The 133226-nt window shown below is 46.9% G+C and overlaps 40 protein-coding genes across 40 annotated transcripts in view; 16 read left to right on the top strand and 24 right to left on the bottom strand.

Annotated features, from left to right (window-relative positions):
- The window catches only part of MYCFIDRAFT_137140 (uncharacterized protein), a gene marked incomplete at both ends in the record, with an annotated part of 890 nt that extends 682 nt beyond the window's left edge, over positions 1-208 (bottom strand). Inside the window, one exon of the mRNA XM_007928141.1 lies at positions 1-208. This exon is cut by the window's left edge and continues 97 nt beyond it. Within this exon, the coding sequence (XP_007926332.1) occupies positions 1-208 (208 nt within the window).
- A 563-nt stretch (positions 209-771) lies between these two features.
- On the bottom strand, positions 772-2530 carry MYCFIDRAFT_174464 (uncharacterized protein; the record flags this gene model as incomplete). Its single annotated transcript, XM_007928140.1, has 9 exons — positions 772-782; positions 814-954; positions 996-1289; positions 1333-1699; positions 1740-1775; positions 1820-1952; positions 1984-2325; positions 2360-2458; positions 2508-2530. 9 exons carry the CDS (start codon positions 2528-2530, stop codon positions 772-774), a joined length of 1446 nt encoding a protein of 481 aa, XP_007926331.1.
- Positions 2531-2940: 410 nt separating this feature from the next.
- Positions 2941-3926, top strand: MYCFIDRAFT_164250 (uncharacterized protein; the record flags this gene model as incomplete). Its single annotated transcript, XM_007928139.1, has 1 exon — positions 2941-3926. A coding segment is annotated over one exon (585 nt), but the record flags the coding sequence as incomplete, so codon positions are not given.
- Positions 3927-4444: 518 nt separating this feature from the next.
- On the bottom strand, positions 4445-5735 carry MYCFIDRAFT_80538 (uncharacterized protein; the record flags this gene model as incomplete). Its single annotated transcript, XM_007927806.1, has 3 exons — positions 4445-4707; positions 4940-5208; positions 5617-5735. The coding sequence occupies 3 exons, from the start codon at positions 5733-5735 to the stop codon at positions 4445-4447; spliced, it is 651 nt and encodes a 216-aa protein (XP_007925997.1).
- A 408-nt stretch (positions 5736-6143) lies between these two features.
- MYCFIDRAFT_80537 (uncharacterized protein) lies at positions 6144-7414 on the bottom strand (the record flags this gene model as incomplete). Its single annotated transcript, XM_007927805.1, has 2 exons — positions 6144-7018; positions 7078-7414. The coding sequence occupies 2 exons, from the start codon at positions 7412-7414 to the stop codon at positions 6144-6146; spliced, it is 1212 nt and encodes a 403-aa protein (XP_007925996.1).
- Positions 7415-7613: 199 nt separating this feature from the next.
- Positions 7614-9358, bottom strand: MYCFIDRAFT_51492 (uncharacterized protein). The gene is made up of 2 exons (XM_007927664.1): positions 9291-9358; positions 7614-9232 (listed from the first exon to the last, which is right to left on the bottom strand). Exons 1-2 carry the CDS (start codon positions 9329-9331, stop codon positions 7624-7626), a joined length of 1650 nt encoding a protein of 549 aa, XP_007925855.1. The 5' UTR covers positions 9332-9358; the 3' UTR covers positions 7614-7623.
- A 1552-nt stretch (positions 9359-10910) lies between these two features.
- MYCFIDRAFT_211209 (uncharacterized protein) lies at positions 10911-12069 on the top strand. The gene has a single exon (XM_007928138.1). The coding sequence runs from the start codon at positions 11011-11013 to the stop codon at positions 11965-11967; it is 957 nt and encodes a 318-aa protein (XP_007926329.1). The 5' UTR covers positions 10911-11010; the 3' UTR covers positions 11968-12069.
- Positions 12070-12229: 160 nt separating this feature from the next.
- Positions 12230-12576, bottom strand: MYCFIDRAFT_35795 (uncharacterized protein; the record flags this gene model as incomplete). Its single annotated transcript, XM_007927525.1, has 2 exons — positions 12230-12305; positions 12368-12576. 2 exons carry the CDS (start codon positions 12574-12576, stop codon positions 12230-12232), a joined length of 285 nt encoding a protein of 94 aa, XP_007925716.1.
- A 120-nt stretch (positions 12577-12696) lies between these two features.
- Positions 12697-13767, top strand: MYCFIDRAFT_80534 (uncharacterized protein; the record flags this gene model as incomplete). Its single annotated transcript, XM_007927804.1, has 3 exons — positions 12697-12759; positions 12885-13613; positions 13744-13767. The coding sequence occupies 3 exons, from the start codon at positions 12697-12699 to the stop codon at positions 13765-13767; spliced, it is 816 nt and encodes a 271-aa protein (XP_007925995.1).
- Positions 13768-13931: 164 nt separating this feature from the next.
- Positions 13932-15680, bottom strand: MYCFIDRAFT_80533 (uncharacterized protein; the record flags this gene model as incomplete). The annotated part of the gene is made up of 2 exons (XM_007927803.1): positions 13932-15222; positions 15277-15680. The coding sequence occupies 2 exons, from the start codon at positions 15678-15680 to the stop codon at positions 13932-13934; spliced, it is 1695 nt and encodes a 564-aa protein (XP_007925994.1).
- Positions 15681-16703: 1023 nt separating this feature from the next.
- Positions 16704-18620, bottom strand: MYCFIDRAFT_153663 (uncharacterized protein; the record flags this gene model as incomplete). Its single annotated transcript, XM_007928137.1, has 2 exons — positions 16704-18471; positions 18527-18620. The coding sequence occupies 2 exons, from the start codon at positions 18618-18620 to the stop codon at positions 17291-17293; spliced, it is 1275 nt and encodes a 424-aa protein (XP_007926328.1). The 3' UTR covers positions 16704-17290.
- A 529-nt stretch (positions 18621-19149) lies between these two features.
- Positions 19150-20376, bottom strand: MYCFIDRAFT_98942 (uncharacterized protein; the record flags this gene model as incomplete). Its single annotated transcript, XM_007928136.1, has 3 exons — positions 19150-19456; positions 19539-19575; positions 19683-20376. Coding segments are annotated over 3 exons (1038 nt in total), but the record flags the coding sequence as incomplete, so codon positions are not given.
- Positions 20377-20712: 336 nt separating this feature from the next.
- MYCFIDRAFT_87708 (uncharacterized protein) lies at positions 20713-22023 on the bottom strand. The gene is made up of 4 exons (XM_007928135.1): positions 21834-22023; positions 21653-21745; positions 21236-21595; positions 20713-21184 (listed from the first exon to the last, which is right to left on the bottom strand). The coding sequence occupies exons 1-4, from the start codon at positions 21894-21896 to the stop codon at positions 21053-21055; spliced, it is 648 nt and encodes a 215-aa protein (XP_007926326.1). The 5' UTR covers positions 21897-22023; the 3' UTR covers positions 20713-21052.
- Positions 22024-23594: 1571 nt separating this feature from the next.
- On the top strand, positions 23595-24799 carry MYCFIDRAFT_211207 (uncharacterized protein; the record flags this gene model as incomplete). Its single annotated transcript, XM_007928134.1, has 1 exon — positions 23595-24799. A coding segment is annotated over exon 1 (912 nt), but the record flags the coding sequence as incomplete, so codon positions are not given.
- A 136-nt stretch (positions 24800-24935) lies between these two features.
- On the top strand, positions 24936-28865 carry MYCFIDRAFT_58316 (uncharacterized protein; the record flags this gene model as incomplete). The annotated part of the gene is made up of 2 exons (XM_007927701.1): positions 24936-28171; positions 28226-28865. The coding sequence occupies 2 exons, from the start codon at positions 24936-24938 to the stop codon at positions 28509-28511; spliced, it is 3522 nt and encodes a 1173-aa protein (XP_007925892.1). The 3' UTR covers positions 28512-28865.
- A 1797-nt stretch (positions 28866-30662) lies between these two features.
- Positions 30663-31089, top strand: MYCFIDRAFT_174456 (uncharacterized protein; the record flags this gene model as incomplete). Its single annotated transcript, XM_007928133.1, has 7 exons — positions 30663-30689; positions 30722-30789; positions 30821-30839; positions 30873-30902; positions 30934-30972; positions 31022-31045; positions 31075-31089. 7 exons carry the CDS (start codon positions 30663-30665, stop codon positions 31087-31089), a joined length of 222 nt encoding a protein of 73 aa, XP_007926324.1.
- A 481-nt stretch (positions 31090-31570) lies between these two features.
- Positions 31571-33382, bottom strand: MYCFIDRAFT_215143 (uncharacterized protein). Its single transcript, XM_007928132.1, has 3 exons — positions 33297-33382; positions 33198-33246; positions 31571-33136 (listed from the first exon to the last, which is right to left on the bottom strand). Exons 1-3 carry the CDS (start codon positions 33350-33352, stop codon positions 31652-31654), a joined length of 1590 nt encoding a protein of 529 aa, XP_007926323.1. The 5' UTR covers positions 33353-33382; the 3' UTR covers positions 31571-31651.
- A 10666-nt stretch (positions 33383-44048) lies between these two features.
- MYCFIDRAFT_174453 (uncharacterized protein) lies at positions 44049-48843 on the bottom strand (the record flags this gene model as incomplete). Its single annotated transcript, XM_007928131.1, has 7 exons — positions 44049-44205; positions 44241-44428; positions 44459-45036; positions 45077-45534; positions 45626-45689; positions 45715-45765; positions 48828-48843. 7 exons carry the CDS (start codon positions 48841-48843, stop codon positions 44049-44051), a joined length of 1512 nt encoding a protein of 503 aa, XP_007926322.1.
- Positions 48844-52215: 3372 nt separating this feature from the next.
- Positions 52216-53899, bottom strand: MYCFIDRAFT_90185 (uncharacterized protein; the record flags this gene model as incomplete). Its single annotated transcript, XM_007928130.1, has 3 exons — positions 52216-52997; positions 53056-53307; positions 53479-53899. The coding sequence occupies 3 exons, from the start codon at positions 53897-53899 to the stop codon at positions 52216-52218; spliced, it is 1455 nt and encodes a 484-aa protein (XP_007926321.1).
- Positions 53900-56200: 2301 nt separating this feature from the next.
- On the top strand, positions 56201-57505 carry MYCFIDRAFT_2871 (uncharacterized protein; the record flags this gene model as incomplete). The annotated part of the gene is made up of 1 exon (XM_007927502.1): positions 56201-57505. A coding segment is annotated over one exon (1305 nt), but the record flags the coding sequence as incomplete, so codon positions are not given.
- A 184-nt stretch (positions 57506-57689) lies between these two features.
- MYCFIDRAFT_211204 (uncharacterized protein) lies at positions 57690-76294 on the bottom strand. Its single transcript, XM_007928129.1, has 2 exons — positions 76122-76294; positions 57690-58801 (listed from the first exon to the last, which is right to left on the bottom strand). The coding sequence occupies exons 1-2, from the start codon at positions 76152-76154 to the stop codon at positions 57998-58000; spliced, it is 837 nt and encodes a 278-aa protein (XP_007926320.1). The 5' UTR covers positions 76155-76294; the 3' UTR covers positions 57690-57997.
- A 1262-nt stretch (positions 76295-77556) lies between these two features.
- MYCFIDRAFT_188155 (uncharacterized protein) lies at positions 77557-78431 on the top strand (the record flags this gene model as incomplete). Its single annotated transcript, XM_007928128.1, has 4 exons — positions 77557-77715; positions 77766-77930; positions 77983-78117; positions 78171-78431. The coding sequence occupies 4 exons, from the start codon at positions 77557-77559 to the stop codon at positions 78429-78431; spliced, it is 720 nt and encodes a 239-aa protein (XP_007926319.1).
- A 40-nt stretch (positions 78432-78471) lies between these two features.
- On the bottom strand, positions 78472-79059 carry MYCFIDRAFT_203457 (uncharacterized protein). Its single transcript, XM_007928127.1, has one exon. It carries the CDS (start codon positions 78893-78895, stop codon positions 78659-78661), a length of 237 nt encoding a protein of 78 aa, XP_007926318.1. The 5' UTR covers positions 78896-79059; the 3' UTR covers positions 78472-78658.
- A 289-nt stretch (positions 79060-79348) lies between these two features.
- Positions 79349-80201, bottom strand: MYCFIDRAFT_58313 (uncharacterized protein; the record flags this gene model as incomplete). The annotated part of the gene is made up of 3 exons (XM_007927700.1): positions 80148-80201; positions 79992-80099; positions 79349-79942 (listed from the first exon to the last, which is right to left on the bottom strand). Coding segments are annotated over exons 1-3 (717 nt in total), but the record flags the coding sequence as incomplete, so codon positions are not given.
- Positions 80202-80368: 167 nt separating this feature from the next.
- Positions 80369-81305, top strand: MYCFIDRAFT_211202 (uncharacterized protein). The gene has a single exon (XM_007928126.1). It carries the CDS (start codon positions 80459-80461, stop codon positions 81077-81079), a length of 621 nt encoding a protein of 206 aa, XP_007926317.1. The 5' UTR covers positions 80369-80458; the 3' UTR covers positions 81080-81305.
- Positions 81306-82596: 1291 nt separating this feature from the next.
- Positions 82597-83232, top strand: MYCFIDRAFT_80518 (uncharacterized protein; the record flags this gene model as incomplete). Its single annotated transcript, XM_007927802.1, has 1 exon — positions 82597-83232. One exon carries the CDS (start codon positions 82597-82599, stop codon positions 83230-83232), a length of 636 nt encoding a protein of 211 aa, XP_007925993.1.
- Positions 83233-83935: 703 nt separating this feature from the next.
- On the bottom strand, positions 83936-85208 carry MYCFIDRAFT_188152 (uncharacterized protein; the record flags this gene model as incomplete). The annotated part of the gene is made up of 3 exons (XM_007928125.1): positions 83936-84086; positions 84209-84630; positions 84681-85208. 3 exons carry the CDS (start codon positions 85206-85208, stop codon positions 83936-83938), a joined length of 1101 nt encoding a protein of 366 aa, XP_007926316.1.
- Positions 85209-86621: 1413 nt separating this feature from the next.
- On the top strand, positions 86622-88048 carry MYCFIDRAFT_153654 (uncharacterized protein; the record flags this gene model as incomplete). Its single annotated transcript, XM_007928124.1, has 1 exon — positions 86622-88048. The coding sequence occupies exon 1, from the start codon at positions 86639-86641 to the stop codon at positions 88046-88048; it is 1410 nt and encodes a 469-aa protein (XP_007926315.1). The 5' UTR covers positions 86622-86638.
- A 1538-nt stretch (positions 88049-89586) lies between these two features.
- Positions 89587-90360, bottom strand: MYCFIDRAFT_174445 (uncharacterized protein; the record flags this gene model as incomplete). Its single annotated transcript, XM_007928123.1, has 7 exons — positions 89587-89610; positions 89657-89772; positions 89821-89940; positions 89981-89995; positions 90042-90255; positions 90281-90296; positions 90332-90360. The coding sequence occupies 7 exons, from the start codon at positions 90358-90360 to the stop codon at positions 89587-89589; spliced, it is 534 nt and encodes a 177-aa protein (XP_007926314.1).
- Positions 90361-90362: 2 nt separating this feature from the next.
- Positions 90363-92820, bottom strand: MYCFIDRAFT_35846 (uncharacterized protein; the record flags this gene model as incomplete). Its single annotated transcript, XM_007927530.1, has 8 exons — positions 90363-90402; positions 90457-90739; positions 90798-92086; positions 92146-92155; positions 92215-92260; positions 92320-92355; positions 92408-92427; positions 92490-92820. The coding sequence occupies 8 exons, from the start codon at positions 92818-92820 to the stop codon at positions 90363-90365; spliced, it is 2055 nt and encodes a 684-aa protein (XP_007925721.1).
- Positions 92821-93128: 308 nt separating this feature from the next.
- Positions 93129-94133, top strand: MYCFIDRAFT_174443 (uncharacterized protein; the record flags this gene model as incomplete). The annotated part of the gene is made up of 10 exons (XM_007928122.1): positions 93129-93327; positions 93360-93374; positions 93407-93444; positions 93471-93519; positions 93566-93651; positions 93689-93708; positions 93740-93755; positions 93780-93801; positions 93835-93959; positions 93987-94133. The coding sequence occupies 10 exons, from the start codon at positions 93129-93131 to the stop codon at positions 94131-94133; spliced, it is 717 nt and encodes a 238-aa protein (XP_007926313.1).
- Positions 94134-95061: 928 nt separating this feature from the next.
- Positions 95062-96568, bottom strand: MYCFIDRAFT_64230 (uncharacterized protein; the record flags this gene model as incomplete). The annotated part of the gene is made up of 2 exons (XM_007927729.1): positions 95062-95584; positions 95646-96568. 2 exons carry the CDS (start codon positions 96566-96568, stop codon positions 95062-95064), a joined length of 1446 nt encoding a protein of 481 aa, XP_007925920.1.
- A 674-nt stretch (positions 96569-97242) lies between these two features.
- Positions 97243-98178, bottom strand: MYCFIDRAFT_35897 (uncharacterized protein; the record flags this gene model as incomplete). Its single annotated transcript, XM_007927536.1, has 3 exons — positions 97243-97586; positions 97644-97821; positions 97903-98178. Coding segments are annotated over 3 exons (798 nt in total), but the record flags the coding sequence as incomplete, so codon positions are not given.
- Positions 98179-99055: 877 nt separating this feature from the next.
- On the top strand, positions 99056-100797 carry MYCFIDRAFT_188146 (uncharacterized protein; the record flags this gene model as incomplete). Its single annotated transcript, XM_007928121.1, has 3 exons — positions 99056-99302; positions 99371-100585; positions 100643-100797. 3 exons carry the CDS (start codon positions 99056-99058, stop codon positions 100795-100797), a joined length of 1617 nt encoding a protein of 538 aa, XP_007926312.1.
- A 703-nt stretch (positions 100798-101500) lies between these two features.
- MYCFIDRAFT_36038 (uncharacterized protein) lies at positions 101501-102210 on the top strand (the record flags this gene model as incomplete). The annotated part of the gene is made up of 2 exons (XM_007927540.1): positions 101501-102027; positions 102096-102210. Coding segments are annotated over 2 exons (642 nt in total), but the record flags the coding sequence as incomplete, so codon positions are not given.
- Positions 102197-103330, bottom strand: MYCFIDRAFT_188144 (uncharacterized protein; the record flags this gene model as incomplete). The annotated part of the gene is made up of 3 exons (XM_007928120.1): positions 102197-102714; positions 102774-103258; positions 103317-103330. The coding sequence occupies 3 exons, from the start codon at positions 103328-103330 to the stop codon at positions 102197-102199; spliced, it is 1017 nt and encodes a 338-aa protein (XP_007926311.1).
- A 997-nt stretch (positions 103331-104327) lies between these two features.
- Positions 104328-105947, top strand: MYCFIDRAFT_188143 (uncharacterized protein; the record flags this gene model as incomplete). The annotated part of the gene is made up of 3 exons (XM_007928119.1): positions 104328-104618; positions 104682-105543; positions 105913-105947. The coding sequence occupies 3 exons, from the start codon at positions 104328-104330 to the stop codon at positions 105945-105947; spliced, it is 1188 nt and encodes a 395-aa protein (XP_007926310.1).
- A 1024-nt stretch (positions 105948-106971) lies between these two features.
- Positions 106972-108638, bottom strand: MYCFIDRAFT_153651 (uncharacterized protein; the record flags this gene model as incomplete). Its single annotated transcript, XM_007928118.1, has 2 exons — positions 106972-108284; positions 108341-108638. 2 exons carry the CDS (start codon positions 108636-108638, stop codon positions 107626-107628), a joined length of 957 nt encoding a protein of 318 aa, XP_007926309.1. The 3' UTR covers positions 106972-107625.
- Positions 108639-111009: 2371 nt separating this feature from the next.
- On the top strand, positions 111010-112092 carry MYCFIDRAFT_136123 (uncharacterized protein; the record flags this gene model as incomplete). Its single annotated transcript, XM_007928117.1, has 1 exon — positions 111010-112092. The coding sequence occupies one exon, from the start codon at positions 111010-111012 to the stop codon at positions 112090-112092; it is 1083 nt and encodes a 360-aa protein (XP_007926308.1).
- Positions 112093-113991: 1899 nt separating this feature from the next.
- Positions 113992-115560, bottom strand: MYCFIDRAFT_97066 (uncharacterized protein; the record flags this gene model as incomplete). The annotated part of the gene is made up of 1 exon (XM_007928116.1): positions 113992-115560. A coding segment is annotated over one exon (1569 nt), but the record flags the coding sequence as incomplete, so codon positions are not given.
- Positions 115561-133226: the final 17666 nt, after the last annotated feature.

Here is a 133226-nt window from a genome sequence, read left to right as displayed (position 1 = left end):
CGATAACCACAATTTTCGACGAGCCCAAAGAGGAAAGTCCTGCCGTCAGCGCGAAAGGAACCGTAAGACCATCTGCGAATCCAATGATGCTGTCGCGGACGAAGATGCCATTCGCAGCATGTTTCTCGGAATGACTATTCTTCTCAGGATCTTTGATGGCAGGAGGTTTTTTCGCGAAGCGCGCTGTCGAGAGACGAGGAATTTTCATCGTGGAAGGAGAAGTAGGTGATTCCAACCAGGTATGACAGATACTTCGAAAGAAGAAGGTAGGTGTATAAGACGTACATTGATATATGCCACCTCCAATGAGGCACGAATGACATTTCTGCGACATCGTTCCTGTCTTCCGAGACTTACAGATCTATACAATCTATGGATCTGATACGCATTGGCAAATGGAATCGTTCGGAGCCTGGCGTACATGCGCTTGACTGTGTGGCAATGAAACGCGATTGCCTCCAGTGAGGTCTGCTGAAGTCGAGATTACCTTGTGCGTAAGTGGTCGGGCAGGCGCATCTGTCATGAGGGTGGAACCTAGGCCAAGCGGGAGCAACGTGTATGTGTAAAGGTACGACATGGAAATTCTTGGAAATTTGGGTTACTGAGTTGCGATGTCACGAGGAGGTGGACTTGGTGATCAATTTTAATCCACATCTTCAGTTTGGTAAATTCAATGTACGAGACGAGCTGAGACAGATAATCGCTTGCTCTCCTCTGCCGAGACAGTGAAATGCTGTCATTGCCATGAGAAATTAAGAAAATCTCTATTTTCTATGTGGTCGCTCAAACTCTGAAGCGTTATTCATCTTCCACGCTCTCCTCCCACGACCCGAGCACAAAAGTTCCCTCTGTGCATCACGAACCAAGGACTTGGCCTAGAGTCAGTACGAGCATGGACAGTTGAAGACGCCGGGAGCCCGGCAGACTCCAAACCGCCAGCCTTGGCAGAAAGGGCTGTTACATTTCATGAGCTGCAGCTTAACTGTGTTCCGAACCTGTTGAATGACTGTGGTCCAAATTGACCACATCCGAGGTAAGAATCACATGTTCCGCCAATTCTGCGGCCGAGATGGCCGGGAAAGCCCTCTGGTGGTGGTTGATTGACCACAATGGTATCTGGAAGCTTGATGTTGGGAAGGCCGAGACCTCCTGGCAGCTCAGGCAGGCCATCTTGAATTGTTCGAGTATTTTGAGCTCCTTGATGAGGAAACGGGATAACGAGCGACGGATGGCAAGACAATTGATTGGGTCGCCCTTAGCCTTTATATGGGCTTTCGCTGGATCGTGCTCTCACGAGTGCCGCCTGAGGAAAATTGGACAGAGCTATAGCACTGGGCCTTTCGAAGGCATCGTAGATGTTCGAGATGATAAGACTTCCAATGCTGGCAGGAGATCGCTTCTCATTGCTTGTTAAGGCCATGCGCGTGTCCGCTGGTCGAGCAGTGATCGCTCCCAGCAAATCGATGTCACGGTGTAGACGGCAAGATCGGCTGGGCGCCAACTCAGCCAGGGCTTCCCGAAGCCGAGCACACAACCAAAGGGGTTCGAAACGAGGACCATTGTGTCGAACCAAGGCACCAGATCGCAAGGGAATCGTTGCATAGCTTAAAGGCCTTCGCCAAGCCTTGCGCAGATGGTAACAAGGTGTACCAGCCATCCAGCCATTCCTGTCGATTCTTTCAGGCCGCCTCTTGCATGACTCAAAAACAACAAGAATAGGCCCGAGACATGCATGTGACCTCAGGCCCAAATAGAGCGGCATACAGTATGCCGGTCTGGGATGATCATACCATCGTTCCATCGTGAGCATCTATGCAACTGAGCTCAGGCCGTATTCCTGACTGGTCAGCTGGAGCCGGCTTGTGCGCTCAGGTCCCGGAGCTTGGTGCGGTCGTTGCTGCGCTCCGAACTCCAAATCAGTTGGACTCGTGAACCGATCATCCTGGACCAGGCTGTTGAGCGAGGATGGTAAAGCTACAACACAGCCAGGCGCCGTCTTGAGACTTGTCCTTCCTCCAGTGGAAGATGTTCAGAACAGAACGGCGAATGCCAGCCGGCATGCCAGTGATTTCGGTAAACATCTGAACTTCAGCATATCCATCCTTCTCGCGGACTTCAGTAACGGCGCTCACATAGTGCAGCTGCAATTCTGGGTTCTTCTGAACAACCTCTTGCCTAAAGCAGCATGTCGTGAGTCGGTTGGAATGACGAAGCGATGGTTGCGGAGTGTCATTACCTGTTCTGAAGCAATTCTTCCACAGAATCAGCATTACGCTGTCCAGAAGCATGTGCAGCGAAATTCGGAGCGAAGTGGTGCAGCAGATGCTCACATTTGAAGTCACGAGCATTTAATGCATACAGGAATTGCCAGCAAATAGCCTCAAGCTCGGATGCGTCCGATGCAGGCTGTGCCGTGCCCACATCGCTAGGCGTCGAAGTCGAAGCTTCGGGAGTCGGGCTGGTATAGCATGTGAGAAGCAGATTTAATGTATGTCGAAAGGTCTTACAGCATAGCTTTGAAAGAGATCATCGCCTAGTGCGAATCGCGCCCCGAATGTATTACTGGAGATCTGTATCCTGTCGTGCCATGGAGCGAGCTCGAACTCGTGAAGTCGCTCGTGGTTCAGAGGTGTACAATGAGATTCGCTGACTCAATATAGTCGAATGCAGAGAATGTTGGGATGGCCGTAAGACAGGTCATGAGGTATGCCGATATTGACACCTCAAATCTAAGGCCACAAATCTTGACCGCGGAGATGGAAGCCGGGTCGCGATTTCTCCTTTCGACAGTGGATCAACTTCAATGCTCAGTTGATCTTATTCACGCAGAGGCATCGGCATCGGCATCACACGGCCATTTCAACTGCCATGTCCTTCCTGTCGCCATCAACGAGACCTCTCTTTTCAGCAGACACAGCGAATTTTGTATGCAAGACATGCCGGCGCAATGCAGCTTCGTATCGAAGAACGAGAAAGCTTCTGCGCGTGAAGCAAGATCCTTCATTTGCGCCAGCGACGACAGAAACAAAAGACCACATCATTTTCAATCCACCGCCGAGCGTGCCTAACGTATACCACACACCGAGCAAATTCCTACCCCAGTCGGATCCGCGAAGAAAATTGTACGAAGAGGCATTATCGGCATCGAAATCTGGAGCACGAGCGCCTACAGAGAAAACATCAATCTTGGCTCGAATAGCGGCGCAGCGTCAGGCAACGCAAGTCAATGCGAAGAGTCTGAAGCCTGTACGGCCCGAGTACGAAAAACAATATCATCTCACCCAAGTAGAAATTGATGAAATTATAAGATTGAGGACGGAGGATCCATACTACTGGAGTCGAGTGCGCCTAGCGGAAAAGTTCAAATGCTCACAATTCTTCGTGAGCTTATGCGTGACAGCACCAGAGCGCGCGAAGCAAGCCGAAGCAAAGATTGATGCGATCAAGGATAAATGGGGTCGAACGAAGAGTGAGGCCAGACTGGCCAGGTCGGAGAGGAAGAAGCTCTGGGGCAGAGATGCGTGATTGTAGGAAAGATGATGGCAAGAAGACCATCACCATCAGAAATGGAATCGTCATTGGACGCCCACAAGACTTCTGGCACCGACGAGATCTCACGCCCTCGTGAGCAGAACGGCCATTATCCATGAGGGAGGGTCGCTGCCAGCTGTGCTGCATCTACCTGGAGAAGCATTGTCTCGGTAGCGTATGGCAGCGCAACCTTTGGACGTCCATCCGAACCTGCCTCGCCTCCTTTCGAGCCTGGCTTCCAGAGCACAAACTGGCAGCATCGCAGCGCCGCCATGTCCAAGAGCGAGGAGGGGTAAAGAAAGGGCAAAGCGCGGCACACTGCAGTGTAAATATAGCACATGCTGTAAGATACCAATTGATGAGAGGCTGTGGTAATCTCAGAGATCAGGCCGCCACACTACAGTACAGGCGTCCGTCACGATCTTGCGATCGCCTGGCAAGGTCCTATCACTCCGATCATAGTGCTTGATCTTGCGGCAGAATCACCCACTGAGGAAGCACCTCAATCAAACAGTATTTTGGAAGTCCTTTGATGCTCTACGGAGGCGTCGCCAACTTTAGACACTAATTTGCGTCGAGAGATACTGAACTAGGGCACAAACTTACAATTGGAGCCAACGCAATATCAAATTGGTCTTCTCTGCTTCTTGGCCATGCACAGCTATGCCACAAACTGTCTCCCCACCACAGGACGTGTTTTAGCATATTCTTTTCTCGGTACGTGGAAGTGCTCCACTACGAGTAGAATGAAAGCCAAGACTGACCTAGCCAGCCTTCTGCCTTCGCAACGGCACGCGATAATCTCACCCCTCGCCAATACCGCAAGGGAGTACCATTTACTGCCTCTGTTCTAGCGGGAGTCTTACCGATGAGACCCTCACACAAACCGTCTGTAACACATACCATCAGGCGACTACATTGTTTCGAATAGCTCGGATGGAAGTCCTTTTGCCGGCGAGAGCGCACTATCGCGCCCGCAGCCACTCTCTGAATCACTCGCCATTCGCAGTGCTTCAGCTCCGCTATCCAGATCTCGGACGTCGAGGACTGGAATCAGTCCTGTTACACAGTCTCTGGCCAGGCGCAGTACACCGGCTACTGCTTCAAAAGGACCGTGGAAACGGCAATCGAATGCAGCGATGGAAGTCATGGATGTCCAACTGGCCAAGAAATGTGCTGAAGCAAGTCATCATATCATGAAAGCGTTTCCGAAATCATCTCTGCACAAAGTTTCCCGGAAGTTCTCTCCGCTCAGTCTGCGTCCCTTCCAATTCCTGAGGCGGTGGCATCTGACTTGCAGCACTCAACTCCCCCGGCGGCTGCTGCTTCTTCTGATGCTCAACCGGAGCCTTAGATTCCTCCTGCGATGCATATGTCGGCAGTAAAGGCGTATGTTCTCGTGACGCACCTCCTTCTGTCGCCACGTTTTCCTCCTCAGCACTGTGACTGCTTTTCCTCCTCACAAGAAAGAATGCCAATCCTCCAATAATCGCCACCCCGACCAACCCACATGCTACACCAATACCTGCTTGTGCTCCTGTGCTCAATCCACCACCACCACCACCACCACCACCACCACCTCCTCCTCCTCCAGTACTGTTTCCCCTTCCATTGTCCCCGGTAGTCCTCGCAGTCCCAGTCCCAGTCGCCGTCCTAGTAGCAGTCCTCGCCGTACTCCTAGTAGCAGTACTAGGCAAAGCCCTCCACTCATTAGGACTCAAAGCCTGAAAAGTCTCCAAAGTCGGATGATCACATTTAAAGCCATCATCTCTACAACAATGCCATAATTGTTCCGTACGATTCCATCTGATAGATGTGTGCGAGTTGGAAGCTGGCCGAGAGTCAGCGATGACTTCCAATAAAAGCTCCAGTCTTTCCACTGGTGCGCACTACGTTCGCTTCCTGCACGCCCTGGGACAAACATCATCTTTATAACTCCCATCCGTACACCCACCCAAATAATATCCTGTCCCTCCTCGTCATCCATTAGGCCAGTGACATATGGAGTCCTCGCCACATTTTGAGCCTTTGAGACTGCAGAGAGATGCCCCGGTAGGTGTGGGTTGGGTGTTATTACCGACGTACCAGCCTGGTGAGGCTTTGGAGATGATTCGATTGGAAGTTTTCCAGAAACATTGGGAATCTGGAGTTTGGGCGGAGACAGAAGTACCAAAGTAGAAGAAGAGGAGTAGAATGATGGACATGTTGGACGGGGAACAGGTGAGTGAGAAGCGCGGATGCCACACGCGACGAGGTCGTGGCTTTTACGGTATAGGTGAAACTTTCGAAGGAATCATAGGGTATAAATTAAGCCAGCGGACTTGATGCGTTTGGGAAAGCGGCAGCGGCAGCGTTAAGCTTAATAAAAGCTATTCGTGAACATTTTCTTCGAGGATGGCTGTGATCGGCACTTCAGCCGCACAACAGGAGTAATTGTGAGTGGTCGACTTCCACTGTGCGTTCGCAGATTATTGGGAAGCTTGGGGTTGGCTTCGATGGTAAGCTTTTCACGTGCGAGCAAAGTGGTGAATGATTAGCAGGTTGCGAAGCTTTTGATCTCTTACGATCCAACCACACCATGCTGATGGGATCTCTTGACGTCGGCAAGCCGGCTATCCTGCAACATTTTCAGCAGTCTTCTCGCCATTGACGCCAATCTTCGCAGCCTCCCTTTCTCCATTTGTCGTTGGGGTGAACAATTTCGCAATCGCCTCGACAGTGGTGTTGCCACCACTGAGAATCACACCGATGTTCCATCCTTCGTTGCCAGCCATGCTCTCGACCAATAATCGAAACTCTTCATTGTAAAGCACAACCGCTAGTGTCGTAGCAGCAGAAGGCTCAATGAACAACTTTGCCCTTTCCATCGCCAGTCGTAAAGCAGCCTTGATCTGCTCTTCGCTCACGCTGAAAATACTCTCCAACTTGCTCTTGTCCGTAATGATACTCCAAGGTATCTCACCGACAGGCGTTCTCAAACCGTCAGCGATCGTCAAAGTCTTGACTTTTTCGATCCTCTTTCCCTGCTTTAACCCCAGCTCTGCATCATTCGCACCTTCGAAGTTTGGTTCGGCGCCGAAGACTTTGATCCCGGTCCCGTGAAGTGCAGTGCAAATCCCACTCAGCATTCCTCCACCACCGATTGGTGCTATAACTGCATCCAAACCTGACTTCTCTCGACTCACGCTCAAGTCAGGATGTTGTGATATCAAGTCTTTCGCCTGCTCTTCCAACTCCAAAGCCTGAGTTCCTTGTCCCAAGATGATATCAGGATGATCATAAGGTGGGATCAATGTCGCGCCCGTCTTTGCTATCACATCTCTTACGACAGCTTCACGCTCATCAGAAGTCGAGCCTGAGAAGATGACATTGGCCCCATGACTCTTGGTACCAGCGATTTTGGAAGGCGTGCTTATCGTGGGCATAACGATGTGAGCCGGGACGCCATGAGTTTTGGCAGCGAGGGCGAGAGCTTGAGCGTGATTGCCTACCTTTGCATATCAGAAAGATCGGAGAGTCTATATCATGGAGGTTTGTCTGGCATACCGCTGCTGTGTGTGACTACACCCGTCTTGCGAACATTCTCCAGGCCCTTTACTTCGATTAAGCGGCCAAGCGCATGGAATGCACCTCGTGCTTTGAAAGCTCCAATCCTCTGATGATTCTCGCATTTGAAGAATAACCTGATCTTTGGATTTGCTGTCCCATTACTTGTCTCGCCAACTGGTCGGCCCTCGTCTCTTTCTGATTGTGCGGTCGATGCTATTCTGTTGAGAGTTTCGCAAGTGACGACTGGCGTACGATGGATATAAGGCTCGATGCGTTTATGTGCATTTTTGACGGACTGCCGCGTGAGCGGTGGGCATGTGCTATGATCTGTCATTCTTCGAAGAGCTGCGGCGTGTCCAAGCTGGAATGTTTCTGAGGTGATGAGCCTCGGAAAATATTTCTGCCGAAACTTTGAAGCGTTGTCGGCGCTGGTTTCGCACACTCATTATGGCGAATGCTTGGTATATGAGTCCAACGTATACCGGTGGCTTGCATGATGGCAGAATCGAGGGGAAAAATCTAGAGGCTTCTGTTGCTGACACTCTAGCATCTTAACTCCACGCCTTTCCTACTCACTGTAAGATACTTGACTCCCTTGTACGGTTTTACATCTGGTCCAAGACCACGACTCTTCTTGGTGTCCAGGAGTAGACTGTCAACCTTTAAACCGCTCGCTAACCATCCTTTCACACTGAAGCTCAAGGTAGCAGAGCTGGGCATGAGTTCGGCGTTCCTATCACGCCTGCTTGGGTCGTATCCATTTAAGCCAGCATCGACTCCGCCATTTTTGGCTTGCTGAGCGCTCGATTCGTCGTTATCGTAATCGTAAGTCGTAGCACTCATACCATTGACAACACTAGAATTACCCTCTTCGCCATCGTCGAGCAATGGCCCTTGCACAGTACACCTGAGCACTGCTCCGCCAGGACCGAAGTCTTTGGGCGGTATTCTCCATTCCACGCTACCATCAGCTGGACTCCAGTGAGCTTCACCTTTGGTAGGGCGAATGTCGCTCAAGTTCCTCACAGTAGCGGGAAGTGGTATGTGCACAGTCAAGTCCTCCAGTGCAGGCGCCTTGGAGTCGCCAGTAGGTCCTCTGAAAGCTGAGCCACCGGCTCGACCTGATGAGCTGAGATGAGACTGTAGCGAAGCGGCTGCTGCTGATGTGCCTATGGACGATGGTCTCGCACGAACCTCGAAGTCTGCACCCGAGTGTCCCAGTCCAGTAGTGATCTCAATGGTCGCTGGAAGATCCAGCTTGTTCGAAGATGATCTCGAAGTGCTGAAGTTTATTTCTGGGCCTAGCAGGTCTGCTTCGTAGCCACAAAGTGCGAAACGTCCATCAGGAGGGACAAATGAGAGAACGCCCTCACTCTTCCATCTGCTCAATCGGACGCATGGGTGAAGTACCACACGCTCCATCACCATTCGTAACTGGTCGCCGCGCGTGCCCATCCCAGCGCCTTTGCCGCCTGTGCTTAGACTCAGCAGCAGATCTGGCACCCCACTAACTTTGGAGTTGAAAGCTATACTGCCATGCGAGAAGGCTGATAGAGTTCGACCTGACGGCGCCATGGTCACAGATAGCGACTCTACAATGTCCACGTATAATTCATTGCTCGTGTGCTTCACATTGCTCCGCCGCCATGGAACTGCTGATCCTTGTGCGCTCTGAGCAGGCTGTAGTGTTCTTGAGAGACCTCCTGCTGGACCAAATGCAGGACTCGCTCCAGGGATTCCAACACCTCCTAAAAGATTCTTGAGCACACCTGGGCCTGTCTCTACGACATCTCGCAGCGCATTTGCTTCGCCTTGACAGATGACACCAGAGTCGGCCATTTCGGCCACGACCTGTGCAACAATATCATAGTTTGCTGAAAGCTTTGTCGCAATCAATGGACTTCCCAGAAATTCTTCCAGAGCATCTGCAACCCTGTGCAGAAATTCGAGGACAACCAGTGGCTCAACATGGTTGGTGGCTGGCGACAGGAAGAGCAGATTGTCTTGAACGATTGAAAAGAGGACCGTTGGCGGATTGGTAGAAGTGATTTGGATCACGCTCGGTCGCGGCGATTCATGCTGGAGGTAGAGCGGGAGGACTATGGATGCTGCAGCTGGTCGGCCTGTGTAGACATGGTTGAACAGCACAGTGCTTGGTATAGTCTCAGTAAAAGTGTGCCAGGAGTTCGGCCAGTCTGCTACTTACGTACTTGTGCTCGTCGTAGATGTATAGCGCCTCAATCGCGCTCATTTTGTGCCGGTGCTATCTCATGGCTCGTTGTCGTGTGAGTTATGATGCTAATTGGATGACTTCACATGCGAATGGAAAGGTGGGCTGTGGTAGGGAGGCCTATACGTACCAGATTGTCAATACAGCACTTCTGACCGTAGCGACAACAACGCAATCTTTGCTCCTTCAAGTTCTTTTTAATATATCTTTTTATATAGAGGAGTTATAGCTTAACAATGTAGAACAAAAATACTCTAATTTGTATCTATTTTTAGAAAATAATAAAATTTCTAGTCGTTACCTATTGAATTTATAGGCTATATAGCCTAAAAGTCTAATTTAGAAGTTTAACAATTTTAGCATTTTTTAGGCCTTAGCATACTATTTTTAGTAATCTAAAATCTAGATCTTATAGTTTCATCTTATAAAAATCTAAATATCAATTTATATATTATTATATAAACTATTAGTAATATAATCTAGAAAGGAATATTATTTTCTTACTATATTCTCGTTAGTTTATCTTTTTATTTAGAAGAGCTATAGCTTAGTAATATAAGACAAATATACTTTAACTTTTATGTATTTTTAGAAAATAACTAAAACTATTATAGCTATATACTAAGATTAGCCTAAAACTCTTAGGTAAAGATTTTAAGATTTTAGTATTTATTAAGCCTTAGTATACTATTTTTAGTAATCTAAAACCTAGACCTAAAAGTTTTACCTAGTATAAATATATTTTGAGATTCTTATTTTAATACGCTTGCTATTAGTCTTAAAATCCTAAAGCGAATATTCTCAACAATTGTAGGCTTAGCAATTTAAAGTTTACAATTCTTAAGAATATTCTTTTCTAAGTTATAAGACTATTTATAGCTTATTTAAAGTAAAAGCTTTAATATAGATTCCTACTAGGTAAAACTATTAGGTTTAGGTTTTAGATTACTAAAAATAGTATACTAAGGCTTAAAAAAAGCAAAAGTCTTAAAATCTTTATTCTAGAATTTTAGGCTAATCCTAGTAGATAGCTATAACAATTTTAGTAATTTTCTAATACTAGATTAAAAACAGATTATTTTTGTCTTATATTACTAAGCTATAACTCGTCTAAAGAAAAAGATATACGAAAGGGAACCTAAGAAGAATTTAAGTTTTAAATTCTAGATTATAGAACTAATAGTAGCTATATTACGAGAAAAATCTTAAAATAGATTTTTATTAAGTAAAACTATAAGGCCTAGTTTTTAGATTACTAAAAATAGTATATTAAGACTCAAGAAAACGCTAAAATTCTAAAATCTCTAACTTAGAGTTTTAAGCTATATAGCTTATTAATTTAGGAGGCAACGACTAGAAATTTTAATATTTTCTAGAAATATACATAAATTAGAGTATCTTTGTCCTATATTATTAAGCTATAACTCCTCTAGATAAAAAGATATATTAAAAAGAACTTGTAGGGGCAAAGATTGCGTTGTGAATTCTTCATTGACAATCTGGTGTGTATAGAGCTCCGTCGTGTGGCCTGTGCGCTTCACTCCGCGCAAGCTTGAACTTCTGAGCCTCGGAGTTCGACTTCGCGCAACCACAGACATTAACACAACACATTCCGGAGCGTCTTCACACTCAGGATGAGCAGATACCACGAGCTGTAGTGCAACAACTCCGATCCCACCGGCCATTTGGGACATCTCTTAATGGCTTCCGATCCAGAACCAGCCGTCGCTGGCACGAAACGACCACACGATGCCTTGGACGACGCGCCTCAGAAGAGGCGACGAGTCCGACGTGGCGCGCTGCGACATGTACAACAACGTCCTACAGATATCGAACTAGCGCCGCAAGATCCAGTCTTCGTGCAAGGTCAGATCCTCAAAAGCATCAGCGCAGCCCTAGTGATGGCAGGCTACGACTCGGTCAAGCCTTCAGCGCTCGAGATGTTCCGCGCACAGGTGGAAGAATACATGCTGCAATTTCTGAAGCAGGCGCGAACATCTATGCATGCCAACAGAAGGACAAGGCCGACAGCGCTAGATTTCGCTTCAGCGCTTGCACAGACACCAATAACGCACACCGCTTCTCTGCTGGAGCCTCAACTCGATCTAGAGCTACCGGAAGATATCTCATATCCTTCCATTCCAGAGCCAGATCATGCGCCTCCACAAGCTCCAGACTTCTCTACACTTCTCCAACCGCTGATTGAGCAAAAGCCGCCAACGTGGATACCAAATCATTTTCCGGCACTCCCGCCACAACATGCGTGGAAGCAGACACCGGTGTTCCCCGCAAGAGAGAAAGATGCGCGGCAAATGCGCAAGAAGGCGACTGAGGAAGGCATGCTGGCAGAACAGGCATTAAGGAAATTGGCGGCTGCTGCAAAGACCAGCGCGATGCATGCTGAGAAGAGAAGAAGCAGCGTTTTGAGCGGCGAAGGCCGGGCTAGAGAACCAGCAAGATCGCATAAACAAGGGACGAAGGTGCATGAGGATACATTTGGAGACGTGCTGCGCGAGGTTGGTGGCGTCGAGGATGCCATGGAGTTAGATGGAGCGACGAACGTGAGGGATGGCATGGATCAGGGAATGCCAGAAGGTGTCATGGTCAATCACGATCTGGTGCATTGGCGAAGACAGCAGAGAGGACTCCGGGCATAAGGCTGAGTCATGCGTCATGGACCGATGAGCGCCATGTATCTCGAAGTGAGATTGTTTGAACTACTTAGCGTGGCGTTGGCAGGACCTTGCCTTGGGAATATTCATAGCGAGGCAGCACCGCGCTTCTGTATCATGAGCTGTGTGAACAGCAAGTTTCGAGCATACACATTGCTCTGCTACCCGCCTGCATCTCGTTCATTTCCTTTCTGCCTTCCTTCCCATGAAGCCCAGGTCACGTGCAACAAACAGACCTAGCCTCACCTCACTTTCCGGCCACATTAACTCCATCATATCGGTCCTCCCAAGCTGTCGTCTCAATCGTTGCGCCATTCGCACATCTACGTATTTCTGTCAGCTACCTGACCATAGGCCACTGGCGCTTCATCGCCAGCACACTCACTGTCTGAACAGCCGAAACACCGGCTCGCAAACGACTTTACTTTTTGGATCATTCCTCGGGCCACTGAGCTCGCAATTGTACTGTATCAATTCTTTGAGCTCACAATCCTGCAAGTTCTTGATCTGTGGTTTTCTCCGCTTTCCGCTGGGCAGTGCGTTGATCTTGTCCGTCAGCTCCGAGGCGTGGAAGGCTTCGACCAGTGGCGGCATTTCGTCGACAGCCAGCAGAAGAGTATTCAAGCCAGGCGATGTGATTCCCTTTAGGGTATCATTGGTGAAGGAAGGCGATACGGATTACTTTCTCGGGAACGATGAAAGCAGGAAGAAAAGATGAGCGCAGCAGATCTGGGGAAGAGGTTGCTGGCGGAGGTTGAAGAAGTTGGCTTTGATGAGGTAAGTACGGATGGTTGAGCTCAAAGACACAGGCTGACTTAGTACAGATCCTGAACACACTTCGACTCCAAGATGGCCATGAACGGAAGTATTTCGACATACCGCAACTGGATTCTTTCCTGCAGTGCATGCAGGAAACTCAGAATGCGACGTCTAACCTTCAAAGCTCTTCGCCCATGATCGAGATCACTTCGCAACGGCCATGCAGCGGCAAGACGAATCTAATGTACCATATGATTACCACAGCTGTGTTGCCCTTCAATCTCGGAGGCAGACAAGCGGCCGTCATTTTCCTGGACACGGACAATCACTTCTCCGCCACTCGCCTCGCTCAACAGATGCGCAAGACGATTGTAACGCACACCAGGGAAGAATTCACCGACGAAGAGTCACTATATCAAACTTTAGAAGACAGCCTAAAGCACGTTCACGTCCTCCGCCCACAATCGCTATCCGCTCTGATCACAACTCTTAATAGCCTTTCAGACTACCTCTTCGACCCCACAAGACACAAATCTTTCGACCGAGCAATCAGCTTCATAGCTCTGGACTCAGCCTCAGCATTCTACTGGCAATTTCGTGCCGACGCCGAAAACGCAGCTCTCCAAGCATCATTCAAAACGAAAGACTCTACAACCAAAGTCCAACAACCGACTGGATACATCCAGCTAGCGGCCTCACTGAAGAACGCATCCCGAATCCTCTCAGCTACCATAATCTACACAACCCGAGATTTCAACCCTCCTCAAAAATCCCCAGGCGGCCACTCGTCAGCATTCTTGCTACCAGAATCTCACTCAATCCGACCATCTTTACCACCGCCTTGGCCGAATCTCGCTACTCTTCGATTGATTGTTCGTAGAGCACCGATCAGGAGTCTTCCGGCTGAAGTCACTGTAGAGGACGCAGTTCGAGAAACGGAAATGAGGCAGAAAGTTGTTGCTCAAGGGAAATTCGAATGTTTCGTGAACGAATGGGGATTAGATGAACGAACATTACAAAACTTGAGAGAGAAAGGCAGTATGTTCGAGTTCTTCATTACAAGCCAAGGTATCAAGATTGGGGATGGTCCGGAATGAGGAGGATTGGTCGTCATTCCTAGCTCTAGTTCAATTCTGTCTACTTCTATACCCGAAACTTCTTTCTTTCTGTCGACACAGGTCTGCTCTGACTCAAACCGAAAATTTCTCCAAAAACATCTCAATACTAGGCGCTTTAGCAACCCGACTCACAGCAACTGCTTTCCTGACATCATTCAACAACCCTTCAGGCCCACAAGCAGCAATGAGCACCCTTTCATCCTCACTCAGACCTTCCACCGCACCACCCACGAGAGCCCTCACGTCCGGTCTGCCAGAAACTTCCCTCCTTACTTCTTCTCGCGAACCTCTCACAGCCACACGACTCAAATTGCCCATAGATCCCAATTTCTCTTCATCGCCAATGAATTCTTTCTCAACACTACTCCTCTCACTAACATCATTAATGCCTCCTTCCCTCTCTGCGGTACAAAAGACCTTAACATCAACTCTCCTCTCCTTCCCAAGTTCTTTGAATTCCTCCGCAAACCATTCCAAACAAGCCGAATCCCTCACACACCAGTAAAACTGCAAGACCCTCGTATCCCTCGGCGTCTTTCTTTTTCGAATCCATTCTAAAGCCAAAGCCATGGTAAACGTCACTCCAGAACCTCCAGCAATGAGCAAAACTTTTTGAAAGTGCTCGTGGACGTTGGGGACGTGGCCATAAGGACCTTCAATACTGGCTTGGAAATGCATGACACTGGGGTTCGAGCAAGCGGTGTCGTAGAGGGATTGAGTAAACCCGGCGCGGGATTTTATGAGGAGTGTTGCTTGAGGTGAGGCGGAAACGAGGGTGAATGGATGGCGTTGGAATTTTTTGATGGAGGGGATCCAGAGGAAGACGGATGAACCTGGGGCTGCGGAGATGGGTTTGTTGAGTTTTACGAGAGTTGCGTTGCCGGGGAGAGGGTGGAGTGTAGCAGTCGAGTTGTGGTAGATCCATCGGGAAAATCTGAAGGTTTGATCTGCGAGCCAGAGGCCTCCCGCCAAGCTTGTAATAATGAAAGCTTTGATCGTGTATTCTGGCCTATGCAGTCCTAGAGCGATGATAATGATCCCGACGAGGATGATATGAGCTGCGTAAAAGACTTCGTAGACACGTTTCCGGACAGGTCCGATTGAAGTTGCGAGGAGAGCCAGCATAGAGAAACCTGAGACTGCACCGGCATATTCTTTGGGGTCTGCCAAAACGGACTGAAATCCAGATTCGAAGAGGAAGGCGGTGTAGGTTGTGGAGTGGAGAATCATGTAGAGAATTGTTGTATAGCCGACACAGCGGTGCAAAATGTTGAGACTATCGAAGGAGTGGCCGGCTAGGGGAGATAATGGGGTGTTTTTGAGACCCAAAAAGACTGTGAGGAGGAGATTGAGGAGAGCTATCCTACATCAAGAACGTTAGTGTGGCTTGAAACTGGCAGTCAAGTGTCAAACTCACCATCCGAATCTCTTCGACAGCATGGTTTTCATGGGGGCGTTTTGAGGGCTGTCGTAGAATGTCAAAGCTGCATTGATAGCAAAGTAGAGCATTGCCAGAGTGAATTTTCCGGGTAGGATTGTCACTGGTCCTACTGATCGTGCTGTGCTCAGTCGTTGCATGGGACCTGCGATTGCTCTCACTGTCGACCGTAAAGCATTTGGTTTCCGTGACAAATGTGTGCTGTACAATTTTTGTGACCAGTGCGAGACGACGCACAACCCAACCAGTAGTCCTGTTGCTGCGGCCCAGTATCGTGCTGTGCTGTGATTCTTGGCAAGCCATTCTGCAAAAAGAATCTCTCTTCTTTGCTCCGCTGCAGCGGCGGCAGCGGCGGCAGCTGGACTCTGTGCGCCAGCCGACATGGTGATACAATATGCAATGGATGTGAACAATGTACGAGAGCTCTTGGGTATGTGTCCTAGAATAATGAAGCCGAGGATGCAAAAAGATCTTCGAGAGGCGAGCTCTGAGTAGCTCGAAGTCAATATGCACTTGCCTTTCCTGCTCGAATCCGACGGCTGGAGTGGAAGCGCTCATATACCTACTGTCCTAAACACACACCGTCGCCATGCATGAATGGTGCATATCGTCAACTCAGCACGCATACCGCTCTGAATCCTGGCTCCGGCAGATGAATGCCAAAGAATCCGCTAGGAGCATGGACTTCCGAAAGCCACGAGCCATCTTCACGATTTGCACAAAAGGCGGAGTCGCCTAGTCGCCCAGTATCTGTACCAGAGGCGATGCGAACCAGAGGATGTTCGGATCAAATCATCATGGAAAATCATGATGAATGACTGCGCCAGAAGCTGGGCACGCACCGGCTTTTCGCATGATTCGTGCCATAGTGCACCGCAAGGCAGAAGGATGTGGTTCAGATGCTGCAGCCCGTGCAGATGGGAAGATAGAGAGAAGCGTTCGAAAGCGTTGTGGATGCCACCGAATACCCGAGAGGCATGCACGCAGTCCAGCCCCGACAAATGGCCGTCATGATCATTTTAGGTCGTCGAATGAAAATCAGTCGGTGCCTGAAATGAATGCAAGCCTCATGTAGCTTATGTGCTGCCGCGTGGACTCGTGTTTCCAAAGCTTGCTGACTGTCAGAAAACGCCGTGTCTCAGCAAGACACCAGCCACATTGCTCAATCGCGACATGCTCTCGTCTGCCCATCAAGACCGATGGCTGTGAGTTGGCATGTGCGGTCAACGGAGCAAGGAACAGAGTCTCGTGTGCCGATGTCTGATGCACCCATCTTGATATCGTCTCTCAGTGATGGTGCTGTATTCAATGTACATCAAGCACAGCTACATCATCTGACAAAGATTGATACGTCGATAAGGGTTCCCGAATGTTTCTGTCCTGGTTTATGGGTCGTTGAAGAAAGGCGGAAGGACCGTCGGACTTCAAGGAGAGCCGACGGCAGGGTGCAGCAAGCTTAAATCTTGCCCAACTGCATGCAGTTCACGAGAAGATTCCCTGAGACAGATGCCCGAAGCATTGAGAAAATGCTCGAGTGGTTCCGCTGCTGATTGCAGATGCGAGGACATAAGACACGCAATGAGCGAAGATTGCCGGAATCCTTCCTGGCTTCCATCAATCCTGCGGCGAGTGAACCCCTCTCAGAGGCCGGAATCCCGAATGCTTGAATTCTTGGAGTCGCATGTGCTCTTGTGTTGTAAGCATATAATCCTCGCACCTCACTGCTTGCTGCAAAAGCCGAACAGTGCTGCTTATCTCCAAGCAATCAGACTCATGCTGGACCCTTACATCTGAGCTCTTGGGGCTTGCGTACACGCATTGGCACTGTGTGTCAGCGACGAAGACGTTGCGCTGTCTCTTGGTTGTGGGTCGTAGGGCTTTAGATGAACGTTTTCTCATTCGATGATGTCTCTGAGTCCAGATGGTTCGCAGCCGTCGTTGCGCTATCCCTGCCATGCTGCGGATTTGGCAGGATCACATTCCAGCGCTCGATTCACTTTTGAGTCTTGGCTTTCAGTTCCTCTTCTGCGACCAGATTGAGGACCTCCTGCTCTGCCATCCAGACTCTTACAGACTCCATTACCTTCTCCAAGGCTTGGCCACCTGCAAGTACATCGTCGAGGTTTCTCAGGTCAAGACCGCTACGGTGATCGCTTACTCGCTGCTGCCCAAAATTGTATGTTCGGACCTTGTTTTCTCTGCCAACCTTGCCTGCGCCAGCGCCACGGCGAAGTTTGGCTATCTCTTCTTCGCGTTCTTCCCGCCGATTCTGCGCTATCCTGCTCCGAAGAACTTGCCATGCCTTTTCGCGATTTGTGAGCTGACTCCTGCTGTCTTGCATGGCAACTACTATGCCCGATGGTGCATGCGTCAGTCGTACTGCGGATTCGGTCCTGTTAACGTGCTGTCCACCGGCTCCGCTAGCCCTCATCACCTCCGTCTTGACATCCTGAGGGTTCACGTAGTAATCACTATTCGGATCATCGAAGCTGTTCTCCCCCAATTCACCCTTGCCATCATCTGCCACGCTCGGCAGGACCAGCACACTTGCGGCTGAGGTGTGTGTCCGCCCTTTGCTCTCAGTGGCAGGAACGCGCTGCACACGATGAACGCCTGCCTCGCAACGTAAAATTCCGTATGCTCCTGGCGTCTCGACTTCCAGAACAGCTTCTTGAACGTGGGTATCGGATGCGGCGGCAACGCCAGTCGATTCGGAGGTTTCGAGCTTCAAAATTGTAGCGCGAAGATCGTTGTTTGAGCAATAAGCCTGATACATGCGCAGAAGATCGCCAGCAAAGAAGCCAGCTTCGTCTCCGCCTGCACCGGGACGAATCTCGAGTAGGCATGGAAGATGCGCGAAAGGGTGCACCGGTATGAGGCTCGTCTTCAGATCTGCAGTTGCTTGTCCAATGCGCTCGTGTGTAGGCGCAACATCGTCCTCTGCCAGTTCCCGCAGCTCCTTGTCGGATGATTTGAGGAGTTTTTGGAGCTCCTTCAGAGTTGAAAGTGCCTTGTCGTATTCTTTTATTGCGGTTGCTGTTTTTGATATCTCGCCGATTCGCTTTGCGCACTTCGCATCGTAATCGGCAGCGAGCTGTTCAGTGAGTTTGCCATGTTCTGCGGCGATGTTGCGAGCTCTCGAGAGCAATGCAGGAGAGATGCTACCGTCGGCGGCTGCTGTTTGGATATCAGTCTACGAACCAGATAGCAGCAGTTTACTTATATGCACCTGTACTCTGCGCACATCTTTGAACTTTCAGCTGACGATTGATGGGCCGCGTAAGCTTTCGCATGCATTGCGAACAAATCCGAGGCGTGAACATTGAGAAGAACAGTGATGCCTCGTACAAACTTTTGAGGATCGCGTTTTGGGGAAAGCCCGAACCCGAAAACCCGATGACAAGTTGACAACTGCTATGCGGCAATGCACAGTATCCATCACCACCAACACAAATGAGTAAAACTTATTGAAATCACATACAGACAGTGTATCTCTCGCTGTATGCCCCAGTGACGCTTTCTGGTCAGCCTCTCCATGCCATGCGACGTTCGTAGCTGCCACGGATGTATCATACTCAGCAGTTATCTGCATGCAGCCCATTTCCGTTCACATGTTTAAAACTCCTCCCCAGCACCACTCAACATAGATGTAGCCATAGACAGCAGTTTGCCCATCTGCTGCTCGTCGAGCGACTTGGTAACCTCCAGCAGCATCAAACGCTTCTCAATTTCGGACACAGGACGGAATCCCGATTCGCGGCCGGCGAGGTCGATGGGCACGACCCGATTATCCGTGTTCTTGTTGACTTCCTTGGCAGCTGCAGTCTTCTCTGCAGTCTGAGGGCCGCTCTTGTCGATGTCGTTAATCGACTTGACAACATCAAAGTCGCCTCCGATGCCGCTTGCTACCTCATCCCAAATCTTGAAGTAGGGGAGCCCATACGCTCGATACGACTTAGCTGTGATTGGTGTTGCTGGAGGATCGAGACCCGTGACCTCTTTGAATGTCTCAGAGTTGAGGATCTGCACGTTGAAGATGGTGCCATTTGCAGAATCCCAGCGGCGAGTATCATCAAGTGTGTCCTGAAGAATAGTCTGGCGAATGAAGCCTCCTGCACCCAGGCCCATCTGAGCGGATTTCGAGGCGTTCCGGTCAATGCTGCGTTGGTCACCACCGCCGCGAAGACGCAAGAGGAGACGCATGGTGCCACCCTACAATAATGGTCAATCTACAGCCAAACGTATGCATGGGAGCACTCACCTCCTCCACCCCAGATACTCGGTACCTGCCGTCCTCGTAGTTCTTGCGTTCAACACATGCGCCTAAGTAACATCCTGCGCGAATTAGCGAGGACGATCTAGCAGTCAGGCTAACAAACAAATACCGTCTTGCAACTGTTGCCCATCAGCAATGAGACGCTGTTGGTCTGGTGGAATACCCTCCCTATCCTGGATCATCATTTTGATGTCATCGATGGTGTTCAATTTCGTGGCTCGAAGAGTGATAGTCTTTCCAGTCAGCGTCCTGACGAAAATTTCCATGCGCTTCACGTCGAAGTGCGACGCCTTTGGGTCCATGGTGAAGATCGGCGTCTTGACCGGTGTAATCTCAATCTGCAGCCCACCAATGCTTTCTTCGCCTGTAATTTGGGATTCGACGGAGTACCCACTGCCCAGCGGCATGGCCACGAACTGCCGGACACGGCCATCAGTCTGAGCGACACCATTCAGCCATTTCTGCTGTGGAGTCACGACGTAACCTTGAAGACTCTGTCTGAGGTCGAGACGTTGCAGGCGGCGCCGAATCGTGTCCGCGGTCTCCCGCGCTGGCTCGCCAGAGACCGCGTTGACACCACCGATGTAAATTTTGATTGCAAACGGCTCCTTGCTCTCGAATTGAATCCAGCACGCCTCGTGCTGGTACATTGGCAGCAGAAGGCCGCCCTTTTGCTTCACCGATGCAGGGAGCTTGTTCATGTACAGCGTGTTGAATAGTGGGAAGCGGCCGAGGCTGGGCGGAAGCTCATTCGTGTCACCACTGTCACTAACGCGCACTGTACGGTGGAATGAGATCTTCAACTGCTGGTCATAGCCGAGGCCGACGCTCCTCGATACTGTGTCACGGTAAGCATTTCGCGCACGGAACGCGAAGACAAGTAGCACTGACCGATAATGCGATCCTGCTCGAGGCTAGAGCCAAGGGGGGCCTTGCTACCCTCATAGCGCGCCTTCGACATCGTTGATGATGATGTCGGATGGTCTTTGACTGTGAGCGACTGAAATCCGAAGTAAGTTCAAACCGAAGCTCAAACGGCACAGCGAGGCAAGAGCTCGCCGCGCCAAGCTTTCACATGTGGCCACCCGCCTTCGTCCGGCCGTCCTCTGAGTCTACATCGGCAGTGCGGTACAACCTGTGACACCAAGTCAAAGTGCTTTTGAATACAATATGATTCGTCTATCTAGATTCATGCAGCTTGTTGGTATGGGTGGGAAACGCCATCGCTTTGCAATGTTGCTCGCGCTTCCATGAGCTGCGAGTGTGAGCACATGCCGTAGCATGCTGTCGTCGTGAAATCGCTGAAGTTTTGGAGAAAAGCTCACAAACCGCTAGGCCATTGTCCTCCACCTGGTCCTTGTGACCTTCATGTTCCAGCTAAGAGGCCTGTGAGCGCGAGCGCTGGCCCGCTAAGTGCCGCTCCGTCCAAGCCTGATTGCTCATCGAGCCGTGACTTCGTGCGTCGTAAATATGAGCAGTTTACAAGTCTGGGTCCTCCTCGTCAGGAAGTGGCATGTTGGCCGCATCCTGCATTTCCTTCTGTGCAGCCTCCATGGCGGCCTGGTCGACCTGGACCTCTGGTGGTGCAAGAGCTGGAGCAGCGACGAATTCCTGGTGATCTATTAGTCTCTGATTTTTTGGAGGGATCGAAATTTGACATACCAAAGATTGATTGCCCACAAGCTTTCGTGCGAGCCACAAGAATGGCTTCTCGAAGTTGTAGTTGGACTTGGCCGAAATGTCGTAGTACTGCAGGTTCTTCTTGCGATGGAAGGTGATGGTCTTGGCCTTGACCTTGCGCTCCTTCACGTCGACCTTGTTGCCAGTAAGAACGATCGGGATGTTCTCGCAGACGCGGACGAGATCGCGGTGCCAGTTTGGAACGTTCTTGTAGGTGATACGAGATGTGACGTCGAACATGATGATGCCGCACTGGCCGTTGATGTAGTAGCCATCACGGAGACCACCAAACTTCTCTTGTCCTGCAGTGTCCCACACATCGAACTGGATCTGGCCGAGGTTCTGCAATCATGTCAGTATGCCACTCTTTCTCCTGCGATCCTTCTCGATTTTGCTTACGGTGGTGAAGCCAAGTGGGTGGACCTCGACACCGAGCGTGGCAATGTACTTCTTCTCGAACTCTCCGGTCAAATGGCGCTTGACGAAGGTGGTCTAGATAATGCTCGAGTCAGCTTTCTGCCCATTATTTCTGCTCCGCTGCCAGATGGTCTCTCCTGCGCGCAGCTCGACCATCACTGACCTTTCCGGTGCCGCCGTCACCGACAAGCACGAGCTTGAAAGTTGGAGTTTGGCTCTCGGCCATGTTGTGCGGTCGTGCGTGAGTGTGATTACTGTTGTCTGTGGATGCGCAGTCGCTGATGTGCAGTCGCTGATGTGCTTCGGTTGCCGCTTCTCGTGGTGATGGAGTGCGGTTCGAGGTGGTGTTGGTGGTGATAAGAGTCTGGTGATTCGTCTGAGGAACAAATTGTTGATGCGGGCTTCAGAAAATGTCCGTGCGTTCTTTCCTCGCCCTCATCCGTTGGGTGTCTAGGCGACGAGGTGCCTGCGCCTGCCTGCCGTCATCTTCACCGCCAAGCCCCTCTTCACTTTTTCCACGTTCACATGCCGAGCCAGCACTTCATGGCCATTGTTTTCACTATCGGCCACAGAACATAGACCGTCAGCCAGCATGCCATGCTCAGGGCTCTCAGACAGCGTCAGCCATCTTCGTCAGGCGCGGTGAGCCACCCATGCCAGCCTCGAGGCGCCAATGAGATTCTGCAAAATGCCCAACTCCACGAATCCGAGCCCAATGAATGTCGCTGCCAACACACGCTGGGTCTCGCAGACAGCACATGCAGTGCTCAATGTGTCTTTGCCATCACCTCGTACTTCATCACACATGCAGTCCGATACACTCGGTAGGCTGGTCAGGAACACGGTGATTTAGAACCTCCCGACGGCACAAGGAAAATCGAACAGGCCAATTTTCTTTTACTGCGGCTGTCTCACTTGACCGACAATTTCAAACCTCTTTCACATCGCTCTCCTACGACCCTGACCAGCTATGCGAGCACAATTTGGTTCCGCCTCTTGCGGCAAAGATGATTCAGTAGAGTCCAGTAGACGCACCACAGTTCGGGCAAAGGTAAGCATCGTCGAGATATCCGCAGACCTCCGAACCAGACATCGTTTAGGGTCCTCTCAAATTCTCATATTGCATATGCACTCGCAAGTGCCATGCAGCCTTCGGTCACAAGATAATTCGTTCTTCCCGTTCTTCTGCATGCTTGATCCAGAATGGAGGTCAAATCACCATTTCCGGACAATCAGTACGAGACCACACCTTTGCTACCATGCCGACACTCAAGCTGGAATCGCTACATGAAACTCGATGCGCGGCAATACCCAAGGCTGGAAGAGCAAAGAGGTATCATTGCATCAAATCGCACTCTTCCAGGACAAGTAGCCCCGCCCACAGCACTGGAGTTGTCCTTTCACTTGACCTGCCTGTGCAGCTTTTTGGCCATTCCAGTCGGCTGGATATCGATCAACTGGCTCGCTAGGAGTCATACTGGGCTCGTTTGCAGGAGGCTGCCCTTCATCGAGAGAGCTCTCAACACCATCAGACTGACATGGCTTGGTGTGTTGGGTCTACTCGTCTGGACGCTCCTGAATATGGCCATGAATTGCAGTCCCGCTGTGGAACGGTGGCTTTCCACTGTCCAACTCAGGTCTTCAGCGCAAATGCTGTTGATCACCATCCCGGTTAGCTGTCTCTTGCTGGAACAGTATCTACAGGATCCCGGAACGATCTTAGACTGCAAATTGTATATGTCATGAAGACACACGAGTTACTGGTGTTCGGGAGAAAGCATTAATCGGGATGCTGGATATTGAGATCTCACTTTGTCCGCCAAGCACGGTCGGTAGCGAGCCTGGATCGAGGAGCTCAAGATGGCAACAGCCTCTGGCTTTCTTACGATCAATCTGCGGCAATAATGGAGAAAGGGCCAGTTCTCAATTCTCCATACAAGGAGATTGTCTGTCGAGTAGCAGTATGCGCTATGAATAAAATCCGCGAGACATGACTATTATCTGTGACTTGCCGAGTGCCACTCAAGCTGCACTGCAGATTCGTAGCATTGCCGCGAATTCTCCGAATGCTCAGCGAGAATCTTCCAACAATTGTGTGAGTGTATATCGACATTCTACAGAGCCATCTTCGTTCATCGTAAACCGATCAACACAGAGTCACGAGGTTGTTGCGCCAAGTGCAGATGCTAAAGCTGCCCGAGATGGGTGGGATAAGGTATGCTAGAGCGCGCTTTTGATGTGCTCAACTCTGCCAGATGTTTCCTCGGTCGTAGCAAGCATAGATGGCGACAATGCGAGAATTGTGGTTTCGTAGATTCAAGACCACTCTCAGCAAAGATTTCTGGCAAAACGCCTCCCGGCGTGATAGTGGTATGGATCGAGGTTATGGGTATGCGGATGCGAGCATGGAGGTTCAGGAACATGATCAAGCTTGCGAGGAGTTTGGGTCGTCGGGTTGACCGGCGTAGCAAGCAAAGGAGGAAGCCCTCGTCCAGAGTCGTCCAATCTAGGCGATCAATTGGAATGGAGTTCGGGGCTGAATGGTTGGCCGACGGAGCAGGTGCCAGCTTGCGAGGCGAGGCTTGCCACGGCTTGCATTCCAGATGGCACAGACAGCACACGGTCCGGATGCACCTGCACCGCAGCCGCAATGTTCTTGGACACAGTGACATTCAAGTTTGGCCCGCGTCTGAGACACGACACTCACTGCCGTACTGCTCTCCATCTCCACCTACGCGATCAGCTGTGCGCTCTCTGTCGCTTCCATCGCATTTCCTGTGCGACTTCATCTGCCCTACCCTACACGCACACTCAGCCAGCAAACGCCTCTCCCGCCTCGCCTCTCCGAATCCTCTCGAGCCTCGCTCGGGAGTCGGGTGCTCCTTCAACGGCGAGCCCAACAGACAGCGTCTGCAGCCGCAGCCCGTGTTTCCGAGTGACCTTTCCCACGTGCGCGTGACGACAACGCGCCTTCTGCTCATACCCTCTCCAAGGCGCCCAGGTCATGGAGTTGGACTGCTAAGCGAGCGCGAACGCACTTTTGGAATGGGATACTCGGGCATTGCGCCCGGTCTCAGGCCCGCTGTTGAAGCGGACGCACTATTTGCTGGCCTGGACGGACACCGGAGAAAAGAGCAAGAGCATACGTGAGGGACAGACGGTCAAGACCACGAAGAGAAGAGGAGAAAGCGCGGCCACGCCTGCACCCTGGCTGGTGTGAGCATTTCGCCGTACAATTCCCGGTCCGCTCGGCCTAAGGCATACCATGCGCATCCCGATCTTCCTTCAGCTGGCCTCTCTCTTGCTGATATCTTCCCTCATTGGACTTGCCGTCATATCGATCGCAGTATGGATCACGACCCACAACTTCGTGCTCGATATTCGAGCTTCGCGCCTGACGCTCACTGCGAGCCTGAAAGCAGCCGAGTTGGCAAGCAATCTGGACGTCATGCAGACTTCTGCAGGCTTCGTCAGCACGCGAGTTTTAATACAGCAGGCGTTAATCCGATACGACACAGGCGCCAACCCAGACCAGGACTGGAGCGAATCAAAAGACGACCTGCAGGCTGCAATTGGTGGTATGGCGTCACTCGGACAAATTCTCCTTCTTCAGGCCAGGGTATATCCGAAGAACGACGCCGGAGTGAATGGACGATACCCATTACTCAACGTCACTTCTGGAACGAAAAAATACTATTTGCCATACAATTACGCAAATGGGTCATCAGTCCTGCTTGGAGACGAGGGTCCGGCCGCCAATGGGACAGGGTTCCCTACAGCACTGTATCCGGAACTGGTTTATGGTACTGCTGACGGTAACGAGAATTCTCAAGTCACCTTCGATGGTCAAGCGATTACTAGGGAGAGGACATTGGTTCTGGGACCTTGGCCAACTAGCGATACTGTTTCGTTGATGTCTCTCACGCTACCAATCGAGGACAACCTTAACCAAGCAAACATTTTGGGCTATTTGACAGTGGTCATGGACGCTCGGTTGATACTTGACACCGTGCACTCTCGCGAGGGTTTGATGGACACAGGACAAACCCTTCTGGTGTCAGCTGAAAGCGCGACAAACCGATTTCCCGGAGGTCTGAGCAATGCAAGTCTCGGCGACGGCACCAAGGTGCGCTATGTAACACCCGTGGAGAACGACATTGGTGGGAGACATCCAAATAATGTCGATAACTCAACCGAGCCATTCAATTCAAGCACGTTCGCAGCCATCAACAAGGCTCTCGACAATTATGGTAAGAACGAATCTGACCGCTCTGGATCAGCTCTGAGAGCGAAGAACGAAGCGAAGAAAGCCGTCAGCGTTGGCTACGCATTTCCGGACACGACCCTGGTTGACTGGCTGGTTCTCGTTGAACAGTCGCGGGCTGAAGTCTGGCGGCCCATTACCACGCTCCGCAAAGTCATACTTGGATGTCTATTTGCAACATTCGGTCTCATGGTCATCATATCTTTCCCGCTGGCGCTCTTCGCAAGTACTCCCATCTTGCGGCTGCGCGATGCAACGAGGCGGTCTATCGACCCTTCCCACTCGGCTAGTCGTTCGAGTCTGGATTCACTGGGCTACCTTCGCGATGGTCCTGCAGACCAGACAGAACGAGTGGACGAGACGGTGGCGAAAAAGGAAGGCTTCGTCAATCCAATTACACGATGGAAGCTGAATCGTGAGCAACGTTCTCAGGCTAGAGGCGAAGAGCATAGAAAGCGGGCATTCAAAATTCCTGGAAAGGTTAAAGAGCGGAAATGGTGGATTCGAGACGAGCTCACAGATCTTACTTCGACTTTCAACGAAATGTCGGATGAGCTTATGATGCAATATTCCAAGCTCGAGGAAAGGGTTCAGCAAAGAACGGCTGAGTTGGAAGTAAGTAAGAAAGCCGCTGAGGCCGCCAACGAGAGCAAGACACTCTTCATTGCCAACATCTCGCATGAGCTCAAGACGCCTCTGAACGGTATATTAGGCATGTGTGCGGTGTGCATGCAGGAAGAAGATCCACTGCGCCTCAAGCGGTCACTAGGCATCATCTACAAGAGCGGGGACCTGCTGCTGAACCTACTCACGGATCTTCTTACGTTTAGCAAGAATCAAGTTGGCCAGCATCTCAGCCTAGACGAGAAAGAGTTCCGGCTTCGCGACATTCAAAGTCAGGCTTTGGCCATCTTCGACAAACAAGCAAAAGACGGCAAAATCGACCTTCGCGTAGAGTTTGAAGGCATTTCAAACCTCACGGATGACAGTCCTCCGTCAGACCGGCAGTTCGCGCTCGGTCCACTTGATACGGGCCGCATGAGAGACATGATCTTGTGGGGAGATGTGCATCGCATCTTGCAAGTGGTGATCAATTTACTCTCAAACTCACTGAAGTTCACACCTCCGGGCGGATCCGTGGTTCTCACGATAAGAGCTTTGGCCGAGTCTCGGGAGATGGGCAATCGCTCGCCATCGATCAATTCGCGCCAGTCTAGACTGAATTCGTCAAGGCACAGGACATCAGAAGCGCAGACTATCCACTCGCTTGACAGACTTGGTACTGCCAACTCGATCAACCCGAAGGGCAAGCCGTCTCAGGTTTCAATATCAGAGAGGAATGTATCACCACCCCCAGGCCGATACATCTACTTTGAGTTCGAAGTGGCGGATACTGGTCCAGGAATCAAAGAAGATCTTCAGCAGAAGATCTTTGAGCCTTTCGTGCAGGGCGACCTTGGGCTTAGCAAAAAGTTTGGGGGCACCGGCCTAGGCCTCAGCATTTGTTCACAGCTTGCATCGCTCATGAAAGGCTCGATAAGCCTACGCAGCACTGTTGGCCTGGGCAGCACCTTCACGCTCAAAATACCGCTTCGCCACCTGCAGACTCGCGCTGACAGTTCAGCTAGCTCGGCAGTTGAGAGGCCAGGAATTGAAAACGACAAAAGAGCCAACTCGTTCGACGAAGTTAGAGCCTCGCCGAGTGCGTCGATACATGGACCAGTGGAATATGAACCTGCCGCGCCTTCAACTGCTGTGGCAACGGAACAGCCACCAGTCACTGGTGATTTGAACAACTCCAATCCTCGGTTGGTTGGGCTAAGTCAACCTTTTTTCGCCTCCAACCAGCCCCTAGAGTCCCCCGGATCGCAACCAGCGGCGATGGACCAGATAGAGGCTGCAGCCAAGCGAGGCGGCAAGATACGAGTGCTCGTTGCAGAAGACAACAAGGTCAACCAAGAAGTGGTTCTCCGCATGCTGAAACTTGAGGACATCTACGACGTCACGGTTGCTAAGGATGGCCAAGAGGCTCTTGATATTGTCAAGGATACTATGGCAAGCAAAGGACAACCCTTCAACCTCATCTTCATGGATGTGCATATGCCGAACCTTAACGGCATCGAGTCTACAAAAATGATCCGGGAAATGGGGTACAATGCTCCCATTGTGGCTCTCACAGCGTATTCGGAGGAGAAGAACGTAAAGGATTGCCTCGACTCAGGCATGAATTATTTTCTGTAAGTGTCTTGCCGCCTGGGCATAGTCACTCGTTTAATACTGATATCGTGCAGCTCCAAACCGATCCGCCGGCCGCAACTCAAAAAAGTGCTCAAGGAGTATTGCGCTCCAATTCCCGAAGAGCCCGAAGGAACTCCGCCATCCGATGAACGGCGAAGAAGCATCGTCATGGTAAACAACCACGCTGATCCTGCTGCTCCACCGACGTTCGTATCTCGAGAGTTGACTAACGGGCATTTTGAAAATACTACAGACCTCTTCTCCATAAGAGATTCTTCATGTACAACGAACACGACAGACGACAATGTGCGGTCGGTTTCACCGCGGCAAGTGGCATAAACGGGCAGATATACATGTGATGGCTGGCATATTTGATTTTGTGATCGGCGTTTGTGTGGGCATGGTGAAAACAAAGGCATAGTGCCTGGATGCGTGGGTCAGGGTTCTAGGTTTCGATGAATAAGTAATTGAGCGAAGGTGCATGGCGTTGGGAGTCAAATGCAACCGGTACCAGGCAGTGTCGAGAAAAAGACGTGTAGAAGAGGCATTGGTGGGAAAATGGAATGGGGTGGGATGGGAAAGGATGGGTGCTGTAGGTGTTGCTGATTCGTGACGATGAATTCTCTCTGAAATGCATAGGAAATGAGCAAAGATGGTTGCATGTTCAAGCCAAAGCGTGTCTTCACTCACCACACATCACTCACCGAATGTGTCTTCCTTATGTTCTCTCATCGCCGCTGCCTGAGGGTTGCCAAGGCGGCCTGTGCGCGCCGAACGCGTCTCCTACCTGACCTTCTGAAAGCTCTCCGAACATACAAACACGTGTCACAGCCTCCTGACCCCATCAACATCAACATGGACGCACACGGCACGAATCAGCCTGCTGAAGAAGTATGCCGATTCTTCGATTTGCCTCGAGAGTTGCGCGATGACATCTATCGCCTTGCCTTTGCACGCGAGAACGACCACTTCAAGATCATAATGAAGGCGAAATGGATGCAGAACGAGCGGAGCCGACGTGAGATGAATAATGTACGCTCCACTCGTCCTGTGCGCCCTTACCACGTGTATCCAGTACATGCTAACCTCTCCAGCGGCGGCAACTTGGCTACGTACCTCGAGTTGCAAGCCCCTGTCCGCTGCTCGGCATGAGAGTCAACAAGCTGTTCTTTAGAGAAGCTACTTCTCAATGGCTATCTTCCACCACCATAGAGTGTCACGACGGCTTCGACGTCAACAACATGCTTGAGCACTCAACCGCATTGAGAGAGAACATAGTCCACTTCCACGGCGACTGGAACTCATCGACCCTGCTCAGCAAGACCCGATGGCATATGTACAGCTGTTTTCGGGGCCTCGGACTTTGCCAGAATATGAGAAGTCTTCGCCTGGTCGTGTGCGAAGGTGCATTTGAGGCCTTCGAGAATCGCATGTCCTGCGTCGACAATTTCGCCGATGCGGACTTCAAGACGATTATGGAAGTTCGGTCAATGCTGAACATGAAATCGCTGGCGAGCGTCACTCTAGAGCCAGAGAAGAGTAAGCTGGCCGTCTCCGAAGATGAGAGGAAGCTGTGGACGGCAAATGTTGCTGCTCTCGAGACTTACATTAACCGTAAGCTCAAAGAACGCGATGCCAAGAAGAAATTGCAAGCTACCGGAAAGCACGCCCGCGAGGAGGAGCCTTTCGTGGTGAAGCCAACGAAGAAGCTCAAAGCACCCAAGTCCGTTGCTGAGGATGAGATTGCCAAGGACAGCGACTTTCGTGCTGGCCACGATACCACTCATGGGAGCATGGGAGACTGTCGCAGCGTTCTCGGTTTCACACGACACCACCCAGCAGCTGCCGCCATGATCACGACTGCCTTTACCCTTTCCATTGTCAATTCAATTGTTCTGGCAAAACAGCTGCTCTAAGAGCTTGATTTGGGGGCAGACATCCGCCAGTTTCGAGCAACACCTAGACGATGCAGATCAAAACAGAGACACGTGAAATTACAGCTCGGTCTTGTTGAAGATCATTCAGGGCTCAATTGCCAGATTGCGCTCCCGGGATTCTCCCTGCTCTAGTCTTGCTTGATATCTCGAACCGCGTAACGAGCCGTGGTTCTGAACGAGCATCGGACAGCACGGTTTCGCTGCTGAATTGGAACACAATCCTATCACCTACATATGCCACAGCAGAGAGCACAGCTCTCCAGACATTAGCCGAGCACAGAGCATAGACTGCTACCAAGCCTTGGAAGGCAGAAGAGTCTCGGCCTTGATGTACTAGATAATTGATTCCCGCATTATGGCGTGCTCAATAGCCAGATCGCTTTGTCCCATTGCTTACAGCTTATCGCAATCTGTCACTCTTATAATTTGCTATTGATGGTCACGAACGACCCACGCTCAAGAAGCGAGGCACTTCGATACCAAGACCAGGATCGCATAATACTCGCACTCTTTACGGACGGACAAGCGGATCTATTCGAGCAGAAGGCATAGTATGACACCTCTCAAAGCAGGGCTGGTTGTGTGTCTGTTGCCAGGATCAAAATCTCCCAGTCATCATCAAATGACGCACCGAGAATAAGTACGAAATGCCGGTCAGGAATTTCTTGTCGCTTTGATCAGTAGATAGGTATATCAATGACTTGCAAGCAGCGGCGATAGCGCAGATTTGGTTACGCGCTACACTGGCAGAGATTGAAATGAGTGGAGAAGAATGTGCTTGAGGGAGTTGATGGTGTTAAAAAGTAGGCATATTAGATCGATAGATTCTTGGACTTGGGACCGAAATGCAAGGCCTCGGGATCGTAGCAGAGACTTGCGAATCTACCTCCTTTCAGGCGCCCCGATTTGTAGGCTGCTTGGACCTGCCAACAACTCGTGTGTTACTTCCTTCTGCAATGAGTGAGTCACTGCTGTTCTAATCCGTTCTTACATTATCTCGGCACTATACTATATATGTGTTAGTAGTAGTCTAAGCGAAGCCTATAGCGGAGCGCCTAAAACTAAACCGTTCGTCCTCTATACAAATAATCTATACTCTTTTTTACTACTAAACTTCTATATCCTCTAATACTAACTATAAAATCTATACTAACCTCCTTCCTTTTATTAATCTTAAAACTTGAACCTCTTTATCCTACTCTAAGATTCCTCTAAGAATTAATCCTCTTCTTAATCCCTTTCTCTCTTAAATTTTCTTTCCCTACCTCTTCTTCTAACTTCCTATTCCTCGAAATCGTTAGCAAAAAAACCTTATTTACCGATACTATCTACTACTTTCGCTAATTCTTTAAAGAAAACATACTTACTTACCTATAATCTATATATACTATAGGACAGATGTAAGAAGTCGAGCTATTGTGATTATAAACATGTAGCTAGGCGGGGTCGAAAAAATAGTTTACTAACTGATCGTAATTTCATTCGCAATAGACTATAGATCCATGCCTTCGTAATCATCAATGTGTCGAGGAGTCTACCGCATCAGGCTTGTTGTTCCTCCTTCATATCAGTATCAACTGGCTTGCCATCAACATCAGCGACGATCACATCTCCATCACTGTCCTTGGCTTCGGCCTTGACTTCCGCATCCATAGCCTCCTTTAGCTTCTCGACCGCTTTCTCGACATCTTTTGGATCCTTGCCAGGTTTACCAGGCTCAGCCAATTCCACGTCCTCCATCTCGTCTTTTATCTCGACCTTGACGGGCGGCGGCTGCGGAGACTTGCTACGTCCCCTGCCCACCGCGGCCTCCATGTCAAGAACATGGCCCTGTCCAGGTGGTGAAATCGGTTGTGGCCCTGTATCCTCCATTCCGATGACATCAGGTCCGCGCGCATGAACTTCCTCTTCCATACCCTCATCCATTGGCACACCGCCCACGATCGGCTCTCTGCCAACTGCAGCTGCACCTCCTGCAGTCATGGATCTTCTTGGTGTCATTGGTTGTCCTACTGTAGATACTGGTACAACGCCAGCTTCCTGCTCTTGCCGGAGAAGTTCACCTTGAGTGACACCACCTTGTTCCCGCAGCTGCGTGTCAGTCGAAGCGGAGGACGAGCTGCTAGCATCGCTCTGCTCACTAAGCGTAGGCGACGCGATCGGGGACGATGAAGGTTGTGAGGCTGTTGCGCTGGAGATGCCATTTACTGTGACCGTTACAGTCTCAATACTGCCAGCGCCATGAGGGCCTTCAATGGTCTCGGTGCTTTCGCTATGCAGCTCGCCTTGTGACTCAGGTGCAGCAGGCGTAGGGCCAAGAGCGTTCTGCTGATTCCGCAGCCAAGGAATAGGTGTGAGTAGTGCTCCACCAAGACTCTCGTCACTGCCCAGTCCTTCCCTCTCGCTGATTCCATTTACTTGCGCATCGCCATTCGTGAGGAAGCCGCCGTTGATCGGTGTGTGCAGTGCAGGGAGAGGAAAGTCCGAGACGGGCGAGTTGACGGAGACAATGCGATCTAAAGCGCGTAAGTAGGCAGGCAGGAAGCGATAGTGCTTCTTCGGCCGCAGCGCCATCTCCGCAAGTCGCTGGATCGTGTATGGTGGGCTTTCGGCGAAGTCATATTGCAATAGTCTGGTAGATTGTTGGTACATGCTCAGCAATTCGGGCGGCAATGCGCCTTGTTGTGTCTCTGGAGGTGCGAACTGCGGCGGCGGCGGCGGCGGCCTCTCTTCTGTTCTCTGTGAGTCGGAAATGTCATAAGCATGAGGATATGGCGGTCGTCCTGCCGCGATGTCTGTGGGCGCGTCATTTTCTTTCGTACTGCTCTGACTGTTCGAGGGTCGCTCGCTGTCGCTGTCGATATCGGCATCGGCGTCGGTGTTGGTCGCGCTCGTTTCGCTCGTGGGAAGTTGAGGAGGTGGTGTGCTGGCGACTACTGCTGGGTCAAGATCCACTGAACGCCGTACCTCGGAAATGGCAGGCTGAGGCGGCGGTATCGATGGTATGGGAAATTCATTGTGTACGATCTGATTCGCATTAGCAGGCACGTCTCTCGGTGCTGGATTCTGATTCTGGTCCTGAACATACATCATGAAGCCGCTGCAGCAAGCTCTCTAGAACGCGAGGCCATTCAGAGCTGTCGCAAGTCAACTCAACGCCCATGAAGGCGCCCAAAACTTTACCTACATGTCGATTGATCCGTCTTCTGCCGCTCTTTCCAATATCTCCTCGCTAGAAAGCATTATACGAGTGGGATGTGCTGTGGCGCAAGGCTGTCCGGAAAGTTGAGTGGTAAGCTTTCAACGTGCAAGATGAAGGACGCGCATCCGAGGCTTGGCGGCCATTTCGTTGGTTGGACGTCATTGAAGACTAGTGTTTATGTGGCTCGAAGAGCCACAAGTAAAGGCCGAAGAGCTATAAGTAAAGGCTAAGGCGACGAGCAGGGTGGGGTGAGCTAGATTACTATTAGAAACGCTTATAGTAAGATAGTCTAAAATATCTAAAGTAACTACTTCCGGAATACGCCTATAGTAATTACTATCCGGAATACCTATAGCGAGTACTATTCGAAATATCTATAGTATATAGTTCTTTCTAAGTAGGAACGCTTATAGTAAGTACTATCTATAAGGCGTATAGTAAGTCTAATCTAAAACGCCTAAAGTAATTTTAATCTAAAATACTTATAGGAATTCTAATTTAGAATACTTATAATACTAAGTACTATTTAGAACGCGTATAGTAACTCTAATCGGGAGCGCTAATAGTTAGTACTACTATCTATAACGCTTATACTAAGTTTTATTTAGAACACGCTATATAGTAATTCTAATCCGAAACGTATATACTAAGTCCTATCCGGAACGCGTATAGTAAGTACTATCCGGAACGCGTATAGTAAGTACTATCCGGAACGCGTATAGAAAGTCTAATTCGGAACGCTAATAGTAAGTACTATTAAGAACGCTTATAGTAAGTAGTACTATCTAAAATACCTACAGTAAGTACTATTTAGAATACTTATAGCAAGTTATATCCGAAACGGTTATAGTAAATACTACTAAAAACGTTTATAGCGAGTACCCTATATAACGCCTACTACGAGTACCCTATAAAATGCCTATAGCGAGTACTCTATAGAATATATATAGCGAGTAGTACTATCCGGAACGCGTAGGATAAGCCTTATTTTAAACGCTTAGTATAGTTAGTTCTATATAGACCGGAACGTTTCGAACTGTTTATAGTAAGTACCTTATATAACGCCTACTACGAGTACCTTATAAAACGCCTATAGTAAGCACTCTATAGAATATCTATAGCGAGTAGTACTATCCGGAACGCGTAGGATAAGCCTTATTTTAAACGCTTAGTATAGTTAGTCCTATATAAACCGGAACGCGTATACTAAGTCTAATCCAAAACGCTTATAGAAAATCTTATCCGGAATATATAAAGTAAGTCTAAGTCTAATCTAAAACTAAATACTTATATTAACTACTACGAACTATTTATAGCGAGTACCCTGTATAGCGCCTACTACGAGTACCCTATAAAACGCCTATAGCGAGTACTCTATAGAATATCTATAGCGTACTACTATCTAAAATACCTATAGTAAGTACTATTTAGAGTACTTATAGCAAGTTATATCCGAAACGCTTATAGTAAATACTACTAAAAACGGTTATAGCGAGTAGTAGTATTCGAAACGCTTATAGCGGTTACTATCCGAGATATCTATAGCGAGTAGTACTGTCCGGAACGCTTTAGAACGCGCTATATAGCAATTCTAATCCGAAATGCTTATACTAAGTCCTATCTAAAACGCGTATAGTAAGTACTATCCGGAACGCGTATAGTAAGTCTAATTTAGAACGCTAATAGTAAGTACTATTAAGAACGCTTAGGCTTATAGCAAGTAGTACTATCTAAAATACCTATAGTAAGTACTATTTAGAATACTTATAGCAAGTTGTATCCGAAACGCTTATAGTAGATACTACTAAAAATGCTTATAGCGAGTAGCAATATTTGAAACGCTTATAGCGGTAACTATCCGAGATATCTATAGCAAATAGTACTATCCAGAACGCTTATAGTAAGTCTAATCTAAAACGCTTATAGAAAGTCTTATCTTAAATATATAAAGCAAGTCTAAGTGTAATCCGGAACTGGATACTTATATTAAGTACTATCCGGATTCCGGAAGGCTTATAGCGAGTAGTACTGTCCGGAACGCTTATAGTAAATACTATCTAAAGTGCCTATAGTAAATAGTATTCGAACTGTTTATAGCGATTACCCTATAAAACGCCTATAGCGAGTACTCTATAGAATATCTATAGCGTACTGCTGTCTACAACGCCTATACTAAGTTTTATTTAGAACGCGCTATATAGTAATTCTAATCTAAAACGCTTATAGAAACTCTTATCCGGAATATATAAAGTAAGTCTAAGTCTAATCCGAAACTAAATGCTTTTATTAAGCACTATCCGGAAGGCTTATAGCGAGTAGTACTATCCGGAACGCTTATAGTAAATACTATCTAAAACGCCTATAGTTAAATAGTATTCGCACTATTTATAGCAAGTACCTTATATAACGCCTCCTACGAGTACCCTATTAAACGCCTATAGCGAGTACCCTATAGAATATCTATAGCGAGTAGTACTATCCGGAACGCTTATAGTAAATACTATCGAAAACGCCTATATTCGAACTACCTATAGCGAGTAACCTATATAACCTCTACTACGAGTATCTTATAAAACGCCTATAGTAAGCACTCTATAGAATATCTATAGCGAGTAGTACTATCCGGAACGTATAGGACCCTATAAAACGCCTATAGCGTACTACTATTTATAGCCTATACTAATTTTTATTTAGAACGCGCTATATAGTAATTCTAATCCGAAACGCTTATACTAAGTCTTATCCGAAACGCGTATGCCCCACAGCAGCAGCAGGAAAATAAACTGCGAGAGCGGAACGCTTATAGCAAGTATGTACTAAGTCTTATCCGGAACGCGTATAGTAAGTCTAACTCGGAACGCTAATAGTAAGTACTATTAAGAACGCTTATAGCAAGTAGTACTATCTAAAATACTAATAGTAAGCACTATTTAGAATACTTACAGCAAGTTATATCCGAAACGCTTATAGTAAATACTACTAAAAACGCTTATAGCGAGTAGCAATATTTGAAACGCTTATAGCGGTAACTATCCGAGGTATCTATAGCAAATAGTACTATCCGGAACGCTTATAGTAAACACTATCTAAAACGCCTATATTCGAACTACTTATAGCGAGTACCCTATATAACGCCTACTACGAGTACCTTATAAAACGCCTATAGCGAGTACTCTATAGAATACCTATAGCGAGCAGTACTACCCGGAACGCGTAGGATAAGCCTTATTTTAAACGCTTAGTATAGTTAGTCCTATATAAACCGGAACGTATATAGCAAGTCTTATCCGAAACTAAATACCTATATTAAGTACTATCCGGAAGGCTTATAGCGAGTAGTACTATCCGGAACGCTTATAGTAAATACTATCTAAAACGCCTATAGTAAATAGTATTCGAACTACCTATAGCGAGTACCCTATATAACGCCTACTACGAGTATCCTATAGGACGCCTATAGCGAGTACTCTATAGAATATCTATAATACTAAGAATAAGTCTAATTTAGAACGCTTATAATACTAAGTACTATTCGGAACGTATATAGTAAGTCTAATCCGGAGCGCTAATAGTTAGTACTACTATCTATAACGCTTATACTAAGTTTTATTTAAAACGCGCTATATAGTAATTCTAATCTAAACGCTTATACTAAGTCTTATCCGGAACGCGTATAGTAAGTCTAACTCGGAACGCTAATAGTAAGTACTATTAAGAACGCTTATAGTAAGTAGTACTGTCCAAAATACCTATAATAAGTACTATTTAGAACACTTATAGTAAGCTATATCCGATACGCTTAGCCTTTCGAGTATACCGCCTCGAGTAAATATCCCCGGATTAGGCGTAAACGACTATATAGCCTCGAGTAAATACTACCGGATCGGGCGTAAAAGATATATACAGTATCGGAAATACTACTATTATAGCGGCGAAGCCTTACAATACATACTACGACTACTATGTCCTCCGAACCGGTCGCGAACTAAGGAGTTTTAACGTTCCTCGGATATAGCTAATTAGAGGCGGCTTTTAGATCGTTTTAAGCCGTACTAAGCCTAAAGTAGACCTACGGTTTGTTAAGTTATTATTATATTAGAGATAGCGTAACCGCGTAATACCGCCGCGAGCAAATACCGCCGGATTAGGCCTAAAAGTTAGATATACCCTTCCGGAATACTACTATCGCGGCGGCAACGCGTTATAATATAGACTCCGCGCAATACCGCCGCGAGCAAACACCGCCGGATAAGGTATATACGACGAAGACGCCCTTTTCGAGACTACTATCGAAGTTATAGCTCGTCGCGGTATATACTGCGACGTCTACGCCCTTCCGGATCGTAGAGGTATTAACGTTCCTCGCGTCTACTAATTAGAGGCCGCGGTTGGCCTATTTTAAGCCGCACTAAGCCTAAAGGGGCCCCAACTTTTGTTAAGTTATTATATTTTAGATAATACTAAAAAGTAATATTAATCCGGAACGCGTTATAGATATTAGAAAGCACTATTTAGAAACGCTTATAGCGAGCACTATTAGGAACGCTTATAGCAAGATAGTCTTAAATATCTATAGTAACTACTTCCGGAATATGCCTATAGTAATTACTATCCGGAATACCTATAGCGAGTACTATTCGAAATATCTATAGTAAGTAGTTCTTTCCGAGTTAGAACGCTTATAGTAAGTACTACCTATAAGGCGTATAGTAAGTACTACCTATAAGGCGGATACTAAGTCTAATCTAAAACGCCTATAGTAATTTTAATCTAAAACACTTATAGGGATTCTTATTTAGAACGCTTATAATACTAAGTACTATTCGGAACGCGTATAGTAAGTCTAATCCGGAGCGCTAATAGTTAGTACTACTATCTATAACGCCTATACTAAGTTTTATTTAGAAGGCGCTATATAGTAATTCTAATCCGAAACGCTTATACTAAGTCTTATCCGGAACGCGTATAGTAAGTACTATCCGGAACGCGTATAGTAAGTACTATCCGGAACGCGTATAGTAGGTCTAATTCGGAACGGTAATAGTAAGTACTATTACGAACGCTTATAGTAAGTAGTACTTTCTAAAATACCTATAGTAAGTACTATTTAGAATACTTATAGCAAGTTATATCCGAAACGCTTATAGTAAATACTACTAAAAACGCCTATAGCGAGTAGTAATATTCGAAACGCCTATAGCGGTAACTATCTAAGATATCTATAGCGAGTAGTACTATCCGGAACGCGTAGAACAAGCCTTATTTTAAACGCTTAGTATAGTTAGTTCTATATAAACCGGAACGCGTATAGCAAGTCTGATCCGAAACGCTTATCGGTATTCGAACTGCTTATAGCGAGCGCTAAGTACCCTATATAACGCCTACTACGAGTACCTTATAAAACGCCTATAGCGAGTACTCTATAGAATACCTATAGCGAGTAGTACTATCCGGAACGCGTAGGATAAGCCTTATTTTAAACGCTTAGTATAGTTAGTCCTATATAGGCCGGAACGCGTATAGCAAGTCTAATTTAAAACGCTTATAGAAAGTCTTATCCGGAATATATATAGTAAGTCTAAGTGTAATCCGAAACTAAATACTTATATTAGGTACTACCCGGAAGGCCTAAAGCGAGTAGTACTATCCGGAACGCTTATAGCAAATACTATCTAAAACGCCTATAGCTAAATAGTATTCGAACTATTTATAGCAAGTACCCTATATAACGCCTACTACGAGTGCCCTAAAAAACGCCTATAGCGAGCCGGAATGCGCCAATAGTAATTGCTATCCGGAATACCTATAGCGAGTACTATTCGAAATATCTATAGTAAGTAGTTCTTTCCGAGTCGGAACACTTATAGCAAGTACTGCCTACAAGGCGTATAGTAAGTCTAATTCAAAACGCTTATAGCAACTTTAATCGAAAACAACTATAGGAATTCTAATTTGGAACGCTTATAATACTAAGTACTATTCGGAACGCGTATAGTAAGTCTAATCCGGAGCGCTAACAGTTAGTACTACTATCTATAACGCCTATACTAAGTTTTATTTAGAACGCGCTATATAGTAACTCTAATACGGATCGCCTATACTAAGTCTTATCCGAAACGCGTATAGTAAGTACTATCCGAAACGTGTATAGTAAGTCTAATATAGAACGCTAATAGTAAGTACTACTAAGAACGCCTATAGCAAGTAGTACTTTCTAAAATACCTATAGTAAGTACTATTTAGAATACTTATAGCAAGTTATATCTGAAACGCCTATAGTAAATGCTACTAAAAACGCTTATAGCGAGTAGTATTATTCGAAACGCTTATAGCGGTAACTATCCGAGATATCTATAGCGAGTAGCACTATCCGGAACGCCTATAGCAAATACTATCTAAAACGCCTATAGGCTATAGTAAATAGCATTAGAACTACTTTTAGCGGACACCCTATATAACGCCTACTACGAGTACCTTATAAAACGCCTATAGCGAGCACTCTATAGAACACCTATAGCGAGTAGTACTATACGGAACGCGTAGGAGTCGGTAGGACAAGCCTTATTTTAAACGCTTAGTATAGTTAGTCCTATATAAACCGGAACGCGTATACTAAGTCTAATCTAAAACGCTTATAGAAAGTCTTATCCGGAATGTATAAATTAAGTCTAAGTCTAATCCGAAACTAAATACTTATATTAAGCACTATCCGGAAGGCCTATAGGCTAAGACTATAGCGAGCAGCACTATCCGGAACGCTTATAGTAAGTACTATCTAAAACGCCTATAGTTAAACAGCATTCGAACTATCTATAGCGAGTACCCTATATAACGCCTACTCTAAGTACCCTATAGAACGCCTATAGCGAGTACTCTATAGAACATCTATAGCGAGCAGTACTATCCGGAACGCGTAGAATAAGCTAACTGTTACTAACAACGCCTATAGTAAGGCTAACTTAGAGCACTTATAATAGTAAGTACTATTCGGAACGCGTATAGTAAGTCTAATCCAGAGCGCTAACAGTTAGCACTACTATCTAAAACGCCTATACTAAGTTCTTCTTAGAACGCGCTATATAGCAATTCTAATCCGAAACGCTTATACTAAGTCTTATCCGGAACGCGTAGAGTAAGTACTATCCGGAACGTATATAGCAAGTCTAATTCGGAACGCTAATAGTAAGTACTACTAAGAACGCTTAAAGCAAGTAGTACTATCTAAAATACCTATAGCAAGTGCTATTTAGAATACCTATAGTAAGTCTAATCCAAAACGCCCGAAACGCCTATAGCAAATACTGCTAAAAACGCTTATAGCGAGTAGTAATATTCGAAACGCTTATAGCGATAATTATCCGAGATATCTTTAGCGAGTAGTACTTTCCGGAACGCTTATAGTAGATACTATCTAAAACGCCTATAGTTACTAAATAGTATTCGAACTACTTATAGCGAGTACCTTATATAACGCCTACTGCGAGTACCTTATAAAACGCCTATAGCGAGTACTCTATAGAATATCTATAGCGAGTAGTACTATCCGAAACGCGTAGGCTAAGCCTTTCGAGCATACCGCCTCGAGCAAATACCGCCGGATTAGGTATAAACGACCGATATAGCATCGGAAATAATACTATCGTAGCCTTACGATATATACTACGACTCCTACAATCTCCGAACCGCTTACGAACTATATACTACGACTCCTATAATCTCCGAACCGCTCGTAAACTAAGAAATTTTAAAGTTCCTCGGCTATAGCTAAGTAGAGTCGGCTTTTAGCTTATTTTAAGCCGTAGTAAGCCTAAAGGGGCCGTAAGTACCCTATAAAACGCCTATAGCGAGTACTCTATAGAATACCTATAGCGAGTAGTGCTATCCGGAACGCGTAGGACAAGCTAACTACTATCTATAACGCCTATAGAAAGTCTAATTTAGAACGTTTATAATAGTAACTTAGTAAGTACTATTCGGAACGCGTATAGCAAGTCTAATCCGGAGCGCTAATAGTTAGTACTACTATCTATAACGCTTATACCAAGTTCTATTTAGAACGCGCTATATAGCAATTCTAATCCGAAACGCCTATACTAAGTCTTATCCGAAACGCGTAGAGTAAGTACTATCCGGAACGCGTATAGTAGGTCTAATTTAGAACGGTAATAGTAAGTACTATTACGAACGCTTATAGTAAGTAGTACTTTCTAAAATACCTATAGTAAGTACTATTTAGAATACTTATAGCAAGTTATATCCAAAACGCTTATAGTGAATACTACTAAAAACGCCTATAGCGAGTAGTAATATTCGAAACGCCTATAGCGGTAACTATCTAAGATATCTATAGCGAGTAGTACTATCCGGAACGCGTAGGACAAGCCTTATTTTAAACGCTTAGTATAGTTCGTCCTATATAAACCGGAACGCGTATAGCAAGTCTAATAATCTAATCCGAAACGCCTACAGAAAGTCTTGTCCGGAATGTATAAAGTAAGTCTAAGTCTAATCCGAAACTAAATACTTATACGAAGCACTATCCGGAAGGCCTATAGCGAGTAGTACTATCCGGAACGCTTATAGCAAATACTATCTAAAACGCCTATAGTTAAATAGCATTCGAACTATCTATAGCGAGTACCCTATATAACGCCTATAGCGAGTACTCTATAGAATATCTATAGCGAGTAGTACTATCCGGAACGCGTAGGATAAGCTAACTATCATTTATAACGCCTATAATAGGTCTAATTCAGAACGCTTATAATACTAAGTACTATTTAGAACGCGTATAGTAAGTCTAATAACTCTAATCCGGAGCGCTAACAGTTAGTACTACTGTCTATAACGCCTATACTAAGTTTCATTTAGAACGCACTATATAGCAATTCTAATCCGAAACGCTTATACTAAGTCTTATCCGGAACGCGTATAGTAAGTCTAATTCAGAACGCAAATAGCAAGTACTATTAAGAACGCTTATAGCAAGTAGTACTATCTAAAATACCTATAGTAAGTGCTATTTAGAATACTTATAGCAAGTCTAATCCGAAACGCTTATAGTAAATACTACTAAAAACGCTTATAGCGAGTAGTAATATTCGAAACGCTTATAGCGGTAACTGTCCGAGATAGCTATAGCGAGTAGTCCTATCCGAAACGCTTATAGCAAATACTATCTAAAACGCCTATAGTTAAATAGGATTCGAACTATTTATAGCGAGTACCTTATCTAACGCCTACTATAAGTACCCTATAAAACGCCTATAGCGAGTAGTACTATCCGGAACGCGTAGGATAAGCCTTTCGAGCCTACCGCTCCGAGTAAATACCGCCGGATTAGGCGCGAACGATACCGCCTCGAGCAAAAAACGCCGCCGGATTAGGCGTAAACGACGGAGACGGCCTCGGAAACACTGCTATCGCGGCGCCGGAGCGTTATAGTCGATCCTACGACTCCTACGCCTTCCGGACCGCGCGAGAATCGAGAAATTTTAAAGTTCCTCGCCGCCGACTAATTAGAGTCGGCTTTTCGGTCGTTTTGAGCCGTACTAAGCCTAAAGGGGCCCCAACTTTTGTTAAGTTGTTATATTATTGAAGCCAAGTCGCCTATTCTTTCGTAGTACAGCAGCTAGGTACAAAATACCTGCGACAATGATAGAGAAGGTCAAAGGTGTCGTCTGCACGGCTCTGAATGTGCAGTCTACTTGCATGAGTGGGTATCATGGTCTGGCAACGGACTGGAATGTATGCTGGGTTTTGCAGACACGTGAGAATGCCAAGGAAAGCATAACCGGAGTGCGTGTCTGCACAGTTTACTAGGCAGATTGCTCCTCTTTTACTCCTATAGGATCTAAATAGTATCCCTATACCGCTATAAGCTAGTATGTCTCTTATTGTCTAGTTGCCGCCTAAATTAGTAAGTACTATCGCCTTCGGACCTTAGCTCTTTTATCCTTATTTATCTTCTTCTTTCTCTCGTAGTCTTATATTAAATTCTTCTTCGTAGAGTACTCCTCTTTAGTCTTACGCTTTTTAGTTAGATGCTTAGGTAAAACAAACTCGCGGTCTTTAGTTCTATCTTCTATTTAGCGCGTAGCGCGCTTCTCTCTTACTATTATAAGGAAAAGGGGCAGGGGCGTAGCGTATAGTAGTTATTATAGGCATAGGTATAGAGGAAGAAGTTAAAAGATATAAGAATATCGCAAAGCCCTAATTGTTACCGCCTACGTAATATTATATAAGTAAGCTTTCGTAACTATAGTAACTACGCCCTAGTAATAGTAACTACGCCCTAGTAATAGCAACTACGCCCTAGTAATAGCAATAGAGCGTACTAGTAGTAAATATAACCTAGTTACTATTATAGCCGGCAATCGTAGCTACTAGTAGTAGTCGAATAAGAGTATCCTTATAGTAAAACTACGCTATAGTAATAGTAACTACGCCCTAGTAATAGTAATAGAGCATAGTAAATATAATATAGTTACTATTATAGCCGGTAATCGTAGCCGGTAGTCGAATAAGAGTATCCTTATAGTAAAACTAATATAGTCTCTAGTTTAAACTAGGAATCTATACAGTTCGAAAAAACCAAACTAGAACTAGGGAGCTAGTTCGCCGCTAAGAAACCAAACTATATACGTTTAGTAGTTCGGAAACCGAACTACTGCGGGGTCTAGTTGTAAGAGGTAAGTACCGAAGCGTAGCATCTTCTACAAACTTTCTTTAGCACTGTCAAGTCTCTAGAGAAGACGGAAAGATCATTACATTAGTGAACCGTTGATTTCCAAATTCTGCCTCCCACCTCCAACTCCGTCCGCAATGCAGAAATATGGCCCAGTCCAGACCTTTCCAGTCAAGCATAAGATTGTAGTCATCACTGGAGGCGGATCTGGAATGGGCTTCGCCCTTGCTCGTCTCTGTCACGAAGGCGGAGCAAAAGTCCTGATCGGCGACCTAAAACTGGTGCAGGAAGGATAGTCCAAGCTGCTGGGCAAATATGATCCCTCTCCCAGACCAGAAGCGGACTTGACCCGCGTTCGGACTCTGCTCCGGCATGACCGAGGGAAGGAGTGGTCGTAAGTTGGAACCGCTTGCCAAAAAAGAGCATGTGTCTCGATAGGTTCGTGTCAATCAGATCCGACGCTGCCTTGCTCACGTTCCTGTTGTTGCAACCATTGCTGATGGTTTGGGTGGTCGGGGTTCTCTTCCGGGGGAGGGGTGCCCGGTCCAGGGAGTGGCGTGGGAAGGGGGGTAATTTGCAAGGCTTTCAGGATTTGCAGCATTTCCCACTGCTTTCCATATTCCTTCATTCGCTTGCAGCGCCTTCTCAAGTCGGCGCACACTTTATTACTGGGGATTGCTCCGGTGTAGTGCCATTTGGGCTGAGGGCGATGCACGTCGGCGCGCATATGCAACCATTTCCGCAAGCTTTCCATACTCCGCTGCGGCTGATTCGACGTGTTAAATCGGATGACCAGATGATGATTCTTCTTCAGATTGCGCTCTTCGTGTGGCGGGACACGAGACATCCACAGTAATAGGCCGTCAAAATTGAAGTCCGTGACTGCGCACCTGATGGGACATAGCGAGTGGATTAAGGGTAGCACCTCGTTGCGGACCTGGCGCGAGGTGCGAGTGAGGGCATGTGGTATTTTCCGCTCCTCGACGGTATTCGGGGGCAAAATGTGGATGACGACTCCGTCCAGAGCCAATTTGTAGACTTCGATGCGCAGTTCAGCGGGCAAGTCGAAGAAGGTGACTCTTGGGGTGTGGAATGGCGGGGGCTTTGGCGGAGCTGGGGCCAGAGCGGGCAGCAGTCGTGGTAGGGCCATGGTGGTGGGATGGAAAGAAGTTGGAGCAGAGGGGTGGGGAGTGCAGGTGATTTTGTATGGGCGCTAGTGTCATGTTCCAGGATGCGGGCGTGCGAGGAGTGGAGCGAGTGGTACAGGCGCGCCACGCAGAGGGCACCACTGACACGGATGGGCTGGCCAGACTGGCGCACGTCTCGCGGCGCCGCGCGCTGACGAGGCTCGGTGCAAGACTGGCGCTGGCACGGAGGATGAAAGGACAGGAGACAATGCGGGAAAGGCTCGCTCCCAGAAGGCAGGCCGACCGATCTTCTTCCGTGGCGTAGACGTGAGGGCCGAGGAGTGCAAGGCAAGAGAGCAAGAACAGCTCAGCAAATGCAAAGTGAGGTCTGGTCCAGCGGGTCATGGCGCTGGGCTCCGGCAAGAGCAAGCGCGCATGCGGGCGCTCCCGCGGCGAACCTTCCTATAATCAGGTACGCGTCTGGGAATACGAATCAACACAGTTTGATGACCCGGCGGACTTGGCATGGAACACACATTATGATTAGAATATCAGAGGTTGAGGCTATCGATCGCATGAAACATGTGACGCATAGCTGAGGTCACATGACTCTTGGCAGCGCACGTGACTCTCGGCAAAACTAGGGAAATATCAACACCTATTCTTACCGCCTTTTTAGATAGAACTAGTCAATTAGAACTACTATAATAGACACCCTTAAACAGTATTACAATATAACTAATAAGAAGGGCGCGTTACAGTTATAAGCCCGGGTTTTACCCGCGGTATTAGAGACTAAGAAAGGAGGAAGAATTTTCTATTCTACGAGCAATAATATTAGTAAAAGGAAATTAGTTTCTACGATACTAAACAACTAACTAAAGCACCTACTATCTCTTTAAGATTATTAACATGTCTTCAATAATGGCCCTCTTATTAGCTAGCCGTCTTAGTAGTACTAAATACATTACCCTTCGAGGCCCGAACGACTAGGATCGATAGTACGAGCAAACTAAGACTTATCTAATAGGTTACGAGACCTAGCTATATACTAATCCGTATACTACGCTGCCTATAGAGCCAATTCAGCCTGCTCTACTAGTTGTAGATAAAGAACGCCTATAGGACGACTAAGTCTACTAATAGGCAATCCGTTTAGAAAAGGATTTCTATAATGTCTATATAGCTAAGTTTAATAGGTTTAGAACAGCCCGTAGCAAGACCCTCGAGTACCTAGCAACCACAATAGATATCCGCTATTACTTAGAGATCACTAATAACAATAAGCTGTCCCTACTAACCCTTCGATTGATTATAATACGACTAAAGGATAAGCTAGCGCTAAATACTTAGTAGCAAAGAACTAACTTAGTTAAAGAGCTAAATCGTTTGATCAACTTAAGGCAGGTAAAGGATCCTAAGCAGTAGTATAAGGAATAGCTTAATCTATACAAAATTATAAAGAGGATATAGTATATAGAACTTAATAATATAGTTGTTTACCTCTATACTATAGTAGCTAATATAGATGAAACCTATAGCAAAGGACTCTATATAATGCACTAGGCCTTACTAAACACTACCCACTTCTATTAGCTAATTAGTATAGTACGAGATTATGCCCGAAACATATCAGGTCTATTAACAAAGCGGGGAGCCTTATTTAGCATTACCTACGACGCGGAGACTAGTAAATCTAATGCCGCCCTTTAAGGAGCCTCCGAAAACAAGGACAATAAGGACAAGAAGGACAAGAAGGGCGCCCGTACTCCGAAATCCTGTATAGAACTCACTAGCATTGGTAAGAAGAAGGCATATAAGAACCGTAGCAAGTGCTTAGTAGTTAACTATCGCCTATAAGATAAGGTTGAAGAGAAGGATAAGGATACTAAATAGCAAGGCAAGCTGAATTACTTTGAAGGCTACTTACGACGAAACAAGGACTTCTGCTTAAGACAAGCCAGCTTCTACAAGGACCTACTAGCTATCAAGATTGCTTAGCAGCATTATAGATATAGCAAGGCTAATAATGATATACCTAACAAGTTATTACTAGCCTGCTTCTTTAGCCCTAACACTCTATTATTATCCTTTATAGGAACAATTAGATATAGGCAAGTTAGCATAGGGATATCTATTAGAAAATGGAACCCTTTTAATGGACTAATATATAATAGTAGCTCAAACTGCTACATTATCAACTATCTAGGTCGATTCAACTTTGCTCCTCTCTTCCTGCTATTAAGGTCTATAGTAGCAACCGGAATAGGCTATAATAGGGTCGTAGCTATTAGAAAGGCATTATTCACAGTCAAGGCTGTTAGTGGCAGGCCCCTACAGATTGAACTAGGAGAATGCCTATACATTCTAAACTTCTATACTAATATAGTCGGTAGAGCCCTATTCTTCTAGCGAGGATACAAACATTAGGAAATTAATAACACCCTATACGACCCTTAATAGAAGCCTCTAGTTAAGTTTATTAGACTAGATAATTAGATGCCATACTTTAACATAGTTAGTATAGTGGATAATATACCTTTACTAACTAAGTAGCTAGCTAATATAGAAGGCCGACCACTCAAATACCTATTTTAACTTAGCAAACTATTAGTATACGTAACGGCTCGCCGCTCCGCATGCCTACTGCTACCGAGGCAGCTCACTCTCTAGCAAATACATAAGATCTTTAGGCACCTAGGTACAGAACGAGCAGAAGAGCTAGTTGATAGGGTTAATAGTATAATGCGGGACCTCTCATATAGAAATAAGGTACTAAGAACACCACTTTGTCTAGTATATGCATAAGCTAAAGGCAAGAAGCTTATATCTAGAAGGCTACGAAAGCATAATGTGTCCATTCTTACACTATATAGCTACATTGCTGCTAATCTAATGCAACTAGATCCAGCCTATAATAGCGACTAGTACATCTTCTACGCATACGACCTAAATACTAGACTATACTTTACATAGATAATAAGTAATCGTTAGGAGTTAATACTCCTTTAGTGCTAGAACTAGTTAGCTACCTTCGTACGTAGCATTAGCAGAGATATTATCTGTTTGTTATCTAATAATAAAGGAGGTATATTAGGCTTTCGGTTTCGATCCTATCTACGCAATAACTATACTACTTAGAGGCTAACAGCACTATACACGTTAGAGCAGGACCTAGCTAAGCGAGCAGGCCGTACTATTATTAAGGTAGCTCGAGCCTTAATAATACATACTAGGTTCCTACACAGCCTATAGCTAGAAGCAGTTTATATAGCAACCTTCCTAGCTAATAGGTTACCAAGATTACGCAATACTAACCTACTAATACGTACACTATACGAGATTGGGACTAGACATAAGCCAAATGTAGCACACATCTATCAGTTTGGAGCAAGAGTATACCTAGTAATCTACGGCACCGAGATAGCTAACGGTAAGAGGAAGGCTATACTGCTAAATACTATGAAAGTAGCCTTACGAATATATATTAGATACCTCTGTAGATACGAAGGACACTCTATCTATCGGATTTGGGTGCCTTTACGAATAACGGTGCTACGTACAAGAGATGTTATATTTAATAAGACCAGGTTCTATAATAGATATAACGCTAACCTAGGCGTTACTATAACTAACTAAGAACTAGCTCAATTCAGTAATCTCGAAGAGCTATAAGCACTAGCCTCGGAGCATCAATTTGACGATCTTCGAGAAGCATACGACACACTACTAGACCTAGTACGGTTTAGAGCTAAGGGGGTAGAAACACTAATAGGACCTAGCCGGCTTATAATAGTCGACCCTGCGAGGCTAGCAGATAAACCTATTAGACAAGAACTACCTTAACAATCATCGCCGATACTACTAACTAAGCTATAGCTCGTATAGGTGCCGAAGAGGCTACGTTTGGATCTCACTAATTAGAGATTATATAAGCCTGAATTAGGGGAAGTACCTATCTATTAGGACTTTCCAATTGACCTACGCGAAGCACCGCAACCGCGTAATAATGTACTAAATAGATTGGTAGACCTAACTATTAATTAGCAACCTAAGACTAAGAACGATACTAGCAATTATAACCCTGCTAACAATGTAGACGCACTAGGTTACGCAGATGATATAGATATAAACTTGCTACGAGCAGAGCTAGCTGAATTGCTAATGCTAATTGAAGCAGCTAATGTTTCTTATCGTTACTTACTAAACATAGGAGGGCCGCATTATCGAGCTAACAATCCGAATAAGCGATAGCGAACAGCCGCTATCTATCGAGCCGGCCGCTACTATATCAGCGATCGAGAACAAGCGAGAAACCTCCTACTATTTAGCAGCCTTTATATAGTAGCAGAATACGAAGCTCGATTAATATACGTATTAAGCGTATTAAATAGTCAAGCAGACGACAATCCGGATCCGCTACCGCCGCTTCTACGAGACGAGAATAACCCAAACCTCACTCCGAAGGTCGCTAACCTACTAGCCGAGCTACGCAATTAGCGCCAAGTGTTAAAGAGCCGGTTTAAAGAGTATTAGATATATGCTATAAGAGTGGAATTCAATAAGGCCTTAAAGATAGGTACATTTAAATAGGTAGACATAGAGCAAGCAGTAGACAACTTACTGCTACTTACCTAGGTATTCAAATACAAGAGCGATACCGAAGGAAGGCTTATTAAGTTTAAGGCTAGAGTATATGCAAGAGGGGACCTATAGAAGAATACCTATTTAGATACCTATGCCTTAACACTAGCTATACGAGTATTCCGTGCACTAATAGCTATTACTGCTAGCTTTAACCTAGAGGCAGAGCAAATGGACGCGGTTAACGCCTTCTTAAATGCTAGCCTGCTATATATACTGTATTTGAAGCTACTAGAAGGTTTTGAACAGAAAGGAAAGGTACTGTAGCTGCTCTAGGCACTGTATAGTCTACAAGAATCACTAAGGCTATAGTACAATCACTTTACTACTATACTAGAGAAGCTCGGCATGTAGCTAGTCGATAATGTCGACTGCCTATATATAGACCCCGACAAGCACGTATTTATCTTCTTCTACGTAGACGACATAGTGCTTTTATATTATCGCCAATACAAGCAGAAAGCTATAGATCTGAAGCAACGGCTGATAAAGGAGTACGAGCTAAATAACCTTAGTCTACTATTATAGTTTCTAGGGATTGAAGTTATACGAGACCGCACTACTAAGCAGCTCTAGTTGTTACAGAAGACGTACGCTAAAAAGGTAGCTTAGCGATATAGCATTAATACTAGGGGCAGAAGGGCCGACTTACTATTGCTAACTAGATACGAGCCCTACGAGAAAGCCGACGATAAGAAGGCCTTACAATACCTAGATTTAGCAGTAGTACTAGCCTATTAAAGCCGTATAGGATCGCTCAACTTCGTAGCAGTACAGACTAGGCCTAACATAGCTAAGGCTATATTACTGCTGTCTAAAGCCCTTCAAAATCTACGACAAGAAGATATAGCTACTGCAAATTAGTGTATTAAATACCTCCTACAAACGAAGGACCTATGCTTAGAATACAATGCCGACGGACTAGCAATTATAGCGCATTCTAGCTATTAGTTAAATGAGTTCTACGGAGCTTCCGATGCCTTATATAGCGATTATAAAGGCACTAGGCAGTTATTAGAAGGATGGTTATTTAGCCTGTTTAATAGCCTAGTCGACTAGAAAGTAGTAAGACAATCAACTGTTACTAAATCTACGACTAAGGCTAAGCTGCTAGCCGCATTATATACTAGCTTAGAGCTAATCTAGTAGAAGCGATTCTTTAACAACATTAGTCTCACATTAGACACGGTGCCTATGCTGTATTGCGACAATACCTAGACTATTCGCATTATTAAGGCTAATGCTAGTAAACTAGACACTAAGCTTAGGTATATAGATATCTACTAGTATTAGCTCCGCTAAGAATATAAAGCAGGCCGAATACAGTGCGAATACCTAGCTATATAGGACATACTAGCTAATAGACTTACTAAACTCTATAGACTATAGAACTAATAGAGGTTTATATAGCAACTTAGGCTATTAAGGCCGCTAGCTAATAAACTATACGAAGACAACTCTATATAATAGGTAGTAGTAGCCCCCCCCTATTTACTATTAATTGTAACTAAGTCAATTAAGTATACCTTTATCGATTGGCGCTAGCAAAAGTGTCTAATACGATAGCGACGACTAACTAGGGTAGCGGATCTAACCTTACTTCCTAATACGTTATTGTCGCCTATATTATTACTTCGAACGTTACTTCTACTAACTAATAACAAGTCTGCGGCGATTGTATTAGTGCTAGTAATAATAGTGCAGTAGTCTTAGCTAAGGGTAGCGTCCTTAGTTAAGTTACCTATCCTAATTTATTAAATCTGTTTAACTAATGCATATCCTTACTTAATCCTTCGTCTAATCAAATAGACGCTACCTATGCGATTAATCTAATAAACGATAGTAATAATATAAAGGGCTTAGTTCAATTTAGTTAAACTAACTTTACTATACGATACGAGTACTTAGATAAGGCTTAATAGTGTCGGTCTATACTTAGACTACGTAGGAAGACAATAGTTCCTAGTAATAGGGACTATATATAAAGGTGTATATATAGTCCGGATTATGTAACGATATCCTTCTAGGGTAATCGGGGTATAAAATAAGACTCTCTTATATATAGTATAGATTTAAACTAATTTTTTATTGTTTTAATAAAGTACTATATAAGAAGTTAAAAAGATTAATTTTTCTTTTGTTTGTATATAAAGAAGCATTAACTACCTTGCCTAAAATGGAAGGCAAGCCTAGTTTATATAAGCTAAGGGGGTGTATAACGTATAGCTGAGGTTACATAACTCTTAGCAGCGTACGTGACTCTCGGCAAAACTAGGGAAATATCAATACCTATTCTTACCGCCTTTTTAGATAGAACTAGTCAATCAGAACCACTACAATAGACACCCTTGAACAGTGTTACAATGTAACCAATAAGAAGGGCGCGTCACAAAACACCGCCTCACTCGTCCAGCCGCATCGCATCGCATCGCATCGCATCGCATCGTCACGTGGAGCTCCGGCCCGCCCGGTGCGTCGTCGTCGTCCGGCCGTGCCTCGCATCGAACAGGTGGTGCAGCTCGCGGAAGGCCTTGGAGTCGTCCTCATACCGCCGCATGTTGCCCGCCTTCACGGCATCGATGTGAGCCGAAGTGCCGGCTTCCCGCGTCAACAGCCTCTGCTGGCCCCATTGCAGCTGTACCACGCTCTTGCACAGGACGCGCGAGCGGAAGCCGTGGTTGACGTCCAGCTTCTCCCCGAAGCGCATTCGCGCCCGGCGCACGTCTTCTGGCGCATGCGAGTTCTCGCGCTCGTCCGCCTGCATCTCCTCCACCGCCATGTCGCCCCCGTGCTGCCGGTATGCCACCAGCCCCGGGAAGCACACAACCCGCACGATGGCCTCGCTCCGCTGCTCTTCGCCCTCGCGCAGCATCGCCCGCTCGAATTTGCCCTGCACCTTCGTCTTGTCGTACGGGCTGTGCGAAATCATCTCGTTCAGGTTGTAGCACTCCATGCGCGCCGGCTCAAACTCCTCGTCCTTGAACGTCGGCGGCCAGTAGTACACCACGTCTTCCTGTTGCCGCATCGCACGGCTGGCCTCCGCAGCTTTCCTCACAATCTGCTTCAACTTCCAATGCACGCTGGGAGGCACTCGAGTCGCTTGCTGCCAGAATGGTGCGAGCATGCTTGACAGCTGAAGGTTGATCTTGTTGATGGCGAACTCGACATCATCCTCCGAAGCTGCGAACCCCTTCACCACTTCTGCCCTCATTTTCGTCCGCGAGAATCCTGCCGAAAATCGTCAGTCCACAACTTTCCTGCACAGCACCACGAAAAGCCCGCGTACCATCCTTATCCATCATCACCCGACTGCGCTCCATGTCCTCAAGTCGCGTGAGCTGCTCGGCTGTCGCACCAAACCACAGGCTTCCAAAAACATGCTCCTTCAACGCTCGACCGATGATTCCAACAACCAGCGCTTTCCGACACCCTTGGTCTGCGAGGAGTTCTGCCCACCCGTCTTCACCCTTGGGACCTCCAATGGCCAGGCAACCGATATACCGCACTACTTGTGCATTCTCTGGCTTGCCGAGCAGATCTTCAAAGAATGTCGGCTCAGCTGCTGGCATATTCTGCACGAGTGCATCGATCGCTTTCACGATCTCTTGCATCTCTATGCAGCGCTCCCTATCCTCTCCCGTGTCATTTGCGTGGCCAGACGTCTTGAATTTCTGAGGGGGCCGTGTGGAAGATGGAGCTTTTGGCGTACTTTTGGTCGGACTGCGCCCTGCACTAGGCGTCTCATCTTCCACACTAGCCTGAGATCCGCGTGTCCGAATCAGCCCGCCGCCTGGAGGAGTCTCATCGGAATCATATGGTACATCGTCATCGCATTCCTCCGCCTGCAACTGCTTTTCAGGCCCACTGATATTGCTCCTCTCTGGACTCCTGTGCCGGTGGCTTGCCTCGCCAGTCCCCGAACGTGGTTGATGCAGCTTGGAAGGTGTCTGATCATGGTCACTATCAATCTGTCCATCTCGCCAGGTTATGGATTTGCTCACTGGCTTTGACCTTGCTGGCCTGCTCGTAGATGCATAATAATCGTCTTCGTGCCGATGCGAGCGAGCGCGTTTGCTGGCGCTGGTGGTGGCACCTCTTCGAGCTACCGATCCGCTCTTCGATGGCGCCATGATTGCGACACACTGCTGATGTCTACTGTTCGATTGAGAGCGCTGACAGATAATCTTGAGGACTGCGAATCTGCGTGAGGGAGAAGCGTATGATGAAAAGTCAACAAAGAGAATTGATGTTTGCGACAAATGGGAAGCGCATTGTTGATCCCCTGCGTCATGCAAAGAGGAATGCGCGCGCGAGGACCCAAGCTGAACTTCATTTACATACATTCCATAGTAGTATCTATGGTAACAGTAACACCGCTGCGGCTTGCGGCTCGCTCGGCATCCCTTCATCGGGTATGCAGCAGCAGTATCATCACCTCCAGTCCTCCAGCACTCGAGAGTCAACCGTCGTGCATGCCTCTTCGCCCACTTAGAGTGGTCAAGAACCCGAGCCCTCTTGACCTAAGACTAGTACAAATGGGAATTCGAGGAAGGGACACGTACGTAGCAGGAGTAGGTGACATGATGAAGAAGCTACAAAGAGCGAGCTCCCTACCCTACCCTACCTTGCCTGATTCCCCAAAAATCAAACCCCAGTATGAATCACGAGCTCCGATACGCCCTGACATGTGGAACAATGAGCGTAGCCGGCTGAAATATGATTGATGAGAAATATTCACCAATATAACCAACCATCGTGGCGAGGACGGAGGCGACGAGAGAGATAAGTTATGCGGTTGAATATCGTTTTGCACAATGGTGGGGAGTTTCTTTTTTTTTTCGGCTGTTACGGTGGAAGGAGGAAGGAGGAATTTGCGCTACATTGCCATCGTGAATACACACTAGGTATGTTTGTACGTCAAGATTTTCAGTGATGATCTGACGCTATATTTTTTGGTTCATAGGTAGAGAATACCTTGCTGTGTCTGTGGAATCGGTTCATTTTTTTCTTTTCGATTGACAACGCTTCAGCGCCGCGAACATCTGCCCCTTACGATGGATCCTCGTACTTTTACCAGATTCTACATGCTTTAGTCCAGTTGGAAAATCAATTTGCACTGATCTCTAGGCGTTGTGCTGCGGAGCCACGTCAATGAAGGAGATTGAAAGCTTCAAATTCGTCGGCAAGCTCGCTCTTTGGTCCTCGCCACTGCATGTCTCTGCACCAATTCTCGAAGGCCCGCTCCAACCACATGACTTCACTACTCACCTTATCCCAAAGAGACATTGAAGTCCCAAAGCATCCAACTCTAAGCCTGTAAATCAGTCATGCTCACCCATGCCAAGAATACCACAACTCCTGCATCGGGCAAACCACCATTCGGATTCTCACACAGCCGTGACGGCAATCTTTGATCAGATGCGAACCATCTCCTTCAGCGGACAGCCCTCCATATGCGTCTGCGCACAGCCCCAGTCATGCGATCTCTTCGAGCGGTGAGAGCGACCGCGAAATTTCTGCATTGGGAAGTCGACCGATTTGATATAGTATGCACAAAGCCACCAGATTCCTGATTTGGTGAGGTAGACGACGGTGGAACAAAGGTGGGTTTTTAAGCGAGCGACGTCAGAGTATCAACAGTCAGCAGCAGGATTTGGAACTTGAATTGTCAGGATGGGTGGTGAGGGATTGTTGGTGGACTGCTCTGGCATTCAAATAGCGAGATGGAGGACGCGGAGGGAAGGGAAGTTGATTGTCGACTGCTCCTTTTCAGTTCGTTTGAGGGAAAGCCGTAGTGGACGTTGAAGGACGTTGCCAGTGATCTAAAAGCTCAGTCGTTACATCACATGCGAGTGCAAGCTTTCTTGAATATGCTTGTCGACTTCTGTTCAAGGCCTTGGACATCTGTCAGCAACTTTCTCTCCGAAGTCAGCAATGGCTCTGATACTCGAAATACGCCTGAGCAAACGAGACACTTACAGAGCAACACACAATATCCACCTGGTCTGAGCCATACCGATGCAACAAATCGGTCTCCAAGCGAGCGCCCAATGTCATGGATCAGGATCATTCGAACATACCTATTACCCATGGCGGCCGCCATATACGTGATAGCTGCGCAGCTGCAGCCCCCTGACACCAGATTCCACTATCTCGCGGCTTCTCTGGTAACTATTTGGCTGTTGCGGAAGCTCGCCAGGCTCTCCACGGCATATATCAGCAGCAAGAGATTCTTCACCTTTGCGGAGAGAAATGGCTGCGTTGCGACCACGGGTTTACCGACGCCATTTCTAAGCTCTCTTCGACACAAGCTCAGCCTCTTACTTTACGTTGGCGATGACCTCCTTGACAATGTCTTCTCCAGGAAGTTCAACACATATGGCGCCACCCATGCTCTCCACGACCCTTTCGGTGTACCAAAGGTGATCCACACGATCGATCCGGTCAATCTCAACGCCATCCTCAATAAATCCCATACAGATTGGGCGCCATCCAAAAGTCGTGCCAGGACCATGTATCCACTGGCGCAAGAGGGCTTGCTGAACTCTGAAGGCGAGGCATGGCACAAGAATAGGAAGATGGTCATGAGGCATATCGGAACGAAGAGAGCCAAAGATGTTCGTCATTCCGAGGGCGACATCCAGCTGCTGTTCACTGCCATAGGTCCTACAGAGCAGGATGGCTGGACTGGCGTCGTCGACCTTCTTGACCTCTTTCATCGATTATCACTCGACATGTCCACCACTTTCCTACTGGGCACTTCCGCCGACTCGCAGCTGAACGGCATGCGCGAGACTAGGCTCAAAGCCGCGATGGAAGAGTTCGACCTTGTGCCGTCCAAGCGAAGCAAAGCAAAGATGAGCTACGGAGTAGCATATGAAACCGTACGCAACCACTTCTCTCGGCGCTCGAAGCTCGGCTCGAAGTACTGGATGGCGGATGGTCTGAGGTACCGCAAGGCGTGCGCGACTCTCAACAAGTTCGCGGACGATCTGATTGCGCGCGCGATAGATAGACGCAAAGGCGTGCCAGAGGGAGTCGACGTGGCTGAGTTTGGTCTAGTCGATAGCCTCGTCAAGGACATTGGCGATCCGATCCAAATTCGAAACCTTGTGATGGACTTGTTCATTGCTGGTCAGAACATGACCGGGACCATGGCGGCTTGGGTCTTCGCGCAGCTGGAGGCACACCCGGATATCTTTCAACGAGTCCGAGCAGAGGTTCTCGAAAAGTTCGGCCCGGAAGAAGCTCCACTTGCTCCCCTGACTTGGGACAATCTTCGCTCTTGCACGACCATGCAGCATGTCATCCTCGAGACCCTGCGAATGTATCCTCTGCTCGCCAATATTGGCCGCAATGCGAAACGGGACACGGTCTTGCCACGCGGCGGTGGTGAAGACGGGATGCAACCCATGGCCGTACCCAAAGGCGCCGCAGTAACAGCAAACGTCTACCTCATGCACCGGCGCGAAGAAGAGTGGGGAGAGGATGCGTGGGAGTTCCAGCCGGATCGTTGGATCGGAAGGAAGATTTCTGCAGACTATGCACCGTTTGGGATGGGTCCAAGGATCTGTGTTGGTCAGCAATTGACTATGACTGAGATCTCGTACCTGATGGCGAGGATGATGCAGCATTTCTGTGACATGAAGGCTCCGGAGGGTCAGAACAATCTGACCAAGGGCTATCGCGTGGTTGTAGCGCCGAAGAATGGTGTCAAGGCCAGGCTGAGGAGGGCTGTGCCAGTCAATGGCTCGCCTATGCTTGGAGCGCTTTCATAAGTGGCCAGGTTTCTCTTGTCGCGATCGATGTACAGTGTGATTGTGCCAATGCATTGCGCTTCATGTGTATAGATAGAACTACTCTTTTCGCAGAGACCCATCGGCATTGTAAGCTCTTGTGAAGCCTGTGATGTTCAATGTTGAAATCAAAAAATGCTTACGTTGATATCTAGTTCTAGCCTTGGACGCACTCCTGGAGACTGCTCTCGAACGAGCACCGATCCCCGTCTCCCTCCACTTCATGGTCCTTTACGGATCGCCAAGATGCACCCAGAAAGAGCATGGTATATTGGCTAACGTCCAACGCGTCTTCTGTAATATTGGCATGCTGGAATATGACTCTTCTGGAGACGAAGAACGCGCTCTCCTCACGGCAAGCACACTGGCTGCACTTGTGACACGGAGCATGCAGTCTCGCAACAAGACTCCGCGTTCAAAACAAACGTTCCTTCAATCGTCCAGAGCCGGCATCTTGCTCTGCGTTCCACTGGCTGAGCTCTCCCGAGCGTACAACAGGTCAGTCCTCATGGTGTACTTCACCCCTTGCACGACATCGGCTCCGCTGTGCAACAGATTCCTATGTTGAAAGAGCAAGATCCGACCAGTCTTTGGAAGGACATCGAAGTCTCGATCATTGTTCCAGCTGAGCGAGTGGAACGTAGTTGCACCGCCCGTCAACGCCACCTTCTCTGCTGCAAGCCTATCCTTCGGGTCCATCTCCGCACGCTCGTCCGGAGTGGGAACGCCGGCGTTGTTGAGGTACAGGTGAAGGGTGAAATAGGAGCGCTCCTTTTTACCGGGCGTCTCATAACTTCCATCGCAGTGGGGACGAAAGTACTCTCCGCCAACATACTTGAGGAATCGCATGCGTTCGTTCGGCCGGGTAAATGTCCACACCTCGTCTCGTTTCGCGGGACCATTGCCGAAGACTTCGGGCACATTTTGCAAGCGCACAATTTCCTGCACTTCTGGTACATGCTCGATTCGCTTCCAGATCTTGGCGACAACTTCTTTCGAGTCCCAGATGATCCGGCCGCAATTGCGCGAGTCAGTCATCAGACGCTGACGACCGCCACCGACATTGATCATGGCACGCTCCCACTCGCCTTTGGTCGTAGCCTCAGCAGCCTTGATGAACTGATCGCATTCCTCTGCGCTGAGCACATCGTCGAGAATGACGGCGTAGAGACCGTGGTACTCTGGTAACGTTGTTTGGGAAAAGTCGATCTTTTTGGCAGTCATGTTCGGCGCGGGCTGTCACCGTCCGTTGGTATTACGCCAAATATGGCCCTATTTGATCAAACTGGCCACTTTCATTAGCATAATTTGGTCAAACAAGGCGTCCTTGGTTAAGGTTCATACTTTGATCAAATATAGCGCTTTTGATTAGGTCCTAGGAGTTGTTTAGCTGTTATAGGTCCGTATAGAAGTCCGTATTGCTAGTCAATCCGGTTTGTAAGCGCTTATTACTAAGCTATAGAAGCTACATCCTAGCTTAGTAACTATAATCTATATACTATACTACAATACCGTAATTATCGCACTAGTATACGCGGAATCGATTGTGTTTGTCTCGTTACGTATTCTAATCTAGAAATTATAGTATATAGATATATTGTTATACTATAATAGACGCTAAAATCTAGCAAGCTAGATCTTCTAACTATACTAATTCGACTTTAGCTTCTTCGAAGAAATAGCTTCTCGACAACCCTCTACTACTAACGCTAGCAATAGAGTGTTACGGATCTAATTAGTTAGAGTCCTTATATAATCTTAGAGCGACGCTAAGACTAGTAGGCTAAGCTATCGCTCTATCTTACTAGGAGCGATAGGAGCGGTCGAGAGCGATAGCGTCGCTTACGTCGCTTACGACTATAGACAAGATATCTCCTTTATATTTAGGAACGCTAGAATGCCCTTATAGCTCGAGGCGTTTAACTTATATTACCTACTTACTAATTAGAATTACCTTTATACTAATTATTCTGTCTCTACCTCCCGCTTATATTAGCCTCTCTAAAGAAGCCTCGGCTTGCACGTAATAAGAAGTTACCTAACGATCTGTCGCGAGTAACCGTAACACTTTAAACGCCCTTAGGATAAGTGCCTTATTATAAGTCGGAAGGGGAACTCCCGCCCCTAGCGAGACAGGTAGTACTCGAAGTACTACCTCTAGTGTTAGCAATACACTAGGAACCTATACCGGAAACGATTCTCTTAAGATCGGAAAGCTAGACTTTTATTATAGCGACCGAGATAAGTTCGATACCTAGGTTAGCTAGATAGATATATATTTTATATTTAACTAGGTTTAAGATAACTTAAAGCTAGTCTTCGCAACGACGTTTATACGAGGTAGGGCTTAGTATTAGGTTAAACTATTTCTTAGGACTTATCTAGATAGTAACGGGACCGATAATTCGGATAGAATCTTCGTAAGCTACGAAAATCTTAAGCGTACGATAAAGAAGGTCTTTAGATCTTCTAACGAGGTTGCTACCGCAGTTAGGGTTATCTAATACTTAACTTAGAAGGGGTTATATGCCGATTACGCCGCTAAATTTTAGGAATACGCCTAACTTACGGATTAGGACGACGAAGCTTTTATAATAATATACCGGCGAGGTCTTAAGGATAACGTTAAAGACGAGCTTATACGCGACGGTAGAAAAATAGATAATATAGGAACATTAGTTAAGGTTACGATCGATCTCGACGATAGGCTCTACGAACGAGCTTTAGAACGACGTTACGATTCCAAGACTTCTAGAAAAGCTAGTTATACTCCTAGATACGATAATAGACGAAACTATAGTACCTACGATAAACTAAAGGGGAACAACTACTACGGTACGCAACTAATAGAGCTAGATACTACCTAGAAGGGTCGAGCAATTAAAGGAAGAAAAGGCAAGAGTTTGCCTAAGAAAGTAGGAAGATTAACTTACTATACGTATAGCAAGGAAGGCTATATAGCACGGAACTGCCGCGGTAAGAATATAGTACGACGCGAACAGTTTAATATAATGCAACGAAAGGACTCGGGTAGAGAAGGCTACCGAATAATAGTAGAGCTATACTCTATTAATAACGCGCCGAGGACCTACGTAGAGGTCGTAAAGAAAGAGCTACGACAAATCTATATAATAGTACGACGATAAGAACCTGTATATAGAACCCTTTACTAGAGATTCTATTACGACGACTAATGCTAAATTTATTATTCTACTAAAGTAGAAGTAGGATTCTTCCCTTAGATTAGGCGACTTATACGAGAAGATACGAAATCCTAGTCGGAAGAAGAAACGATTAATAAATCTTGCTTAGATGCCGACGATAAAGAAAACCGAGATCCGGAAGCTTTATTCCCTCCTAGGGAGGAGTTAGGAGCTATCCTAGAAGTACCGGAGTCCCCTTAGTAAGAGGAGGAATAGTAAGAAGATTTAGAAGGAAGTCTAGATACCGAGGAAGAGACTACGAATAAAGAAAGTAAAGACGAATTCGGGATTAACGACGATACGATCCTTACGTTTATAATAGATACGCCTATAGTAGCGCGAACAATCGCCTTATATCTAGTACGCAAATACGAGGAAATGTTTCTAAAGGTTAACGGACAACGGAAGGTAGATCCTATCCAATTTAATTATTTCTAGATAAGCTTACGGGCAAAATTCTAGAATTACCCCCGGATACCTATAAACTATACGTACTATAACTTTATTACAGAGCGAGTACTAATAGGAAGTATAATTACGCCCTACGGATACGTCCTACCCGACGAAAGGACGATTATTACTTAAGAGATGCGTTAGACGGTCTAGCGATTAAATTAGCAATACCGAAAGGCTATAGTAGCGTAGGGACGGGATATATATAACGATACCCTCGAGGAAAAATTATATACCGAAGAAGCACGAACGGTAGGACTACGGATCCGTAACTAGTTAGAATAACGTTAGGCTACTAATTAGTCGGGAAACGGACTAACTCTCTAGATTAGAGCGTTCTAAGAGAGTTCCTTAATACCGAAAGCGCTTAAGTATTAATAGTAGTCTTCCGTATAAAAGTTATCGTTAACGGGCACCCGACGAGTATATTAATAGATTCCGGAGCGAGCGGGAACTTTGCCTCCGAATTATTCGTTAAAAGCCGAGGGATCGCAACCCGAAGTAGAAGAGAAGGAGCGTATAAACTTATAGTAGTAGATAGGTTACCGCTACCTAGTATAGAACGAGAAACGATACCGTTACTACTAGCTATCTAATAGCACTACGAGGAGATTGTCTTAGATATTACTAATATAGCTAGTTATAATATTGTATTAGGTATACCTTAGTTAAGAAAGTATAACCTAGTCGTAGACTAGAGAAAAGGAGTACTTACATTTAAGGAATGCGACTATATAATCGGCATTTAACCTATATAGCGGTAGCGTTCGTAGGTAGATAAGATTAACAAACGCAGAGCGACTCGTAAGACGTTTACGTCGATAGGAATTACGGAGAACCGTATTCAACCCGGATCGACACTACCGTTAGGTTAGGAGGGTTATAATAATAATTACGGGAAGGATAGAAGTTATACGCTATCGAAGAATAAAACTAGAATCTCGGACCTAGATATTCCTAAAGAGTATACTAAGTAGAAGCGACTCTTTAAAGAGGAGAAAGGCAAGGCAGCCTTACCTAAACACTAACTATAGGATTATAAGATACACTTATAGCCTAGGAAAAAGCCTCTATAGGGACCCTTATACGCAATATCTAAGAAAGAGCTTAAAACCCTAGACAAGTAGCTAAAAGAGAAATTAGAAAAAGGCTAGATACGGAAGTCGATATCCTCGGCAGCCTTACTAGTAATGTTCGTTCCGAAAGCCGGATTAGACGAAGGACGGCTAGTAGTCGACTTTAGACGACTTAACGATATTACAATTAAGAATCGGTATCTACTACCGAACATCGAAGAAATGCAAGACCGATTAACTAGATTAGACTAGTATACGAAGATTGACCTATACGATACGTTTTACGCAATACGTATAGCAGCTAGATACGAATAGATAACAGCATTCCGAACAAGATATAGGCTTTACGAATTCTTAGTTATACCTATAGGACTTACAAATGCCCTAGCGTTATATTAAGACCTTGTAAACGAAGTCCTCCGAGACCTTCTAGATATATACGTTATCGTATATATAGACGATATCTTAGTCTATACTAAGGGAGCTCTTACGGACTATATACGAATAGTATAGGACGTCTTTAAACGATTTACTTAAGTAGGATTTAAGACTGCACCTAAGAAATACGAATTCTATAAGAAGGAAGTTAAGTTCCTAGGATTTATTATTAGCACTATAGGAATTAGGATTGATCTAGAAAAAACCAAGTCAATATAGGAATAGCTAACGCCTATATACGTTAAAGACGTACAATTATTCCTAGGATTAGCTAACTATAATAGAAAATTTATCGAGGGCTACTCTAAGACAGCGGCACCCCTTACGGAGCTTATAAGGAAAGACAAGAAATAGAACTAGAGCACGAAGGAAGACGAAGCGTTTAGGTAGCTAAAGAAGCAATGCGTTTCTGCGCTAACGCTACGATTATTCGATAGGAATAAGGCGGTCTAGATAGAAATAGACGCGTCGGATAGGGCTATAGGAGTATACCTTATATAGGAGTATAACGGGAAACGATACCCGGTAGCCTATTACTCGAAAAAGATATTACCCGCGGAATAGAACTACGATATCTATAATAAGGAGCTACTTGCAATAGTTGCATTACTATAACACTAGCGAGTATACGCGGAAGGAGTACTAAGTCTTACGATTCTTTCTAATTATAAGAATCTGACTTACTTTACTACGACTAAAGTACTAACCCGAAGATAGGCCCGCTAGTCGGAGCTACTAGGATAGTATAAGTTCGAAATCCGCTATACCCTAGGACGCGAGAACGGACGAGCCGACGTACTAAGCCGCCGTAGCGACTATATAGAGGGTTACGAACTAGTATAGTAGCAGATATTAAAGGCAAACCAAGACGGAAGCCTTAGTGCTAATACAAAAGAATTTAACTATATTATACGAGTTCTTTAGGACATAGAAGAATAGTTCCTAATTGAATATAGGAAATACTAAGTACCTAAGGAACGAGTTACGGAGTATATACGACAATACTACGACGGACTAGAAATTAGACACCCTAGAGTTTCAAAAACAATAGAACTAGTTAAGCGAAGCTTCGGATTCCTATATATACGATAACGAGTTCTAGAATATATTAAGAAATGTCTACAATGTTAGCGTAACAAGGCTAATAGACACGCTAGATATAGATATATCTAATTTAGGACGCCACTAGATAAACTATAGGACGAAGTTACAATAGACTTTATTACGAAACTACCGAAGTCTAAGGATCCGGTTATAGGACATAGCTACGATATAATACTTGTTATAGTCGATAGGCTTACGAAATATATATACTTTATTCCTACTAACGAAGCAAGTACGGTAGAGCAACTCGGATACCTCGTACTAGATAGACTTATACGATACTACGGATTTCTAAAGACCTATATTACGGATAGAGACAAGCTCTTTATATCAAACTACTAGAAGACGCTTATAGCGACACTTGGAATTAAGTACAAGCTATTAACGGTATACTATCTATAGACAGACGGCTAAACGGAAGTCAAGAATTAGGCCTTAGAGGTATACTTACGGTACTACGTCAATTACGTATAAAACAATTAGGCATCGCTATTGCATATAGTACAACTTGCACTAAACAACTAATAATCTAAGACTACGAAAGAGATACTATTCTTCGCTAATTTTAGGAAACATCCGTAGCTGTTTAGGGAATAGTATTTATAGTATCTATACGCGGATAAAGCGATAGTCGCTTTAGAAGACTTAAAGCAGGTGTATAAAGAATTGCAAAGGGCAATTGCCGAGTCTTAGGAAAAGATTATAGGACTATATAATGCTAAACGAAAAATAGTACCTTAGCTAAAAAAGGGGGATAAGGTCTACCTCCTAATAAAGAATCTAAAAACCCGGAGATCGACTAAGAAACTAGACTACGTTAAAGTCGGGCCATTTTTAATTAATAAGTCTAAAGGACTAGTTAATTACCGACTTAAACTACCGGACGACGCGAAAATCTACCTAGTATTCTATATCTCTATACTAGAACCTGCAGACGCCGAAACACCGTATTAAGAAACATTTCACTTCTAACCTAAAGAAGAAAATAAGTTTAAAGTCGAGAAAATCCTAGATTAGCAAGGTTAGAAATACCTTGTTAAATAGAAAGGATACCTATATTTAGAAAACACTTAGGAACTAAAAGAAAACCTATAGAACTGTCCGTAGATAATTAAAAAATATTAAAACTAGACAAAAAAGAAATAACTAGTATAGGAATTAAACCTACGACCTCTTAGACCCTATCGATTATAGCGCCTTAGAGTTCTTAACGACCTAGGGCAGTATAGCTCGAGGAGCGGGGACTCTAATAGCGTACCTAGCAACTATGTCTTTTGTAGCTAAGAATTATACTACTAGACTAACTAGCTAGAAGATAAAATAGATAGGAAATATTAAAAATATATACCTTTAGGATACTAGACTATCGGCACTCCTACTAGGGATTTCAGAGATAGGCTAGGATATCCTATCTAGACGACTCTAGTTATAAGGCGATATCTATAATCGGCTATCTAGGGGAAACGGCTCGTTAGCAGGCAATAAGAATATTATCGGCTCTATAGGCGAAGAGCCTAGCTCTCTTTCGAGCTCCTCCGCCTATTAAATAGAGGCTTCCTCTACCTTAAGAGCTTATATCTCCCGATCCTCCTTTATACGTAGCGACTTACGTAAGCGACGGACCTTTACGCGATACTCGAAAAGCTTCCGCGTAAGGAGGTCCTCCTTCTCTTCGGCCGCTTCGAGATCTTTAGCTATCTTTAGGCGCGCCTTCTAGATTTTTTTATACTCTATATAAGTAACTTGCGTGTTATAGGACTAGCCGTATAGGGCGCACTCGGAGCAGCGACTAGAACGAAGATCGACTTTATAGGATTTACCGGCCTATTTGTAATAAAAGTAGCAAATTAGCATTTCGAGGCAGTCGGCGAGGATGTTATTTACGATATTTTCCTTACGCTAGCGAGAAGACAAATCCTTAGATAACTTTAGTGTAACAAAGAAGTTAGAATTAGAGAGTCCCGGAATAAGGGACTATTCTGCTTAAGGAGGGGGATAGTGTTATAGATCTAATTAGTTAGAGTCCTTATATAATCTTAGAGCGACGCTAAGACTAGTAGGCTAAGCTGTCGCTCTATCTTACTAGGAGCGATAGAAGCGGTCGAGAGCGACAGCGTCGCTTACGTCGCTTACGACTATAGATAAGATGTCTCCTTTGTATTTAGGAACGCCGGAATGCCCTTATAGCTCGAGGCGTTTAACTTATATTACCTACTTACTAATTAGAATTACCTTTATACTAATTATTCTGTCTCTGCCTCCCGCTTATATTAGCCTCTCTAAAGAAGCCTCGGCTTGTACGTAATAAGAAGTTACCTAACGATCTGTCGCGAGTAACCGTAATATAGAGGCCTCGTCTTCCGCGTAACCTCGCTAGATACTACTCGTTTCTATATACGATTAAACCGCAATATACCTCTTCGACCGCTACCGTAGCGACCGAATTAGACCGTTATTGTACCTAGTTTCGAGAGCGACGAAGCGACTCGTATTAATCTATTTCCGCCCTCTATAATACTAGCTTTTTAGCAATACTTAAAGGATAAGAAGAACAGCGGCAAGGACAAGCTTCTTATAACTCGAGAGCGCTATTTGCGGCTGCTATAATAGGTTATATTAAACGATGCGATTATGCTAAAAGCGCTCGGATATAATACACTATCGAGGCAAGAATATAACGAGAAGATATAGGCTCGTAAGCGCTTTATATATAATACTAAAGAGGCGCGTTTGTATACTATTAAGAAGGACGGTTCTTCTAAGAAGGTAATCTAAGAATACGAGATTTAGCATGTTCTTACTACCGAGCACTGCGCCTTTAGACACGCTCGTTATAGTGCAATATAATACCTAGTAAATAAGCGCTTCTATAGTATAACGAAGGCGGATATCTAAGAGGTACTAAAGTATTGCTATATATATAATTTAGTAGCAATAAGGCCGAAGATTTAGACTAGTAACCTACTCGAATATATTGTTGCTAGTAAGACACTTAGTAGGGTGCAAATAGACCTCGTAAGGGCAACTCGGAGGCCTAGGCACCTATTTTGCTAACATTTTAATAGGTAGACTTCTCTAGTAATCCCGACGGCCCTTACCTTTACCTGCTCTACCTTAAAGACTATAAAACTAAGTTCTATCGAGTCTACGCCCTTACTTCTAAGGAGTCCGCCGAGGTTGCCTTCTATATATAGGACTTCGCCTATTTCGTAGGCATTATAGCACTATATTAAATAGATAATAGTAAGGAATTTAAGGGTGTTGTCGAGCGGCTATTATAAGCCTACAGTACGAAGATTGCTTACGGTACGCTATATTATCCTTAGTCGCAAGGCCTCGTCGAACAAGCTAACGGTGTTCTTAAACGTAGAATAGCCGCTATTAAGTTACAACTCGGTCTTAGGGGGCAGGTTATAGCGGCACATAAGGCGGCTCGGATCTATAACAATACGTAGCATTTAGCGATTAAGATAACACCCTTTAAGGCCTTCTTTAATCGTAACCCTCTAACGCAACCTCGTATTATTTCTAAGGCTCTGTCCGCTATAGCAACGGAAGGAGATACTAACATCCTATTTGATATTAAAGACCTGCGTCTAGTTAACGAGATTAACGATAATACTATTAGTATCGCTACTAAAGAGGCGGATAGATACAATATTAAATAGTCTAGCGATAGACTACAGTTTAAGCGAGACTAAGGTGCACTACTACTTCTAGAACAGCCTCGGCAAGTACCTAAGCATCTAGAAGCTAACAGAGTCGACTTAACTGCATAGTATTAGGCTAGCTAATAACGGCGTACTACCTATATCTCGAGTGCTAGCATTTCCGCTAAGATTAACTACTCTTAGAATATACTTGTAGACTATATTCGAGCCGCTTAAGAGGCTATAAACGCTAAAGACGACCGCCTACGTAAATATAGCAATCTACGTACCTTCTAACTTGGTAATATTGTCGGCTTCTAGATACTATAGCGCTACAAGGTGCTAAATAGACCTAATTCTATTACTTACTAGGTTGTCGAGCAATTTAAGGACGAAGAAGGCAATAAGAAGCCCCTATTTAAGTTACTAACTCCTTAGGGGCTTCTTAAGCACTACTAGTATATAAGGCACTTCTATAAGAAGGACTCTATCTTCTATAACGACTTCTCGGTCTATATAGGCTGTAAGAACAAGGTAATAACTGTGTCTTATACTGCTAAGCGACAAGCTAACATTCTACTTACTATATATACCGCTTGTCGCTATACGATTAGTTAATGCTGCACTAGACACTGTAACTGCCGTAAGGCTAGTTATCTATGTTCTAAAGCCTACTATAGACCTAGTAATACCTGTCTTAATATAGACGACTATAGATACGCAACTAATAAAGATATAATAGGCGATAGCGAGCGAGAATCTGCCGCCGAAGAAGACTATAACGACGACAATATAGCGATTAAGATTAGCAGCGACAACTGTTAGAGGCTATACGTGATTGGCATGTAACTAGCTCGAGTGAAGCCAGGGTCTTAGTGCCTTAGGCAGGGCTTGGCGCTTAGCGTTAGGCCAACTAGCCTGCCTTCCTCCTTCTCCTCCTAGTTCTCTATCGAATACTACCTGTACCTACCACTACCCTATCTACCTGCTAATATACCCTTCTTACATAGTATTCGATCCCCCCTTTAAGGGCAGTAGCTAGATAGTCCTTATTTCAAGCTTTTAGCGGTATAGCTACAATAACTAATCTAACTATATTGCGCCCGAAGAACGGGACCTACACGTACTATTCTATCGAAACAACCGTACCAATTATTAAGTAAGGCTATCTATACGGCCTATTATACCGAGTCGATCGTACTAAGCCGATATCTACTAATTCCGCTACATCCGTATCTTAGGGGCCTATAATATATTATTAGTATTACCCCTTATTACAATAGCCGGCTTATTACGAAGCAACAACAACCGTACTGCCGCTAGCAGCGCTAGCAATAACAACGCTAGTAGCACAGTTCCCGCTAAAGTGCCTACTAAAGTGCCTCCTACTAAAGAGCCTACCGGAGAGCCTATTGAAGAAGAACCTGTAATTCTAGGTAATGATCTAGAATTGCCTGTTAACGACATTCTTAATAACATTGTCAATCGACGATATAGCTAGCTAGCCTTTAGCCCCCAACTAGTAGGGAGACTCTAAGAAGCTACCTAAAACAGGCTTACTGCCCTACGTTAAGAACAACAGCTAAAGGATAACCTCCTCGAAATTCGCCGCCTTTAGGAGGCCCTAACAACTAACACTAAGCCGATAGTAGGCCCTTCCTCACTATTAGTCCTAATCTAGAAGAAGGATACTAAACTTAAGGACTGCACCGTGTTTAACGGCTCTAGTCGAAAGCAATACAACGACTATATCCGTAACTGTAAGCTTAACTAACGAAACGCACTAAGGGCTCTACTAAACGACTATTTACTAGTCGTCTATACTATGCAGTACATTAACGGCGACCCAAAACGCACCTAGGATAACTATTTTAACTCCCTTAATAACTAGGCTGCTATTTAGTAGCAGACCTACAAAACTATTATGCTAGACACCCTTAGAAACCCTATACTAAGGCAATAATACGCTTAGGACCAGTACCTTCGAGCTAAGTAAAAGACTGATCAATCAGCCCGTTTATTTAAGGCCTATTTAAAGACCCTCGAAGACGATTTGCTAGCTAAGACCGACTCTATCTAGATTTCCGAAATACGCCCTAAATTGCGATAGGAATTGGTCCTTAAATTAGACCGCCGTCGTGTATTCGAACAGGCTAACCTAATACGTATTCAATTTATAGTCGAAGTAGAAACAGCCGAACGGGCTATTTAGCTCTAACAACGACTAGAATCGAGGATCCGACTAGCTAGTACTAACCGCGGCAATCGTAGTAGCCGCGGAGGAAACTAAGGTTCCTACTAAGACAACAATACTAACAATAGGAATAGTAACAACGACCGTAGTAGGAGCCGTAGCCGGCGGCTATACAGAGGAGGGCGTAATAGGGGCCGTAGAAGGGGCTCGTATCCCTATAGTACTAATCGCTCGGCTAATAATAGCGGCAACAGCTATAGCAATCCCCTAACCGGATTGAAGTGCTTTAATTGTGATAGCACTAGCTATCTACTAGGCTAATGCGACAAACCTAAGGACTAGGCCCGAATCGACCGTACTGCCGCTAAACACCGAAAGTACCTTTTAGCAGCTAACGCCACCCCTATAGGCTAACCTTCGAAAAAAGAGTAAGCGCCGCACTAACTGTTAGCCTCGTACGGCGTAAAACTATCGACATAGTGCTAGCTATTATACGTACCTGTCTCGTAGGAGATACATATAGGAACAACTATAAGACTAAGGTTACGCTAGACCTAGGAAATTCAGTTAGTGCCCTTATTAGCTATCGCCTAGCTAAGTAATTAGACCTTCGACAACTACCTAGGACTAACCTGCTAACCCTTGCCTAGTTTAATAACGCTCGGCACTTGACCTACGGAGCCTACTATGTCTATATAGCCCTAAGAGACGACCTCGGCAATAAGCGCCTACTAAACTTTACTACCTACGCAGTAGACATAGACAGCCTCCTATCTAAGATTGTTATTAGCAACCCTGTTCTTAAGTACTATACTATAGTTATAGACTTAGGCAGTTAATAGTAGCGATTTAGAATCGCTAAGAAAGAGGACATTAAACACATCGATATTAGCGAGTACCCTAACGATATTAGGGTTCTATTTATCGGCAACCTAACACCTGCCGTAGCGGACCTAATAGTCGACCTATTAGGCGATAACGATAAGCCTATGCCCCCTAATAGTATAGACCCTAATTAGCTTGCTCGCATACCGGAGCCTATTCGAGAAACCTACATTAATATATTTAAACACTACTTAGCATCGACATTACCTATATTCAAAGAGACGGATTATAAGATTGATATTATAGAGGGCAAGGAGGTCCCTTTTAGCCCCCTCTATAACCTTAGTAAACGAGAGCTTGCTATATTACGTAAGTACCTAGAGGAAAACCTAGCTAATAGCCGGATACGGTATAGTAACAGCCCTGCTAGTGCCCCTATCCTGTTCGTACCAAAGAAAGATAGTGGCCTACGCCTATATATTAATTATCGTAGGCTTAACGCTGTTACTATTAAAGACCGCTATCCACTTCCTCTTATTAATAAGACCCTCGATCGCCTTTCTAGTGCTTACTACTACACTACATTAGACATTAAGGATGCATACTATCGCATCCGCATCCGTAAGGGTAATGAATAGAAAACAGCCTTCCGTACCCGCTATAGCCATTTCGAGTATCTAGTTATGCTATTTGGGCTAGCAAACGCCCCTATAACGTTCTAGTCCTATATTAATCGGGCCCTTTCGGGCCTATTAGATCACCTTTATATAGTTTACCTAGATAACATCCTGGTTTATACACACTCTCCTAACATTGCGGAACACTAGGCTACAGTCCGTAAGGTACTCGATCGCCTAAGGGCCTATAGCTTATACTACAAACCCTCTAAATGCACCTTTGCTGCTAAAGAGGTATCCTTCCTTAGCTTCCTTATTTTAACCGAGGGTATTAAGGCTAATCCTAATCGGATTAAAACAATTACTAAATAGCCTGTTCCTACGTCTATTAAGGAGCTTCAATCGTTCCTCGGCTTCGCTAATTTCTACCGCCGGTTTATTAAGGGCTATTTACGGCATATAATGCCCCTAACTGAGCTTACTAAAACCAAGGCCAACCCGACTAGAGAGTTCAAATAGACTAACAAAGCGCGAGCCGCTTTTAACGGTTTAAAGCAGCGCTTTACTAAAGTCCCCTTATTGCACTATTTCGTACTAAGTAAACAGATCCGCATTAAGACTAACGCTTTACAGTTTGCTATATCGGCTATTATGTTACAATAGGCTAATAACAATTACTAGCACCCGATTGCCTTCTTCTCGAGGAAGATAATTAATACTAAGCGTCGCTACGAGATATACGAGCAAGAGCTCCTAGCTATTGTCGAGGCCTTTAAGCATTAGAGGCACTATCTCGATAGTGCATAGCACACTACTTAGGTCTACACGGACTATAACAACCTCCGTAGAATTACGAAGGTTACTAGGGTTATAGGTCGATAGGCTAGATAGGCCGTCTACCTCGCTAGGTTTGATTTTAATGTATTATATCGGCTAGGCGTAAGCAACCCTACTAATGGCCTATCGAGGCGACCTAATTACGACAGCGGGACTTAGTAATCTATTAATTCATTGTTTCCAACCCTGCAGTATAAGATTGCTATAGCCCGTATTGTTAATAAGCACGCGCAGGATAAGCGGCTTACCGGACTCCGCGACGGCTTAAAGTATATTAATGCTCTTACTGTATTAATAGTGCGTATTAAGGCAAGAGCTAAGAACATAGATAGGAGAAGTTATAATAACTCCCTAGTCGATATCGCTATATATAGTAATAGCGATTAAAGCACTAATATAGTTAATCCGGCTGCTAGTGCTATTAGATGTATATAATACGTACCTCGTTCAATAGCGAGGGTGCTATTAAATAACCTTGCAAATAGGGATAGTTAATCGTTTATAGATAAGCTGTTATAGGCTTAGTAGAGGGACGCCTTTGCTACTAAACGTATAGACAAGCTTGTAAGTAGGCGAAAGACTCGATCTAGTAAGAGTAACAACTAGTCGATCGATAACAAAGGTTATTTAAAGTTTAAGGGCAGATACTATGTCCCCGCTAAGCATTCGATCCGATAAGAGCTTCTTAAGCGACACTATAATAGTAAGCTTGCCGGTTACTATAGTATAGAGAGGTCGCACGAGCTACTATCGCGTACATACTACTAGCTAAATAGTAAGCGGGATATAAAGGAATACGTCAACACGTATGCCGTATATTAACGTATTAAGGCACTAAAACATTAGCCTTTTAGCGAGTTGTCCTTATTACTAATCCCTTACAAGCCATTTGTAGAGCTTATAATAGACTTTATTACAGGCCTCCTACCTACTAAACGCAGGGGCAGTAAGGACATCTTCGATACTATCCTTGTTATAGTAGATCGGTTTACTAAAGGCGCTCGATATATCCTAGCACGGAAGGATTAGACTACTATTAATATAGTAGAGGCTCTATAGAGCAACATCTTCTGTACCTATTAGGGGACCCCTAAGGGGATAGTCTCTAACCGGGGCACGATATTCACATCCTATTATTAGAGCGAGATATGCCTATAGCTAAGACTAAAGCATCGGCTATTAATAGCCTTCCATCTACAGACTAACGGTTAAACAGAGAGGCAGAATGCTACCCTATAGCAGTACCTACGCAGTTACATTAACGAGAACCCTAACGACTAGGTTAACCTCCTATAGCCTATAGAATTCGTATACAACAATAGTGTACACTCATCTACTAAGGTTTCGCTATACATAGCCATAATGGGTTAGAACGCTGCTATACTATAAGACCCCCTATCGCTCGAGGCCGAGCGTAAGGAAAGGGAAGCGCGTTAAGTACCCGAAATACTAGCGGCTATTAAGAGGGTTCAAAAGATACGAGAGATTCACGCCAAGTTAGCTAACAAACTAGCAAAGGCCTAGGTATATTAGAAGGCCTACTATGACAAACACTATACGCTAATAACTTTTAAGCAAGGCGATATAGTTATGCTAAGTACTAAGAACCTCCGTATCCGCAAACACCTATTACCTAACGGCAAAATAAGGCCCAAGCTCGTACTAAGATACATTGGTCTATTCCGCATTCGAGAAGTTAAGGGCTCCTCCGTATAGGCCTATTAGTTATAGCTTCCTCCTTATTACACTATCTATAACACCTTCTATATATCCCTCCTTAAGCTATATTACCTACGCGAGGGGGATAAAGCCCCTACCGAATATAAAGACATACTAGCGGATAGTAAAGAGCTGTAGTCTATAGAACGTATTCTAAAGCACCGGACTAGGTAAGGCAAGAAGGAGTACCTATTAAGATAGCAAGGCTATTTACCTAAATGGGACTTATAGGAAGCTAAAGGTTCCTTTAAGGACATAACTAAGTTATTAGACGAGTATTAGACTAGCGTAAAGAACAAGAAGAAGGCTAAAAGCTCGTAATGTTACTAAGGCTTAGGATTAATGCTACCCCCGGGGTGCTATTAGCTAACTAATTAGAGGCAAGCAATTGTTAGCAATAAAGGACAATAAGACTATACTACTATAGAATCTACCTCTTTACTAGCGCACTCTGCAAGACCCTTCTCTTAGCGCCCCCTCTTATTCCCTTATTCTATCGGGGCCTCGAGGCCTAGGCAATCGGCGAAGACGGCGCGGCCGGCGCGGCTATATTAGTAACGGTGTTGCGGAGTGTATTATTAGTAGAAGGAGGAGATTAGAAGCGAGGTAAAGTTAGCGCTAAGACGACTAGCGCCGCTATTGTCAACATTACTTACTATTGTCGCTACGCCTATAGACACAACCTTACCTATACTACGAGCCTAAGGCACCTTTAATCAAAACTTTAACTAAAGCTTTAAGCCTGTTAAAGGTTTAATTAAAACTTTGAGGCCGAGTTAAAACTTTAAGCCGCTTAAAAGATTAAGTAGACTAATAGACTAACTAACCGAGGGCAAAACTATAGAGCTAAGCTAGCCGGGGTCGATCTTGCGGACAATAGGTTACTCCTCGATCTTTCCGACCCTTTAAGCGAGGCGAACCTCTACTACTATACTTATAATAGCCTTTACCTATAGAAACTAGACGAGCTGTATTTTTTAAAAAGATAAGATAAGATTGACACTTAAAGGCTGCTAAACCTAGCTAATTAGGGCTAGCGAAACTACGAACAATAAGGATAATAACCCTCGGAACGGACAAACCCTCGGAAGCGGACATTGCTAGGTTTTTTAAGAGTAGACGCAAAGAACTCGGTACGACATTACGTAGAGCGGAGGCAGGGCTGCAATACCTCGTACGTCTACCTATTGTAGTAGGGAAGACGCGCTCGTATTATAATTAGTCGAAGGCCCTCAATTCTTATAGATATATATCACTTTATAGTTCATTATATATAGAGATAGCGCAGTTAGAGTTAGATATTGTATTAAAAGTGAGGTTTGATATAGTTACATAATTAGGTAGTTAAGTGTTTAATTTAGCGCGGCTAAGTAGCTTATTAGACTTGCTAAGTCAGCAGTAACGGAGGTCGAGGTTGGAACATAGAAAGGCTACGAGGGCGCGGCCTTTAGAAGGGAAGCGTATATTAGAGGCTATACGTAATTAGTATGTAACTAGCTCGAGTAAAGCTAGGGTCTTAGTGCCTTAGGTAGGGCTTAGCGCTTGGCGTTAGGCTAACTAGCCTGCCTTCCTCCTTCTCCTCCTAGTTCTCTATCGAATACTACCTATACCTACTACCACCCTATCTACCTGCTAATATACCCTTCTTACAATAACGACTCTACGCTAAGGGCTTCCGCCGCGCCTAAGCCTTCCTTATCTATTAACTAACCGTTAGATTCTTCTACAACCTCTTAAGAGCCTTCGAGTAATACTATATTGCTTAGCGGTAACGAGATAACAACACTAAGTTAGGTCTATAATAAGCCGTTACTTCTAACGCTTAGAAAGAGGAAGATTAAGCTAACTAAGAAGATAAGGATATAGAAGAGCTTAGACAAGGTAAACAATAAGGTAGTAAAGAAGCGGAAGGTGCCTACTAGAGTCTAGAAGCGACTTAATACGAAGGCCCTATTACGGAGGACTTAATATAGTAGTAGAGGTAGTAAGGTCGAAGAAGGGGATATAGGGAGAACCTAGCGCTTAAACGGAGGACTTAGGGCTATTTCTATATATAATATTAGTCTAATCTCCTCTTCTATACCTATCTATCCTCTACGAAGTATACTATTGCCTTTAGAAGCCTCTATTCTATAGTTGTTGTCCTCTCTCGAATTTTGAATATACCCCCTACTTATATGTTTATACTAAGAAAACTAGTATTAGGATTTCCTTATATATTCTATACTAGGAAATAAGACGACAAGTTATCTCCGGATGCGATAGTAAGCGTATAGTAACGACAGCGAGCGTAGTTAGCCTACGAGGGCTTGTTTAGCAAAAGATGGCCTTTTTGGTTAAATACTAAAAGATCAGGCTTTTCATCAAACTGGCGTAAAAGCTTAATCAAATAAGCCTTGTTTGACCAAAGTAGTAGTACGATGAAAAGGCGCGGACAGGGCCTGGCCAAGAAATCTCCTGGTAAAATCGACATCGTTCTTTGTTTCGCTCACTCGAGTGTCTAGGGACAGAATGTCGAGTCTTTACAGCCGGCCGATCGCTTTTGTTTTCAGCGGCATTTCTGGGCGCCTGATGGCGCAGCTGGTGCCTGATGACTCTTGTTAAGCGAGAACCGATCTGAGGCTGTGTTCCACATCAAAAAAGACACCTCCGTCCTTCACGGAGTCGAATTCCCGTATGCTGTGAATAGCTCAGATGAAATGATAGAGGAGGCCTGTGATGTTCCGACCCTGATTGGACCAGAAGGCTGGGAAAGTGATGACCGTGGAGGTATGTCTTGTCTATTTCATTTGGACCAGTGGTGGTCATTCCTGCATATCGATGTCCATGGCCTTTCCGTAGAGGATGTTATAGTTTCATTTACTTTCAAAATACTGGCAGTAAGGGAGCAAGGTAAACTTCGAATCCAACTCGGAATCTCCTGGCAGAGGAAGGCTCGGGAGAAGTGGGAATGTTGAGAACAACTTTGATGTCTTCCAAATTTTCTACCAATCGCGAACAAAAGCAAGAAATCACACTGCACCCGTTCCAAATCTACAAAAAGTATCTAGCAGACGCATCCAGATCGACGAGCTCCGAAAAGCAGACCATCCTGCAAAAGCGAGAGAACGCCATGGATAATGTCAAATCTCCTCCACAGCCCGTCCTCATTGTCCACGGACAGCATCCGCAGAACGGCTAGCAAGGCAGCCCACAAGAGTGGAGGCCAGGAGCAGTCGCCGTGTCCGGGGAAGAGAGCTCCAAGGCAATGCAGGCACCATAGAGGAGAGAGAAGATGTTGAGGCGGGACTCGGGTGCTGAAATCTGGAAGTACAATAGTTCTAAGCATGGAGGCAAGAAACTCTGAAATATAATGAATGTCGGCCCAAGGCGTGGTGCGAGCAATAGCCAGAGCAACGCGGTGGGTCTCTGCAACATCGCGGATTTCGGAAAGCAAAAATGATAGAACACTTTTCACATGATATCAGCACCAGCGTACGATCGTATGCGTGGCCGAACCGAGATTCGTGTATCGAAACACCTCACGCTTGATGCTTGCACCCCGACCAAACGCAAATGCAAACACGTTCCCCAAGCCCCAGGTTGGACAGAAATCATAAGAACCCTGATTGTGATAAAGCGTGCCCATGGCGCGCATTCCTCAGCGTCATGCGTCACATCACTTGTGACATTTGAGGACGACTGATGTCCTTTCTTGCTTGATTGTATATTGCGCGCTGTCTTTTCTTCTCACTTTTACGTCCTTCCGTTGTGGATGAAAAGTGATTGCTGTCGATCAGTGTCGATTTCAAAAGCAATTTAGTGACACACAGGACACTTCAACATACCAGAAACGACCACAATCACCTTCTGCACCCAGATCAATCGCCGACAAAATGCGTCTCGGCGCTAACATCCACTTCTTCGGAGTCTTCCTCCTCTTCGTGGCCAGTATACTCCTGCTCTTCGTCACGATCTCAGCACCAATAATCAACGATCTCGGCCTCCTGCGCATCACGCTCGGCAATAGCACCAAGAGTCATGACTATGACATGGTATTCTATCATTTCCTTCATGCATGGCAGTCGCTAACTCTCATCGCCAGCTTTTCGGCACGTTCGGCTACTGCTGCACGAACTGCGCGCCGAACAGCAAAGGCGATGTTTGCACTGGCCGACACATAGGTTATGAGCCGGCTCAATTGATGGCGAGGATCGATGGGACAGACTACGATGAGATTTCGTCTGGGACGAGCGATTCGTTTACGAGGGTGAGTTGAGCTTGAATTGAGGGATTGGACGAGGTGCTGACGTTTTTGGCAGATTATGGTCCTTCATCCCATCGCGTGCGGCACAGCTTTCATAGCCTTCCTAATATCGATAGGCGGAGGTGTGATTGCATCCTTGATGGGGGCTCTGGCAGCTTTTGTGGCTTGGGTTTTGGTGGTTATTGTCATGGTGAGCTTACATGATTTCTAGCTCCGAGTAGCATATTACTCACATCTTCATAGGCCACCGACTTTACCCTCTTCGGCATCATACGACATCACGTCAACGACGATGATTCCAACTCCAAGGCGCGCTTCGGTGATGCGATCTGGCTGCTGGTGGCTAGCTTCATCTTGCTCTTTGCAGGCATGTGTATCGTTCTGTTCACATGTTGTGTCAGTAGGAGAGAGAAGAAGCGCAGCAGTCGTGCCACTGAGAAGCAAGCTGCACCAGCACCGGCCACTGGTCGAAAGGGGAGATTCATGGGATTCCTTAAGCATTAGATTGAACGGAGAACAAGAGGGTTCGATATGCATAACGGCTGAAAGCGTCGAAAAAGCGCTCCATTAGTGAAACCGGCGAAAGGAATATTTGGTGGGATCAGGTGGCCGGCCTGCTGCTCTCGACAGTTCTACAATTGAATAACACATGTCTATGGTCTTTTTCGTCGATGCGTGCGTAAGAGTCGTATAGTCGTCAAGCGTTGATGCCGTCTTTTGGTAAAACAGGATTAGTACACGCTGCCTCTCAGTCCCTTGTCCTCCTTTTCTGCTGCTTCGAGGTCTCCGACCTGAATTGCTACTGCTTTTGGGGAGACTGGGCCATTCTCATCCGAAAGTTCGTCATCGGCGGATCCAGCCTCGTCACCAAGGGGATCTGCTCTTTTATGGCTGGTCATTCCACTTTCGCGGATCCATCGATCGATATCTTCAGGAGTGGCTTTCCGCTGCGGAGCAGCTTTTCGCATGGCCTCTGCCAAGTGTCCGCCTTTACTGGTGCTAAAGTATTCTGGACTTTCATCCTCACTCAGTTCATGGGGAGTCGTGGCACCTGAATCGGTACCACCACCATCCCGACCTGGGAAGAGGTATGAAGGCACTGCTGGTTTTGGACGTGATGGAAGAGAGGTCGGAGGTGGTGCTGTGTTCGCGTTTGTTACAGCAACACGGTTGATCGCGGCCACGGCATGATCCTTGGCCTCGTTGCTGGCGTCTTGTGCAGGACCAGCAGGTGGAGGAAGGACGACCTCCTGCTGTTGCTTCTTCTGCTGGGTCCTCCTTGGAAAGCGATCATTGCCATGATCGCAACCATTGATACAGCCTCCCCATTTTCTTGCCGGTGGTATGTTTGGGCTTTCTGACGGAGGCTTTCTCAGAAAATGCGACAGCGTGTTCCTCCGCTGCGGATCTTCTCTAGCTGCTTGCTCTCGCTTCTGCCTCTTCAGTTCACTCCACGTTCGCAGCTTGTTGTCCAACACGTATTTGCCTCGCTCGTCCTTGTTCATCAATATGAACTCGCAGTGATTCACGTTGCGAAGGTCCTCAAAATACTCCACAGACCAATGATACCATTTCATGAGAAAGACCCTTGACATTAAGCCGTGCGTGACCAGCACGCAGACGCTCGGAAAGTCCTCGTCTCCAAATTGCCGCCAAAGACTTTCATTGAAGCCTGAGATCCTGTCGTATGCATCTGCAGCACTCTCTCCGTCCGGAATGCGATAGAAGAAATGCCCGTAGTCAGCTCTCTCCTGCCACATCCTCTCCATTTCTGCGGAGCATGGCTGGAAGTTGCCAAAGTCCTGCTCTCTCAAACGTGGCTCTTCGTACACCGTAATTTTGTTCCTGCTGAAAGGAGATGGAGAAGCGGACGGGTCGTCTGGATCATCGCGAGCTGTCAGTGTCTTTAATATGCCCTCTGTCGTTTCTCGCGTTCGTCGGTATGGAGATGTGAAGATCTGGAGCGTGTCGTCGGGTCTCAGTAGTGCACGAAGTCGTCGACCGGCTTCTTCTGCCTGGGTTAGTCAGGCATGCCGGTTTTCAGGCTCAAAATCGGAAGCATACTTGTTTGTGGCCTTCTTCCGTAAGTTTGACGCGGTGATCCGGGATCATCTGATGAATCTCTCGGTTTTTGTTGCCCTCACTCTGAGCGTGGCGTATGAGGATGATCAGCTAGAACTGTTTAGTACACGATCGGTCGAGCGCTGATACAGGACCTACTCGTGGTTTCACCATCTTGCCTTGCCTCTCACCTTCTCTTGGTTTGGTGGCAATGCGAAGCGTGATGAGAACCCGAGATACTGTACCAGCCGGAGGACGCGCCTCATGTGGCCCCACTTTGTGACTTAGTCAGCGGATGGCTTAGTCATCAAACCTCACTTCAACCGCATTCCAATTTCACCTGACAGTCAAGTGAATCAGAACCAGTCACTGGACCCTTCGGATTGCCAGGCCGGTGTGGCCTACGACTACCGAGAGGTGTTCCTCACAGCACTTGCTGTTCAAGCTTCAACCTCATTATCACCGCCACCATGTCAGAGAACATCCCAGAGTCTGTTCCGACGAGCGTGTCGCATCGCTCAAATCGCCCTCTGAAGCGTCGCGCAGTGTCCCCAACGAGCAAGCAACATGCAGAAGTTGAAGCACTCTTCGCCAATCCAGATCGCGCAGATACTGCAGTTCCTGTGGGTCCTAAGACAAGGACCGCATTACCCCCTCCAGAAATTGTCGCAAATGTGCAAGGTTCATCGGCAGGCGCTGGTTCTGGCGAGTTCCACGTGTACAAAGCCAGTAGACGGAGGGAGTACGAGCGTTTGCGTCTCATGGATGAAGAGACGAAACAGGAGGCAGCAGAGAAGGCGTTCCAGGAAAAGAAGGAGCAGATGCAGAAAGCTGACGAGGAGAAACTGAGCAAGAATCGCGCGAAGAGAGAGAAGGCAAAGATGAGAGCTGCGAAGAAGAAAGCGGGCGGAAAAGATAGTATGGACGTTGACGAGGGCGCAAAGCAGCCAGAGAAAAATGGTGTCAAGAAGAAATTGGGTCCTGCCAAGGTCGCTCTGCCGAGCAATGGCGATGGGGAGGACGTCAAAATGAACGGAGAGGCAGAGGCTGCGGCCGAGGAGGTCGGCATTACGATTCATGATGACGATTGAACAAATCAGACTGGACCTTGTAACATGTAAAGCGTCGGGTACTGAGAGCAGAATGGATTCTGGCGAGAGCGGTACGGTCGCCAACAGGGACCTGGATTTCTGGACAATGGAGACCGGCCTGAAAGTGACTTTGAAGAACTGAAGTCAAAAGTACTGAAGTGAAGACCGCAAAGTGAACCTTTAGTGAAGTGCAGTTCTTAGAGCTTTAACCATCGTCAGTTTCAAGAAGCAGCAGAGTGTATTTGACAGTCAATCGCGCTGCAGACCACGGCCGTGACCATTTAAGGAGCGCACAATACTACATTGGCAGCCAAAGTTGTGGAAGCAGACGCCGTACGGGATGCTGAGGAACGACCGAAGCAAAAGGACCGCCATGCCAAGACTTGTGATCACAGATGACCATCCACCGACGAAGAGTCTTGCCATGGGCAGAAGGCGATGCGATAACAGCGCCCTCGCGCACGTCTGCGCCAGCAGCGAAGGATCCGAGAGACATCCCCATTCTCACCACCAAACTGGATATTGTTGGCGCAACGAGCCACAGGCAAGGAGACTGCGTTGGCTGTCACGCACTCCTCTCCTCCGCGGCATCACTCCGGCAAGCGGGAACATCTGAGCACTCATAAACGTCCAGGAATTCCCTAAGCTTGTCGACAACCAATCAGCAACTCAGCAATCCACGAAATCAACAACGCTCCTCAAACCAATTATCTCTCGCTGAGGAGTCCGATCGATCACAAGCGAGATAAAGATGTAACCTCTGGAGCCTCTTATTGCAAGCAGGCTCTGACCCATAATTACAACAAACAAAGAAACCCAAACAGGGAGAGGCGAACTTTTTTGCTCCGGTGTTCGAGCCCCCTCCTGGGAGGTGTACCGATCTTTTTGCTTTTCGCCAGATCAGCACGATAAGGCCATCGTCACCTTGTAGACGCAGTAATGGTAGGAACAGTGTCCATTTCATTTTGGTTCAGATTAAATCCTCAACATTTCATGGTCATGACCTGGCATCCTTGCGCAATACAGTGAGTGTTCGATTCCCTTTCCCGGAGCACCATCTCCTTTGCGCTCACATCGGGAACAAAATCTCTCTCTGCCTCATGTACGCCTCGGAGAATTGCATTGCGACACTCTTCATCATCGCAAAATTCGGCGCACGTGAAAGTGAAAGAAAATGGCACTGAGGACTCCACTTTTCGCTTAGCTTCACATGCGCGCATGTCCGCGCTTTGAGTAAACACCTAAACCTCTCCCTTAACTTTCTTTCCATACTGACACACGAAAACCACCTGTGATTCGAGACACTGCCCTGCGAGCGCTCCAACACAGATCGCACGAACAGCACTTGCTTCAACCAGCTGGACGCCCTTCGTTGCCACGCGAGCTTTCGCCGACGGCACTCCAATTGCGACTCGACTCAAAATTCGCTTGAAAGTCCCTCCAGATACACAGCAGCGACGATAGTTCAGCGAGAACAGCACTATCCTCAATTTTTGCAGCGAGCGCGCCGTATCGCCATGAACGCTATCAAAGCCGTCGGCGCGAGTGCCGACAATGAGAACAAGAAGACAGTCAATGGCGAGGGCACACAAGAAGCCACGTACCACCGCGACGACGAATGCCGCCTGCTAGATCTAGCACCAGAGCTACGGAACCGGATTTATCGCTACGTCCTCTGTGGGGACGGCAAGCTCTTCGTCACGAAAGACACGCGTGAGCCCGGCTTGCTTTCAGCCTGCCGACAAATCCGACAAGAAGCCCGCAGCATCTGGTTACTCGAGAATGAGTTCCGGTTTTGGGTGCAAAATCTGGACTTCTCCATCATGGCAGCATTCTTCACACGCGATATGCAACGACTACTACTCACCCACAGGGCTCGCTGCGGGCAACAGTTTCGTTTCTCCATCGGTATGAGTGCGCTGTATGACTGGCAGAAGCTGATGGTCTGGTGCAAGGCTGTGTTCGAACACAGGGCCCCCGGCGTGTGCATCAGTGCGGGACAGACGGGATTCCGACTGGTCGTGGCGAACGCTCTGTCCATGGCAGCCGCACATGCGAAGATCGAAGGTGCAACATGGGCGACTTGTCTCAATTCTCTACAATTTGTACGCAATATGGCGGAGAACATCGATGCTCGTTGGCGCGATGGATAACCCGGGTACAAAAGCGACGGGGAAGGAGAGAAGGTCAGTGTCGAGCATGCTTGGATACAGAGAAATGGAAGGGTTGAGAGCGTAGAAAGTGGAGAAGGGCTCGGACAAATGGAGGGCGGAAAGTTGGTAGGTTGAGTATTTGAGACATGGGTGATGAAAAGATGGCAATCGGACGGCATTGAGAGGGAGAAGTACAAGTCATGGAAATGGAGCATGGAAATGGAGCGATGATGAATGAACTGAAGAACAAAGCTGGTATGGTATAGCAGCATGTATTGCACCAGAAAGGAGGCGTCGAATCATGGGTTCATGGGGAAGCACAGACAAGGCTGCAGTCTCTCCCTTTTGAAAGCATGATGGAGATCTGAACAGCAGAGACGTGGCCAGCGACCCAAGACTTTGTATGCAAAAGAGTCAAGAGTGAGTTCCATTGTACTTTCAAAATATTAAAAATCTCTCATTCGAGCCGCCTGGCCTCAGCATGTGAAAGCGGGAAAGTGCAGGAAAGTGAGGTTGGAAGAGTAAGGACCTCGGCATACGACTGCCCTTTCTGATAGAAGGTCTATTGGAACAGGTCGGAGAGGGCACGGCGATCTCAGGACGATACAGGAAGGTCAGCGAGGGATAGCATTGGACTTGAAAAGACTCAAATCTCCGCTGCGAGGGAAGGAGCGGGGGGTCAAAAATAATTCACACTTTCATTTCATGCATCATCGCCACATTGGCGTTCGCGAGATCGGAGGTATCTTCTAGCGTCATGACATACAGTCGCCCATGGACTTGTGTAAAACTCCTCTGAAACGCCGGCGTCCCACATGGTATCTTTCTCAGCTATTCCAAGAGCTCGAGCTGGTCTGTACAATTTGCAAAGGAAAATGCTTTGCTCGCTCAATCAATCGTCATCCTTTGAGGTACTTGTCCCAAAGGATGTGGTGGGCCGTTATATTCGTCTCCGGCCCACTTTCCATCACTCAGCTCCCCGGTGTTGGGCACCTTTCTCCTTTGAATGTGTGGTTTCAATCCCTTGTTGAAGTTCATCATGCATGCTATTGCTGTGCCGATGGTAACGATCAAGAGCAGCAGTGTCAAGACAGCGAAGGTCGTGAGCGAGCTGCGCGCAGCTAGGTAGTCCTGCATCTTTGGCGGAGTGTACATGCGGACAAGCTTGAATACGAAATACGCCATAGCGGCGAAGTAGACGATCAGAATGAAGGTCTGGCCAACGTATGATTCTTTGCGGTTGATGTATGCGGCGAGGAAGAGGAGAATGATTGTGATGGGGATTGCGGCGATGGTGAGGTAGAATTCGCTGTCGGAGGTGCCCGTTACGACAACGACAAATTGGACTGTGAATCCAAGGAAAAAGAAGAAATCGAATTTGAGCAGGGCGATATAGATCTGGGAGAGGTCAGCAGGGGTGTGAGAACACGAAGGCCACACGGACGTACCTGATATGTCAGATATCGCCTCTTCAGGCGCAGATCGGCAGAGATGTGCTTGTATATGGTCCAGGCGAATTCGTTGTAAAGCTTCCATGCGACAAATGCGAGTAGGATGGTGCCCAATGCTACAACACAAGGGGCTGCGATCAGGAATGGCTTTAGGCCGAGCCAAGTTCCGGGCTTGATGTCTCCATTTAAGTCCTTGACTGCATCATCGACTTGGTCCATCTGTACAGCGGAGTAGATGAGCATGCCAAGATTATAGATGCATATTCCGATGACTTGAATGGTGTTCTTCAGCCTCAGCGCATCCCAAGCCAGCAGCAACTCGTACAAATACCCGAAAATGAACAGGGCCAGATAGGTTGGGATGGTGAGGGTGGGTGAATGCTGCCCTTCGGGAACATCGCCATCTCGCTCCAGGCTCGTCTGGAACTCGCCGAAGACATATGACTCCAGGGCCAGACTGACACAGGCCTGGATGAGGACTATGAGCATGAATGCCCAGGTCCATTTGGTGTTCGGGATGTACATTTTGCGCGATGGTCGTCGGCCGCTGTTCGCCGTTGCAATGTCTCGTGTGGGCAGGCCCTGGCGGTCATGCCAGCTGCCAGGCTCGACTGGCTGGTAGATGGGAGGTCGTTGCGATGCGAAGCTCGAGTTGCCGGAGAGCGGCTGGTAGGACGTGTCGGACCCGCCCAGCAGGCTGGATCTCGCCTGATGTTTGTTGGACGGCGTGGTTGCGGTGGTGTGGCCGCAAAGAAGCGGCCGCGCAGAGAGGTTGTCGACTTGTAGGATGCGGGTGCGGATGCGGGTGCGGGTGCGATGTGTCGAGTGTTTCGCAGCGCCGCAGCAAAATCAGTCGCGCCGCCACGCGATGTAACGAAAGTGTAAGAGCCTGAGCCTGAGCCTGAGCCTGAGCCTGAGCTGAGCCGAGCCTGAGCTGAGCCTGAGCCTTAGTTCTAAGCCCGGCGTTTTGCAGCTGACGCAACGCTGCTTGGCCCCAGAAGAGGGCTTGTGCAGGCCAGCTGAGACGGGCGCAGTCGTGCAGAGCGGTCGCTGGGCCTGTCCGGCGCGATGCACAGTGGTTTGCTGCGGGATGTCGCAGTGTAGCGAGTGTCGGGTGCGAAGGAGGTGGAGGTGGAGGTGGAGGTGGAGGTGGATGGGTGCAGGCCGAGAGTCGTGCTTCTTGTCCGCGTCTGCAGGTGAGCGTGATAGCGTGATATGCGAGGGGCCTATCTTTGTCTTTAGCGCAGCCACAGCATTAATCAGCCCTCTGCCAATGCGATCTCTTGGCGGCCCCCGGCGGTGAATTCGATGCGCGAACTGTCACCGTCACCACCGACTCCTTGTGCCATCAACAAAGCCGAAGCGCGGCATATGCATCACACAATATACGCCATGTGTGCCATCAGCCGGGCTTCACATCAAAGGTCAGTCTGCAGCCTTTCCAAAATCACCATCAATTCTTGGTCCACACGATGAACAGACAATTCAAGAGAACCGTTGCGAATGACTCCCTACAAGGAGAATGATCGCAAACATGACCCAACACTGATGAGGCCCTCATCCAATTCTATACTCCTCTTCTGCTAGCTGGAAGGGCTCGAGACTGATATCACGTGCAGTAGATAATGTCTAAAGAAATTCTCTCCCGCCGTCTCCGCCCCTACCTTTTTCACAACTTCCATCGCGTCCAATGCCAATGCCTCCATCAAACGCGTGCTTTTCGTGCAAGCACCTTACGCACACATACCCCCCGAACGCAGCATGACATTACTCATGACTTGGAAAAGAGAGTAGCACAGCTCGAGGCACACAAGCAGCCTTCAGAATGGTATCCAAGAATTTCGCAGTCGCCGAAAAATCTGCGCGTAGGCAGAAATGAGCTGCACAATTTCGGCAAACGCTTGCAGAATGGGGAGACTGACCACACTGCCTTCCACTCGGAAGGCTACGGCGGCATGCTGGTAGGGAAGATCTCTTCCCTACGCACTGCCGGCTCCAAGCTGCTTTTCATGGATCTTGTCACCGACACAGGCACTGTGCAGGTGGTCTGCAAACTACCACATCTACAGCAACACCACTCAGCTACCACATCGGAGAGCTGGAAAGCCTTCACAAAGACTGCAAGGAAGGGAGACTACTATTCAGTCGTCGGCCACAAGCATGTCACCGAACGGGGGGAGCTCTCGCTATTGGCAAGCGAATTGCCACGCCTGCTATCCCCTTCCCTCCACCAAGTTCCTGAAGCCTACGAACATCCCGAGGCACGTGCAAGGAATCGCCACGTCGATATGATCGTAAACGCGGAAGCAATCCAGACTCTCCAGATGCGCCACGAGATTGAAGCCGCTATCCAGGCCTTTTTCAACGAGAGAGAATTTGTCAAGGTCACCACGCCTTTGCTGAGCGCCACAGCCGGAGGCGCTGCAGCCCGACCTTTCGAGACCGTGGCCACTGAGCTGTCTGACGAGACACTGCAGCTCCGGATAGCGCCAGAGCTGTGGTTGAAGCGACTTGTCGTCGGCGGCATGCCCAAAGTGTATGAGTTGGGCCCAGCATTTCGGAATGAGGGCGTGGATGCTACTCACAACCCAGAGTTCAATATCTGTGAGTTCTACGAGGCATATGCCAGCCTTGACCAACTCATGGCCACAACAGAGCGCCTGCTGTGCGAGCTGGATGCATACATTGAGTCGCTACGGAAGCTTGGCAAATTTTCAGCATTGTCTCTGCCTGCTATCCGGCCCAAGTATACTGAGATCGCCGGCTCAATTAGCGAAGTTCAACCATTCCAAAGAGTAGAGTTCATCCCGACCCTCGAAAAGAAGCTTGGTAGCAAACTTGGCCACCTCGAAACAGATGACGCCTACTCTCACATTGCTGGCCTCTTCTCCGAAAAGAATATCCCCAAGCCCGTCAATCCCACCCTGCCTCGACTCCTGGACGCTTTAGCCGCAGAATACCTAGAACCACTTTCCAAGGAAGAACCAATTTTTATAACGCACCATCCAGCCTGCATGTCCCCTCTCTCAAAGCATTTTAAGTGTCCCAACACGGGTCAGACCGTTGCTGCACGTGCTGAGCTTTTCATTGGAGGTTGTGAGTACGCAAATATGTACGAAGAGGAGAACAGCCCTTTTGAGCAGAGGCGCAAGTTTGAGGAACAGCTTCAGCAGAGATCAAGAGATGCGGAGGCGATGCAACTGGATGAAGACTATCTGCGATGCTTGGAGTGGGGACTTCCCCCGACTGGCGGCTGGGGTTGTGGTGTTGACCGCCTCGTCATGCTGTTCAGTGGAAGAGAAAGGATGAGTGATGTGCTTGCCTTTGGCAGCTTGCGGACCGTGGTCGGCTTGGGGAAGAAATGAAGCTTGCCTGGACGTGAAGCTTGGTCGAATGTCAACGTGACTACTCGAGCGAGGGTCCTCGCGATCTTCGCTTGCGCTACAAGCATGCCATGTGCCCTTCAGTCCTGCAGCCACATCTGGTCGATCCTGCCGAATGCCTGACGGAGGCACTCCAAGACCTTGCGACACTCTTCCCAGCCCTTCTGGCCTCTGTGCTGATACGCAACATCGTGCGCAGTTGCGATCACGCAGACATAATTCGGAAACTCAGCCGCCGCTGGAGGAAGAAAATCACACATCTTGCTCTGAATCCTCTTGCACCACTCCAGCAGGTTTGGCCAGTCTCGAGCGCCCCTAATAAACGTACAATGAAGGATAACATTATTCTTAATGTACTCTCCATCCTGGTCTCGGAGATCCTTGTAAGCCGCGTTGAACTTGATTTTCAAGTCGCTGTTGCAGCCGCGCACAACGGCCGTGAACTTGTTCTGTAGATACCACATCAGGAGAGCCTCTCCGCGGATTTGTCTACACGTTGACAGCAGACTTGGTGGCTTGGTCGTCACGTCGGAGATGTCGATGTGCTCGCGATTCACGAGAACTTCCTCAAAGATCCGGTTCCTTAGTTCTGCTAGGATTGATAGGAGAGTCGGTCCCTTCTACCAAGAAGCTACGTATCAGTAACAATTACAAAGTGCTCGAGGGACCGACGTCGACATACCTGCGCAGTGTCTCCGTCAGCTTTCTCTTTCTCTTTCGGCATCGAGGCGGCGTTCTTGCGCTTGGTGGCCATCGTCAGCTGAACACGACCTGGCTTGCAGATGTCGAGTTTGAAGCTGCGAAACACTAGAAGAAAATGCGTGTTCAAATTGTGGGGCTCACTCAGTTTGCACGTGAAGCTTGGCAAAGCTAAATTCCTATTCACTCAATTCGAGGTCCTAGCGACAGCTCTTCTGAAACCTAAAGCTGCAGTACCTCGCTCAAGGAGTCAAGCTAGAATATCGCCGTTTACCTTACTGTCTATTCTGTTTATTATATACGTAATACCGATAAGATTTAATCCTTAAGCTACTTCTCCGAATACCTAGTAAATATCCTCTAAGTCCTATAGTATTGCGCCTAAGACTTGTCGCGATGCGAGTAACAACCTAATATTACCTTAGTTAGTATCTTCGTCCTTTGCGGCTTTAATTAAGAGTGTCCGCCTTACCTTATTCGTATAGATCTTCCTATACTATTCGAGTAGTCGCGATCGCTCTAGATTAACTCTACCTATAAGTTTTGCTTATCGTAGGGAAATAGAAATTTTCCCGATCGAATTTAGGATATCGGTACGCGTTTTGCAACGATAAAATAAACCGTAATCTAGAAGCGGTAATCGAGAAAGTTAACTATAGGCTTCCTTTCGCGCTTACTTATAGCCGGAAAATAGTCTAGGGGGGCTTTTAGTTATGTTTGGCGGGAATTTCGATTTTCTTGTTATTTTCAGGCTCGAGCAAGAGTTCTTTTTTTCGTAGATCTGGTTACGCAGCTCGGGCGCGGCGCCTACGATTTTTGGTCTAGATTCGAGTCTCGTAAGCTCGCTTTATGTGAAAATCAGTAAGACTGTCTCTATAACCGGCTCTCAACTTTGGCTCGCTTTTTCCTATTCTGCGTGTCGAGTGCAGACCTCTTGCGCTTTCGTGCCATGACCAATTGTGTGTGGTCAAGTTGTGCGTCCGTGTATGTTGAGTTTGAGAAATATACTTACAGACCGTGGCAGGTTGGAGACTATCTAGCCATATAGCTCCGACGGACCCCAGCGCGCCAAGTATGTGAAACCGTCAAGAAGTGAGGCTTGGGGATTGAGATTGCAGCCTCCTCTCTTATATACAGCAAATTCGACATGTAGACAGCGACATATTTAGGAGATTCTTGGCATTCGAATCACTGAAAAGGGCATAAGATGCTTACCAGTCATGCTTACAGCTGCATCAAATCTTCTCTTGTCCTTCTACCGCTGGTCAGGCGTGACCACCTGCAATTGACGGCATACCGACCATTTCAAAATTTTGCTGTCTGAGATATGGAGAGCGAAATGAACTTATCGTGGCGAGCCGCACACCGGCGACTGATGTCTCGCTTACACTCTTTATCGCATCGTCAAATAGGATGGTAGAAGTGGAGAACGTGCGAACGCTCGTTGAATGCGTATCGTAAGATTTCAGGTTTATTATGCTAATGATTCCCTCTCTTCAATTGTGATTTGTCGACGTCCTTCTCATGGATCCTTATCGTGAATTTTTCCGGACAGAAGCTTACCACACAGCCTCAGTATCCTCCTGCTCGAACATTGCTACCTTCCCGATCGCTCTCTAGTCAATATTCGCCTTGCTCTTTCCCGTTCTGGTCGCTCAATCGTCAGTAATCACACCACAGAAAAGCAATACTGGACCTTACCTTCATCAAAGGGCACGAATTCATGCAAAGCAGTTCCTGGCATGACAATAGGCAGAATTGGAACCTTCTGATCGACCTTTACTTCCAGCAATGCTGGTTCATCACCAGTCTCGAAAAGCAGCCAGTGCATCTTTCGCCGAAGCTTACTGATATGCTCGACCCTGTCAGCTGCAACTTTAACGGCATCCCCGAATTTCACAAAGTCGGCATTGGCACCATGCGTGCAGGCGTAGCGATCATTGAAGAACATTTGCTGCGAATGCGTGACCATGCCTGTTCGTGACAAAAGTCAGCCAAGATGTGCCTGGTTGGATGGGAATTTCGAAGATACCTTGTTCCTCGTTATTGAGTATCAGAACCTTCACGCCAATGCCATAGCATTCTGCCGTCGTGAGTTCCGTCATCGTCATTCCGAAACTCGAGTCTCCGTCAATGTCAATTACTAGAGCGCCAGGTCGGGCAATCTTGGCACCAATCGCAGCAGGTAGTCCGAAACCCATCGTGCCCAGGCCTCCGGAAGTGATCATTGAGCGAGGATATCGCCAACGATAGTGGGTTGCTGCAAACATTTGATGTGCGCCAACGCCCGTAGCGATGACGGTTTTGTCTTTGACATCCTGTGTCAATTCGTCAAGCACGGCGATCACAGTCTGGGGCTTTACGACTCCGTTATCGCCTTCTTTTTCATATGCCCAAGGATACTGACGCTTCCAGTCTTCAATCTGCTTCAACCACGGCTTCCGGGCTTCTGAGGATACCTGATGCACTTGTTCCACGAAGCAAGCTAGATTTTGGACTACATCTCCTTGTATTATCTCTGTAGCGTCAATGACCTTGTTCATGTTGTGCGGCCAGATTTCGAAGTGGATAATGCCTCCTCGTCCCTCGGCAGCAGCTTGGCGTGATTTGGGTGCAAAGCCAGACACTTTGCGTGTAACACGATCATCGAAGCGTGCACCGAGAGCTAGAATCACATCTGCTTCTTGCATTGCCAGATTGGCGTAGCATGACCCGTGCATGCCCAGCATATGGAGTGCTTTGGGATTCTCTTCATCGAAAGCGCCTAGACCAAGTAGTGTCGTTGTGACTGGAATCTGTGCTAGTTCAGAGAGGCGACGAAGCATAACAGGGCCGTCAGGATGTGACAAAATGCCCTGGCCAGCGTATATGACCGGCTTCTGAGCTTGATTGACCAGAGCGGCAGCACGGGCCAGTCGAGCGGACAGCTCGTTTGGATCTAGCTGAAGGTCTTCCGTGAGTAGTGGTACAAGTGGCGTTGGAGGTGATGTGAGAGTCGATGCCGTCACATCCTTTGGCAAATCGACAAGTACAGGTCCCGGTCGACCGGTTGTTGCAATACGAAAGGCTTCGTCAATGCATCCGGGTAGCTCAGCTACTGTCTGAGGCTGCACACACCATTTCGTGCAGGCTTTTGTTATCCCGATGACGTCTGCTTCCTGAAATGAGTCCTTTCCGAGGTCTGTGGTAGGTACTTGACCACAGAATGCGACCATTGGCGTGCCGTCCATGAGTGCATCTTGAAGAGGTGTGATGAGATTCGTGGCTCCTGGCCCAGAGGTTACCAAGACAACGCCAGGTCGGCCAGTTGCTCGTGCGTAGCTGTAAGACGTCAAGTCCTGTTAGTAGTGCTTGCATGTTCGTTGCCCAAGTACCCTCACCCCTCGGCCACTGACGACTTGTCAGCCACTGCTGATTCTCAAAAATGAGCACAGGCGAGGAGAGCTTACTGTGACCTCCACCCTGCTCGTGCTTTGGCAAAATGACCTCTACAGCCTACGAGGCAGGAGTCAGAAGCATTCCACACGATGGCCAGTGACGATACAAGGACTTACGGGAGAGTCGTAGAGAGCGTCGAATACGGGCAAAATCTGTCGTTTTATCAATACCATTGGCGGTTGATTCTTTGTCGTATGTGCTCACCGCACCTCCCGGATAGCCAACTGCGAGAAATGTCAACCGGTGCTTTATCCTTTTGTATATTTCTGATAGGGCAAATACCCACAGATTTTCTCAACGCCATGCTTCACCATCATGGCATGGAAGATTTGGCCTCCAGTCAAGCCAATATACTTGCTGTCCACCTCCAATGGGCTCTCCTTTCGATCGCCATGTGTACTATTGATCTTCACAGGTTGCGCAGTAGGAAATTTCAACGGAAGACCTGGAGGTGGAAAGCTTGCAGGAGTATCGACGACCTGCGTAGCAATGGTCCTTCGTGGGACGGTACTGGACGCCAAAGCACGGGTGAAGGTGACATTGCGAAGGAGACCAGGTGGCTTTCTCAGGGCACGAATTTCTGGTAGGATGCAAGTAGATAGAAGACTCCTGGCCATCATGTTCGCCTGAACAACGAAGGATTCTGTGGCACAGTCACATAACAAACTTACAGCTTACCAGCACTGACACTTGCACACCGTCGCCCAAAGTCTTGGCTGGTGAGCGTCAAAGCAGCCTCGCAGCCCCCAATTGCAGTGACGGAACCATCGTCCTGCCGTTCAGTACTGTTGCTCCAACAGCGCTGCCAGAACCCGGTTCTCGGGAGTCGGGTGAAGCGCAAGGCTATGTTGAAGAGCAAGGGTCTCATCCTGATGATTACAGTCTTCGTAAAGTTCGTAAAGCTGCACTTGTTTTGCGTGAGAGAATGCCGGTCGCCGTAGGCAGAGCACGAGGCCGAATGACTGGTGCTCATGCTGGCAACACTGTCGTTGAGCTTCCTGTTGACTTGGTGACTGTCGAGGAAGTCGTACAGAATGCAGTCTGCCCAATGCCTGCCCACACGGGCGTGACGGTACGTGGTAACGTGGCGGACCTTAGCTCAGCGGTACAACCTTTCATTCCCTGTGTATAATCTGGGGGATGTTCGGTTGGAAAGACTTGGCAAGGCTAGGTGACTAGGTCCCCGTCGCCCCAGAACTCCAGGTTCATGTGCCGTATATCACGCAACATATTGGCTACTTGTGCCTGAGGATGATTGGACTTGTAGAGATCGACTGCTGAGATGCATAGACTCTCTTCAGCACAACCTTCTTATAGTGTTCTCCGCCTCGGCAGGGCCTGTTGCAAAGCATGGGCATTGAGCACCTGGCTGGTACATGTTTGATGATTCCGGTACGTACATTCTCGACCATACTGAATTTCAGTTAGCCAGCCAGGCCGAAGTTTCCGTGGTTGTCTAGGTGCTGTGCTCCTGGACGTTGAAAGAAGGCTCTTGAGGAAAAGCTGTGAGATTCCCCGGCGCCTAGCACGGCAAAGTCGCCAGCGTAGCGATGTGATGTGAACATTGTCCTGAGAGTGGCGAATGTGCCAGCGTCCAAGTGACAAGCATGTCCCGTGAAGCGAATGTGAAGCACCCGATCGCTTTCGTTCCTCGCTCATGCTCATGCTCATGTTTATGCTCCTCTTCGTCCTGCGTCTTGCTCGGCTACGGGGTGAATTGATTGGATGTTCCGCGGCATCCCTTGATCCGGCATCTGTGCGGTTGTGTCTGTACATCTTGCAGCTGAATACGCATTGGGTGCTTCGAGGGAATGTAGAGGTTCGCAGAAATGTGTCTATCATGTGTAGGACGAGAAAAGTTGGGGCAAGATCTGGACCAACTAGGAAGTGTTGTGGACCACTATCGCGTTCCAAGACTGGCAGCTTGTAATGTATTTGTTTTGATTACCAATCGTATATATATCTCGATTACCGAGGCTAGTAAACTTCGATAGCTAAAGACTCTTAGGTTCTGCAGTAATAGGCTTAAGTATCTTTATCTTATATGTAATGTAGCTCTTTATAAGGTTCTAGGAATATACTACTAATTTTAGAGAATGTTATAGTTTTAGTTTCGATATATGTCTATACCCTAGTTTGTAAAAGAAAATTTACTAATCTTGCAATTCTTGATTATAGTTATGCTTTTTATATAGTAGTCTATTCTAGCTATAGCATATAGTTTAGTAGGGCTTAGTATAAGTACTAGTATCTAAGTAGTAGTTTGCTAGTCTAAACGCGCGCTATTAGTTCCCTTAGTAGTTTAGCTAATAGTTTAGTTAATAATTTTATTAGTAGTTTTCTTAATACCTAGTTTTGCTAGTAGTTAGCCTAGTACCTACTAGTAGCTCTACTAATAGTTTGCTAAAGTTAGTAGTCCTATTAGTAGTCTTACTAATATTTTCGCTATAGGGACCTTTATACTAGTCGATAGGCTTCGCCTTTAGTAGGATATAGCTATACCTAGGTCTTTAGTATACTTCAAGCTCCTACTAAATTTTTATTAGCGTATTACGCTTGTATCCGGGGTTCGTTAAGCGCTTTCGATTGACGTTCTACGCTGAAATCCGGGGTAAGTCAAACTTCCCTTCAATCTTTGATTAAACATTACTTCCGTTAGAATTCTCAGCCAATCATTTCGGTCTTGGCGGACAACTTAGATTTTCGCGGGCGGTGGCGCGGTGTCTAGACTGGCACCTGCGCTGCCAATCATGTGATCAGACTTGGCGTGCCCTTGGTCCTTGCTCTAGACTTTCTTCACTTCTAATGTAATGAAGAAGGGCATGTTTTCACCGCAAGACTAGTGATCAATTGCTATGCTACACATCGTCTGTGACTTCAGGACTCTCCTGCCATCCGATCTCGATCGTTCCGCCCGCGACCTTTACGTTGTACCATTCCCAAAACTCGATGCTCGACTTCATAGTTCTCGCGTTGTTCAGCACGCCGCTCCTGACGACAGTGGACACGGCAACGCAGAGCTGCAGCATAGCCAAATGACGCCCCAGACAAGCTCGAGCGCCTTTTCCGAAAGGCATCCAATCTCGGCTCATCTCCTCCGTCGCGTCCTGCCATCTCTGGTACCGGAATGTGTACGGCTCTGGGTATACTTGTTCGTTGAAGTGGAGGATGCACGGCGCAACGCCAACAACTACATTGCCTGGAATATAGATATCCTTATAAATCATACCTTCTCTAGGAGTAACACGGGGTAGCTTGCAAGGTACAGTAGAGCTGAGGCGCATAACCTCTTTGATGATGCCCGTGAGGATAGGGAGGCTCTGCAGCTTCTCGTCTTGCATGCCGGCGTTGCTCTCAAGCTCTTCTCGCAGAGCTGCATACCTGTCATCAGGGGTTGTATCAGCTCATTGCATGATGTATATGATGTAGCGATCGCACATACACTGCGGTGTTCGACGCCAGTCGCCATAGAATCAACGACAGCGCTAATCCAAGCGCATCAGTCGCTCCAAAGATTGCGTCCTTGCCTTCTGGGACCACTGCGTTGAGTGGCATTCCCAAGGCCGCGAGCCTACCCGGATAGGTCTTCTGCGCTTCAGGCGACTTGCCCAGGTTTCTAACTACAACATCTCTAATCCACTTATCGACTTTGGCATCCGCCTGCTTGACGGCAGTTTTGACTACGAAAGCATTATAACAAAAGCTGAAGATTCGATAGAAGCGACTAGGAATGTTGAACAGCAAGTTGACTTCAACAAAATTGTCCACAACAGGAGCTATGGACATCTTATCTTCTTCCATAGCGCCGAAAGCCTCGCCGAAGACGTAGCTCGAAGTTGTGTCGAGCGAGTAAGACCTGCAGCGGTCTAGGAGGTCGACCGTATCTCCTCTGATTTTGTCTCGTTCCAGTCTTTCGGCCAGCTTTACCGCATACGCCTTGAGCATGGGGACTTGACGTTGTGCAGAGGCGGCAGAGAAGAATGGTAGTGCAACCTTGAGCCTGTCCGCTCGCTTTCGATTCTGCAGAGTAGAGAAGACCGTAGAATGACCGTCAATGTCCAGCATCGCATAGTGATGGCTTTTATCGAAGCCACCATTTTTGATATAGATGGGCCAAAGTGCCGCACCGTCTGCAATCTCCACTTCGTTGGGTCCAACTCTCACTATCGGGCCATAGATATGGTGTAGTCTTCGCGTTGCTTTACCTTGGGTGCCGTGGAAAGTGTGATATTGCAACCAAAGAGATGATATGGCCGTCCGCCAAGGTCCTGGAATATGTGAGAGAGGGTGCCAAGGGCTCACTCGATATGCTAGTGAGAACAGGTAACCGATCACTAGAAGTAAGCTGATGATCACGGCCAGCATGGTGTACCAGACAGCTTTGGACAAGATAAAATTCGGGCGAAGTGGTGAGTGGTAGTGAATGAAGAATCTTGCCAACGCTTGCTCACGCACACGCTGACGTCCAACAGGCCAGCTTCGCACAAGCAGCTGAGAACGTGTTCGGCTGCAGCCAAGAGCAGCCCTGGGTATTCGATGCCGATTATGGTGACTTGAACGAGACCGTTGAGAACTTTGACGAGGTCTTTCTTCGCATAGAACAGCGCCTAGCTACCTGCAGACAGCAGTGGCATCAATTTGTCGCTATGGATCCAAGTATTTCGATCGCGATGACTTATGGCATTGACATGTTAGGTCACTAGTCTTGTTGATCACCGATAGAGGCCAGAGGAAATTGAGTGGTGGCAGGGACTGCATTGTGATGAGTCTTTTCATGACAGTCTATTGGAATACATGAGAGCCAGCTTCGGCTAATAATCACATCTGCGCGATTTCAAGGATCGTGACCGCAACATCGACCGAAATGGGCTTTCTTGTAATCTGCTAGTCTCTGTAGACAACAGGGGTCTACTCTGACTTCTTGACCATGGCGTCTGTTGAGTCCACTTTTGCTCTCATGCGTCTCACTGCAGCTTCCTCCGCCGGCATTGTCGTACCTAAAAGATCATCCTACAAGGAGTTGTTAGCCTGTGGCCTGTTCATGAGAGCACCTTGTGCGAGAGGCTCACCCAAATCGTAAGGTAGATCTGCGAGTAGTTGTACTTTAAGCCCCAGCTCTGGTGATGCACATCGTGGAAGTCGGTGGTGTTAGCCGAGAGATAGTCAAAAGGATTGTAGGGAAACCGATATCCACTATGATCGTTCACAGATTTGATGATGGAAAGGGTCGCGAACCAGGTTGCAGGTAAGACAGGGAGACCACTGAGGTAGAAGGTGACCGTGGTTCCTATCGTGTCCACGACGAAAGCTTCCGCCAGGCTACTGTAGAGCGCGCCAAAAGAATAAGGCACGTACAGCCGATGATGCACCGAGTGCACGTACTCTGTCGATCTTGTCAGCAGCCAGGTCAACGACGCTGTCCGGGAGTCATGGCACTAACTGTATAGAAACCTGCTGCTGTGGAATACTCGATGCCAAGCATATTGCCAAAAGTCTGCAATGACAATGGCAATGATGAATCGCAGGGTCAGCTCCACGCCCTTGTGCAGTGCTGGTGCAGCACTCGGATTCAGCACGTTTCTCGAGCCGGCATCCAGAGCTGGGTGCTCCGCGTAACTCTGCGTCCAAGTTACATTTCCGAGCAAGGAGCCCTGATCTGTCGTTGCTGCATCGGTTGTAGATGCGAGTGCTTGATCAACGACCAGTGCAAACATCACCTGAATTGCTTGCTGGGCAAGAACTTGACGAAATACCTGACGAAGGGTCGCTTTGTTGCGTTGCTTTCCGGCCTCGTAGGAATGAATCTTGCAAGCTTGAAACCATCTTCGGCAATCGAGCAAGTGGAAAAGGCTGGCACTGATCCAATAAGCTGCGATTGGCAGAACCAGCAGAAGGTAGAAGTCTCTGACTCCTGGAATGAGCGAAGTCTTCTCCATGTCTGCGGAAGACTTCAGAAATTCGGAGGGCTGTGGCAAAGAGACAGAGCTGGATACAATGCTGAATATCGAGAGATTGAGGTTAGCCCGGAGTGTATTACTTGTAGGTCACATCCCAAGTGCCGCGTAAGATGGGCCACAGATAGTGTCGAAAAGAACAGTCCTTGGACTGTGCTCATCATGTCTACGTAGCCTGGCGTGCTTGCCCCGGCGAATACATATCTCCGCCCAGCCCTGAAACCCTTGACATGGCGCAATTCGGCAGTCTTTCGCTCGACACCCTTCTGGAAGCGTATGGCCAGGAGGCACAAGTCATGGTGCGCGATCAAGCTGTAGATGTAGACATTTTCCCACGTCTTACCCTCAACCCAGGGTAGATGGAGATTGAAGCGCAGTGAGGCCGATGAGGAGATCCAAGGGGTGATGTTGAGAAATGCCATGGCACCTGGCGACGGCCCGGCTTCCACCAGCTGCAGCCTTGCCGGGTGGATGCAGAGTTGCAGACAAGGGAAGGGAAGGGAAGGGAAGGGAAGGGAAGAGGTCGGGTCGTCACAAGGTTAAGGTTAAGGTTCGGGGCTCACCGGCGGTACCCGGCATTTCTCCGATGCAACCCTGGAAATCGATGCTGCCTTTTCAACTCACACTACAGCGCAACGCAACACTTTGCTTCCACGAGTGGTGTCTGAGCGCAGCGACTGGCATACCTCTCTGACTAGTCTCCCCGCCGTCAAATCTTGCGCACGGCATCACGAATTTGTCAAGCTGACCGTAAGGCACGTCTTGTTTGCCTTAGCGAAGCGCTCTCGTGGAAGCTGTCCCGCCCAGGTGTCGGCCAGGTCTCTCCTTTTGCATAGTCATTCAATTCGATCAAGTTGTTGTCGAGTTAGCAGCCCTCTGAACGCTTCTCGTATCTGGCATGGCCCTGCTTGTGCTTGCTGCCGCCGTTCTGGCTGCGGCGGCTTTGTATCATTTCATTCTCTACCCGCTGCTCTGGAGTCCAGTGGCCAGCATCCCAGCGGTTCATCCGCTTGCGAAGATATCTTCTCTTTACATGCTTTGGATACGATACTGGGACGATGAGAACGATACTGTGTTCGCCGCCCATGAAAAATATGGCCAAGTGGTCCAACTGGGCCCTCAAGAACTCTCAGTCAATTGCATAGGTCTGTATCCAGGAATGGAAACCTTTTGGGCGGTCTTATGACCTGACACATCTTGCGTGGTGTTTCAGATGACGGGATCAAGACTGTCTATGGAAAGAATTTCGATCGCCACTACTTTTACCGTGTATACGAGGACTGCGGCAGACATAACCTGTCTTCGAGCCTGGATGCCACCTCTCATGCCATTCGTAAAAGAAGAGTCACTCATATCTTCTCCAAGTCCTATCTGTACACATCTCCCGCTCTGTCCGGTTTGCTAAATCAAATTATTCGGTATCGTTATCTTCCATTGGTCATCGGATACGCCATGGAACAACAGCCGTTCGACACCATGATCCTCTTTTCTGCATTGGCCATCGACGTTGTGACCGGTTACACCTTTGGCACGAAAGCTGGCACGAACTTTTTGAATGACAGAACCCAGCATGCGAAGTGTATTCATGAAATTCATAAAGGACGTCCGTATCCGATGATGTTCTGGCTCCACGAATTCCCTGGTTGTATATCCTTTCTGGAAAGTATTGGCTTCCTTTCCAAGGAACGATATAAGAGTCTAGAGGCTCTACATATGTTCTGTCTGGACATGTGCGATCGCGCTGAGAATGCCCTCGCCGACCCGGGCTCCGACAATACAGCACCAGAAGAGGTACCCACTGTATATCAGCAGTTCAAATATACACTCGACAAGGAGGGCTTGAGCTCTACGCCATCTTTGAAAGTCCTCGAAGGCCACAGGCCTATTTCCTGCTCTCCTCAGCAGCTAGAGATTGCGGCCGAGGTCTGTGACCAAATCCACGCCTCGGACGAAACATTGGCCATCACCTTAACATATGCTGTGTGGGAGCTATCTCGTAACGTGGACTTACAGCAACGGCTACGCCGGGAATGTCAGGCACTCGGACCTGATATCCGCACAGATTCGTCTGCTTCCCTACCTGCGCCGAGCTTGGTTGATTCACTCCCACTGCTGCATGCAGTGGTGATGGAAACACTGCGTGTACACCCTACTGTAGCTGGCGGACAGGCTCGGGTCACCCCATACGGCAAGCTCAGCAAATTGGGAAGATATGAGAACATTCCTGGAGGCTACAGAGTTCAGAGTTATGCGCGATTCCTGCACGCCAATCCTGCCGTGTTCCCCGATCCGAACGTCTGGCAGCCTGAGAGGTGGCTTCATTCAGGAGCGAAGACGGACTTGTATGGCCCGGATGAGAAGCTGAGATGGTTCTGGGCATTCAGTTCGGGCGCAAGAATGTGTCTTGGAAGCCATCTTGCGCTACTTGGTAAGCTGCACACAACTCTTCCGGCCTGTAAGACGCATGCTAATCCCTATTGCATAGTGACGAAGTATGTTCTGCTTTTCACGTATTCAAATTTCGAAACGTACGTTGTGAACGACGAAGGGATCGAGCACATGAAGGGCTATGTTGGTGGACCAAAGTCTGGCAAAATGATGGCAGGCGTTAGGCCTATTCCTTTCTTTGCGAAACAGTGAATCGTTTGAGGCGGTATTTTGCTACAGCTCCATTCTGGAGAGCATACCGATGCTACCTGAGATAGTATTCGGCTGAATGAGCACCTGAGCGGCGTGCAAACTCTAAGCTCATGGCTGAGTCTTATGAATATTCCTGGCTCGTTGTCAGCTTTCTGCCCTGATCATCATCAGAAACACAATCGCCATCACTGTTTCTCTGAATATCAGTCTGACATGTCTACGCCCGCAACTCAGTCTTTACTCTGACTTTCCGATTGGGAAGGGTTTGACGTGCACAGAGGTACTGACATATGTTATAGTACGAGCATGGGTCCGAGTTGACATGGCACAGGTAAGGATAAGTACGACCCGCAGCGTCACTCTACCTCTTTTCATGAGAAATTGTCCAAAGCTCTTTCGATATTCGACCATATCTCTTCCATTGGGTCGTTAAAGCACTTCACTGCATCATGGCACTGATTGAAGTCAAATCTCTGGCAGTATCAGCGCTTGCAAAACAATATGTCCTGTGCTTCCGAAGACGCACAGCAATCTTAAATCCTCCTATTCTCGGAACAACAATCAACAGATCCAGCAGAGCGCAGGCCTCCACAAGCGCTAAGATGTCGCGACCGGTCGATCGTCTGGTCTTGCACATCCAGGATCCAGTAAGCCATCGTCCATAATGACTTGTTCACAAGACACGAGGCTGATATATATTTAGGGACCAAATCCACAAAAAGTCGGGCTCATTCTAGAAGAGCTTCAAATACCTTTCGATGTCAAAATCATCGAGAGTGCATCCCAGAATTCCGATCGACATGAGCGGAGCAGCGACGAAGGAGCGCCTCCCGTGGAAGACAAGAATACCGGCATGATCATCCTTGAGGATACCAAGAAATACATTACCCTATGGGAGTCATTGGCGATCGTGGAGTATCTCATCCAAACATATGACAAGGAACGAAAGCTGCATTACGCGCCAGACACGCAGAAGTGGTGGATGTGTCAACAATGGCTAGCTTATCAGATGGGTGCGCAGAGCCCCTTCTTCTCCCTCAAGGCGTGGTTCTCGAATCAGCACAACGACAAAGTCCCCAGCGTCATCCAAAGATTTTCAGACGATGTCGTTCGGATTTCCAGCATCTTGGAGCACTATTTGAAACGGAACGGCACGGGGTACCTCGTTGGAGAAAAGTGCACCTTTGCTGACCTTGTCTTCGTGCCATGGAACAACAAGATCGGCAAGTCGTGTCTCGCATTCTCGGTGTAATGCCAACTTACTGACCGCGACTTATAGAGGAGGTAATGGGCAAAAGTCAGGCCTTGGAAATTTTCCAGAAGTATCCGTGCTATCACAGCTGGCATCAGCGTCTTGCAAAGAGGCCTGCTGTCCAGCGGATTTTGCAGAACAAGGATATCAGTATCCAGTGATCTCCTTGGGTAGGTATGGCTCCTCTAAGTACGCTACGTCTTCTGCAGACAATTTGAAAGCAAGACCTTTGACCATTTCATCCATTCGAGCTGCGCTGTTGAGGCCTACGATCGGGCACTCCCCGTGGTATATGCACCAGGATGTAGCAATGCAGGCCATGGTCACATGGTACTTTTTCGCGAGCTGCTCCACACGATTGATGATTTGTTCATCAGCGTTTGAAGAGCGAGCTCTCTGATCTACTAGAGGATCCGTCCGCTCTCGCCGAGAACCGCCTCGATCAGAAAATGGCCGTGCCAGTGCGCCACGAGCGATTGGCGACCATGGCATCAATCCAACACTAGTCGCCTTACAGTACGGAATCATTTCGCGTTCTTCTTCGCGAAAGATCAGATTGTGATAATTTTGCATAGAAATGAACTTGTGCCATCCATGCTTCTCTGCGATATTCTGCAACATCTGAAATTCCCACACTGCCATCGACGAAGCTCCAATATACCGGACTAAGTAGAGTCAGTAAGCTGCAAGCCTGCTTCTAAAGTCGTAGCATCTGTTGCTGTACCTTTACCAGAGTTCACGACGTCATTCAACGCTCTCATGATTTCGGTCTTGTCTGTCTCCCGGTCCAAACGATGTATCTGAAGCACATCGATATACGTCTTCAGGCGGCTTGTACTGCTATCCACGGCATCGAAAATATGTTTCCTGGACAATCCCATGCCGTTCACATCTTTTCCATCATTCCTCACAAACATGTTGAATGGAGGCTGTGTACCATCTTCAGAGACTGGAAAGTAGCATTTTGTCATGATGACCAGCTTGTGTCGGGGTAGCTTGAACTGCTTGATCGCCTCTCCAATGATCCTTTCTGATTCGCCATGACTGTATACGTCGGCGGTGTCCCATGTGTTAATGCCGATGTCGAAAGCATGCTTCAACAATGGAAGAGCAGCCTCTGCGTTCAGGATCCAAGGTTGCCAATGCGGAGAGCCAAAAGTCATACAGCCGAGGATGATGCGGGAGACTTTGAGCCCAGAACGACCGAGACTGTACAGGCTGAAATCAGAACGCGACTTCTTTCAAGATAGAGATGAAGCAGACCTACGAGCAGTATTCCATCGTTGCGAGTGAATAAATCAAGCCCGGATTGTGTACAGGCTAGAAAGTCCTAACGCTGGAGAGACTATCGGACCTGAAGTTCTCGGTTACTAGGCGCGCCCTTATTCATGGCCACCTGAATCCGTCCCGAGACAATATACAAGGCCAGCATCGAACAATGTGGGCAAGAGTTTGACACGGAAAATGCCAAGAAGCGCAAAGTGCTTACGAGGCTGGACAAGGAGGCGAGCATTGTTAGATCGGATGATCCAGAGGCGGCCAGCAAGAAGCGACGTGATGTATTCCACATGTACAAAGGTACTGTGTGCAGCTTTCTGGCCCAGTCTACCCTGAATATTAGCGTGCTGGGACCATGAGCCCTAATTGTTGACCAGCCTCAAATAGGCGATACCTCGATCCCAGCACAAATGAACCGCAAGCAGGTAGCTTCTAGACCTCAGAGCATATCAATGTGAGAAATCGAGCTTGATCCTCAGTAGAGCACCTTCGATCCCATGAGTATGAGATGCCACGATGTCTGGGTAAAGTTATGAAGGGAGCGGAAGGACCGAGAGACGTCGAGCCAACCACAAAGCTAGTCAAAGTTCTACAGGGGCAGGGGCAGAATGTCGACCCAGGATATGCCCTAGTCTCTCGATCGTCACGCTTCCCCGGGCGATAATCCGGGGTGAAGTGGACGGGAGAGAGAGATAGGCATTTGGCCACCAGGTGACAGTCCACGAAAAATGCATCATCGCGATGTTACGAGGACAGGGACCACTCAATCAATGCAGACGACGTGCCAGAAGAAATGGCATTGCGGGGCCTTCGCTGACGTGTAAGTCCGTAATTCAGCCTGATCAGACAGTGATGCCATGGCAGATCCAATTGCACCAAGACTCATGTGTATTTGCACAGTGATCGTGGTCAAACAAGACTCGTGCTGTGTCGATTCACGCATTGAAGTGCCATGAACTTCTTCCGCCAAGCCTCATTTCTGCTGTCGCCCGGCTCTAACATGATAGCCGCTCAGCGGCTGCGTGTATCACATGCGTGCCGGCGCTATGCGACACTGCGAGACCGATGCCTTGCTCACGACCTCATATCCTTCCACAGAGACTTGGTAGAGATCGAGTCCATCTCTGGGAACGAGAAGCCGGTCGGTGATTGGCTTGCCAAAAGCTTACAGGCGCAAGGCTATAATGTCGAAAAGCAATACCTCTCCCGCCAGCCTGAGCGATTCAACGTGCTTGCGTGGCCGGGCGATGTTAGAGACGCGAAAGTGATGCTCACAAGCCACATCGATACTGTGAGACCCTTTCATGCCTTGCACGGCGTGAACAGGACCTCAAATGGCTGATAATGCGCAAAGGTACCACCATTCATTCCATACAAGCGCTGCAGCAACGGAACAATACATGGCCGAGGCTCCGTCGACGCAAAGGGTAGCGTGGCTGCTCAAGTGCTAGCAGTCAACAAGCTTCTCGCAACCTCGCAAATCTCTCCTTCAGATGTGTCCATGCTCTTTGTTGTCGGGGAAGAAGTTGGAGGCGTGGGCATGAAATTCGCGAATAACTTGCAACTGAGGCCTCGCGTTGTCGTCTTTGGCGAGCCGACGGAAGGCAGATTGGTGGCAGGCCATAAGGGTATCATAGTCGCACACATTCATGCCAAAGGCCAGGCGGCGCATTCAGGATATCCGTGGTTGGGCAGGAGTGCGACGGCTATTCTCGTCGCTGCTGTAGCACGCCTTCGCCATCTTGGCGACCATCTCCCGCAGAGTGAAAAGTATGGCAAGACGACCATAAATCTTGGCCTCATAGAAGGAGGCGTAGCGCTCGGTGTCGTGGCTGAGAGTGCATCGGCTGGTCTCGCTGTTCGCATTGCAGATGGATCGCCTGGCGATATCCAAAATGCCATTACTCATGCTGTGCACGAGGCTGTGTCTCCTTTCTTGAGTAGCGACATGAAAGCATCGGATGTTGTGGAGCTCGATTTCGGTAGCGCAGGATACGGGCCTATCGATCTCGACTCTGATGTGCCAGGGTTCGATGTGATGACAGTGAACTACGGTACTGATATACCATGGCTGAGAAAGACAGTGCCGAATCAGAAGAGGTACCTATTCGGCCCTGGGACGATCTTCGTTGCGCACACTGATCACGAGTCACTCACGGAAGCGGACTTGTTGGGTGCGGCAACAGGTTACGAGCGAATTGTGCTGCATGCGCTACGTGAATTGCGTGCAGGAGAGGGACCGGGCTCGCATGCAGTTAAGGAAGACACCTCAGAGTTCTCGGTGTTAGGATGCTGAGATGTTGATTGCAAACGTTAGCAGTCTACTATGTCCTTACCAGCCTCTTGACCGGTCCCATCAGGGAGAAAGCTTCAAGCTTCGACCAAAGAAGCCAACACTCGAAAGGTACTCTAGGTTTCGTCTCACGGCTGTACTGACGTGTCTCGATGCGTGTTCCAATTCCATGTCTGCTGTCAAGCAGGAGCACTTCGTAAGATGTCCATTGTTGAGAGCGAGGGCATTTGCCAGGGGCCAGAGCAGATGATCGGAGGTATCTTCCATGTCGCACCTGACTTTCTGAATCCAGATATCAGCGCTTTCTGGTGCGAGAGAAAGTTTTGAGACATCGGTAACAATCTTCCAGAACTCAAGCACGCCCAAGCCATCCAGGATGTTGAGATGCATGCCCACCCGATCGGCCGAATCCTGCGACGCCAAAGTAACGATCCGTCTAGCAACGGAATCTGTTTCAGCAACAAAAAGCCAGTGGTGATCTTCGTCCGAATTATATGCTCTGGCACGTACGGCCGCCCAAACCATGCGCCAAAGGTAGTCATCTTGATTTGCGGCGCCAGTCCTTCCACTGCCGATCAAATATGCAGGGCTGACAATGTGTATTGACTTCTTAGAAGAGACACGCCGGACATTTTCGACCACTCGCTCTGCCACAAACTTGGATTGCGCATATCCAGTGCTTTCGGCGGTCTCCGCATACATTGCCTCGAGGTCTCGATCGGGGTTCTGCCTTGGGTCGGGGTATCTTCCTCCGGAGATGAAGATGAAGCATTGTATGTGAGGCGATTCTCGAGTCACCTTGATCAATTGTTCCGTCGAGCCCACGTTTACGGCACGCAGTTGCTCATAGCTCTTTGACCAGTCAACCACAGCTCCACAGTGGATGATGGTATCGACGTTTGCTCCATCATGGCCTATTCGCTCCTCTTCACTCGTGAGCTCGTGCCACTGCTCCTCGTCCAGGCCCAGTCTGGCTCTGGACAAATCTCCAGGCCATGCACGCAGCTTTTCTTGGTCATCGGGAGGACATCCTGCCGCGGCGAGGGCGTGCCTCACTCTCTCTCCGGCTTGAACAGGCCCGTCGGCGCGGACCAACACCACGACTGAAGCGACTTGGTCCGATGTGAGGAGGTGTTGGAGGATAGCTAGGCCCAAGTATCCGGTTGCTCCCGTGAGGAGGACGTGTCGTTTCGTTGATCTCGGGATGGAGATTTTCCGATCCGAACCCCCGATGCCAAGCACTGCTTGTGACACGTGAGCAACTTGCTCCTTTAGGAAGTGTACCCTTTCCTTGATTCTCGTGTGCACATCCTGATCGCCCGACCCGGACGTCGTGGTGCCGAGCAGAGCTGCCAGTTTGCGGACTGTCATGTCCGGATCGGCCAGCACCTCGACGAGAACCTTGGCTCCAAACTCCTGGTGAATCTTGGAAGCAAGTTGCATCGTCTGCGCCGAGTCGATGCCAATGTCGACAAGACGGTTGTCATGCCCATGCACAGACGCCCATATGCCTGAGGCTCTGTCAGCGACGACATCCGCAACGATGCATGACAGCCTCATTGCTGTCAACTCCTCCGCAAAGAGTGCCGAGCCGTCGAGGGCAGTAGATATGTGACATATCTCCCCTGGCCCTGCCCCTGCACTTTCACCCCCGACATCGTCCTCCATCAGCCACACTTTGAGCCGATTGCGATCAATCTTCATGGTTGGCGTGTAAGGCATGGTTTTCAGCCTGATCAGAACGCTCGGAAGCATGAACGATGGCAGCTTGCGAGACAGAAAGTCGGTCATGGAACGGAAGCTGAGCACCGATACAGCCTCCTTTGCGGCTCGATCGTGCCGCGTTCGATGCGAGCACTCGCCGTGCGACTGGACGACCGCCACGAGGCGTCTTGAGTATGGGCCTTGCAGCGGATACAAGACTATGCATTGCTTGACTGCGGCATGCTGGCAGAGTCTGCTTTCGATGTCTCCAAGCTCGACCTTTTGACCTGAGCATGAGTGGTCAACGACAACGCTCGACTAAGCGCACATCGGTGGACTTACTATTCACTTTCACTTGGAAGTCCTTGCGGCCTACGAAGTCAAACGAGCCGTCATGTCTTTGCCGACAGAGGTCACCCATGCGGTATAAGCGAGACACCAGCGCACTGCTTTCTTCGACGAAACCTCGAGTGAACCACCTCTGGGGTGTGCTTATAAACACTTGTGCCGTCTTTTCAGGAGCATTTAGATACTCGCGGGCCATTGTTGATCCGGCTATAACCAGCTCCCCAACTGCTCCTACCGGCAGTACGTTGGCGGCATTCTCTGAGTCCACTATGTATGCCAAGCAGCTTGGTAAGCGTAGGCCTACATTGGAAGGATTTGAAGCGTCAAACACATCTCGGACGTGCGTGACATCCACCTCCGCAGATCCGTAGTTGATACCTACCCGGCAAACCTTCAGCCATTTCTCCAAAGTCGCAGGTTTGATGGACTCCCCGCCCAGAGTCACGAACCTGAAACTCGGAACAGTGCACGGATCGAGAAGTTCGGCTACGGTAGGAGTAAGGAGGGCCCAATTGGCTTGGGAGCGATTGACGAATCCTGCTACATCGTTCTTGCGATCCAAGTCGGAAGGGATGCATACACAGCCTCCCATGAGAAGCGTCGTAAAGAAGTCTGCCCTCAAGAATCAGCTCCTGACGCGACAAAGTACGAAATGCATCGCTTCTTACCGAGCATTGCGACGTCAAAGACATGGTTGGCAAACTGCAGAACGCGGCTGGTACTGTCCAGGTGCATTGCTCGAGCATGTGCATAAGATCCTGTACATGCAGTTCCATGCTCTCTCAGCATGCCTTTGGGAACGCCGGTGCTTCCCGATGAGAACAGAACAAATGCCACATCTTTCGACGTGCAGGAATCTTCAAAAGAACGCTTGTTTGCAGGCGAGACGGCCGGTGAAGGAACGATTGTTGCAGAAACCCTGTCCAGCTCAAGAAGGTCTTTGGTATTCTCGTCGCAAACGGCCATTCTAGCTCCGGTGAGATCGATGATTTGATCAATTCTGGCTTTCGGCCAATCTGGGTCAAGTGGGACGATTGCTTTGCCAGACTTGAGAATGGCTAGAGCCGCCACCAAGGCCCATTTCGACTTTCTCATGATGAACAAGATCATGGCTCCAGATTCGCGATTTTCTGTCGGGTTCAAAAGCGATGCAATGCCGGACGAAGCTATGTCGAGCTCATCGTATGTCATCCCTCCATCCCAAGCAAATATTGCTGAGGCATTCGGACTTGCTCTGGCTATTGTCGCGAAGGCTGAGGGAATAGTAAGGTCGAGCGGAGGATCAGGCATGGGCCGGTTCCATTCGATGATTCGGCGTTTATCGTAGTCGCTGAGAAAGTCCGCATCTCCTAATACGATTGTAGAAGACTCAAGGATGACGGACAGAATCGATTTCAACGTCTCGATACGACCAGTAACATCATCGTCCTGGACACCATGCTGGCCTTGCTTGAAAAGCAGATGGACAGAATTCTCATCATCGTCCAACACGAGAACGAAGTCGACAATTTCAGATCTCACTTCTGCGTCACCTGAAGTGACCCAATCCAGGGCTTCCATGAGTGGTCCTTTCGCAATTACCGTACTTGCGTTCCCGCGCGACTCAGGATTATTTGTTGAGAGCTCTCGTGTCTGAAATTCATGATCCCGCAAAGCCATGGATCGATCGATCGATGCGAATAGCAGCTTGGTACAAACGGTCTCGCCGCGCTTTCGGAACCAGCAAGTTGGCTGAACAGTTCCATCATACGTGGATAGGAGCAGCAACCATGCAAGCTGGACATATCTCTCGATGTCTTTCCGACTTTCACCATGACTATAGGACAGGCTCACCGGTAGAGCTTTCCAAGTCGAGGCAGCGGAATCACGTCTCGTCATTTCCGGTCTCGGATATCCTGCGACAGAACCAGCACTCTCTAGCTGATCAACCATGTTGGACTGCTCTACGATGCACATAATGTTCGGGCCAGTATTGTGTAGCTGTCGTACTACGTCCTTCTCGCGCACGACTCGTCAACCCAGTCACGAGACCTAAGGCATAATGACTGCTCCGCTCCGGCTTCAAATTCATCGTCAGATGCATAAATCTTGCCTTACAGCTCCCGGGCCAAAGTCTGAAGCTATGAGGCTATCAATTCTGGCACTGCCCCTTGTGAATTTGAAGCAGGGTCAAGGTAGATACAATACCATGAGCGTTGCTCAAGGTTGCGACAGTAGGTTCGGCACGGGCAAGAAGGTTAGCAACTTAGCAAGGTACTGTACGCAGCTTCAGAGAACTCGGATCTTTCCGCAAACTACGCCATTTCGAGTATGCATGAGGACTCCCCACTGCACCATCACGATGCTGACCACAACTACTGGCCGGCCACTATCGTGGTCAATGGTGACGGTCATACTGATTCAGGCAATCGTACTCAATCAACCAGATATGGTAAAAGTCTTGTGAGGATGGCATCAACTTCGATCACGTGCTGTGGACTGGATCCAATGTCGTCCCGTGCTGGACTAGATGGCATTTGGGTCCAGCCAACGGTGAAAGTGCGAGCTGAGGTTCTGCCTTTCAGGACGACATTCGTTGCCACTCCTAATTTCATTCTCTAATATGATGATAAGCAGACGCTCCAAGATCTTGCGGAAGTCAATCTTGATTTCGATAAGACACTATGCAGGAACGCCAACTTATCGAAGACCCGGGGTTGCCTACCAGAATCCTGCCATTGAGCGAGAGCTACTCGTCAACATCTTGAACGCAAATGTGACGAGACGAGACGCGAAGCAATACCTCGCCCGACTCGACTTCCCTCTGAAAGAAGTAGCGAGGCAGAAAAATGCAGAGAAGACCCAAGTCACGTCTCATCTGCATGAGTCTCGTCCAGTCCACACCTTGGAGCGTATCGATGAGCCGAAGGTCAGAGCAGGAACAGACTTGCGTGCCCTTAAGGTTAAGCAGCACCTATATACCCACCTTGCTTTGGTCTGCATCAGGTCTCTCGAGACGATCGACGATACGACGATTGAAGGCTTCGCTATAACTCTGTCCCATTTAACCAAACTGGGCATGCAAATAATTATCGTGGTGGATACCAACACTTGCATCGATCGCAATGCCAACGACAGCAAGACTTTGCGATCCCATTTTATCAAACAAGCAGAACGCCTCTGCCAAGTTATAGAAAGGCATTGTCCGGAAGGAGCGCAGTCATTCCCAAGTGCTCTTGAATGGACGGAAACCGGATTGGCAACCCACAATTTTTCCACGCCTAGTTCTATCACACTTGCGTTTCCGGACGAGCTTTCAGGTCCCCTCGAGCGAGGCTCAGTACTGATCTTGCCTTCAATGGCTTCGACATCTTCTGGTCAGCTACAAGCTGCTTCCAGCACTGATGTGCTGACTGGGCTTTGCCAATCCAAATCAATTCCGAAAGCCGACAGGATCATCATCGTGGATTGCGTTGGTGGCATACCAGGCCAGGATGGTAATTGCGTGCAAGGCCTTATCAACTTGTCGCAGCAATTTGAAACCATCGATGATCAGCTAGCAAAATCCAAAGCTACCCAAGAAGCGCTCCAGCATCGTCAAAATCTCGATACGATTAAGAGATGCTTGGCGATCTTGCCATCATCTTCTTCCGGCCTTATTGTCAGCCCAGAGACTGCAGCCAACTCATCGACACATAGCGCTGCGAGAGATCCAACGTTCGGCGTGGGCACAAAACAGAAGAATGTTCTGATTCACAACTTATTAACCAACAAGCCTCTGATCTCTTCTTCGTTACCTTCAGGACGGGTGTCGACTTTGGGAAATGCTCCATCCAACGAGTTTAGCGCTACCTTAGTGAAAAGGGGTGTGCCGCTGAGCATCATGCCAGCGGATTGCGGCTGGCAAAGACCTGCCCATGGCACAACCAGTATGAGACTCGAAGATGATACGCGAATCGACTTTCGACGTCTGGTGTACCTCATCGAAGACAGCTTTCGCCGAAAGCTGGATGTCTCTGACTATCTCTCGAGAGTGGAGGGACGCATCGCAGGGATCGTGGTTGTCGGTGAATACGAAGGCTGCGCAATCTTCACCTGGGAGATGCCCCCAAACACACAAGACCCATCACGGCTAGTACCGTATCTCGACAAATTTGCGGTCCTGCAATCTTCACAGGGCTCAAATGGGGTTGCCGATAGCCTCTTCCAGGCAATGGTCGAGACCTGCTTCCCAAATGGTGTCTTGTGGCGCAGTCGCACGAACAACCCGGTGAATAAGTGGTACTTCGAACGCTCATCTGGTAGTTGGCAGATACCTGGTAGCGGTTGGACGATGTTCTGGACCGGTGATGGAGCTCTGGATAAAGATCGATGGGACGATTATGTTGGAATCTGCACAAACATTCGACCCAGTTGGGCGGACGGCAAGAAACCTGATTGAGATCAATGTTTCCGATCGCGCAGGCATTGTTGAGACGCTTCTTGCTCGGACGTCCGTGGCCGATACGGAAAGAATTTTCAGACCTGAATATCCACCGAAGCCATTCGGACTCAGCGCTGGCATGTAGCAATATCGAAAAACATCGTTTGAAGACCAGTAGCCTCAACAGACGCGATGCGAGCTGTAGCCTCGCGAGACCACGTCCTTTGTTACCACATTGAGAAATCCTGAACATCCGAACGACTCGGACGTTGAATTTGAGGTCACGTCCTACGACCTTAATAGCCAACTACTTGGATGGAGAATCGACCAGAGCGTTGATTGATGACAATCTCTAAGCAAAGCTTCCACCTCGCTAGCTCCACCGGGGAAGATGGAAGAAAGAAGATAGCGAAACATATTCATCCACTTCACAGAAACTACGTTTTGCCGTGAGACATCAAAGTCATCCAATGGGGAAACACATCCATTTCATCGCTCTTTCAGGCTCTCATCACTGGTGCTATCGTCGTCGACTTCGATGGTCCATCAACCAACGCGTGAAGAGTTCGGGTAGAAGGTTGTCGCCGGCTTGTTCATTCGAAATTCAGTCAATCTGTTTGCATATCGCTCGTAGATGATTGCACAGCGTAGAACTTTGCCGTCTGCGAATGAATGCGTGGGGCATATTCTCAGGCGTTGTCAAGATTGTACGGGATCGAGTCGCGAGATGGTGTGATTGAAACACCTCTGCTACAGCTCCAAAAGCCTTGTGTTTCGGAGTTCGAGCTGTCGAAAGCTATAGAGGCCATCCTGTAGCCTATTAGACATGTCCCTTCTCAGGAAACCCGATGCATCTCCGCCTCAATCTTTTGGAACTTCCGCCAGTTCTATACAACGCTGGAGTGGGATATCATGCAAAGCTGAGAAACACAACGATCGTCGTCGACCACGCCCGAGAACTCCATCGCCATGCCTGAAAGCAATAATTCGCTCCTCTTATTCGCATATTCAAATTGTATCGAGATCCCCCAAAATCTTGAGTAATGAGCGTGGTAGCCCGCCTAAGCCACTATACGTGGCAGGCTTGTCATGTCTTCTCCGAACACCAGCACAAAATTCAGACCAACGCCTCGGGATGATTGTCCTCGTCTTCAATTACCATCGCGAGCGAGTGAGCAGATGGTGTCAGATCGAGTATTCCTCCAGCGCCTCGTGCCAGTGTTCGAGCTCATGTCAATCGTTTTCATTGACAGTCCATCTTCGTTTCGGTTCACTCTTCCAGGTCCTCGCCACTTTGGCGCCACCGCTTGGTTTGCCCCAGAGACCCTTGACGCTAAGGCCTCTGCTGAGTGACGTTGGCGCTTCTCCTTGGACTTTGGGAAGGTCGCCAAGTTCATCCGATCCTTCACCAGTAACGCTGTCGACCTTTTGCGAGGCATCGGGCTTGGCCACGGAAGACGTGTTACTCTCAGCTACTGGTAGGGCTGGCGGAGGGAGCGCGGTGGATTCTGTGGCGGTGGTAGGACATGATCCGTTTTGCGAACTACTGAAGTCCAACATCATGTCTCGACCCGGGCTCGTGCGACCGCCGGTGTCGTTGAGATTGGAGAAGATCGCAGCCTTCTCCTCTTTCACTTTCTGGGCATTAAGTCTTGGCGTGCCTCCTGCTGGTGGAGTCCATAGGCCTGGCGACACAGCAGGTGATGTCTGGGCTGCGGGGTGTGGGTGTGGGTGTGAGTAACTTCTGGCACCGTTATTGGGATAGCTGGGCCGTCGAATGGAGCCCAGAGAAGAATTGCAGTTGTTCTTCCTCGGCTCTCCTAGATTCCAAGAAGACTCAATGCCCGAGCCAGCCATCCCATGTGCTTCGGCTCCAAACTGCTTGTATCTGGCGAGAGCCTCTTGCGCAGCTTTAAGGTTCTGTGGCACTGAAGACGCAGGCTGTTTAGCAGGATCTGCGCCAGCTCGCAAGTGTTCTGATGATGCTACAAGCTTCATCTCGTATATTGCACTGAGCCCAATGTCTAGACTGCTTCGTCGTGGATGGCCAACAGGCATGGCAGCCGGATCAGCGGTCGGATCTGGCGTGAGAGCAGGTGAGCCCAGTGGCAGTTGCAAAGGGGGCGCGTTGTCCTTTCGCACTGCCATCGTCAGACTGGCCATGCCGACGTCTAGAAGCACAGGCTGATTTGTCAAGGCACCAATGAGCGCGTTGCAGCCCGCTCCGTGGGTGACCATGATTAGGACCAGGTCCTCGTCTTCATCTTCATGCCCGTGATAGATATGTGGTCTCTCGGCCTGGTCGAAGCCTAGCGCATCTTCCCCACGATCATCAGCACCGTGCTGGCTGTACCACTCGATAGCCTTGTTGAAGCCTCTTCTGAAGCGCTTGTGCATAGATGACCACTCTTCACCGAACTCGCCCCCTCCGCCCCAGTGTAGAGGAGCACGGCTGCTATCCCAATGATAGTCGACGTTGGTGGTAGCATTGCGTGCATGTGCAACATATCCTCGAGGGATCTGCTCGGAATTGGAAAGAGCGTACGAAGGCATAGGAGGGTGGTAGACGGAAAATTCAGGCTTCGGTATGGTCGAGGTCAACGGCTGTAGGACATGTCCTGGTCGGAAGGGCGACTTACGGCCCGAGCTCCTGGGACTGTGATTGCTATCGTTACTCCCAACGCTGTCAATGCTGTTCGATCTCGACTTGCGGCCAACGCTGGCGCGAAGTGAATCAGTGATGTTGCTCCAGTCGTCCAAAGTGCTCTCTCGACTCGTGTTTGGTCGAGTCCACAGGCTGTTGTTAGAAGACTTGTTGGAGAGGGTAGCTGATGGCGTGAACAAGTCAATGTTGTCATTCTGCATCAGCTCTGCTTTTGCTGCTGCCACCATCATGGCGCTCGGCGGAGGCGGCGTAATTTGATCGAAGTACTGCGGATTGAGCCATTCTCCCAAGAACGCGTCAACTCGGATCTTCGCTTTCCGATGACGCTTATGCTCGTGCAGCGATCGTTTTGCCAGCTGGTGCGCAAGATCGTGCTTTGGCTCTGATATGGGTGTGAGTAGAGGAGAGCCTGAACCGCTGAGTGCGTGGAGGCTGGGCGACTTGGAATGCAAGTGCGAAGGCGTCCGAGACGTTCTCGATGTGCTGCTACCAAATCCTTCTTTTGGGGCCTCGTATTGTGCCATGCCGGCCGCTATGGCCACGCTGGTCTGTAGACATCGCAAAAACGGCGAAGTGTGAATGACGACCTTGTGCGTCCTCTTCCTGCGTCGCTGCGCATGCGCTCCACTGCTTCCATTCTCCACAGGCGCATTGTTGATTTCCTTCTCGCGGGCATCGAGCAAGCTGGCTATGCGCACGCCGAGCGCTTTACACTGGTTCCAACCTCCATAGGTCAGCGGAGGATCGTAGGGGGTCGGAGTCGATAGATGCCACGACTGATCTGCGGCGTCCAGTCGCATGCCATGTCTGCGCAAGAAGACGGCGCATGTTAGCGATCAAGTGCAACGCGAGCTCTCATCTCTGTTCCGTATTTCTCCTTACCTCGCGATAATGACCACTGCGGGAGGCTGCGCCGGCGCCGGCGCCATTATGCTTCCAATACTGCCAGCTCTTCTCAGTGCGTGCTTCCTCCCATAGCACAGCGGTGTGTGCAAGCAATTCTGCTCCGGAGATGCTTGCTCCGACAACAAACATGCACTGGCGTAGCTATGGGCTGTGGTGGAACAAAAGTCAGACTCTCGCTCTCGCTTTAGAATACTTGGCCGTGTAGTTCTACGATGATTAAGACAATCACGGAGAGTCCTGCTGCTTCAACTCACCTCGCCACGCTGCTTATTACAACGCCTCCTCAAAATCCTCCTCGGCGCAGTACAGTACATCCATGTAGTCGGCGACGGCGACGGCGGCGGCGGCGACAATTGCAGCTTGAGGAATCGATCGTTATCGTGTGCAAGGAGGACTTCGTGATGCCACCCCTTCGTTAGCGCGGATTTGTAAGCACCTCGTCGTTTTGTATCGATACCCCATCGAACTAACGTGCGCCCTACAGCGATGCAATTGTACCAATTTTCGCACTAGAATAATCGCAGCATCCGGTTTTACGATTCTATAATCGTTACTAATATATTATAATAGAATATAGTAATATAGAAATAGATAGTATAAAGCTTAGTCGAATAGCTAAGTGCCGCTAAGCTAAGCTTAGCAACCTCTAAGCTTCTATAAAAGGGTAGAATTAGGCTAGCTACTAGCCTTCGATACTAAGAATATACTATCTATACTATATATAGATATACTAAATAGTATAAATAAAGGATCTTAGGATATATAGTAAGCGTATAGAATATAAAAATAAAGTATTATAGAATAGTAATAGTATAATAGTATATATATTAGAAAACTAGCTTCTATAAACTCGGACTCTAGCTAAAGCCGCTATTCTAAGTATACTTAATTAACCGAGATATATCGATTAAGTATACTTTTAATAATTAATAGGTATTTGTGAAAAGGGTATGTTAGCAGGTAGATAGGGTGGTAGTAGGTACAAGTAGTATTCGATAAGGAGCTAGGAGGAGAGGGAGGAAGGTAGGAGAGTTAGCCTAACGCTAAGCGCTAAGCCCTGCCTAAGGCATTAAGACCCTGGCTTCACTCGGCCTAGTTATATGCTAATCACGTATAACCTCTTTAGCCCTAATACATACTTCCCTTCTAAAGGCCGCGCCCTCGTAGCCTGCCTATATTCTAATCCCGACCTCTATTACCGCTAACTTAGCAAGTCTAATAAGCTGCTTAGCCGCGCTAAATTAAACACTTAACTACCTAATTATGTAACTATATTAAACCTCACCTCTAAACAATACAATATACAACTCTAACTGCGCTATCCTTATATACAATAAAGTAAAGGGATATAAAGCTATAAGAATTAAGGACTATCGACTAATTACAATACGAGCGCGTCTTCCCTACTATAATAGGTAGACGTACGAGGTATTATAGCACTGCCTCCGTTCTAAGTAATGTCGTACGAGTTCTTTGCGTCTACTCTAATAGACCTAGAAATGTCCGCTCCGAGGGTTTGTCCGCTTCCGAGGGTTGTTCTTATTGTTACGAGGGCTATTATTTACTATCGTAGTTTCACTAGCCCAAATTGGTTAGGTTTGGCAGCCTTCAAGTGTCAATCTTATCTTATCTTTTTAAAAAACACAGCTCGTCTAGTTTCTATAGGTAAAGGCTATTATAAGTGCAGTAGTAGAGGTTCGCCTCGCTTAAAGGGTTAGATAGATCGAGGAGTAACCTATTGTCCGCAAGATCGACCCCGGCTAGCTTAGCTCTATAGTTTTGCCCTTAGTTAGTTAGTCTATTGGTCTACTTAACCTTTTAAGCGGCTTAAAGTTTTGACTCGGCCTCAAAGTTTTAATTAAACCTTTAACAGGCTCAAAGCTTTAATCAAAGTTTGATTAAAGGTGCCTTAGGCTCGTAGTATAGGTAAGGTTGTGTCTATAGGCGTAGCGATAATAGCAAGTGATGTTAATAATAGCGACGCTAGTCGTCTTAGCGCTAACTTTACCTCGCTTCTAATCTCCTCCTTCTACTAACAATATACTCCGCAACACCGTTACTAACATAGCCGCGCCGGCCGTGCCGTTACAAGCGCGACGCCGCCCTCGCCGATCGCCTAGGCCTCGAGGCCTCGACAGAATAAAGGAATAAGAGGGGGACCTGCAGGGCGCGTTAGTAAAGAGGTAGAGTCCTTAAAAGAGTATGCGATTAATTAATTAACGCGTCGTAGCGCGCCTAGCGTAGTCTTATTGTCCTTTGTTACTAACAATTGCTTATCTCTAATTAGTTAGCTAATAGTACCCCGGGGGTAGCATTAATCCTAGGCGACATTATAGGCCCTTAGCCTTCTTCTTGTCCTTCGCGCTAGTCTAATACTTATCTAATAACTCGGTTATATCCTTGAAGGAATCTTCAGCTTCCTATAAGTCCTATTCTAGTAAATAGCCTTGCTATCTTAGGAGGTACTCCTTCTTGCCTCGCCTAGTCCGATGATCTAGAATACGTTCTATAGACTATAGCTCTTTACTATCCGCTAGTATGTCTTCGTATTTAGTAGGGGCTTTATCCCCCTCGCGTAGGTAATATAGCTTAAGGAGGGATATATAGAAGGTGTTATAGATAGTGTAATAAGGAGGAAGCTACAACTGATAGGCCTATGCGGAGGAGCCCTTAACTTCTCGAATACGGAATGGACTAATGTACCTTAGTGCTAGTTTGGGGCGTGTTTTGCTATTAGGTAATAGGTGTTTGCGGATGCGGAGGTTCTTCGTACTAAGTATAACTATATCGCCTTGTTTAAAGGTTATTAGCGTATAGTGTTTATTATAGTAGGCCTTCTAATAGGCCTAGGCCTTTGCTAGTTTGTTAGCTATTATAGCGTGAATTTCTCGCATCTTTTGAACCCTCTTAATGGCCGCTAGCGTCTTAGGTGTTAGTACTTAACGCGCTTCCCTTTCCTTGCGCTCGGCCTCGAGCGAGGTAAATAGGTCTTATAGTAAGGCGGCGTTCTAGCCTATTATAGCTATATATAGTGAAACCTTAGTAGATAAGTGTATACTGTTGTTATATACGAATTCTGCAGGCTACAGGAGATTGACCTAGTTATTAGGGTTCTTATTAATGTAGCTACGTAGGTACTGCTGCAGCGTAGCATTCTGCCTTTCGGTTTAACTATCTGTTTATAGATGGAATGCTATAGACAGGCGATGCTTGAGTCTTAGCTGCAGGCAAATCTTACTCTAATAATAAGATATGAATGTCGAGCCTCGGTTAGAGACTATCCCTTTAGGGGTCCCCTAATAGGTATAGAAGATGTTAGTCTATAGCGCCTCTGCTATATTAATAGCAGTCCAATCCTTGCGCGCCGGGATGTATCGAGCGCCCTTAGTAAATCGGTCTATAACGACTAGGATAGCGTTAAAGATGTCTTTGCTTCCTCTTCGCTTAGTAGAGGGAAGACCTGTAATAAAATCTATTGTAAGCTCTACAAATAGCTTGTAAGGGATTAGCAATAAGGACAACTCGCTAAAAGGCTAATGCTTTAGTGCCTTAACTCGTTAACATACGGCATACGTGTTTACGTAGTCCTTTATGTCCCGCTTACTATTTAGCTAGTAGTATATACGCGATAGTAGCTCGTGCGACCTCTCTATACTATAGTAACCGGCAAGCTCACTATTATAGTGTCGCTTGAGAAGCTCTTATCGGATCGAATGTTTAGCGGGGACATAGTATCTGCCCTTAAACTTTAAATAACCTTTGTTATCGATCGACTAATTGTTACTCTTACTAGATCGAGTCTTTCGCCTACTTACAAGCTTATCTATACGTTTAGTAGCAAAGGCGTCCCTCTACTAAGCCCGTAATAGCTTATCTATAAACGATTGACTATCCCTATTTGCAAGGTTATTTAGTAGCACCCTCGCTATTAAACGAGGTACGTATTGTATGTATCTAATAGCACTAGCAGCCGGATTAACTGCATTAGTACTTTGATCGCTATTACTATATATAGCGATATCGACTAGGGAGTTATTATAACTTCTCCTGTCTGTATCCTTAGCTCTTGCCTTAATACGCACTATCAATATAGCAAGAGCATTAATATACTTTAAGCCGTCGCGGAGTCCGGTAAGCCGCTTATCCTACGCGTACTTATTAACAATACGGGCTATAGCAATCTTATACTATAGGGTTGGAAATAATAAATTAATAGATTGCTAAGTCCCGCTATCGTAATTAGGTCGCCTCGATAGGCTATTAGTAGGGTTGCTTACGCCTAGCCGATGTAATATATTAAAATCAAACCCGGCGAGGTAGACGGCCTATCTAGCCTGTCGACCCATAACCCTAGTAACCTTCGTAATTCTACGGAGGTTGTTATAGTCCGTATAGACCTAAATAGTGTGCTATGCACTATCGAGATAGTGCCTCTAATGCTTAAAGGCCTCGATAATAGCTAGGAGCTCTTACTCGTATGTCTTGTAGCGACGTTCTACATCGATTATCTTCTGTGAAAAGAAGGCAATCGGGTGCTAATAGGTATTATTAGCCTACTGTAATATAATGGCTAATACAGCGAACTGTGAAGCGTTAGTTTCAATTCGGATCTACTTGCTTAGCACGAAATAGTGCAATAAGGGGACATTAGTAAAGCGTTGCTTTAGGCCGTTAAAAGCGGCTTATGCTCTATTAGTCTATTTAAACTCTCTAGTTAGGTTGGCCTTAGTTTTGGTGAGCTCAGTTAGTAGCATTACGTACCGCGAGTAACCTTCGATAAATCGACGGTAGAAGTTAGCAAAACCTAGGAACGATTAAAGCTCTTTAATGCTAGTAGGTATTGGCTATTTAGTAATGGTCTTGATTCGATTAGGATTAGCCTTAACACTATTAGTTAATACGATGAAACCAAGGAAGGCTACCTCCTTAGTAGCAAAGGTGCATTTAGAAGGCTTGCAATACAGTCTATAGGCTCGTAGGCGGTTAAGGACCTTGCGGACTGTAGCCTAGTACTCCGCAATGTTAGGTAAGTGTGTATAAACTAGGATGTTATCTAGGTAAACTATACAGAGGTGATCTAATAGGCCTAACAGGGCCCGATTAATATAGGACTAGAATGTAGTAGGGGCATTAGCTAGCCCAAATAGCATAACTAGATACTCGAAATAGCTATAGCGGGTACGGAAGGCTGTTTTCTATTTATTACCCTTACGGATGCGGATGCGATAGTATACATCCTTAATGTCTAATATAGTATAGTAGTAAGTACTAGAAAGGCGATCGAGGGTCTCATTAATGAGAGGAAGTGGACAGCGATCTTTAATAGTAACAGCATTAAGCCTACGATAATCGATATAGAGGCGTAGGCTACTATCCTTCTTTGGTACGAACAGGATAGGGGCACTAGCAGGGCTGTTACTATACCGAATGCGACTATTAGCTAGGTTTTCCTCTAGGTACTTACGCAACATAGCAAGCTCTCGTTTACTAAGGTTGTAGAGGGGGCTAAAAGGGACCTCCTTGCCCTCTATAATATCAATCTTATAATCTGTCTCCTTGAATATAGGCAATGTCGATGCTAGGTAATGTTTGAATACATTAATATAGGTCTCTCGAATAGGCACTAGTATACGTTCGAGCTAATTAGGGTCTATACTATTAGGGGGCACAGGTTCATCGTTATTACTACCGAGTAGGTCGGTAGTCGGATCGGCTAAGGCGGAGGCTAGTGTTAGGTTGCTAATAAACAGGACCCTAATATTATTAGGACACTCGCTAATATCGATGTGTTTAATATCCTCTTTCCTAGCGATTCTAAATCGCTATTGTTGACTGCCTAAGTCTATAACTATAGTATAGTACTTAAGAATAGGGTTGCTAATAACAATGTCGGATAGGAGGCTGTCTATGTCTACCGCGTAGGCAGTAAAGTTTAGTAGGCGTTCATTTCCGAGGTCGTCTTTTAGAACTATAGGAATATAGTAGGCCCTATAGGTCAAGTGCCGAGCGTTATTAAACTAAGCAAGGGTTAGCAGGTCAGTTTTCGGCAGTTGTTAGAGGTCTAATTGCTTGGCTAGGCGATAGCTAATAAGGGCACTAACTGAATTTCCGGGGTCTAGTATAACCTTTGCCTTATAGTTAGTGTCGCGCCTAGATATAAGACAGGTACGTGTAATAGCTAGCACAATGTCGATAGTCTTACGCCGCACAAGGCTAATAGTTAGTGCGGCGCTTACTCTTTTTTCGAAGGACCGACAGGGGTAGCATTAGCGGCTGAAAGGTACTTACGGTACTTAGCGGTAGCACGGTCGATTCGGGCCTAATCCTTAGGTTTGTCGCATTGGCCTAGTAGATAGCTAGTGCTATCACAGTTGAAGCACTTTAACCCGGTTAGTAGACTGCCGTAGCTGTTGTTATTGTTAGTAGAGCGGTTAGCATTGTAGGGATACGAGCCCCTTCTACGGCCCCTGTCGCGGCCTCCTCTATATAGCCGTCGGCTACGGCCTCTTCTACGGTCGTTACTGTTCCTATTATTAGCATTGTTGTTATAGTAGGAACCTTGGTTTCCTCCGCGGCTACTACGATTGCCGCGGTTAGTGCTAGCTAGTCGGATCCTCGATTCTAGTCGTTATTAGAGCTAAACAGCCCGTTCGGCTGTTTCTACTTCGACTATGAATTGAATGCGCGTTAGATTGGCCTGTTCGAATATACGACGGCGGTCCAATTTAAGGATAAGCTCCTACCTAAGTTTTAGGCGTATCTTAGAGATCTATATAGAATTAGTCTTAGCCGGGAGATCGTCCTCGAGGGTCTTTAAATAGGCCTTAAATAAACGAGCCGATTGGTTAGTCTTTTATTTAGCTCGAAGGTACTAGTCCTAAGCATATTGTTGCCTTAGTATAGGGTTTCTAAGGGTGTCTAGTATAATAGTCTTATAGGTCTGCTACTAAATAGCGGTCTGATTAGTAAGGGAGTCGAAATGGTTATCCTAGGTGCGTTTTAGGTCTCTATTAATATATTGCATAGCATAGACGACTAGTGAGTAGTCATCTAGAAGGGCCCTTAGTGCGTTTCGCTAGTTCAATTTACAATCACGTATATAATTATTGTACTGCTTACGGCTAGAGCTATCAAATACGGTACAGTCTTTAAGCTTAGCATCCTTCTTTTGAATAGAAGGTACTGCTACTAGTTCTAGTCCAGCAGTAGTTGTTAGGGCTTCCTATAGGCGGCGAATCTCGAGGAGATTATCCTTTAGCTGTTGTTCCTAACGTAGGGCAGTAAGCCTGTTCTAAGTGGCTTCTTGAAGTCTCGCTACTAGTTGAGGGCTAAAGGCTAGCTAGCTATATCGTCGATTGACAATGTTGTTAAGAATATCGTTAATAGGCAATTCTAGATCATTACCTAGAATTGCAGGTTTTTCTTTAGCAGGTCCTATAGCAGGCTCTTCGGTAGGAGGCACTTTAGCAGGTGCTCTAGTAGGCACTTTAGCAGGCACTGTGCTACTAGCATTGTCGTTGCTAGCGCTGCTAGCGGCAGCACGGTTGTTGTTTCGTAATAAGCCGGCTATTGTAATAGGGGGTAATACTAATGATGTATTGTTAGCCCCTAAGATGCGGATGTAGCGGAATTAGTAGGTATTAGTCTAGTGCGATTGACTTAGTGTAATAGGCCGTATAGAAGGCCTTGCTTAATAATTGGTACGGTTGTTTCGATGGAATAGTACGTATAGGTCCCGTTCTTAGGGCGCAATATAGTCAGATTAGTCTTGTTCGTAGCTATACCGCTAAAAGCTTGAAATAAGGACTATCTAGCTGCTGCCCTTAAAGGGTAGATCGAATACTGTGTAAAAAGGGTATGTTAGCAGGTAGATAGGGTGGTAGTAGGTACAAGTAGTATTCGATAAGGAGCTAGGAGGAGAGGGAGGAAGGCAGGAGAGTTAGCCTAACGCTAAGCGCCAAGCCCTACCTAAGGCATTAAGACCCTAGCTTCACTCGGCCTGGTCACATGCTAATTACGTGTAACCTCTTTGGCCCTAATAGTATTTCTCGGCTTCTAATTAGTCGACGGCTTTTCTACTAGATTTAAAGGGCTTTAGGCGGCTTTACTATAATACTATCCCTAAGGGCTAAAGAAGTCTCTATCGTATATATTCTATATAGATAACTACTCCCTATTTAAACGTAGATTAGCTTACTATAGATTAAGAAGTTCGACGTCGCTATTATCTTCTACTAAGAATAGAACCTTACTATCTAGTTTACTATTAGTATTATTTGCCTTCTATTTAACCTCGTCCGTTAGATCTACTATATAGTTAAGTATAAGGAGGGCGTTAATAGCGGCCTTATTAGTAACGTCTACCTTACTTACTATCCGCTTAAGTATAGTAATCTTCTAATTCTTCTCTTTAGCTATCTTAAACTTAGTCTGTTTAGTCTACTATAGGTCTTTAGCGGACTTAGTAACCTTCTTAGCTTATTTAAAGGCTCTAACTTAAGCCTCTAGTTGCTATATATACTAAAGGGCTTTACTAACGTATACTAAAGCCGTCTCTATAAATAGTAAGCGATTACCTACTATAAGATAGCGGATATCTCGTATATACTAGCTCTCGGTCTTATAAGCTACTCTATACTCTTTCTATAGCTAAGTAAGCTTAGTAATAAGGCAAATACGCTCCTTACGAGCCGTCTTATTCTATTAGGCTATAAGGACTAATCTTCGCCTATATATAAGCTAAAGGGCTCTAAGGTCTTCCTTTACTAATTATCGGAGCTTCTCGTATTCGGACTTCTAAGTAGCCTCTACTACTATAGGTAGGGTCTATAACGTCTACTATATAGACCTTAGCTTTACTAATAACGTATTTAAGCTCTTTATTACGTATCTTCTATCTAAGGGTATACCGAAGCCTTTTATCTAGACCCCGTAGTAGTTTAGTCTAGTTTAGTTTACTAGTAATTAGCTAAGCCGAAATTCTAGTTCGGTTTAGTTTAGTTTACTAAAAAAACTAGTATATAGACCTAGTTTGCCGGCTACGTACCGGCTACGGACAAAAACCCGACCTAGAATACGTCTAAGTAGCCTAAAATATAGATATAATCGTAGAGTATATATAGTATAGGTATAAGAAAATAGGTATATAGCAACGTATAGAACACCCTCTACTAATCGCCGTAGTAGAAAGTAGAACTAAACCGTGCCTTTCTTAGAACAGGGCAGAGCGTTTACTATTAACTAGGCTACGTACGGATAGTATATATACCGAACCGGTAACCGAGTATATCCGTACGAGCGACCGAGCTTTTCCGCGTATACGCTAAGCAGGCTTTACGCTAGCGAGACAGTACCGTAGTATACGTAATAATATTACATAATTGTTATATAGGCTTGCTAAGGCATAATAGGAGACTTTACTTACTTAGGTTCTTATAATTATCTCCTTCCCCTAGTATAGCTATCCTAGCTATAGGGCAATATAGTAAATTATACTATTTCTTATACTCTACGCTATACTTGCGCGTCTTATACGTACCTATCGCTAGGCTATAGTTGCTAGGCACGTTATAATTTGCCTCGTAGTTGCTTGTTTGTTTATAGATTTAAAGCGCGGCTGCTTCTAGCACTAACTAGAGGTTGCCTAAATTTCTAAGAACGCGGTAGCTACGCGAGAACGCAAGCTATCCGAAAGCGAGGCGAGTATTTAAAGTATTCGAAGCCCGCTTAAAAACTTCTTCTTCTTCTAAGCGCTCCGAATACCCCCTACCTATCCCCCGCCTACTCGTATCTTACGCCCCCCTAGTATTACTTAAAAGTTTTTCTTCTTTAATTATCTATCTAAAAAAAACATTACTAGTATAGCTACTCCTTCGCGTGCCTTAGGCAAGCACGCTATAGGCGTACTGCCCTCGATACCTACTACGCCTACCTAGTGCCTACTAAAAGTCCTAGAGGGCTATACTCGTTACTTTAGGTATATAACGGCTAATAGTACGTTTTCTCGCCCCTTGCTATGTATACGCGCTTCGTAACTAACTCGCTTTAGATAACCTATCGGAGCTCTACGTAGGCGGTAATATAGACCCTACTACTAAGCGTAACTATAATCGCTACTACGGCAGCTATTATACCTACACTCCTATTACGGCACGCGCGCTAGTGTCGCTACTAGCCCGTATCTGCGCTATATGCGCGGCGCGCGACCTATACGACTTAGACGGCTACGACTCTATCGAGGAGTCTAACGAGGCCTTAGAGGCACTCTAGGCTAATCTAGACGCCGTCGTCGTACGTAGGTTTCTTATACGCTCCGCTTACGCTTTGTATACTAACCTCGTTATTAGTTATCCTATCTATACTCGACGCCTTCTATATTAATAAGAATAAGGTAACCCTAGGCGGTAAAGCTCTAGCCTATAAGGGGGCCGCTAGCGGGTCCCTTACGGATATTAACCTACTTAGTGCCCTCGAGAATATCGGTACTAACTTAGCCGGCTTAGTAGAGATCGGTCGTTAGGTATAGTTTTTCCCTATAGCCTCGTTTTACTTACGCTTCGTATACTAACTATACTAGAACCTCGCTTAGCGCGTTAGCGCTAACGCCGTCGCTACTATCGATACCGCTATAGGTATCGAAGAGAAGGACGAAGAGGAGGAGTCTAAGGATAAGTAGAGTAGACGGCCCGCCGTCGGCGCGCCTACGCGGCGCCTTCTTAATATATACTAGGCTAATAGGCCTTTTTTAGTAGCGAAACGAGTACGTATCTACTATTTTTCTTAAGTTTTATTTTCTTTTGTTTTAATTGCTACCTACGCTTACGCTTCGCTTAAGCTTCGAACTCGTCTAACGCTATAGAATCTTTAATATAAATAGCTAGCTCCTAAGTGTTATATTCTTTAGGCTAACCTCGCTACTTAATAAGGTAGTACGCCTTCCGCTTCTTTATCTTCTTTACTACGATTGTTTCTACCTACTACTTATCGCCTTTAGCGACAGATATGCTTACCTTATACTCCTCGCTATCGCGCCTATACTAAGGCTCGAGAAGGGAAATATAGAAAACATTATAGATCTTCGTACTTAACGGTAGTGCTAGGCGGTACGCCTACGCTCTAACTGCGTTAATAATACGGAAAGGCCCTATATACTTTAGGCTAAGTTTCTTTTTTAGGATATCTAAGCTAATATTCTTTATCGATAGCAAGACTAGGTTACCTATACTATATGTCTTAGTAGTATAGTATATATTGTATTACTTTGCCTAGTATTCTACTGCTTTCTGCTAGCGTTCTGTAAGCGTTTTATATACTTATCGTAGTCGCTCCGCAGCGTCGATAGCTACTAGTACCCTTCCCTTAGTTAGCTCGTCCCGAGCTAGCAGCTTATTTACGCTTAGCATTAAATTAGGATTAAAACTATAGAGCATTTTAAAGGGGCTTATATGTAACGTAGGATAAACGCTATTATTATAGGCGAACTCCGCCTAAGGCAACATTTTAGCCTAATTATCCTAATTCTTAGAGTAATAGTATCGAAGGTATTGCTCGAGGGTCTAATTCGCGCGTTCGGTTTGCCTATTAGTCTAAGGATAGAAGGCTGTACTAAGCCTGCGCTTTATATACGCTTCGAAGCAGAAGTCGCTCTAAAACTAGCTAGTAAAAAGCGATCTACGATCGCTAACAATGTCTAATAGCACTCTAAAACGCCTAATTACCTCCTTTTAAAGGATATCCGCGAGTTCTACTACTATATACTTCTTCGTCGTTAGGATAAAGAGGCTTATCTTCGTATAGCAGTCGACTATTACGAGGATCGTAGTATATACGTAGGTACTAAGCTTGCTCGGCGAGAGATCGGTAATAAAGTCTATCGTTAATTCTTGCTATAGTCGGGTTAGTATAGGCAGCGTAGCGAGCTCGCTATATAGGCGATAGCGCTTCGCCTTCGACCGTTAATAAATTCTATAAGTGCGGATATAGGCCGTAATATCCTTAGCTATCTTCGGCTAGAAGTACTTTCGGCGTATTAGGTCTATAGTCTTAGCTATACTAAAGTGTCTAGCTAAAGGGTCGTCGTTGTTATAGTACACTATTAGCTAGAAGTGTTTGTCTTAGACATTTACTTCCCTTTATTTGTTTAAGGATATTATCGTCGCCGTAGCGATAACAATTCCTCTTATTCTAGTATAGCAAGTATTATATACTTTTACGCTGCTTACTTAGCCTCTCGTAACCTAGTGCCTATGTTATTACTTACTATTACTTTTATATACTACGTTGTTACGTTATCGATAAGACGATATTAGTAATATAATAGCTATAGCAGACGTTATAGTAGTAGTACGCGACGCGACGCGACTAACTAGTAAACGAGCTAAGTGCGTATACCGATATTGCTAAAGGGCAAGGCAACATCGGTAAGACTATCTACTAAAAGAATAGTTAATAGAAGAATTAGGTATCGAAATACCCGAGTTTACGAGATCTAACTAGGACTTTCTATAATACCTAAGACGAGGAGGCAGACTAGTCGATATACCCGCACCGCCGAGCGATACCGACTATACCGAAATCGAAAACACTTTTCCCGATATAGCTTCGCAATTATAGACGCAGCCTTGTAACGACGATAACCTAGAGGGAAAGAAAGTATAAGAAGAGTAGTAGAAGACGTAGAAGGATTAAGACCTATTACGTAGCGAGCTCGTACGTCGCTCGCAGATAGGAAAAGATAAGAAGCAAGGCTTATAGGGAACAGCTAGGCGGAATTTTACGAGGCTATCTATGCGATAGGCGATTCCTATTAACGAGGTCCTAGAAGAGGAGCGAGTTATACGGAATAGTATACCTATCTCGGTTAAATACCGGTATAAGCCTAGCGATTAGCAGTTTACGGATAAAATAGACTTAAAGGGGATAGCAGATCTGCACCCTCTCGAGTTCTTAGACATACTAGATTAAGCGAAGATTGAATTAGACTATTAAGGAGTATCTATCCGGAGTCTTATAAATACCGTTAAGAAGGCTAAGACGTAGAAGGCAGCCGTAGAAGACGACTTAAAGCAGGCCTAAGAGGACCTAGTATCCGCACGCAATAGGGCTACACTTATAGATAACTAGCTAGGCGGGAGCAGCTTAAGTTAGTTTAGGGATAAGTTTGCTAGTAGGAACCGGAAGATTAAAAAGCTCGAGTAGAGTATTATAGATTACGAGGAGCGTAAAAAGAAAGCCGCTTAGATAATTAAGGACCTAAAGTAGCTATCTAAGGATCGGCACCTCTAGAACCTAGACCTATAAGAGCAGTGCATAGCCCTAATAGCTTAGGCTATAGAGGAGGTAGGTAAAGAGAGATTCGATATATAGTTTAAGGCTTAGGATAAGGCTAACCCGTCTAACCGTATACTATAGATACCTTATAGAAAGGGCCTTACTATAGATAATGTTAAGAAGGCCCTTAGTACGAGAGTTGTAAAGAAGAAGTCTATACGTAAGTAGAAGTCCGAATTGTAACGCCTACTTAATAGTAAAGACAATAGCTTAGAAGACGAGAAACCGGGTCGTCGACGAGTCGAGGTCGTAAAGACTAAGAAGATTCCTCTTAACGACAACGCTAGCTATATACTAAATTAGTTCGGTAGACGATCTAGCTACGTACCGCTAGTACTAAAGCCGCGCCGTACCGATTAGTCCTACGGTAGAAAGAATCCCTTAACTAAGCCTCTAGTATATTTATACTCTAAGGAGGATAAAGTCACTTTTACCGAATAGAAAGATAAGATTATAGCATATATAGAGATAGAAGAAGTTATTAGGCGTAACGACCCTATATGCATTAATACCTTTATAAGTTTTATTACCGGCGATGCCTACCTCCGTATCTATCCGAGGAAGCAAGCCGGCGATTTTACGTACTAGAAACAGATTCTAGATGCTTTGCTATTTAAGGAGCACTATAAGCGTATAAAGCACCGTAAGGAGTACTAAACCCTAAAGTAGAAGGAAGGTTAAGCTTTCGACGACTTCTTCTCTAACTTCTAGCTATATAGCTACTACCTAAAGCGAGGCAAGAGCGAGAAGGAGGCTTAAGAAGAGCTAATAGAGGATATAAAGGAGAAGGTCGAATCTCGCTTAGCTAACAAGCTAGTAGGAGATTCCTTCCCTAGCCTCGACGTAATAGTAGATCGCTACCGCGATATCGAAGCCGACCTTAACCTTAATACGCGAGGCTCTACTAACCCGCGAGGTAGTAGTAGAGGACGTAGAGGCCGGGGAGGCGGTAGTACCGGAAACAATACTAGTTTAGGCTCTCTAGCTTATAGAGGCAAGCCGAAGTATGTTTATTTCGACGAGAAGATAAAGAGCTCGTACGATTAGGATGCCGCTAAGAAGGCCGGTCTCCCTAGCTATCGCAACTTAACTAAGGAAGAAGCTTAGAAGCCGAGATCTAATGTTTTCTGCTTTGTATACAAGTCTAACGAGCACTAATAGTAGCATAAGTTATACCCTATGTTTGTATATAAGAAGACCGAGAAATCTATAGCTAAGACATCGACTATCTCCGGTAAGGAGAACAATAATAACGACTCTACCGACTCGGGAAACTAAGGCCCTCCGAGTATAAGCGTAGTGCCCGGAGGCTAGTTAACCTAGTCGATATAGCGTAAGGGAGGGATCTACCCGATAAAGGATTACCGCCGCCGTAGTAACTAACGCTAAAGAAAGACATCCCGGAAGTTATAGAATAGGAGGCGGTCGTATTAGCAATAAAAGCTATCGACCTCCCTAAGAGGTTCGAACGTATAATCGTTAGTAGGATAGTATGTAATACTACCTACGGCGAAATAGTGCTAAGCAACGATCTACTTAATATTAGAGCAGAAGCGAATATCTATCGTAGAAGCTTCGCGAAGGAACATATAAATAGGACTCGTTTGCTATACTCTTAGAACTTAAAGGGCTAGTAGGGCGAGGGTAGTAAGGATTTAGTTAAGGAATGTATTTAGATCGAATTAGATATAGGCGGCTACGTTAAGATTATTAACTGCCTAGTCGCCGACACTAAGCCTAGAGTAGACATTATTCTAGGCATGCTATAGTATAGGAAGCATATACCTTACCTAGACCTACTTAACTATACCGTTACCTTTACGGCCGACAAATGCGGGAAAGATTACTTTATAGGATCTGCGCCTATTACTATACGCTACAAAGCAGTTATAAATACCTCCGACGGGAAGGTTAATATCTAAACACCCGACGACGCTTTCTCTTAGAAGGTATCTAACATTACTAGACCCCTCCGACGTAGGAGAGATAACAGTATAGCTTCCGAGACCGTAGTAGGCATTAGAATTAGCGATATTCGCGACCCGTATAACATTAAGGTTAGTATTATAACGGCTGCCGAGGCGCTTAATATTCTTAAAGAACTAGGAGAGGGATACCTAGTATAGGAACTATCCGAAGAGGATAGTGCTAGTGTTACTAATAAGACAGCTTTCGCTAATATCGTCGCAAGAGTTACTACTATTACCGTAGAAGACTTTGCTACGTATATAAAGGAGAAGCCGCCGCCTAATATCGACAAACTTCTGCTATTATAGTTTACTAAGTATACCGACTGTTTTAATCTAGAAACAGTATCGCAACTCCCTCCTTACCGGCCTAATACCGATATAGCTATCGACTTTAAGCCGGAATTCGAGAACAACCTAGACAAGTTGCTATAGGCAAAACCGTATCCTATAAGTCAACCCGAGTTAGAAGTAACTAAGAAGTATATTAATAGACTAAGAAGCAAGGGCTTTATCTAAGAGTCCCGATCCTCGAAGCTTGCATTACTAGTCTTAATTATACGCAAGCCGGGTAGAGGGCTACGAGTATATATTAACTATCGAGTAGTTAACGCTATAATAATTAAGAATAGGTATCCTATACCTTAGATCCGAGAGACAATAAGCCGTATAAGTAGTGCTAAGATCTATACCGTCTTAGACGTTATCGCTATATTTAACGAGCTCCGCATCCGAGTAGGAGATAAGTAGAAGACTACTTTTACTACCCGCTACGGAACCTTTAAATACCTAGTCGTACCTTTCGGCTTATGCAACGCACCTAGTGTTTTCTAGAGCTATATTAACAAGGCACTAAGGGAGTATCTCGACGACTTCTACTCTACCTACCTCGATAATATTATTATCTATAGCTAAACCTTTAAAGAGTATATCGTATATATTAAGAAGGTGCTATAGCGGATACGGGAAGCTAGACTTCTACTCGATCTTTATAAAAGCAAGTTCTTCGTTATAGAAGTTAAATACCTCGGCTTAATTATATTAACAGAGGGTATTAAGATAGACCTAGAGAAGGTCCGTACTATTAAGGAATAGCGAACACCCGAAAGCGTTCGGGAGGTATTATCCTTTCTTAGCTTTAGCAACTTCTACCGAAGGTTTATTAGAGGGTTCTTATAGATTGCTCTACTATTAACGAACCTAACGAAAGGAAATGCGGTTAAGGGTAGGAAGAAGAAATCTAGCCCGAGATCCCGAGCTACGTTCCGGTAGACGGAGGAATGTTAGCGAGCATTTAATGCCCTAAAGGAGGCATTTACGACGGCGCTAATATTAGCGCATTTTAATTAGTTTAAGCCTTGTATAGTAGAAGCTAACTCTTCTAACAAGTATATAGGTAGTATACTATTATAGGTCGGAGACGATAGGCTCCTATACCTAGTCGCCTTCTACTCCTACAAAATAGACCCTATAGAATGCAACTATAAGATCTACGACAAAGAACTTATAGCTATTGTTCGGGCCTTTAAGGAGTAGCGGCTAGAGTTAATAGTAGGGCAGGAGACCCGTATTATTACGGATTACCGCGGACTTAAGTACTTTATAACTACGAAGCAACTTAATCGCCGCTAAGCGAGATAGAGTAAATTCCTTTCCGCTTTCGACTTTAAACTAGAGTACTAGCTAGGTAAGCAGAACCTTGTCGCTGATACCCTATCGAGGAGAGAGTAGAATATAGACTATTACGGTTTGGACAGTAGTGCGGCCGATCCTACTCCGGATACTGTCGATCCTGCCGTAGATTAGGACGATTAATGTATATAGTTTCCTAGGCTAGTAACTAACTAACAATCAATTATCTTTGTATACTAGAATCGTGTCCGTCTCCGCTCTATAGAGCGTATCCTAACAACTTGGTAGCTTCGCTAAGATTACGACCTAATTAGCTTCTATACTAATCAACTCCTCTACTAGAACCGAGCTATTAGTCCTAATTACGACGAGAACCGAGACGATTAGCTAAGGATTCCCCCGATCTAGCGCCGACCGCGACGATTCGACTCGCTATATTACGACCGATATTTACTCGATTTACACTATTCCGCACTAGTCGGCGGCTACCTACTATAGTGCCTCGCCGACACTAATACACTATATACCCGAATCGCCTAACCGCGGATTCGGTAGGTAGCCGCGCTTTAGCGGCCGGTAGCTATTTCCCCGCATCCCTAGGAAGGCACCTTTCGAGGAATAACGGAAGGATTAGCCCTAACTAGTTAACAAAC

This window comes from Pseudocercospora fijiensis (assembly GCF_000340215.1).
Source record: "Pseudocercospora fijiensis CIRAD86 unplaced genomic scaffold MYCFIscaffold_4, whole genome shotgun sequence".
NCBI lineage: Eukaryota > Fungi > Ascomycota > Dothideomycetes > Mycosphaerellales > Mycosphaerellaceae > Pseudocercospora > Pseudocercospora fijiensis.
Note: the sequence above shows the minus strand (reverse complement) of the source record. Positions and strands in the feature narration are given on the sequence as shown.

What these genes read in the sequence shown, in the direction of transcription:
- MYCFIDRAFT_51492 (XM_007927664.1), bottom strand. Translation starts at nt 9,331, where the DNA reads ATGAGCGCGATTGAGGCGCTATACATCTACGACGAGCACAA. An exon ending in TACATCTACGACGAGCACAA is followed by an intron (nt 9,233 to 9,290) that starts GTACGTAAGTAG and finishes GACTATACCAAG; the next exon opens with CACTGTGCTGTTCAACCATG.
- MYCFIDRAFT_211209 (XM_007928138.1), top strand. Translation starts at nt 11,011, where the DNA reads ATGGCTTCCGATCCAGAACCAGCCGTCGCTGGCACGAAACGACCACAC.
- MYCFIDRAFT_87708 (XM_007928135.1), bottom strand. Translation starts at nt 21,896, where the DNA reads ATGGCCGAGAGCCAAACTCCAACTTTCAAGCTCGTGCTTGTCGGTGAC. An exon ending in GTGACGGCGGCACCGGAAAG is followed by an intron (nt 21,746 to 21,833) that starts GTCAGTGATGGT and finishes AGCATTATCTAG; the next exon opens with ACCACCTTCGTCAAGCGCCA. An exon ending in ACCCACTTGGCTTCACCACC is followed by an intron (nt 21,596 to 21,652) that starts GTAAGCAAAATC and finishes ACATGATTGCAG; the next exon opens with AACCTCGGCCAGATCCAGTT.
- MYCFIDRAFT_215143 (XM_007928132.1), bottom strand. Translation starts at nt 33,352, where the DNA reads ATGCTTTCTAGCGAGGAGATATTGGAAAGAGCGGCAGAAGACGGATCA. An exon ending in GAAGACGGATCAATCGACAT is followed by an intron (nt 33,247 to 33,296) that starts GTAGGTAAAGTT and finishes GACTTGCGACAG; the next exon opens with CTCTGAATGGCCTCGCGTTC. An exon ending in TGCTGCAGCGGCTTCATGAT is followed by an intron (nt 33,137 to 33,197) that starts GTATGTTCAGGA and finishes AATGCGAATCAG; the next exon opens with ATCGTACACAATGAATTTCC.
- MYCFIDRAFT_211204 (XM_007928129.1), bottom strand. Translation starts at nt 76,154, where the DNA reads ATGTCGATTTTACCAGGAGATTTCTTGGCCAGG. An exon ending in CAGGAGATTTCTTGGCCAGG is followed by an intron (nt 58,802 to 76,121) that starts CCCTGTCCGCGC and finishes GGACGGTGACAG; the next exon opens with CCCGCGCCGAACATGACTGC.
- MYCFIDRAFT_203457 (XM_007928127.1), bottom strand. Translation starts at nt 78,895, where the DNA reads ATGCGAAAAGCTGCTCCGCAGCGGAAAGCCACTCCTGAAGATATCGAT.
- MYCFIDRAFT_211202 (XM_007928126.1), top strand. Translation starts at nt 80,459, where the DNA reads ATGTCAGAGAACATCCCAGAGTCTGTTCCGACGAGCGTGTCGCATCGC.